The sequence below is a fragment of the Phascolarctos cinereus genome, unplaced genomic scaffold (assembly GCF_003287225.1).
Source record: "Phascolarctos cinereus isolate Bilbo 61053 unplaced genomic scaffold, phaCin_HiC Scaffold_1;HRSCAF=81, whole genome shotgun sequence".
Taxonomy (NCBI): domain Eukaryota; kingdom Metazoa; phylum Chordata; class Mammalia; order Diprotodontia; family Phascolarctidae; genus Phascolarctos; species Phascolarctos cinereus.
The window spans coordinates 242,486,436-242,630,614 of record NW_027555514.1 but is presented as its reverse complement, the minus strand read 5'-3'; the positions used below and the strand labels follow the sequence as shown (position 1 = coordinate 242,630,614).

The 144,179-nt window shown below is 39.1% G+C and overlaps 3 protein-coding genes and 1 long non-coding RNA gene across 8 annotated transcripts; 2 read left to right on the top strand and 2 right to left on the bottom strand.

The window, feature by feature from the left end:
* Nucleotides 1-57,729: 57,729 nt before the first annotated feature.
* Nucleotides 57,730-70,470, bottom strand: LOC110195930 (uncharacterized). The gene is made up of 3 exons (XM_078146342.1): nucleotides 69,959-70,470; nucleotides 58,589-58,666; nucleotides 57,730-58,497 (listed from the first exon to the last, which is right to left on the bottom strand). Exons 1-3 carry the CDS (start codon nucleotides 70,293-70,295, stop codon nucleotides 58,445-58,447), a joined length of 468 nt encoding a protein of 155 aa, XP_078002468.1. The 5' UTR covers nucleotides 70,296-70,470; the 3' UTR covers nucleotides 57,730-58,444.
* On the top strand, nucleotides 69,067-95,178 carry NAP1L1 (nucleosome assembly protein 1 like 1). 5 transcript variants are annotated; one of them, XM_020968872.2, is made up of 15 exons: nucleotides 69,067-69,188; nucleotides 82,702-82,745; nucleotides 84,190-84,275; nucleotides 85,047-85,149; nucleotides 86,231-86,372; nucleotides 86,699-86,779; nucleotides 87,316-87,444; nucleotides 88,031-88,102; nucleotides 88,434-88,573; nucleotides 89,308-89,453; nucleotides 89,569-89,588; nucleotides 91,625-91,747; nucleotides 92,545-92,577; nucleotides 93,090-93,140; nucleotides 93,864-95,178. In XM_020968872.2, the coding sequence occupies exons 2-15, from the start codon at nucleotides 82,729-82,731 to the stop codon at nucleotides 93,897-93,899; spliced, it is 1,179 nt and encodes a 392-aa protein (XP_020824531.1). In that variant the 5' UTR covers nucleotides 69,067-69,188; nucleotides 82,702-82,728; the 3' UTR covers nucleotides 93,900-95,178. The 5 variants fall into 5 exon arrangements, 3 of the variants coding, with proteins under 3 accessions (XP_020824531.1, XP_020824532.1, XP_020824530.1); XR_013482779.1 differs by lacking the exon at nucleotides 69,067-69,188 and adding an exon at nucleotides 70,044-70,134 and having other exon boundaries at nucleotides 87,319-87,444; nucleotides 92,818-93,140; XR_013482778.1 differs by lacking the exon at nucleotides 69,067-69,188 and adding an exon at nucleotides 70,044-70,134 and having other exon boundaries at nucleotides 92,818-93,140.
* LOC144454431 (uncharacterized) lies at nucleotides 89,667-119,066 on the bottom strand. The gene is made up of 3 exons (XR_013482780.1): nucleotides 118,932-119,066; nucleotides 97,760-97,812; nucleotides 89,667-89,758 (listed from the first exon to the last, which is right to left on the bottom strand). It is a non-coding gene; the product is annotated as an uncharacterized LOC144454431 (long non-coding RNA).
* Nucleotides 111,678-119,885, top strand: PHLDA1 (pleckstrin homology like domain family A member 1). Its single transcript, XM_078153533.1, has 3 exons — nucleotides 111,678-111,737; nucleotides 113,078-114,060; nucleotides 114,527-119,885. The coding sequence occupies exons 1-2, from the start codon at nucleotides 111,678-111,680 to the stop codon at nucleotides 114,017-114,019; spliced, it is 1,002 nt and encodes a 333-aa protein (XP_078009659.1). The 3' UTR covers nucleotides 114,020-114,060; nucleotides 114,527-119,885.
* The last annotated feature ends 24,294 nt before the right edge of the window (nucleotides 119,886-144,179 follow it).

Below are 144,179 nucleotides of genomic sequence, written 5' to 3'. Positions count from 1 at the left end.
TAGACAGTAGTTTGGCTACTGCTGTCTATCTTTTGATAGATTTCATCACCTATTGTTCAAGGCTAGCATTTGATTTAATCTTAGCATTATAAATCCTTCTTGACTAATTGAATGGTTGATTCCCTAGGCTCTCAAGAGACCATATGACTTCAGTCATGAATATCACATTTATTTGGAGATCTTTACCAGTCTGTTGATCAGATGTAGATACTCTGTGCATATTCCTCTTTCAACGAAATTCCTTCCTTTTATTGTATTCTTGTCTTTGTCTTCCTTCTCCAGCTTAGCTCTTGGGTGCATACTGCCTCTCAACTATATTTTAAATTGGTCAGCTTGCCAGGAGCTCTCTTCTATATTACAATACCTAAAAAGCACTTCATGAGCTGGGTCGAGGACCAAACCCCTTCACAAAGAACATCCAGGAAAATCTCCCCTCTTCTTTTCTTTGGTACTAAATTAGCCTATTTCTTTTTAAAAGCAATCCACTTGGATCACTTGAATAAAATTCTCCTTAATGCAGTCATGCAATATTGTGTCATCATTCTCTCCACCAGTGAAGAGAGTCTTATGCAAATCTTCCAGGCTTAAACCCAGGGTTACATTCCTTCACATGATATTCGGCTCATTGGTGGAGAATGTTGACTCAACATTGCATGTCTTTTCAAGGAAAGTCTTATGCAAATACTCCAGGTTTGGAACCAGGGTTACACACCTAGCTCATTTGCATAGCAGGTATGACAGGCATGACCCCAATTCACTAAAAGGCCAGGCTGCTTCAACCTGTCAGCTCACTTTGCTTCCACATGGATGATTCAAGTATTCCCAAGGAAGAGAATACTGTTTGCTATATTTCAGGCCTTTATGTTACAAGTATGTAGCACCAAAGAATATCAGATCTGAAAGGGAACTTAGAGATTATCTAAGATGTCTCAGATTTTACAGATAAAGTGATTTTTAAAAATTATTATATGTTTATTATTTAATCCAACAACCATAAAAATGTATAAAATAAAGGCTAAAACTTGACCTAAAATTCTTTGCATTTAAGATAATAATAATAATAATGGTGTTGCTACTTCTTCTATAGCACTCTAAAGTGTTTTACATGTGTTTTCTCATCTGATCCTCCCAACAATTTTGTAGGGTAGATGAATTATTAGCCCTGTTTTACAGATAAACAAACTGAGGCTGAGAGATCAAATATTTTCCTGGGGTCACAAAGTTAGTATGTGTCCGAGGTAGGATTTGAACTCAGATCTTTTGACTCCAAGTCCAGTGATCTGGTAGAAAGCAATAAAAAAAATGTGTAGTTTTGTGTCACCTCCCACATTTGTCTGAATTTCCATTGCTTTTGATTATGTTTTATTTTTTACATACAATTATGAGAAGTGTGTATACACTTCCCGGTTCTGCTGCTCATAACCTTGTAGAATCACATAAGTCCTTCCATTTTTTTCCCTGCTGTTCTTCCTATTATAACACAATATTTCATTACATTAACATAACGTAATTTACTTAGCCATTTTCTACTGGTTTGAAGTATAGATTGTTTCCTGTGTTTGGTTATTATAAATAAAATAATCATTAATATTTCAGGGTGCCCTGGTGTAGTGGAGAGAGTGTGAGAACTGGAAAAAGGAGAGCTGGATTTGAAACTCACCCTAGACACTTACTAGCTTTGAGCAAATCACTTAATTTCTCAAAGCCTTGGTTTCCTCATTTGTAGGATAAGGACAATGCTTACACAGTGTTGATGTAAATAAATGCTTTGCAAGCCATAAAGCACCATTACTGATGTGTGTTGTTGTTATTCCTGCTGTTTAGAGAGAGCCTTAATTTTCCTTCTTTTTTAAATGATTATTTAGGCTAAAGTCCTAGCAGGTACAATCACTGGGCTGAAGAACATGATCAGTTTTGTGACTCTTAACTGGATATTGGCATATAGCACTCTGAAATGAAACAAATGTTTTAAATATTACAACTCTATAACATATAATTCCCGTCCCCCCCCAAAAAAAAGAAGGCTATTCCATCACAAAGAGGAGAAAAAGAGAATTCCAGGCACACAAATAACCTTCTGTCTAAAAGTCTGCCAAAACTAATCTCCATCAAATAGCACTATTGCAGGATCATGGGAGAAATCAATCACCAAGCTCTGGAGAGAATAAAAGTGATTTTGCTCATTTTCATGAAGATGGAGTTTCATGTGTCCTTATCAAACTCTCAAAGGGAATGTGGCTTAGTCACATTCTTGGAACCCATTTCTGTAGAGCCTAGAGCACTTCAAAACTAAGAAAGATTGCCAGGTGTAGCAACACATGCTTGTAACCCCAGCTAATAAAGAAGCTGAGGTTGGTAGATTTCTTGAGCTCAGGAATTTTGAGCTGCAGTGGACTACATTGATCAAGTGTTGGCATGAAATTCATCATAAATTTGGTGAGCCCTTGGTAAGAAGGGGGCTACTAGGCTGCCCAGGGAGGAATGGATTCACTAAGGTCAAAAACAGAACAGGTCAAAGTTCCTGTGCAGATCAACAATGGAAAAAGGAGGAGGAAGAGAAATTGTTATTCATCTGTATGGTTAATGTGGCATACCCTAAAGGCGGATGAACTAACTAGCCTTCAAATGTTCCTTCCAAACTAAATGAAATGGATTTTCTATGTAACAAAGATCCTAGGGAGCTAGAATCATTCTCTCCCACTAAGGGGACCCCCCTCTAAAACTCATGTTTAGACTGGGTTTAGTCCTTAGTGAAGTCTGCCCTAAAGACAGGGTTCAGTCAGACTCTCATCTTGTCTCCAGCTTTTTACTCCTCTTCTCGAAGCCATGGGAAAAATCACTTGCATTTAAAAAGAAAAAGGTTAATTTAGCACCAAATAAAAGAAGAGGAGAGGTTTTCCGGATGACCTTCGTGAAGGGGTTTGGTCCTCAACCCAGTTCATGAAGTACATTTTAGATATTGTAATACGGAAGAGAGCAGCTCCTGGCAAGCTGACCAATTTAAAATATAATTGAGAGGCCATATGTACCCAAGACCTGAGCTGGAGAAGCAAGACAAAGACAAGAATATAATAAAAGAATGTCCCTTTTGCTTAGAACTCTATGTACCTGACATAGTAATTCTCATGCCTGTGCTTACCAAGTGCAGCATAGGGTAGACCTGGGTGCCACATGAGAGAACCAGGGTAAGCACTAGCGCAAGAATTCTTAACTTGGGATCTATGATCTCGTTTTTTTTTTAATGTTTTGAGAACTGTATTTCAATGTAATTGGTTTCCTTTGAAATCCTATGTATTTTATTTTATGCTTTTAAAATATTAGTGTGAGAAGGAGCCCATGGGCTTCGCCAGATTGCCAAAGGATGTGGGATGGAAAAAAATGTTCCAGTGATGAGGCATGTTATTATTCATCCTTCATTTTTGAAGAGGGCCAGTGACATCACGGTTGACTTTCAAGTAAAATTGGATTTGTGAAGCAGAATTCCATAAAGTTGACAGCCGCACGCTCTCTTCCAGAGTCATTGAAATCCAATGGCACAACAAAAGTCAGGATGATTGTTAATAATTACGATAATAATAATACTAATAGTAACAATAACTAGCATTTATGTAACACTTACTGTGTGCCAGGAACTGCGCTAAGTACTTTACAAACATCTCATTTTATCCTCACAATTATCCTGGGAGAATAGGCAATATTTTTATCCCCATTTTACAGCTGGGGAAACAGGCAAATAGAGGGTTTTTTTTAAAGTGATTTGCACAATGTTACACAACTAGTAAATCTCTGAACCTCAATTTGAACTTAAGTCTTCTTGACTCCAGGCCCAGCACTGTACGGTGCCCCCTAGATGCCAGGTTAAGAACTCCTAACTTAAAATGCTATTCTCCCTCTCATTCAGGTCTCCTGTATAAAGAAGATGCTTAGAACTGGGTCTTAACAATAATATGCCCACACAGGCAAGAGGTAGTGATTTGACATGGCAGGATGTATAGAAAAGATCCAGGGTACATGAAATATGCCCTGCTAATAGCAGCACACGTTTATCTCTACCCACAGGCAAGATCTGATGAGGTCTGGGTTTAGATGCTACAAATCACTCCAGCTAAAGTGGCAATTTGTCTCAGCAACTGCAGAACCAGTTTCCCAGCCCCAGTAGCCTGCATCCCTGTAACTTAGTAGTCTTATTCTTTCCTAGGTAACTTGTATTACTTTTGATAGGGGAAGGGGGATGATTATTACTGTCTCTGTCCCCTTCAAACAAGGATTCTTAACTTTTTGTGTACTGTAGACCCCTTTGGCAGGCTGGGGAAACCAATGAAATACTCAGGATAACGTTTTTTAAATGTATAAAATAAAATACATAGAATGACAAAGGATACTAAAGGTGAGGGGAAATAAAACATCATTTTTTCCATCCAAGTTCACAAACTGCCTAAAATCTTTCCATGGACTCCAGGCTGAACCCCTGACCTTAAAAAAGAGCAAAAACATTCTCTGTCTCTGTTTCTCTCTGTGTCTCTGTCTGTCTGTCTATCTGTCTCTGTCTCTGTCTCTGTCTCTGTCTCTGTCTCTGTCTCTCTCTCTCTCTCTCTCTCTGTATGTCTTTCTCTCTGTCTCTCCCTCTGTCTGTCTGTCTCTCTCCCCCCTCTCCTCTCTCTTCCCCCACCCCCATTCTCACTGATAGGAGTCTGATAGGTCTCTGTCTCAAAGAGGGCAAAAACAGTTTACTCACCAAATCTTACTCTGATGTCATCTTTAATTACACCAGACAAGGATTGATTGCCCCCTGATTTTTTTTCCATATATAAGAGGGGAATAAATTCATAAGTAATGTCAGTAATGGTAAACAATTATAGAATATATTTGCAAATTTTGCCAGGACTTAGAGTTGATAAAAATTCTGGGTTGCTTGACCATCTGACTGCTACTGTCCCATTCCCCTTACTAATTTTCAGCCCTGGTTGTTTTGCTGTTGTTGTTGTTTTTCTGAACTTAACAAACACAAAATAAAATGAGTATTTCCATGTACAAAGTAGAGCAGAAAAAGAGAATTGTAGACAAAACTGAGTTTCTATTATATACAGCTTGCTTTTCCTCTCAAGGATATGATAAATTTGACATGTAGCTTTCAAGGGTATTTTGTTTGTTTGTGGACTTCCTTCTGTTCTCTCCTGCATAGTCTTTAAAAATACTTCAGTAACTCTCTTTTCTTTCATTTGTTTTTCTTTTTGGCAACTCTATTACCAGCTCCCCCTCCTTCAACCTCCCCATCCCACTCATTTAAAATAACTCTAGACAGTATAAAATAGCTTGGAGCATACCTGCCAAAACAAACACAGGAACTATAGGAACAAAATTATTTTTAAAATTAATATAAATAAATATTGATGATAATATAAATAATATCAAAATTAATTTAAAATTAAAATAATAAAAATAATAAAATAAATAATATAAGTAAATATTATCAAGTAAAATTAGATTTAAGTAACTGGAGAAATATTAATTGTTCATGGGTAGGCAGGGCCAATATAATAAAAATGACAAATTTACCTAAATTAGTCTATATATTCAATGCCATCACAATTAAATTGGCAAAAAAAAATTACTAAGGTAGAAAGTATAATAACACAAGTCATCTGGAAGAACAAAATGTCAAGAATATCAAAGCAACTAATATAAATAGGCAAAGGAAGGAGGTTTAGCTGTACCAGCTCTTAATTATATTGTATGGCAGTAATTATCAAAACTATCTGGTACTGGCTAAGAAGTAGAAAGGTAGATCAGTGAAATAGAGTAGACATACAATCTACAACAGAAAATGACAATAGTAACCTTGTGTTTGATAAGTGTAAAGACTTAAGTTTTGGGGGTAAGAATTCAATTATTTGGGAAAAATTATTGGGAAAGCTGGAAAGCAGTCTGGCAGAAATTGGGCATAGACCAATCTCTTACACCATTTACCAAGATAAGGTCAAAATGGATTATATAACCTAGATATAAAGGGAGATATTACAAGAAAATTTGAAGAATATGGAACACATTACTTATCAGACTTATGGATAAGTGAACAATTTGTGAATAAACGAGAGATAGCATTGTGAAATGTAAAATGGGTAATTTAAATTACATTAAATTAAAACAGTTTTGTACAAATAAAACCAAAGTAGCTAACATCAGAAGGAAAGCAGAAAATTGGGAGAAAATTTATAGAGTTTCTCAGATAAGTCTCATATCTCAAATATATAAGGAGTTTTGTTAGATCTATAAGAATACAAGTCATTCCCCAATTGATAAATGGTCAAAGGATATAAACAGGCAGTTATCTGATGAAGGAATCAAAACTATTTACAGTCATATGAAAAAATGCTCTGGATCATTATTGATTAGAGAAATGCAAATTAAAACAATCTCAAGATATCATTTACACCTATCAGATGGGCTAAAATGATTATAGGGAAAGTGACAAATATTGGAGGGGATGTGGAAAAATTGGGACACTAATTCACTGTTGGTAGAAGTGTGAATTGGTCCAACCATTTTGGAGAGTAATTTGGAATTATGCCCAAAGACTTTTAAAACTGTCTATACCCTTTGACCCAACAATACCACTATTAGGTCTGTTTTCCAAGGTGACCAAGGAAAAAGGAAAAGAATCTACATTTTCTAAATATTTATAGCAGCCCTCTTTATAGTGGCAAATAACTTGAAATGGAGGAGATGCCCATCAGTTGGGGAATGGCTAAACAAGTTGTGATATATGATTGTGATGGAATACCACTATGCTATAAGAAATGATGAGCAGATTAAGTTTAGGAAAACAAGGAAAGACTTGCATGAAATAATGAAGAGCAAAGCAAGCAGAACCAAGAGAACATTGTATACAGTAAGAGCAATATTGTTTTAAGAACAACTTTCAGTAACCAAGTCATTTTGACTATTATAAATATCCAAATTAGCTACAAAAGACCTATAAAGGAAGATGCTATCTGCACTCAGAGAAAGAACTGATAAATAGAAGCATGTACAGTTTGGATTTATATATGTGTGTGTGTATACACACACACATACATACATATGTACACATATACACACACATATTTGGGTCTAGTGGTAGCTATTTCAAAGGGGGTGGGGAAGGAGGGAAAAAAGAAAGTTGCATGATAACTTTATTACATATTTAAAAGAAAAAGCAAGTTGTACATAATAAATTTACAGTTTCACATGCAATCCTCTATTTTTCTATTCTACTTTGTTATGGAAATTCCTGTTTTATTTCTCAAGTTAAGAATAATTTTTTTTAAAAAAAGACATAGGAACTCTGATCAATACAATGACCAACTTTAAGTCCAAAGGACCTATGATGAAACAAGCTAACTACCTCCAAATAGAGAGATGATAAACTCAGAATGCAGGCTTAAGTTTTTGCTTTTGGTTTGGGGAGCATGTTCAATACCAGAATTTGTTTTGCTTGAATATATTTGTTTGTAAAGGGTTTTGTTTTTCTTGCTTTCTGAAAGGAGAGAGGAAGGAGGTCAAGGGAAAGATTTTGCACCTGAAAATACGTAAAATAAAATTGGAAAAAATAAGGAAACAGGTGCTTAAGCTACTTGAGACAAGGAACGAAATTAGCTCTGCTCCTTAACTTCACTCTCTCCTGAAGGGAGGGGCGGCCAGGAATTGGTAGCTTAGACAGTTAACAATCCAACTCTCTGGCTAGGGATAGAAAAGGAAGGTTGTATGTGAGATTGATTAGCCCACTCTACAACTAGCTGCTTCAACTGTTGCCACTCATAGCACACACTTTCTGATACCCAAAGCACCAACCTACAGAAGTCCCATTGTACTGGGGACCAAAGGGTGGGGAGAGGAGTACTCTATGCCAATGTGTACCTTGTAATACCCCAAACAGTCCCTACACTCACATGGTACTGAAAGATGGAAGGTCGGCCTCCATTTTCTTCCCAGAAGTCTGTCTCATAAAAACAAATTCCCTCATCATCAACCTGGTGAATTCTGGAATAGAAACTGCTCCATTGCTTCCTGACTCTCATGTCTCTATAGCAACACTTGCAGAGCAGGAGCTGAATCCACTTAGAAAGCACAATGGCATTCCTTGATTTCCACTTCAATGTCACTCTTTCTTTTGGGAAATATGGTTGTTTTCTCAGTCCCCAAACAAATATTTCAGAAAAGTTTCCTTTGAGGACATAAACAGAAACTGTTCTGCAACTTATGTCTTAGAGACTTACCTGGGGTACTGCTAAGCAAGCTCATTAGAGTGGGGTTAAGTCAAGTCAACAAGCATTTATTAAGCACCTACTGTCTGCCAGCCACTGTGTCAAGTACTAGAGATACAAAGGCAAAACAACCACCACCACCACCACCACCACCATCCCAATCTCAAGGAAATCCAAGTCTAATGGGGAGGCAAGATGTAAACAACTTTGTACACACAAGATTCATACTGGATATATTGGAGATAATCTCAGAAGGAATGCACTGAGATTAGCAAGAATTAGGAAAGACTTCTTAGAGAAGATGGGACTTTATCTGAGGTGTGAAGGAAGCCAGGGAAGTCAGGAGGTAGAAATAAGGGGAGAGGGAGAGAGAGAGAGAGAGAGAGAGAGAGAGAGAGAGAGAGAGAGAGAGAGAGAGAGAATTAGAGAGTTAGTTAGTTAGTTAGTTATAGGCATGGGAGAAAGTTTATGTAAACAGCCAGAGTTCAGCAATGGAGGGTCTGAGTGTGATGAACAGTAAGGAAGCTGGTGTCCCTGAATTGTTGAGTACATGAACGAGAGTAAGGGTACCCTTTCCCTTGGTGGTACTCCCTGAGATGCAGGGACTGCACAATATTTATGCTTGGAGAATTGTATATTTCTAAGTTTATATAATTTGATTTCTGGTATTGGACTTTTTAGATTTGGGGCTTTTTAGCTGTCCAATTAAAGTTAATATAAAATGTTAACATGTTGAAATGTAGAGTCTTCTACTTGATGGAATTTAAGAATCTCTTTAGCCACTATTAGATTGTGTGCCCCATGACCCCCATTTCTTTTAAGCATAATATCCTGACAAAAGAAAGAAATCATGATATTACCCAAGTGAGAGGACTTCTGTCACAAAAACACATTTGGTAGAGAGCAAATGAGAAGCATGAGTAATTTCCAAGAGGAATGAATCATTGAAATATTGGCTCCATTGGTAGGCACCATCTCAAATAAAAAATGCAGCCAACCCTATAAAAAAAGAAATGGGGTCACAACCCTAGACCAAAAAAAAAAGTTAAATAAACAAAGTAATTAAATAAATAAAATAAATAATTGATTAACATATGGTTAAGCAAATGAATAAATAGATGGGTAAATAAATGAATGAGTAAGTATATAGATGGATGAATAAAGAAGTGAATATAGTGAGTGAATAAATAGATGAATAAATGAAAAATGGATGAATGAGTAGGTAAATAAAATAAATGGATAAATTTGGTGTCAATAAAGTATTTTTCAATATAAAATAGTTAAAGAGAAATGGAAGACAACTTACATTTATATAATGCTTTATGTTTTGAAAAGTATTTTCAGGAATAATCTCATTCCTTCAAGTTTCATTGTAAAGTAGGCAAGCGCTACAGGTTTCATTATCTCCTTTCTTTAAAGGAGGGTACTGAGAATCAGAGAGCTTGTAACTTCCCTATGATCACTTTAGTGTCCTAATTACATAATTGAGCCCTCAGATACTTATGACAATCAGTGCTGTAGGAATGTTTGAAGAGAGACCTCACAATAGGATAGTGGTTGGAAAGGATTGCCTAGAGAAGATGGTCCTCAAGCTTAGTCCTAAAATATGGGTATGCCTAGGATAGGTGGAAAGGACTAGAGGAATGCTCTGGGAAGAGGCAGTAGTATGAACAAAGGAAATTAAGGAAGAATAATAGAATATGCCAATGAGAAAACCAGTATAATGAGAGTAGCTGGTTAATATTAAGAAATGGTGGAAGGTGAGGTTGGTTGGACCACTTGGGGCTAGAATGAGGGTAGGAGTCACTGACATCAGGCTGAAGGATTTGAACTTTCTTTTATAGCAGGGAGCCTTTGAGAAAGAGCATGTTATTGTCAACTAGAACCAGCTTTTACTGTGTGAAGATCTGGATGATATGATAATACATGACACAATCAGTGCCATCCTGGAATTTAAAATCTATTAGGGGAAATACAGTAATACACAAACTGATGATCTGTATTTACAGAGAGAGAGGCTAGATTAAAAGGAGATGGCTCAAATTGGGTGGGTGGGAAGAGCTTGGGAAAGCCAGGACTAGTAGGAGAACTAAAAGGTAGTTACAGGGAGGGGACTAGGCTTATGGACCACCTGAAACTCATAGGAAAAAATGAGGGCAAGGGCCAACTAAGTGGTCCAAATCTGAGCGCCAAAGTGCACACAGGTTACCACAATAATAGAAAACTCATATTTCTCTAGTGTTTTAATATTTACAAAGTATTTTCTTCACAACAATCTAGTAAGACAGGAAGCACCATTTTATGAATAAGGGGAAAGGAAGAGAAGGAAATAAGTATTTATATAGTTCCTACCATGTGTCAAACACTATGCTAAGAGCTTCTATACAAATATTATCTCCTTTGATCCTTATAACAATTTTGTGAGATAGGCACTATTATTTTATCCCCATTTTCCAGCTGAAGGAATGGGGGCAAACAGAGGTTAAGTAACTTGCTCAGGGTCTCAGGTTGGATCTGAACTCAGGTCTTCTGGATTCCACACCCACTGTTCTATCCACTATACCGCCAATTGCCTTTCTGAATGAGAAAAATGAGACTCAGAGAGGTTAAGTGATTTATCCAGAGTCACACAGCAAGCTTCAGAGCCAAAATTCCAAGCTAGATCTCTCCTGATCTCAAGTTGTACATTTTTAAAAACATATGTGTGTGTGTACAATTTATTTTATTTTCAATACATGGAACAAAACAAGGATTTCTATAACTCAGTACAGTAAAAAAAGATGATTGCACATGAAAGTGCAAATCTGCCATGTATAACTTGTTCTTCCCTCCAAATATACAACAGTTATCTTGTAAATTTCTTTTTTCCCTTTTTTTCTTGTCACCCTGCCATATATATATATGTGTATATATGTATATATATATATATATATATATATATATATATATATATATATACACACATATGCATATATATCTTTCTTTTTGACCATAAGATTGAAATATATTAGTGAAGATATAGGACAGAGAGTACACAGAACGAGGCATTTACTATCATAACTTTAAAACTGAAAGAAACCTCTGAGTCAGTCTAGTCTGATTTTCCCCATTTGATAGGGAACGGATGCTTAGAGCGGTGAAGAGACTTTTTCCAAGGTCTCACAGACAATAAAGAGTGGAGCCAGGATTTTGAATGGATTAAATTTTAGAATTTGATTTACTTTTTATTTATTTTGTTTTCCTGTGTGCAAGGAGAAGTTATGCTATTTGAGGTCAAGGACTGTTTTTCTTCTTGGGGGGAGGAGGAGGAAGCTGTATTTTTTTTTACTTTTTTTTTTATGTGCGTAGTTCCCTGTACACTATAGATGCTGAATAAAAGCTTATAAAAGATGAGAAATGCACCTTCTTCTCTTCCTTGGGGAGGTCAAGTACTATTAATATGGAAGGAACAATACATAAGAGACCCAGGCTTTAAATCCACTCCAATCATCCATTCTATCCTTGCCATCTGCCCTCCCCCTACTTCTTCTCCTCACCTGAAACAACACCTTCAGAGAGATCCTCCAGAAAAAAAATCCACATAATCTCTAGCGGAGTTAATCCACTCAGATCTGAAAACACCATGCTGGGCTGAGCGGAGTTTATAGAACACAAACTCAGCTAGCCCATTATATCAAGACATCCCCAACTGCCAGACCAGACCACATTTCACATCCTTTCTCTGTCCTGACCCGCCTTCCTTTCCACTTCTTAGTCTGGACAAGAGTAAATGAGTCAATACTATCATTGATAGCCCAGGATCAAATATAAAATCTTCTGTTTGGAATTCAAGGCCTTTCGTAACCTAGCCCCCTCCTACCTTTCCAGCCTTTTTACACCTTACTACCCAACCAACTCTTTGATCCACTGACATTGGCCTCCTGGAAGCTCCATGAATAAGATGCTCCATCTCTTGGCTCTGGGCACTTTCTCCATGCCCAGAATGCTCCCCTCAACTCTGCCTACTGACTTCCATGGTTTCCTTTAAATTCCAACTAAAATCCTATCCTTTACAAGAAGTCTTTCCCAATTCCACTGAATTCTAGTGCCTTTCCTCTGCTAATTATTTCCTATTTATCCTGAAGATAGCTTGTTTGTATATATTTGTTTGCATGTGGTCTCCCCGTTAAATTGTAAGCTCCTTAAGGGCAGGTACCACCTTTTGCCTCTTTTTGTAGCCTTAGCACTTAGCACAGTTCCTGGTACATAGGGCAACTGATATTAATTGATTGGCTGATTCTGGAAAAGTATATGTCATTTGCTTCTTTATGGATCAACTCATCATCCCTGTGACTCCCTGAACCAAATCTCTGCTCTCAGGTCCCCTATATGTCTACTCCTCTTAAAAAAAATTCCTGGGGAAGGGACTATCTCACTCATATATTTGTGTTTGCATATTTCACAGAAGCAGAAGAGATTAAGAAGAGGTAGCAAGAATACACAAAAGAACTATATGAGATAGAACTTAACATCACTAATAACCATCCTGGAGAATGAAGTCAAGTGGGCCTTACGAAGCATTGCTAATAGTAAGGCTAGTGGAGGTGAAAGAATTCCAGCTGAGCTATTTAAAACCCTAAAAGGTGATGCCGTGAAAGTGCTGCACTCAGTGTGGCAGCAATTTGGAAAACTCAAAGGTGGCCACTGGACTGGAAAATCCCAATCCTAAAGAAGGGTAATGCCAAGGAATGTTCAAATTACCAAACAATCACGCTCATTTCACACACCAGCAAGGTTATCCTTAAGGTTCTGCAAGCTAGGTTTCAGCAATATGTGAAGTGAGAATTATCAGAAGAACAGGCTGATTTTTGAAGAGACAGAGGAACTAGAGACCACATTGCCAACATTCACTGGATTATGGAGAAAGCAAGGGAGTTCCAGAAAAACATCTACTTCTGCCTCATTGACTACACTAAAGCTTTTGACTGTGTGGATCACAACCAAATGTAGAAAGCCCTCAAGGAGATGGGAGTACCAGATCATCTTACTTATCTCCTGAAAAACCTGTATGTGGGCAGAGAAACAACAGTTGGAACCAAACATGGAACAATTGACTGGTTTAATATTGGAAAAGGAGTAAGACAAGGCTGTCACTTTATGTATTTAATGTAAATGCAGAGTACATCATGTAAAATGCCAGGCTGGATTAATCAAAAGACAGAATTAAGGTTTCTGGGGAAAATGTTAACAATCTCAGTTTTGCAGATGGTACCACTCTAATGGCAGAAAGTGAAGAGGAATTAAGAAGCCTTTTGATAAGGGTGAAAGAGGAAAAGCTGCCTTGAAGCTTAACCTCAAAAAACTAAGATCTTGGCAAATGGTCCCATCACTTCCCAGCAAATAGAGAGAGAAGAAATGGAAAAAGTGTCAGAGTTTATATTTTTGGGCTCAAAGATCATTGCAGATGGCAATCGCAGCCATGAAATTTAAAGACACTTGCTCCTTGGGAGGACAGCAATGACAAATCTGGACAGCATACTAAGAAGCAGAGACATCATCTGGAGGACAAAGATCTGTATGGTCAAAGCTATGGTTTTTGCAGTAGCAATGCATGGCTGTGAGAATTGGACTATAAGGAAAGCTGGGCACTGCAGAATTGACTTTTTGGAATTGTGGTGCTGGAGAAGGCTTGAGAATCCCTTGGACAGCAAGGAGATCAAATCAAATTAATTCAGACTATTCACTGGAAGGCCAAATACTGAGGCTGAAGCTTAAATACTTGACCAAATAATGAGAAGACAGGACACATTGGAAAAGACCCTGATTTTGGGAAAGATTGAAGGCAAAAGAAAAAAAAAGGACAGCAGAGAATGAGACGGATGAACGGTATCATAAAAACAACAAACATGAACTTGGACAGACTTTGAGAAATAGTGGAGGCTAGAAGGGTCTGATGTGCTATGTATAGTCCATAGGGTCATGAAGAGTCAGATATGACTGAATGACTCAATAACAAAGCATAGCATATAGTAAGGGTTTAATAATTGCTTTTTCATTCTTTCATACGCCATCAAACTCAGTTAATGTGGTGCTTAGTTTTGTGCAAATGCTCTTTTTTTGTTGTTTAAAAAAAAAAAGATTGCCCTCTGGGTGGGGGGAGGTGGTTGTTCAGTTAAGTCTGACTCTACATGACCCCATGGACTTTGTCCATGAGATTTTCTTGGCAAAGACATTGGAGTGGTTTTTGCCATTTCCTTCTCCAGTGTGTCCCCATTTTACAGATGAGGAACTGAGGCAAAAAGGGGTTAAGTGACTTGCCTAGGGTTACACAGCTAGTAAATGTCTGGGGCTGGATATGAACTCAGATCTTCCTGACTCCAGGTCCAGTGCTCTATCTACTTCATCACCTAGCTGCCCAGAGGGTAGTGGAGGCGTATATTTAGAAATAAATATTGTTTAAAAAAAACAATAGAAAATGAAAATTAAAATAGTAGTTGGATAGAATTGAATGAGATAGATCAGAGACACAGCAAGTACTGTAGTGACCAACCAGGAAATGCATGGAAACCAAAGGGCAAACAATAGAAGAGACAGCAGAGAGTCCTTGTTACTGAAACAACATTCTTCTCTCACTAGGAAATTTCTTGCTTGCTGGAGACAGGAAATAATCCCGGGGCATGGCCAGCCGTCAATAAAGCAATGACGCAACCTCTCTGCTAGTCTTACAGGATTACTGAAAGGCTTCATCTGACCACACACAGCCAACCCTGATAGACGTGATGAAAATGGTCTTTTAAAAAGATTAATCTGCTGGTGGCGGCCGGAAGAGTTTACAATGCGTCCCCAAGTCTCTGCCTGGCCATCAGTCCCAGTCAGTAGTAGAATAGCTTTTAACATTTGGGAATCTAAAGCCAAAATAGACATATTTCACTGCTTAAACTGGTCTGTCTGGGGAGGGGGTGGCGATAAAGAGGGATTTACACTGAGGTAGAAAATAAATATTTTCAACATTTGCTAAGCATATGCCTAGTTCCAATCATATTCTCAAGCTGCTCTGTTTTTCTGGATTGCTGGCCCTCCTCTGCTTCCCACCTCCCTCAGGGTCTTCCTCTTCCATATCTATATCTATCTATCTATCTATCTATCTATCTATCTATCTATCTACATATATATATATATATCTATATATATATATCTATATATATATCTACATATATATCTATATATATATATAGATATATAGATATATATATAGATATATATATATAGATATATATATATATCTATATATATATACATATATATATATAGAGAGAGAGAGAGCTAGGTAAAGAGGCCATTCTCTGCCCCATCTCTTATTAAGCCTTAATCACTGAACGGGGGTTGCCTCAGTCAAACTTTCCCAAACTAGCTTGATAGGGCCAAGGTCTCCCACAGCATCCAATGCCATCTCCAGTCATCCTGATCTGTATCTGGCTACTAGACCCAGATGGCTTTAGAAGAGAAAGTGAGGCACAGCCTTCCCTCACTTAAATCCAATTAACTTGCATGTCATGGCATCACCTCCCTGATGTCATGGTCCCCTTCGAGAATGATGAAGTGGGTATTAACAATAACAACAAACCTACCCTTATTTGAAGGCTCAACTCCAGCTCCATCTTCTCTAGGAAGCTCCCCCTGATTTTCCCAGGCGACACCGATTTTCCCCTCTTTTTCCCCTTAGTGTCACTCTAACGACAACAACAGCCTTTTTATATAGCAACTACTATGTGCTAGGCATTGTGCTAAGTGATTTAGAAATATCTCATTTTATCCTCACAACAATACTTAGAGGCAGATATCATTATTCCCATTTTTGCAACTGAGGAAACTAAGGAAAACACAAGAAGTGACTTGTCCAAGATCACACAGCTAGCAAGTGTCTGTGGTCATACCTGACTCAGATTTCCCTGTCTCCCAGTCCAGTACTCAACCAGTCTTGCCGCCTGGCAGTTAACTGTAAATTGCTTTTTTCTGTCACGTGTGTTCGTGTCTTTCCTCCCCAACTGGACTATAAGCACCAAGAAGCAGTTTTAAAGTGCTTGTCATGTGCCAGCTACTGTGCTTAGTGCTTAGTGGACAGCGAAAGCAAAAGCAGTGGCTGCCCTCCAGGAGCTCACATTCTAATGAAGGGTATAACATGTACAATGGGTACAGGGCAGCTAGGTGGCGCCATAGTGGATAGAGCACTGGGCTTGGAATTCAAGAAGACTTATCTTCATGAGTTCAAGTCCAGCCTCAGATACTTATTGGCTGTGTGACCCTGGGTAAGTCACTTAACCCTGTTTGCCTCAGTTTCCTCATTTGTACAATGAGCTCGAAATGGAAAATACTCCAGTATTTTTGCCAAGAAAACCCCAAATGGGGTTGGCGCATGCAACTGAAAATGACTGAATAATAACAAATGCACTGCTGATAAAGTTGTAAACGATTTTGTATTTACAATACAATTATCTCAGAAAAAAAAATCCTCCTCCTTGTGCGCCCTGCCTTGTGACGAAGGGGCAGCTATTTGGTACAGTAGATAGAGTGCTGGGCCTGGAGTCAGGAAGACTCATCTTCCTGAGTTTGAATCTGGCCCCAGATACTTACTAGCTGTGTTTGTCCAACAAAGAGTTGGACACAACTGAAAACCAACATAGAAGAGACATACAGGGTAAGTTAGAGGTAATGTCAGGAAGAAGCCTCTAGCATTGAGGGAGCCTGGAAAAGGCCTCTTGTAGAAGATGAGATTTGAAGTGAATCTTGAAGGAACCCATGAGGCAGAGATGAGGAAAGAGAGTATTCCCAGCATGGAGGACAGCCAGTGAAAAGACAGAGTTGGGAAATGGAGTGTTGGGTGTAAGGAACAGAAAGGGAGGCTGGTGTTACTGGATCCTAGAATACCTGGAGGGCAGTTAAAGAATTATAAGAAAGGGACAAGGTTGTAAAGGAGTTTAAAAGCTAAAAGGAGGATTTTATACTGGATCCTGGAAGTAATATGGAGTCACTGATGTATATTGAATGGGGAGGGGGAGAAAGGAGGTGGGAGGGAGGATTCTGTTGTTATAGCACTCTTGTATTCGCCCACAATACCCACACTTAATTAATACTTGTCCATTGATTGACCACAAAATCACTAGCTCCCCCATTTTGTTTTTCACTTTCAAAATGTTAAGAGGCTATTGTGACACTTTTTTCTTTTTTTTCTTTTCTTTCTTTCTTTCTTTTTCTTTTTTTTGCTTTTGTATTCTCAGTGCTTAGAGGGCAGGTGCTTAATAAATACATTTTGAATTAAATGGACTTATGTAGACACAGTGGAGACTCCAACCTTCTTTGAGATTTGCTCTCTGATCATATAACTTAAAAACCAGCTCCACTGAATTAATTGAGCCTTATAATATTTCAACATGTATATCAACCAATCGGCAAGTATTTATTACATGCCTACTATGTGCCAGGCCCAGTGCTAAGTGTTGGGAATACAAGGCCAGAGAACGAAACAATCCCTATCACATTGAGCTTACGTGTGGCTCAGAGGATAGAGAACTAGGCCCAAAGTCAGGAAGTTCTGAGTTCAACGTTCCCCTCAGCTACTTACTAGCTCTGTGACCCTGGGCAAATCAACCTCATTTTCTTCATCTGCAGAATGAGATACTAATAGCACCTGCCTCCCAGAGTGAAGATCAAATAAGATATTTGTAAAGTGCTTTCCAAACCTTAAATTAAAGCTTTGTATAAATGCTAGCCATTCTGATGGAGGAAAACAAGTACATATTAAAACATATGCACAAAATATAAAGTTAATATAAGTCCATTCAATGTAACTAAATATAGGGTACTTTGGGAAAAAAGACACAAACAGATGGGAGAGGGAATCAGAAAAACCTTCTTGTGGAGGTACATGACTTACATCAATCAATAAACATTCATTAAGCACTTACTATGTGCCAGGAAAAGACAGTCCCTGCCCTCAAGGAGCTTACAAATCTAAGGGTTGAGACAACATGCAAACAAATATATGCAATGCAAGCTCTATACAGGACAAAGAGGAGATAATTAACAGAGAAGTCACTGGAATTAAGAGAGTTGGGGAAGGCTTCCTATAGAAGGTGAAATTTTAGATGGGACTTAAAGAAAACCGGGAAGTCAGTAGTCAGAGGAACATTCCAGACTTGGAGAACAACCACAGAAAATTCCCAAAGCAGACAGAGTGTCTTCTCTGTGGAACAGCCGGGAGGTCAGTGTCACTGGGTGGAAGAATACTTGTCAGGGAGTAAGGTGTAAGAAGACTGGAAACCTAGGAAGGGCCTTGAATGCCAAACAGAGTATTTGATATTTGCTCCTATAGACAATATGGAGCCAGCATAGTTTAAGTAGATGGCTAACACGATGAGACCTGAGCTTTAGAAAAATCACGTTAGTGGCTGAAGAGAGGATGGGTTGGAGTTGGGAGAGACTTGGGGCAGGCAGACCCTCCAGCAGCTGTTGTAATTATCAAGGTGTGAGGTGATGAGAGCCTGCCCCTAGGTGGTGACAGTGTTGGAAGAGAGAAGGGGCCATGAATTTGAGAGATGTCACAAAGGTGAAATCTGCAGGCCTTGGCAACAGCTGGGATATGGGAGGAGAGTGAGGAACCCAGGAGGGCTCCAAGGCTGTGAGCCTTAGACACTTGGGTGGGTGGTGTTGCCTCTACAATGATAGAATTTGAAAGATTTCATGAAGTGTTGGTAGGAAGGAAGTGCATTCCAAGCACGGAGATGGCCAATGCTAAGACTTAGAGATGGAAGAAGGAATTGTTATGAAGAATAGAGAAGGCCAGTTTGGTCGGATCATAAAGAGTTGGCTAGAAAGGTAGGTGAGTTTCTGAGAGACCAACCTTAGTCCAAGCCACCACAGCCACTCTGAATTTTAGAGATCAAGTCTAGCTAGAGTAACAATGCACAGAACCAAACCCTAGCATGCCCTAATTCTGTCTAAGCTATCACAGCTCTATTTGTGATGTGGCAAAGCATCCGAGGGACATCAACAGAAAGCTCTTGGGGAAATGAAAACTCTCTAATACGCGCTCTCTTCCTATTTTAACAGCATGTTCTGGGTGAACTAGGACATGTCTGCTGAATGTTTTGAGCTCCCAGGAAGAAAGCATTGCCTAAGCATTAATAATTAACAGACGAGAGACTTTTATTTGCTCAAAGCAATGACATTTTTGTTGTGTTCATAACTTATCGCCATCAAATTCTGCCTAATGTGTTTATTAAGTGAAGACTTCTCATGAATACATTTTGAATGATCATTCTGAAGTGATGAAAGAACTCAGCCCCTTCACACTAACACTGCTATTCCTGTGGCATGTATTGTTAGCTGCACTAACAGAGATGAAGACTGATAGCTTTGTACCTTAACCCCAAGTGATATGCACCTAGTGTACCAACTGAATTTTGGTTGAGACTCAATAGGAGAGACCTCTTAATAAATCATGTTAGCAGGTAGAATTTAGACATGTCTTTCCATTCACTTTTTTTCCTCTTTCATTCCTTTTCCTTTATTTCGACTTTAGAGTCTTATTCATCACTGCTTGCTTAAATTATTATATAGCCGTGGCTGGGGGTTAAAGGGGTTTGGCTTAGCAGAAAATCTATTAATCCCTCTTCAATGGCCCTTACCCTTGTGTAGACAGAGTCACTCTGTTCCTTATACCTCAATTTAGGAATGACTTTCTAGTTACTGACCTCAGGTCTCTCCCCTCCCCACCAAGGAAGGGGTTTCTTTAAGTTTGCACACGAAGAACAAAAAAACTTTAGAAGTGTCCATGAGATACCTTTGCCTCTCAAAGAAGCAACTCCTACTCCTTACTTACCTAGACTTTTTCAACATCACCATCATCATCAATTGATATTATCATATATGGTCATTATAATTATAAGTGATGTTTAAAATGTTTGAGAGACCCCGTTTCTGTGTAATGTAATTATTTTGTTACAAGACGAGCATGTTTATTAATAAAATAAGTCAATGCCAATATAATAAAATAGGTTGAATGCCAAAAACCCCTCATAGCAGTAGGCTCACAGTTTGTATGCCCTTGGAAGAGCAGGTGTTCCTGAGGGTGGCCATCAACTCTGATTGGTTAACAATTAATGAGAAAATGAATATTATAATGAGATGTGGGCTCATTCTAATGAGGGTCTTGAAGTAGGAGACTTGGATCACCAATCTTGGTCAAAGAGACTTACCAATTCCATATCAATTGTAATAATCTCATAATTGGTCTATATGCTTCTCATCTTTTCCCTCTGCATTCCATCCTTCATACAACTAATAAAGTAATCCTCTTTATGTACAAGTTTTAATATGCTACTCCTTAGGTCAAAAGCCTTCAGTGCACAATTATGTAAATGTCATTTACATAATTAACACTAAAAGGCAGCTGAGATCAAATTAGTTGTGAAGAATAGATAGTGAAACCCTCCTTTCCTCTCAGCAAAGGGTTGGAGATAATATGAGGATTGTGGCATATGTTAACAGACTTGGTCATTTTGCAAGTTAGTGTTGCTGAACTGTTTTTCTTTGCTAAAGGGGAGGAAATAGGCATTAAAATAAAATAAAAGGCATCAATAAAAAAAAAAAACCTTTAAAAAATCCTTGAAAAAATTTTCAACTCAAAAGTATATGGAAAAAAAAATTTTAAAAAATTAAATTAAATTAAATTAAAAAATCCTTGGGGGTGGTAGAGTCAAGATGGCAGAGAAAAAGGCGGGGACTCACCTGAGCTCTCCCCAAAACCCCTCCAAACAACTTTAAATAATACCTCAAAACAAATTCTGGAGTGACAGAACCCAAAAAACAGTTTTCTAGCCCAAGACAACTTAGAAGGTCAGCAGGAAAGATCTGTTGCACTGGCGTGAGAGTGCAGTGCAGTCTAGTGCAGGCCAGCAAGCCAGGAGCAGGCTTTGGGGTCTACTGAGACAGTGGCAGCAGTGGCAGTTTCCAGACTTCATAGCCCACAAAGAGTAGGGGGGTTAGGCAACTCTTCAGAATGAGATTGCAGGGGTCCCTTTGCTGGCACCAAGGAGAAGACTCTGTTGCATTGCCCATATTTGAATCTGGGTTGCAGTCCTGGATCTCAGTCCCAGGAGGAGGAGGAGCACTGGCACACCAGAGTTTGTGGCCACAGGGAAGCTGGGACCATGCTCACAGTTCCAGGGCAGAAAAGTGTGCTTGTGGTTGCTCATAGACCAGATTAAAGGCCAAGAGAGTAGTAAACACACTTTTCCTTAGGTCATACCACCCTGGAAGAATTGAAAACTTACACATACCTAGAATTACCTCTGAAAACAGCTGCACAAAAAATCTGAAGGTTGGCAAAGTGCCCCCTACACTCCAGAAGCAGAGCCTCATTTTAACATAGAGTTAAAAAACCAAGAAATAGTCTGGAAAAAATGAGCAAAGAGCAGAAAAAGACCCTGAGACAATAGAAAGTTACTATAGTGACAGGGGAGATCAAAACAAAAACTCAGAAGAAGACAAAGTCAAAATTGCTACATCTAAAGCTTCAGAGAAAAATATGAATTGATCTTAGGTCATGGAAGAGCTCTAAAGGGATTTTAAAAATCAAGTCAGAGAGGTAGAGGAAATATTAGGAAGAGAAATGAGAGTCATGCAAGAAAATAATGAAAAAAAGAGTCAACAGCTTAGTAAAGGAAGCACAAAAAAAAATACTAAAGAAAATAACACCTTAAAAACAGAATAGGTAAAATGGTAAAAGAGGCACAAAAATCCAATGAAGAAAAGAATTCCTTGAAAAGCAGAATTTGCCAAATGCAAAAAGTGGTATGAAAATTCCATAAAGAGAAGAACTCTTTAAAAAGTAGAATTGGCCAAATGGAAAAGAAGGTACAAGAGCTCATTGAAGAAAATAATTCCTTAAAAAATTAGTATTAGGGGCAGCTAGGTGGCACAGTGGATACAGCTCCAGCCTTGGAGTCAGGAGGACCTGAGTTCAAATCCAACCTCAGACACTTGATACTTACCAGCTGTGTGACCTTGGGCAAGTCACTTAATCCTGATTGCCTCACCAAAAAAAAAAATTAGTATTGGGCAAGCTAATGACTTTATGCGACATCAAGAAACAAGCAAACCAAAAAAAAAAAATCGAAAGAACAGAAAAAAAGAAGAAAATGTGAGATATCCCTTTGGAAAAATAATTGACATGGAAAATAAATTCAGAAAAGATAATTTAAGAATTATTGGACTACCTGAAAGCCATGATCAAAAAAGAGCCTAGGCATGATCTTTCAAGAAATTATCAAGAAAAACTGTCCTGCTATTCCAGAACCAGAGGATTAAATAGAAATTTAAAGAATCCACCAATCACCTCCTGAAAGAAATCCTGAAATGAAAACTCCCAGAGCTCCCAGGTTGAGGAGAAAATATTGCAAATAGCCAAAAGAAACAATTCAAGTATCTTGGAGCCACAATCAAGATAACGCAAGATTCATCAGTTTCTACATTAAAAATTGGAGGGCTTGGAATATGATATTCCAGAGGACAAAAAATCTAGGATTACAACCAAGAATCGCCTACCCAGCAAAACTGAGTATAATCCTTCAGGGGGGAAAATGGGTATTCAATGAAATAGAGGACTTTAAAGCATTTCTGATGAAAAGACCAGATCTGAACAGAAAATTTGACTTTCAAATACAAGATTCAAAAGAAGCATACAATTTTCACTTTTTTCATGTTTTTCCCCCTTTTGTTCTGTTTCTTCTTTCACAACATGACTAACATGGAAATATGTTTTGCATGAATGCACATGTATTAACCCATATCAAATTGTTTGTCTTCTCAATGTTGGGAGTGGGGGGAAAGAGAGAGGGAGAAAATTTGGAACTCAAAAAAAGTTTTTAAATGTTAAAAATTGTTTTTACATGTAACTGGGGGGATTAAGTATTAAATTAATGTTTAAAACAAACCTTTAGTATTTTCATATTACAGGATAAACTTTTGTTTAGTCATGTCTAACTCCTCATAACTTTGTTTGCGGTTTTCTTGGCAAAGATACTGGAGTGGTTTGCTATTTTCTTTTCTAGTTCATTTACAAATGAAGAAACTGAGGCAAACAGGATAAAGTGACTTGCTAAGGTCACACAGCTAATAAGTTCTTGAGACTGGATTTGACTGACTCCAGGGCTAACACTCCATCCACTATGCCATCTAGCTGCCCCTTACAGAATAAATACAAGTTCCTTTGCCTGACTTTTAGGGGCATATTTCTAGCCATATTTGACATTACTCACCTTAGTGCATTCTACATGCCTGCCAAACTGAACTACTAGTTGTGCCCTGAACTTGGCATGACATCTCCCACCTCTAGGCATTTGCACAGACTGTCCCCCTTGCCTGAAGTGTTCTCTTTTCCTGGAGGCCATTGCCAGTCATTTTGACTTATGTCTTGCCACTGGATTCTCATGACTCTGGAGGAAAGAGTGAGGCTGATGAATTTGCACAGCTCTGCCTCACTTAAATCCAATTCACTTACAAGTCATTGGTCCTTTTTGAGAATGAAGGACAAACAACAACAATCTTTCTTCCTATTGCCCACTTTTAAATTCCTTATCTTTCTTCAACACTTAGCTCAGGAACCATCTCCATAGAGTGACATTCTTTGATACTCCCATCTATTAGTCTTCTCTCTGTCTTCAAATATTCTGATTACTTCTACTACTATTACTACTTCTGCTGCTGCTACTGCTACTGCTACTACTGCTGCAGCTACTACAATCAGCACTGACTTGGGTAACCTGACTTGAGAGGCACAATAATGCCAAATATCTCTACTTAGCTCCGATTATTGGAAGATAATTGATTTAATACTGGAAGGGACCTTAGAAATCATCTAGTCCAACCACTTCATTTTACATATGAGGAAACTGAGTCCCAAAGAGATTAAGTGATTTGCCCAAGATCAAAAAATGTAGGAAATATCATGGGTGAGATCTGCCTCCCAATCCTCTCCTTTCAAATCTAGCACCACACAATGCCTCCATTGTCTACTTTGTATTATCTTCATTTCAAGTCTTATCTATTCCCAGTCGAATGTAAGCTTCAAAGACTATGCTAGTTTTTATCATTGACCTTTCAGCACCTTGCACAGTGAGGAGATTAATCAATACTTGTTGAATATCCATTTGTACATAAATATTTGTTGATCTGAATTGCATTTGTTGAACTACTTAGAATGACCAGTTGGGGCAAATCAAGACACTCCTTGGACAAGCTCTAAAGAGTTCTGGATGCCCTCCTAAAGTCCTCAACTTGAGGTTGAGCATAGGGATTTGATTAACCTCTCCATGGACCTCCACAGCCCACATTCTTGCCAATGCTCAAGCTGTCAAAATTCATTTATTTTTCCTGTTTGCTAACAATGTTTCTCTTTTTAAAAAAAAATTGAAAGAAGTCAGGCTATAAGCTATGGGTTACAATTTCAATCATAAGGGTCAGTGGAACCGGATTGCCATCTTGGTTCTGTTCCTATTTTCATCTGAACATCCATGGGTCCCACTTTTCAGCCAGTCAAGCCGCATACAGCTTGTAAACTTCAAAACCAAACCTGGCAAGGGCTGCCCACAAAAGCTGAAGTCTGTCCAAGTTTGCATTACTGAACTGGCCTTTTAAGATCTGAGAAATTGGTTGGGGGAGGGGAGAGGTAGCTGGTAAGTCACTGAGGCCGCCCTGCAAGGGTCAATGCAAAATCACCTTCTGTACTATGCTGATTTCTCCAGACCTGTTTTCATGGACATTTTCTTTTTTTTTTACAAATACAAAATTAATGTGTAGTACTCTTGTAGTGTCATTATAAAATTAAAAATAATAACCCTTAGAGCCCTTATATATTCACAAGGTCTTGATGTTCAACTTGTCAGGGATAAATTTGGTGAAAGATAAATGAAATACTTTTGTGGTTCAGTCTGACTCTTTGTGACCCCATCTGGGGTTTTCTTGGCAAAGATACTAGAATGCTTTACCATTCCCTTCTCCAGCTCCTTTTACAGATGAGGAAACTGAGGTAAACATGGTTAAGTGACTTGCTCAGGTCACACAACTAGTAAGTATCTGAGGCCAGATTGGAACTCAGGAAGATGAGTCTTCCTGAGTCTAAGCCTTGGCACTCTATCCACTGTGCCACCTGGCTCTCCCAGATGAAATACACAAAAGATAATTGAATAGTTTATGGGCCATGCTATGGACCGATTTCTTAATGTCTAGATCATTTTGCTTCTGCCCACTGCCAATGATTGAGATTGGGTGTGGGTCATTGCTCTCAGGATAATTCAAGGAGCGATAATTTGAAAGGTAGTTTGTGACACATTCCAATGAGTTATGCTGCATAGTATTCTGCCAGTCTATTCCCTCGCTCTCACCTTCTTGGCCCAAGCAGTGGCAAATGCAGTTCAGAACTCAACTTGACACGACCAAAAATTAAACCCAAGATCAGTTCCAGTAATAACAGAACCTGCCTCTAAGGACTCTTAACCCCTGAATGTTCTGTGTTCATGTCATTGCAGGTTAGCCAAGGAACCTGAGCTACTAACAATAACTCACTTTGCAAACTGCAAAAGTGATAGCCCAAATGACATTCCTGCTTTCTCTAATCTCTCTTCCTATAATAGGTGCAAGATGTATGTGTGCATTTCAATGTATTGTTATGTTCTTTTGGTTGAACTGCATCTGGACTGAATAGATTGTTTTAAAAAAAAACCCTTAAATGTCATTTTGGGGGCAGGTGGGTGGTGTAGTAGATAGAGCACCAGCCCTAGAGTTGGGAGGACCTGAGTTCAAATCCGGTCTCAGACACTTGACACTTACTAGCTGTGTGACCCTGGGCAAGTCACTTAACCCCATTGCCTAGCCAAAGAAAGAAAGAAAGAAAGAAAAAAAGGTCATTTTTAAGACCTGTGCTATATTTCTGGTGGCCTCTCTCGGTTGGTCAAATTCTCTATAGCTGAAATATATTCTTATTCTATTTGCTGTGTCAATGAATCTAATAAAACAATGAGCACTCATTAAACAAGGACTACGCCCCAGACATTGTGCTAGGTCAGGGATGGGGAACCTGTGACCTCAAGACCACATGTGGCCCTCAAGGTCCTCAAATGTGGGCCATTGACTACTGCAGTGATGTGGATACAAATACAAGAGAGACAATCCTTGCACTCAATGGGGTTTACATTCCTACAGGAGGATCAACATAAATAGGAGAATGATGGTCAATGAAGGAAGTTTTAGAACTATAGATTATCAAGTCCTTTCCAGTAGCATCAGTAGTAAATATTTTCATAATATTCCTAAAGAAAGAAGAGGCAGTCCATACATGCACTCCAGGGAAAATGGCAAGATGCCCGTTGACGTTAGGCGTTGATGTCCCTGTGGATGGCTGGATAGCATTAGATTCAGTTCACTGTGTCCTTCACAAGGCATATATATATGCCTGTTTGAAAAATGTTTCCCTTATAAATATTTTACTAACTGACAGATTTAGAACTGAAAGGAGCCTTAGAGATCATCTATTCCAACCTTTTCATCTCAGAGTTGTGGAAACTGAAGCCCATGGCAATAAAGGGATTTGCCCAAGGTCACACAGTTGGGACTTGAGCCCAGATTCCCTGGCTCCACATCAGGGCTCTTTCTTCTAAATCACTATATTCTGCTGCTTTGTTGCTCTCACTCACATGCTGCTCATACTAACATGCTTCTCCTGTTTGATGGTTTCTGATTTGTATGCTTCATAATAATGAGTGCGAAGACAGAGAGAAGGCAGCAACTACCAGCAGGGTATTCAGAGGAAGAGAGAATGAGACAGAGAAAAATAGACTATCTTGAAAAACAACCTGTTAGGTTTTTGCTCCAACTAGGGGCTACAGAGCTAAATGAGAAAAAATTATTGGGATTTTAATTTTTTAATGCCTCAGAGTGGGAATTTCTAAAAACAAAAACGAAACTCAATCTAAGGTTTTCTCTAGACAAAAGACTAAGCCTTTGCACAAGCAGCTTTAAGTGGTAGAAGGAGGCTTGTGAGCAAGGAGCTAAAGGTACTTGGGCAGTTGGTCTCCACTGAATTTTCTTTCCCATTTTTTCCCCTAGGACTTTTGTTGTTGGTATTGAGTTGTTTCAGCCTCGTCAGACTCTGTGACTCCATTTGGAGTTTTTCTTGGTGAAGACATTGGAGTGGTTTGCCCTTTCCTTCTCCAGCTCATTTTATAGATAAGAAACTGAGGCAAACAGGATTAAGTAACTTGCCCAGAGGCAAACAGCTAGTAAGTGTCTGAGACTGGATGTGAACTAATGAAGATGTCTTCCTGGTTTCAAGGCCGGTGTTCTATGCACACACCACCTAGCTGCCCTTTCCCTAGGCCAGTACAAGGTCAAAGGCCCAATCTGCTGCTAAGTGAGGTACTTTGTGAAAGTGTTGGCTAAGGGAGAAAGTATCATCATTGGGACAGCTGATGGAAGATGTGGGAAAGAGTGATTCCACCCACACAAAGGAAAGAACCATCTAAAATGAAATAGCTAGTTTCCCTGCTCACTGGAACCCCACCCATATACAGTTGTACAAGGAGACCTTATCCTTGGTTTGTTGTTGTTGTCTTTGTTTTACTTTTACTTTTCCTTCTATTTTGGGGAGTTAAATATTGTTAAAAACAACAACGATAAGATTCTCTTTCGTTTAGCTCTAGAGCCCCCATCCTGAAAGATCCTGGCAATTGTGAGAGTCTGTTTTTCTCATTCCAGTTCCCTCTATTGGTGCATCATCTTAGACACTGATCTTTCTGCCTTCCCATTCATAGTAATAAAGCATACAACACAGATATTGTCATGAACAATTACTTTATCCTAAGCTGGCATTTAACATTAAACAGAAACTTAAAGAAACTGCAGAGAATAGTTAAGCTTTGGACTGGAAAAAAGTGGAGGAAGATGGATATCACTATTTGCATCAGTTCTCTCATAGGGATACTTGTTCAGCAATAAGACTTGCCATCAGAGGTTAGCTGGTAAATGTTTAACAATCAGCTCTCTGAGGAAAAAAAATACACATAACACACTTTAATGTTTAATCTGCTTTATTAACATTGTCTCCATCACTTTCTTAAGTCTAGACAATACACAAAACAATAAATCAAGCTCTGATTTGTAGTGTGCTGTTTTCTGGTGTAAATACTCACGTTGAAAATTTAACAATTAGCTCCAGCCAGAGGCAGCCCCTGTCTGCCACTAACCTCAGCCTCAGGTTGTTCTATCAAGCTGCATAAAGGAAGGGGTAGTAAGTAGAGCCCCAGTTGCTGCTCAAACACCAACTACCTCATCCACTTCCTTTTATCTCTCCCTCTCTTGCTCCCTCCCTCTTCAGTCATGCACTGAGCATCTCTCTTCTTTCCCATTCACAAAGATTTTATTTCTGCCAGCAAAAACTGACCTCCAATGCCTTGTTACATTCAGCCCAGTAAATATGAGGAAACAGGGTGCAGTGGAAAGGTGCTGAATTTGAAATCAAAGGATTAGAGGTCCTTTGTGACTTTGGGGAAGTCACATAACCTCCCTAGACTTCAGATCCCTCATCTGTAAGGATTTGGACTGGATGACCTCTAAAGCTTCTTCCAACTCTGGATCTCCAATCCAATCCAATAAACATGTATTAAGTACCTACTATGTGCCAGGCACTATGATATGTGCTGGGGACATAATTAATAAAAACAAAGACAGTCTCTGCTCTCAAGATGCTTACAATCTAATGGAGGTGGAAGAGACAATACACAAAGAAGGGAGCGTGGGAGAGAGATGGAGAGGACAGATACCAGGTAGTATCTTGTTCCAAGGAGCTGAAATCAGGCAGAGCAGCAGATGTAAAGTGGAGTGTGGATCTAAGCTAATAAGTCAAAATAACCAAAGAGTGTTTTTATGAAGAGTATGAACCTCACAAAAACTATCCAGCTTCCAAAGGTGCTTTCGGTCATCATCCACTCATGTTTCTTTTAACCAGAGCAACGAAATGACATGCTAGCTCAAAGTAAAAGACAATTATTTAAACAATGTGGCAAAATAAAGAACAAAGAAAATCACCCCCTTACATGTAAAGGAATACTTTTCCATGTATTATCATCACACCAAGAGGAAAGGAAGCACATGTTCAAATAGCCAGGGAACACATATGGCCAGGAAACTCACTTCAAGAGGGTACATGCATGGGGAACTTGTGGGAGACTGCATACACAAAGTAACACATATGACCAAAGCACCATACATGAGAGAGGATATATACTTAAGGGACATGTGTGACCTAGAAACATGTGTAGCCAGGGTAATTCATGCTCCCCTTTGCCAACCTCCCCCATTAGCTCTCTATCTCTGATGCTCTTGCTAACCTAGCCACAGAGGTGCCAGTGTCATCCACTGGTCTAGTGATGTCATCAGGCTGTGATCTACTTTCTCTTCTGATGTACACTGATGGGGGAGGGGAGAATCCTTTCTTGGCTTGTTTGTCATCCGTGTGCTGCCATCTCTTGGTGTCACGGCTGAGCTGGGCTTGGCCGGATCTCTGCTGTTACTAACTGCTCATTTTCTATTGAATTGGAGTTGCTACACAGATTTTTTTTTTCCCCTTCAGAGGGAAAGGTCTCTTCGGTCTTGCAGCAACTAGCTACAGGAGTCATTTCTGCTCTTCTGTGGTGTGGACCTATGGCTATAGCTAGCTAGCCAATCAAAGAAGCCATCTTTTTAACTGCTTTAATTCTCCTTCATCTACCATGCTTTAAATTTAATCTCCCCTCCTTCTTAGTTAGACTTGAAAATTCCTTTCAATCTCATCATGCCCCTGGTTGCTACTTGGGTTCAAGAAAGTCACCTCAGGTGTTTCTCTTAGCATAACTGGGAGGGATAGTGTGGAATGAGTGACTTTTTGTTCTGTATTCTTCCAGATGAAAAAAAAGTCTGGAGCTTTCTTCTCACATTTAAACAGCAGTTAGAGGATCAGTGTTGTCTGGTAATAAAAAATTAGCCTCTTTTTTTTGCCTAATAATGAAATGATAAAATCATCTTCCCAAGGACAATCTGTTGCGTGGGTATCGATTTACAGAGTGCAGTACTTGGAATTCATTCTCCTGTTCTGAAAGGGATGATAGAGAAACCTAATTGGAGCTCCTTGCAGGGATAGGACCCAGTGATGTCTTTCTGGATTTTCATGTATTTGATTCATGCTTTGTCCAGATTTTCAAGGGGTTTCCCTTCCATCTCCTGGCCCATCCTTACCTCTTGATTGAATGTTATCTAATGAAAATGAACACCAATATCTTGACCACATGATGGAGTAATATTGTGGGTGTATTTTTAACTGAAATTCCTACTGCCCACAACTAAATTTCTTTTAGCCCTAGTCTAATTTTTCTTAGATCTAAACAAGTTTCCTGAGTCAATAAACAATGACTCTCTTTATATGATTTGCAAGGCTTGGATTCTCTGCCTGGTTGCTTGCTTGGGAGCAGCGTTTCACTTCCATGGAATGAAGTTAAGAGGTGAGAGATGCATACAGCATTGAGGCCTGCTTGTGTTGGGGGCTGACCACATTTCCATCAATATCTTCCTGGATGGCATGATGCTGCATTGTGGCAATAGGCAAACTAACAGAAGGCAACAGCTGGTCTGGAAGCTTCCCACAAGGAAAAGACAAACAATAGATATGAAGGGTTCTACCACTTTCAAAAGGAAACAGTGCAAACATAGTGATCTTATTTTAATTCTTGCAAAGCAGCTGGCAATACGCCTGCATGGCATAGGAATCTATGGTAGTAGGAGAATTAAGAGTCACAACAACCAAGCACAGGCCTGAAGACAAAGCATGAAAGAAATTAGACTCTGATAAAAAATAAGTTGGGGAGTGAAGAAAGAATTTTTAAAATGGAAAATGTTCATCTACTGAATTCTATACTTTTCTCTAGTCTCTTGCTAAACCTGGCTAGCATATCACCCTCATTATTACCACTACTGAGCAGCATATCTTTTAAAATTTATATACATTTTAACATTCATTAAAATTTTTTTTTGAATTCCAAATTCTCTCTCGTCCCCCATCCCTCCCTCACCATTGAGAAGGCAAGCAATATATCAATTATCTACGTGAAGTAATGCAAAACAAATTTCCACATTAACCATGTTGCATAACAAACAAACAAACAAGAAACAAAGAAAGTTTAAAAAAAAAGAGGATGCTTCAATCTGCATTCATAGTTCATCAGTTATCTCCCCGGAGGTAAATATTATTTATCATCATGAGTCCTTTGGAATTGTCTTGGATCATTGCCTTGATCAGAATAGCTAAGTCTTTCACAATTGATCCTTGTTATGATATCACTGTTTCCCTGTATAATGTTCTCTTGGTACCTAAGCAGTATTATCTTAAGTGTGTGTGTGTTGCCAGAACTATGCTGGCCACTAAAAAAAAAAAAAAAGAGAGAAAGAAAGAAAAAGTGAGCTGGCCCATTAAGGCCCCTTTCCAAACCACAGTTTGAGGATGATATTGATATGGCTCTGAGTTACAGAAAAATTAAAGGGGAAGTTTATCCAAAGGGCAATGGGGAGGTGTATAGTGATCAGGAGAAACCAGTGACATTTTACAAAGAATTGTGCAAAAAGCTATACCTCTCACCCAAATCACTAAACTGTGCATACACCAAACTGACCCAGTGACACCACTACAAGGTATATATCCAAAGAAGTTAAAGAAAGTGGGAAAGGATACATCTGTGTAACAATAGCTCTGACAGTGGCCCAGGAGACTGAAAGGCTACCTCTCCCACTAAGGAAGACCAGCTCTGGGCTCAGGCATAAAGTGGATTCAATGTTGAAGAAGCCTCAAATCTAAAAAGAGAGATGTCGGGTTCTTTTCTCACACTGTCTGACTATACACCAACCTCAGAGCTTAAAGGCTTATGTCTGGGGTCCCCCCAAAAGGAGTTGGAAAAGCACTCAATGGAATGTTGAAAATTTTACATGTAATTGGAAAAAAAATAAAATATTATTAAAAAGAGAAAGAAAGGTATTCAAATACAATGTGGAAGACATACAGGAAAGCTATTTTTTTTCTCCTCTACAAAGAAATACTGACAATACAAAGACAGACTTTGACATATATTTAAAACATGTTTCAACTCTCATTACACTCTCAAGGAAGGCTGATACTCAGCTCAACTCCATGCATGCTCTAATAAGAAATTTATCTACCCTGAACTGATAGGGAGGGGGCTAGTAGTGCTGACTATCCATATTGTATATTTACTACAATATTTATAGCAGCACTTTTGTTATAGTAAGGAACTAGAAATAGAATGACGGGAAAATTTATGGTATATAAATATAATGTAATATTATGCTTGGGGCAACTAGGAGGCACAGTGGATAGAGTGCTGAGCCAGGAGTCAGGAAGAGCTTAGTACAAATTTGACCTCAGTCACTTACTAGCTGTGTGACCCTTGGCAAGTCACTTAACCTTGTTTGCCTCAGTTTCCTCATCTATAAAATGAGCTGGAGAAGGAAATGGTAAAGCACTCCAGCATCTTTGTCTAGAAAACCCCAAATGGGGTCACAAAGAGCAGACATGACTGAAACTATTGAACAATAGCAAATATTAGACTTTAAGAAATGACAAAAATGACAACTTCAAAGGCACCTAGGAGGAATTATAAGAATTTATATGGAGTAAAGTGAATAGAACTAGGAGAAAAACATTGCATAATATCCACCATAATATAAAGGGAAATAACTCTGGAAGACTTATGAAATTACCAATCATGACTTCAGAAGACTGATAATGAATCATGCTTCCCACTTCCTATCAAAGAGCTAATGGACTAGAAGTATAAAATGATGTGTACATTTTCAGACACAGTCAATGTACTAGTTTTCTTTGACTATACTAATATGTATTAGGTATAAGTATTTTATATGTATAGACACAGCAAGGTGATGCAGTGGATTGAGTGATGGAGTTGGTCTCAGGAAGATCAGAGTTCAAATTATGCCTGAGATGCTTACTAGCTTGTGACCTTGGGCAAGTCACTTAACCTCTCTCTGCCTCAGTTTTCCTCATCTGTAAAATGGGGATAATAATAGCACTTGCTTCAACAGGATTATTGTAAGGATCAAACAAGATAACATATGAAAAATGTTTTGCAAACTTTAAAGTGCTATATAAATGGAAGCTATTATTATTTGTTATAAAGAAGGGCTTCTATTTAAGGTGAGAAGAGTTAGTGGGTAGTAGTAGTGATATAAAGGAGAAAGGAAAAAAGAAGGAAAGAAAGGAAAAAAGGAAGAATGGGGAAGAAGGAATAGAAAGCTCCAATGAAACATTGAAGCAAACCTACAGAAGAGAGCAAAATGAAGTTCAGAAGGGGACCTAGACAGTCAGGGCGATTATATTGTTATTGTTGTTTAGTAGTTTCAGTCATGTCCAGCTCTTCGTGACCCCGTCTGGAGTTTTCTTGGCAAAGACACTGGAGGGGTTTGCCACTTCCTTCTTCAGAAGGAATTGTATTTCTATTGTTCAAAATTGAATATGCATTTTAAAACAACATGTAAAGGAAGCTTACATTTTCAGATACATATTTTCTATTCTTTATATATTGAATTTTTCCAGTTTGTTGCTATTTAGTTTATAACAAAAAAGAAAAAAATTAAGAAAAAAGATCAGGGTAGAAGAAATGGTATAGAGAGGATGTCATTTAAGAGATGTATAGCCAGAAAAGCAACTAAGTAGATTACGTGGTGAGAGTGAAAGAAAATAGACGGAAAGTTTGTATACTCCCTTGGTATCTAAGCAATGTTGAGATGACTAAAGGAGACCCTCCCCTCCATTAGGTTGGGCAGACCCACTGTGGAAGATTTATAGGGGAACATGAACAAGAGTCTCATGGGATGGGCAGGTGTAAATGGATTGCAATCTGTGCCTTGTAAGGAATGCACCCCTCAATGAGATCATATATCCATCAAAGTATTCCTAATTACCTGTCTAGTGGACTGCAAAGATGGCCTTATGTCTAAGTTAAACAGAATCAGATAGAATTGCTTGTTTGAGGAGATCCACTTGCAAAATAGTTTGACTTTGCGTATATGTGACATTATTCATGAAGGGCTTTAATGGGAGGAGGCAGGATGTTAGGTAGTTTTTGAAGGAGGGGAATGCTTGGTGGACTTGGATGAAGGGAATATTCCAGATGTAGAAACATCTATCAGATTGGCTAAAATAATAGAAGGGGAAAATGACAAATGTTGTAGGAGATGTGGAAAAGATGGGACACTAATACGCTGTTGGTGAATCTGTGAATTGATCCATTCATCTTGGAGAACAATCTGGAATTGTGCCCAAAGAGTTTTAAAACTATGTATACCCTTTGACCCAGAAACATCACTATGAGATCTGTTTCCCAAGGTGATCAAGGAAAAAAGAAAAGAACCTATATGGTCTAAAATATTTATAGCAGCTCTCTTCATGGTGGCAAAGAGGTGGAAATTATGGGCATGCCCATCAACTGGAGAATGGCTAAACAAGTTGTGGTATATGATTGTGATGGAATACTACTGTGCTGTAAGAAATGATGAGCAGATTGATTTTACAAAAACATGGAAAGACTTGCACAAAATAATGAAGGGTAAAATTTGCAGAACCAAGGAAACATTATATCCACTAACAGCAATATTGTTCAAAGAATAACTGTGAACAACTAAGCTATTCTGAGTATTATAAATATTCAAATCAGCAAAAAGGACCTATGAAAGAAGATGCTATCCACCTTCAGAAAAAGAACTGATAAATAGAAGTATACATAGTATGGTGTACTCACACACGCACACACATACATGCATATACATATACATGCATGTGCATATACACATATATGCATGTATATGTATATGTGTATGCATGCATGTGTGTAGGCAGGTAGGTAGGTATTCTGTGTCAATGGTGGTCTTCTTTAGTGAGGGAGGGAGACAATTCAGAACTTAAAATGAAACAAAAAATTTAATTTTTAAAAAAGTGTTATAATGTATAATCATAAGTGAAAGAGAGGAATCAGAGAGAGATTACAAGTTATTAGTCATGAATCAGAAGCAGCAGTAAGAAATAGAGAAAGAAATGAGAAATAAAAATAAAGAGATGAAGAAGCTGGAAGTCAGCAGGTCAATTTGTACATGAGGAATGGTGAGTAACAGGGTCAGCTACATAGGCAAGAAGAATCATAGAAATCAGAATTTTAATGTTTCTCATTTTACTGATGAGGAAAGTAAGGTCCAGAAAGGTTCAAAGACTTGTGTGAGAATTCACAGGAAAGAAACAGTAAAGCCAAGACTAGGACCTATGGTTTGGAAGTAAGAAGACTACTTGATGTAAGGAAAGGGTGCTACATTTAAGGAAGTGGTAGGAGGAGAAGGGAACCAACATTGATTAAGTGCCCACTCTGCACCAGGCATTGTAAATATAGTACATTTTATAGATATTATCTCATTCGATATTCACAGCAACCATGGGAGGCAAGCACTATTGTTATCTCTATTTTATAGTTGAGAGAACTGAGGCAAACAAAGATTAAGTGACTTGCCTGGAGTCACATAGCTAGTAAAAGTCTGAGGTCAAACTTGAGCTCAGGTCTTCTTGACTCCAGGCCTGGTACCTTATCCACTGCACCATCCAGAGAAGTTTCGTATAATAGAATGTAAACACTGGCTTAGGATCATAGAATAGACCTGGAACTGAAAGGAATCTTAAGGTCCATCTAGCCCAATCCCCTTATTTTACAAAAAAGAAAACTGAGGCTCGGAAAGATTTCCCAATTTGCCAAGAGTCACACAGGCAAAGTTTATTTTGACCATCACTGAAATTTTGTGGGACTGGAAAGTGAAAATGCCTAATACCTTTGTGATCAACGGCTCCCTACACACACATGCACACACACACACACACACACACACACACACACACACACACACACACTCCTTGAGGAATCTTTCACTTTTCTGACTTCTGGCAGTCACCCAGATGATCTGGGAACTTCACTACCTGATACTTCCTCTAGCGTGTCATAAACTCCCAAGAGAGTATGTAGGCTCACAAGGCTCTGTGAATTGTTTTTACAATTCAAGAGAAACAGGTTTAATTCTTACAGAGCCCGTAGAAAATACCAGTACCCAGTGGTAACAACCCTCCTCACAGAGAAGGAAGAGTTTCCATTGTTGAAGCACTACCTCTGAATAGTTCTTTGTTCCCTCTTTCTACTCCATCTCTATACTCTGCTTCCTGCAGTTCTCTTATGGCTGGCAGTCAGTCAATGGCTGTGGTCCCCTTTTATTCTTTCTTTCATCTTTTGTTGTCCTGCAGTTGCTTTCATCCTCCAGCAGATGGGGCTTGTATCCTTTCTCTGGGGATGGTCACTCATTTAGAAGTAAGTGATCATAAAAAAACTGGTATGACTTCTTCCAGTGCCTATCATGCCAGATAGTACATTCAGATTCCTATAAAATATTTGACAAAGTCTCTCATGGTATATTTGAGGTCAAAATAGAGAGATGTAGGCTGAATGATAATTAAATTATGTGGTTTGGAATTAACCAGACTAACAAAGTAGTTATTGGTGGGTCTATGTAAGCCCATGTCTTTAGCCACATACTCTTTGGTATCCTCCCATCCCCATAACTTGGATGAAACCCTAGAAGGCACCCTTGTTAAATATGCAGTTGTCAATCAATCAATAAACATTTTTTTTTTGCTAGGCAGTGGGGTTAAATGACTTGCCCAGGGTCACACAGCTAGTAAGTGTTATGTGTCTGAGGCTGGATTTGAACTCAGGTCCTCCTGAATCCAGGGCCGGTGCTCTATCCACTGCACCACCTAGCTGCCCCCAATAAAGATTTATTAAAAGTGTGCCATATGCCAGGCAATGTATTAAGCTCTAGGGATACAAGGAAAGGCATAAACAAACAGAACAAAAGCAAAAATTTCCTAGGAGCTCACAATCTAATGTAGTGATGATCTATGTGCCTGGCACCTCAATAGGTCTGAGAATACAATGACAAGGAATGGAATAATTCCTAGTCTCAAAGACAATTCTACCATTCTAATAATACATTCTGTTACATTCTAACGGGGAGATGGCAAGTACAAATATAAATGTACAAACTATAAACATAAAATGAATAAATACAAAGTTTTAAAATATGAGTTAGTTTGATAACTTTGAATTTACAAAATCTGATCAAAGAAATTGAAAATCATTCTTCCAGAGGACCAAAGATGAAACATGCTATCTACTTCCTGAGAAAGAGAAAGACAGACTTTAAGTTGTAAAATGAGAAATATACTGTCAGACAAAGCCAATGTGGAAATTTGTTTTGCTAGACCAGGCGCATCCAAGAACAGCTTCCCCCTCATAGAAAGTAAAGAATCATGTAGCAGTTAGTTGCAGAATGTGGTCAATGACACAGTTATAGACACATTGTTGTTGTTGTATTTTGTTTTGTTTCTTTGTTTCTTGTTTTTCTTTTCTTTTTTTTAGTTGTTTTTCTTTGTTACAAGGGAGAGTTTCATGAGTGGGTGTACATCAGGAAATGCCTGTCCTGTGAGAAGAAAAGGCATCAAAAAACCTTTTTTTAAGTCATCCTGAGCCCTTTGTGTTAAAAGAATCTCTAACCCAAGAGTTATAACAATAATAGTAGCAATATTTAAAATAATTATTAGTGATGGAATTAGGATTAAAAATATGTTCTTTCTTCTAGACTACAAAATGAACTGTGAAAGAAAAGATGACCAAGTAAAACATAATAGAACCATCAAGTGTGAATGTTTTCATATTATCTGTTTGCTCTAGTAATCATTAAAGTTTGCAATTATTTACACATGCAAAAATGTCTTCCGAAATTTTCATCACATACAATGAAACAGTCACAGATGGTGAAGTAATTAGGAAACAGAAATTCACAAATTAAAAATAGAAATAACCACGGGCCTTAGATACAAATATTTTGTAAAGAATCTTTTTTTCTTCTGATTTCATTACATCAAGGTAGTTTCTAATCATTATAATATTATTAAGGAGAGGAAAAGGTAATAACTACCATAGATGACTAATTTCTCAGAGAAGTGAAACCACTCAGACTAATGATAAGATGAAAAAATGTATGCTCAAAAGGTACACATACATGCACACAGTCAAGGACAGAAAGTCATTTTAGCCAACAGCAAAGTAAGAGGGAAAGGGGTTAAGAGAAAGAGATTGTTGTTGTTCAGTCATTTCAATGGTATCCAACTCTCACTAAACCAATTTGGAGTTTCTTGGCAAAGATACTGAAGTGGTTTGCCACTTCCTTCTCCAGCTCATTTTACAGATGAGGAAACTGATGCAAATAGACTTAAGTGACTTGCCCAGGCTCACACAGCTAGTGTCTGAGGTCAGATTTGGACTCAGGTCTTCCTGACGCCAGGCCTGGATGGGGGAGCATAAAAGGGAGAGTAGGGGAGACAGGAGTCAGAAGCAAAAAAGATGGAACTTAGAAGGAGTTTCATAAAAATATCAGAAAGAGTAGTAATGCAAAAGGGTTTTTAGTATGCTTTATAATTAACCTATAGCCTGTCAATAAATAACTGGTCTTGGAGTCAGAGTTCTAATCCTTCTTCTGCTCCCCATGGAAGGTATGATCCTATATGTCATCACTCTCAGTGCTCAGGAAACTGTCCCAAACTATAATCTGAAATTGCCAGTTTTCATTGGTAAAGGAACTTTCCTTACCCAGAAGCTTCCTATGTGATAAAATCACAGCAATGATAGATAGATAGATAGATAGATACATACATACATACATACATACATACATACATACATACACACATAGATATAGAGACAAAGAGCGAAGAAGGGAGGGAGCAAAACTAAGTCAATGGACTCTTTGGCCAACTCCAAGATAAAATATAAACAATAAGATGTTTGTTTGTTTGTTTGCTTTTTGGCTAGGCAATAGGGTTAAGTGACTTACCCAGGGCCACACAGCTAGTAAGTGTTATGTGTCTAAGGCCAGATTTGAACTCAAGTCCTTCTGAATCCAAGGCCGGGTGCTCTATCTACTGTGCCACCTAGCTGCCCCAAATGATTCGTTTTTAAAATAATCCAATTAGCTTTTCCTCTGTGGATCTTAGGACAATAGATTTGGAGCTAGAAGGGATCTTTGAGGTCATCAAATACAATACCTTAATTTTAGAGATGAGGAAATTGAGGCACAGAGATGTTAAGATCATGTGTTAGTAAGTATCTGAAGAGAGATTCAAATCCTGGTCTTTCTGTCTTCAAGTTCTGTTTCCAATCCATGAAGCCATGCTGCCTCATCAGTATAGTGGTCTTTTTGAAGTAGTTTTAGATCATGTTGAAGAGGCTCTAAAATATTCTGGGTCTTGATGCATTCATCAGTATGTCATCCATAAACAGAAGCATCTGAAGGACCTCGACATCCATAGGAAATTGCTCTACCCATTGGACTTTGTGTAAGACAGACTTCATGACAGTAGCAATACCTTTGGCAAGAAAGCGTTTCTCCCTCTTACACCTCATGTGATATTCTTCATCAGAAGAATTGTCAAACAAAGTTATCTCTGTGGTTGCATTGATCAAGGACTCTGTTATAATACTAACATATGCATAGGAGACATTTGATTGGAGGAGAACCTTTAAGGCTGTTTTCTGGTGTCAAATTTTTTTTTAAATCATGAATAAACATCAAACACAGTGAGATTCAATCTTTTCAGTCAATTGTGGGATTATGGAGCTATTCTTATGTAGTGAATAATTTGCAAAAGCCTGTCTGTTTCCATCTCATACTTTCACCAAGGGTCTGCTTGATAGGTGATAGATAAAACTTATAAAGAAAAATACTGTCACAGATGGACTAGGCTATATCAAATAGCCTTTTACGATTTTCTTTCTCTTTTTTTGGAGTAATAACATCACTTATCGCTTCCAGTTATTTTGTACATTTTCTCTTCAGAAATCTTTTAGAAATATTGCTCCAAAATTGTGTCCTTCCCCCAACTCCCACTCCCCTACACACAGATACCCTCTGTGTTTAGTTCATCTGGTCTAGCTGTTCTTCTCAACCATATTTTCTTAAGTACCATTCACACTTTCTAACATGAGTTCAATCAGGCTCCAGAGCATGACTGCTTAAACTTGTAGGAATTACAGTCCAGTGAGACAAGGTAGGTCACTCTTCCTTGGAGGGGAAGGGTCTCAAGTTCTGGGCAGTGGATCAGATACCTAGTTCACCTTGCTGAACCAGAACATGGAAACATGGGCACAGCAGCCCTGAGATTAATACTGAGAGGCCCAGAGGAAGGCAGATGCTGTGCACGGATGCTAGCGTATTCACATAGTTGTGTGCACATGTTAATTATTTCCTGGGGTCTGAGAGAATATCAAAGTATTCTTAAACTGGTCTTGGTGGTATGATGTGATGGTGAAAACCAGTCCATGGTTTCATTTGTGGAAGAACATTGAGCACTGATTGAATATAGTACATATTGGCTATGTTTGTGATGAAGTGGGCATGGAGCAGTTATTGGGTGAATGCTACGGAATGGGGTGGGGTAGATAAGAGATAGAGAGAAAGAGAGAGAAAGATAGAGAAGAGTGAAGAGAGCATAAACTAGTTATCAAGTACATGTTAAATATGAAGAAGTAAGTATAACAAAGGGATCTTGGAACTGGATGGATGGATGAAGGCCATCTGAGTACAGATCCTCAGAACTGATTCTGTGTTGGGTGTCTGGGGAATGGATCAACAACTACCAAGCCACAAGCATTTGTTAGGCACAGACTACGTGGCAGGCACTCTCTAGGTGCTAGCGCTGCAAAGTCAAAAATGAAACTGACTTTGCCCTTGCAGTTTATAATCTACCAAAGGACGCAACACACACAGAAACACATACAAAATATATGCAAAATAGGTATGAGGTGATTTCAGGGGTTGGACAGAGGTGGTAGCATTTGGTGGAGAATCAGGGAAGTCCTCATGGAGGCATTGCTTGAGCTGAGCTTTGAAGGAAACTGTGGATTTTAAGAAATGCCAGAGAGGAAGAAGTATAGTTGAGATATAGAGGGCAATCTATGTTAAGGCACAAGGCCTTGGCACATCATGCATAAGGGTTACCAAGAAGAAGACTAGTTTGACTGGATGGTGAAGTACATGAAGGAGAGTAATATATCTATATATGATATATGTTATACAAGCACATACACACATATGTGTGTGTGTATGTGTATATACATGTATGTATAGGCTATCCCCCAAAAGCTGCTCTAAGACTCTTGGGGATACCCTGTATAATAAGGCTGGGAGGACAGGTTGGAGCCAGGTAGTAAAAGGGTTCCAAATGTCAAATAGAGGAGTTAACTTTTGATGGTAGATGTAATAAGGAGCCCCTGAACTTTATTGAACAGGGGATTGATTTAGGTCAGACTCGTGATTTAGGAATGTTATTTTTGCAGCTGTGTGAAGGATGGTTTTAATAAGAGACAGACAATCATTGCCTTTGTAATTGATTAGAGGTGTTTTGTACCCTCAGCCCTTGTGACAACCCCCACAGAGCAATGGCAACATTTGGAGAACTGATATCTCATGTCTTGACCATTGCAAAGGTCTAACCAACCTTTGCACAGGCCGTCTTCCAGGATTCTCACAAACATATCCCAAATCTACTGAGCCACAGAAGTCTCTGCAAAGGAAAAGAAAACATTTGGGGAAAAACCATTGAACCCAGAATCTTCATATAAACATTATTGCTATTATTCCTGTATTAAATGGGAAATGCTTATGAGTGTTTGTGTTTCTGGGTCCATCTCAAAGGTGTTAGGATCTAAACGGGATCTTTTCATCATCATCAAAGATGAAAAGAGAATGCCATTTTTAACTTTTCCTTTTTCTTTCTATTTTCCACCTAACTCTTGACCTCCTAATTTCATGCATGAATGTTCTTGGAATGATGTGCTTCAATTGGGTGTCACAATAAACTTTCTTCTAACTCATTTTCTGTTCCATCTTTCTTGTCTCTCTCTTTTTTTTTTTCTGGTAAGGTGATATGGCTTACTATCTCCAACAATGTTCCCTGTAAGTTTTACAGAAGAGTTTCATCCTGAATTGGTGTTGCCATTGGCAGCTATTTCTCTCTTCTTTGCAAGGACATTAAGTGTTTGCTAGCTGAGATGGTTTCTAGGTTCTTTTAGCCTCCTTCCTGTGGCATTTGTTTTGTATCAGATGAGCTTCTTTTGAAAGTGCTGATAATAAAATTGATGCCTTTTCTTTTGTCCCTTTCCCATTTTTCAGCATCAGTTGTCTGCTTGTATGGCAAAGGTAGGAGCTATTACAATTACAACCAGTGTCTTATCATCTTTATCCTTTCTTCTAGTTTGTTGCTGATTTTGGTCTTTGCTCAACTGGTAGCCACACATTCCCTGTTAAGATACAGTCCATCTTATTTTTCATGTTGTTCAGTGCTTACCATTATTTAGTGCTTTATGACTCTCTTCTTGAGGAAAATGTTCATGATCTATAGGCATAAGACTTCCGAAGAGTCTATAAGCCTTTGGCCTCTTTCATTTCTTAATCCTCAAACATATTTTCTGATTTTTTTTTTGTTCTTTTCTTCTTTGCCCACCTTTGCATGAAAGACACCATACTTCAATATAAGCCCATATTCTTAATGCCAACATTTTACCAGTGTCAATATATGGCCACAAGACCTGGCCTCTGAAGACATAAAGATGATTTACACATAGAAGGTAAAAGACAGAAGTGTGGTGGGTGTGAACAGGCTGCAACAGATAATGAGGAATTCTCAAGAAGAACAGGAATAAAAGCTATCCTCAGGAACTGTAGGATAGGAAGAGAAGATGAGCTGACAGATGGAGAGAAAGGGTGGAAGTCCTTCAGCATGTTAGATGGATTAATTTGCTTGTAGTTTGTCCATCCCTTAGATTAAAATATTCTCATTGCCTCTTGGATAAAACACAAACTCCTCAGCCTGACACTTACAACCTTTTATTCTGATTAGTTCCCACCTACCTTTTCAGTCTTATTTCATATTATTCCCCTTCATTAACTCTGCGCTACAGTCAAACTGGGTTGCTAGCTAAGATCTCCTGTACAACTTTCCATCTCAGGCCTCTGTACCATTGCATAAAATAACAGTGTTGCCTAGCGTGTCTCTCCCCTCCCCCACCCAATCCCTAGAGTGTAAACAGTTAGATTTTTGTATTTGTTTCCCCAGTGTCTGAGACTGGGCTTTGTACATTGCAGGCTCTTAATAGTTTGTTGAACTGAATTGATCACAACTAACCAAAAAGTTTACCAGAATGTTCAACTGAATTGTACTAAACTTCTCTGTTTTATCTATATATTTTTTCCTCCTGATAAAATATCCATAATTTTTTCCCTTGAAGTACTGTCATCTTTCCTCTTTGAAGTTGCCAGTGAAAAACTGCAAAAAGAAGAAACAAAATTTTACTTGATTGATTGGGGAAAAAAAATGCCAGCCTCACAGTTAGCATTGAACATTACTGTGGAAAAGAATCAAATGAGGACTAAAAAATACATTTGCAAAAGAAAAACATAGTCAGGGAACTGTGAAGTTTCACTATTTTTGCAAAACAAAGTTAGAATAAGAAAATTGAACCTGCATTGTGAAAAAAAAATAACTGCCTAGGAGTCCAGATACCTGTGGTCTGGTACCAGATCTGTCATTATGACTGTGTGAAAGTTAATTACCTTCTCTGGGCCTCAGTTTTTTCATCTGTAAAATGAGGGGGTTATTTTAGATAATCTCTAAGATCTGTTCCAGCTCAATTAACCCATCAGTGACCTCACAAGTTTAACAGAAATTCCAGCCTATGTTTTTAGTCACTGACAAAATTCCCAAATGTAATTTATCAAGAACATCTCTTAGTATTGAAATCCACATATTTTCAGAGGGAAATCCAGCTGGAACTTCCTCGGCCATTAACTTTAACCACTCCAGGTTATTTCCTTAGATCCACCCACATATTTTTTTTTCTTCCTACCAGAGAAAAGTATTTTTATGCTTTTGTGTGGAAAAAAAAGTTTTTGAATGAAATAATGTAAGGAACGCAGGACGTGCTGGACTGAGTCAGAAGAAACTCTCATTCTAGTCCTAGCTCTTGTCCCTAAGCATCTAGAGAGCCCTGGGCAAGTCATTTTCACTGATTCGATTTTCTTATCTGTAAGATAAAAGGTTGTACTAGCTGACCCCCAAGTCAGCTCCACTGGCTCAGGGAGTGTGCAGTTTCTATGGTTACTAAAATTTTTGACGCATCACCTCCTTCCTGTGTTCAGTCACCTTACCAGGGTCTGGGTTAAGTCCAGCTCTATCTATGAAAAGATAGAGGGAACAAAAAAGAATGGTGCTTTTCATTAAAAATAGCCTTAGACGGTTGATAGGTAATTTTGTCAGTCAAATCCTTTAAGGATACTTATTACCCTGCACATATATGTATGCACATGTATGTATGTATGTAGGTATGTATCTGGCCATCCCTTAACTCACTTTTCAAAGAGGCCTACTCACTGAATGGGCTTTGCCTCCCTCAAAGTGAGAACCTGAAAAGACCTTAGCTTAAAAGGGCTATCTCCTGATCGATATCTGGCCACTGGACCTAGATGGCTCTGGAGGAGAAAATGAGGCTGGTGACTTTGCACAGCCCTCCCTCACTCAAACCAAAGTGAATTGCAGTCATGTCATCATCATGTCCTCTTCGAGAATGAAGGACAAACCAAAATGTATATATCTGGGAATCATTTGTTTTTGTTTTGTTTTGTTTTACTATTCACTGATTTTTTTTAACCTTTCTTTCAAAATTTATTTGCTATCTTATTTTTGCCCAGTTACATGTAAAAACAATTTTTAACATTTGTTTTTAAAACTTTGAGTTCCAAATTCCCTCCCTTCCCCTCTCCCCTCCCATTGAAAAGGTAAGCAATTTGATATAGGTTACGCATGTATAGTCATGCAAAAATGTATCCATAACAGTCATGTTGCAAAAGAAAACATAGACAAGTTAAAAAAAACTCAGGAAAAATAAAGAAAGTTAAAAAAAATGCTTCAGTCTGTATTCAGACACCATCAGCTCATCTGGGGATGGAGAACATTTTTCATCATAAGTCCTTCAGAATTGTTCTGGATCATTGTATTGCTGAGAATAGCTAAGTCATTCATAGCTGATCATCTTACAATATTGCTGTTACTTTGTACACAGTACATTTCATTTTGCAACAGCTCATGCAAGTCTTTCCAGATTTTTTGGAGAGCATCCAGCTTATCATTTCTTATAGTACAATACTATTCCATCATAAGCACATACCACAACTTGTTCAGCCATTCCCCAATTGATGGGCATCCTCTCAACTTCCAATTCTCTGCCCCTAGAAAAGAGCTGCTATAAATATTTTTGTACATATAGGTCCTTTTCCCTTTTTTCTTTAATGAATTTTGGGATACAGTCCTAGCAGTGGTATTGCTAGGTCAAAGGGCATACATGGTTTTATAGCCCTTTGGGCCTAATTACAAATTGCTCTACAAAATGGTTGAATCAGTTCACAACTCCACCAATAATGCATTAAAGTCTCATTTTTTTCCACATCCCCTCCAACATTCCATTTGCCCATTTTTGTCCTATTAGCCAATTTAATAGGATGAAGTAGTGCCTCAGAATTGTTTTAATTTGCATTTCTCCAATCAATAGTGAGTTAGAGTGTTTATTTGATGGCTATTGATTACTTTGATTACTTTATCTGAAAACTGATCATGTCTTTTGATCATTTATCAATTAGGGAATGGCTCTCATTTTTATAAATTCAACTCAGTTCTCTGTATGTTTAAGAAATGAGGCTTTTATCAGAGAAACTTGCTTCAAAATTTTTTTCACAGTTACTACTGCTAACTGTACTCCCCACCATCCTCTTCCCGCCTCCTCCATTTATTCTATTTTCTCTCTCCTTTTACTCTGTCCCTCCTCAAAAATGTTTTGCTTCTGACTACTCCCTCCCTCAATCTGCCCTCCCTTTTACCACCACCCCCTTTCTTTTATCCCCTTCCCCTCCTATTTTCCTGTGAGGTAAAATAGATTTCTATACCCAATTGAGTGTGTATACTATACCCTCTTTGAGCCAGTTCTGATGAAATTGAGGTTCACTCACTCCTCCTTCTTCCTCCATTGTAAAAGCTTTCTCTTGCCTCTTTTATGTGAGATAATTTACCCTGATCTACCTCTTCCTTTCTCTTTCTCCCCCAGTACATTCCTCTCTCATCCCTTAATTTCATTTTTTAGATATTATCCCTTCATATTCAACTCACACTTGTACTGTCTGCCTATATATGCTCCTTCTAACTTAACTACTCTAATAACGAGAAAGGTCTTATGAGTTAGAAATGTCATCTTCCCATGTAGGAATGTAAACAGTTCAAACTTATTAAGTCCCTTAAGATTTCTCTTCCCTGTTCACCTTTTTATGCTTCTCTTGAGTCTTGTATTTGAAAGTCAAATTTTCTATTCAGCTCTGGTCTTTTCATCAAGAATGCTTGAAATCAACTCCTCTATCTCATTGAATATCCTTTTTTTCCCCTGAAGGATTTTACCCAGTTTTGCTGGGTTGGTGATTCTTGGTTGAAATTCTAGCTCCTTTGCCCTCCGTAATATCATATTCCAAGTCCTCTGATCCTTTAATGTAGAAGATGCTAAATTTTGTGTTATCCTGACTCCACTGTACTTGAACTGCTGCTTGAAATATTTTCTTCTTGACCAGGGAACTCTGGAATTTGGCTGTAATATTCATGGAAATTTTAATTTTGAGATCTCTTTCAGGAGGTGATCAGTCAATTTGTATTTTACCCTCTGGTTTTAGAATATCAAGACAGTTTTCCTTGATAATTTCTTAAATGATCACATCTAGACTCTTTTTTTGATCACGGCTTTCAGGTAGTCCAATAGCTATTAAATTATCTCTCCTAGATCTATTTTCCAGGTCAGTTGTTTTTCCAATGAGATTTTTCACATTGTCTTCTTTTTTTATTGTTATTACTATTCTTTTAGTTTTGTTTTATTGTTTCTTGATTTCTCACAAAGTCATTAGCTTCCATTTGCTCCATTCTAATTTTTAAGGAATTATTTTCTTCAGTGAGCTTTTGGACCTCCTTTTCCATTTGGCCAATTCTGCTTTCGAAGGCATTCTTCTCCTCACTGGCTTTCTAGATGTCTTTTACCATTAGATCTAGTCTGTTTTTTTAAGATAATATTTTCTTCATTTTTTTTTGTGTCTCCTTTACCAAACTGTTGACTTGTTTTTCATTATTTTCTTGCATCACTCTCATTTCTCCTCCCAATTTTTCTTCTACCTCTCTTACTTGATTTTCAAAATCCTTTTTGACCTCCTCCATTGGCCTGAGACCAATTCATATTTTTCTTGGAGGCTTTGGATGTAGAGCTTTGACTTTGTTGTCTTCTGAGTGTGTGTTTTGATCTTCTTTGTCCCCATAGTAACTTTCAGTAGTCAAAGTTTTTTCCCATTGTTTGTTCATTTCCCCAGCCTATTAGTTGACTTTTAAGTCTTTGTAGGGCTCTGCTTCTAAGGTGGAGGGCACACTGCTTCCAGGGTAGAAGGTGCATTGTCCCAAGCTTCAGGGGTTTTATGCAGCTGTTTTCAGATATACTTCTAGGGACCTGAAAGTTTTGTTCTTCCAAGGTGGTATGATCTAAGGAAAGGTGTTTGCTACTCTCCTGGCCTGTGCTCTGGTCTGTGAGTGACCACAAGCACTCTTTTCTACCCTGGAACTGTAAGAAAGGGTGCCTCCTCCACTGTTGCCACAAACTCTACTATACTAGTGCTCTTCCTCACCCAGGGACTGCCACCCAGGACTGCAACCCAGATTCAAGTATAGGCAAAGCAACAGAATCCTGCCTCAGTGCTAGCAAAAAGACCTCTGTAATCTCCTTCTAACCAGTTGTTTGGCCCCCTTGTGGGCTGAGAGCTCCAGAAGTAGCCACTGTCACCGCCACTGCTGATTCAGTCACTCCCAAGGCTGTTCCTGGTCTCCTGTGGCCAGGGCTGTGCTGGTGTGGCCTGCAGTAGACTGGGCTCCAGTTTCACCGAGGTGCAACAGATCTTTCCAGCTGACCTTCTAAGTTGTCTTTGGCATCTGTGGGCTGAGAGGTCTGGAAACCACCACTGCTGGTGCTAAATCATTCTCTCCTGAGGTCTGCTCCTAGTTTGCTGGGTCCTGGTCTGTGCTGGCACAGCCCGCACTGGACTGCACTCTTCTCTCACTCCGGTGCAACAGACCTTTCCTACCAACCTTCCAGGTTGTCTTGGGCTGGAAATTTGTTTCACTCCAACTTTTGGTTGGAGTGCTGCTCTAGAATTTGTTTAGGGTCATTTCTTAAAGGTATTTGGAGATGTTTGGGTGAGAGGTCAGGCAACTTTCTGCCTCTACTCTGCCTTCTTGGCTCCATCTCCCTCAAATCATTTGTTCTTGAAGAGGACCAACGACATCAGGAGGGCGGTATCTTGATTTGAAAGTGAATTGGATTTAAACGAAGCAGAGTTGTACAAAATCATCAGCTTCACTCTCTCCTCCAGAGTCATCTGAGTCCAGTGGCAAGACATAAGTGAAGATGATTGGCCCAGGTGAAGGCAGTGGCCCAGGACACAGGAGGAGACCTTGGCTTTATAAAGCTAGGGTCTTTCCCAAGTGTCAGTTTGTCTGAGGCAACACCCATTCAGTAACTAAAGGCTAGGTAAGAATTGAGACAAAAGGTGGTCTAGTTTGCCTTTCCAGAAGAATCAGTCTGGGAGAGGATGACCCTCAGGGTTTCTGGGCTGAACAGAAAACAACTGCTATTTGTACTCACTCTGATCCATCATAGCCCAAACAATGAACAGGTGAGGTTTGGGTTGGGAACCAATCAGTGAAAGCCAGGGTGATTTGGGTTTAAAGGTACAGTCAAGTAGCTCCGTTTGAATCACAATGGGCTTTTTCAAAACCTGTTTTTTTCCAAGGCTATATTTCAAGTAATCATAAATGAAAACTGAACAAGCCAAAGAGTTAATTGTCCCAGCTTTTTGGGAAGAAAAATGATAAAAAATAAGTAGGAATTTTTAAAATTTAATTTATTTTTGTTTTCAACATTCACTTCCATAAGATTTTGAGCTTTAAATTTTCTCCCCCTCCCACTTCTTCCCCCCACCCAGACGGTGTATAATCCAATGTAGGCTCTGCATGTACATTCACGTTAAGCATATTTTCCCATCAGTCATGATGTAAAGAATAATTAGAACTAATAGGAGGAAGCACAAGAATGAAGCAATAAAACAAAACAACAAAGGAAAAGGAGAGCAAATACTATGCTTCCACCTGCATTCAGACTACATAGTTCTTTCTCTGGATGTGGATAGCAATTTCCATTATGGACCTTTTTGAATTGTCTTAGATTCTTGCTTGTGTTGCTGTGAAGAGCCAAGTCTATCAAAGTCAGTCATCCCATAATGTGGCTGTTACTGTGTACATTGTTCTCCTGGTTCTGCTCATTTTACTCTGCATCAGTTCATATAAGTCTTTCCTTGAAGTCCATCTGCTCATCATATCTTATAGCACAATAATATTCCATTACATTCATATACCACAACTTGTTCAGACATTTCCTAATTGACATCCCCTCAATTTCCAATTCTTTGCCACCACAAAAAGAGCTGCTATAAATATTTTTGTACATGTAGTTCTTTTCCCATTTTTATGATGTCTTTGGGATACAGACCTAGAAGTGCTATTGCTGGGTCAAAGGGTATGCACATTTCTGTAGCCCTTTGGGCATAGTTCCAAATTGTTCTCCATAATGGTTGGATCATTTCACAACTCCACCAACAATGTATTAGTGTTCCAATTTTCCCACATCTTCTCCAACATTTATCATTGTCCTGTTTTGTCATGTTGAACAATCTGATAGTTATGATGTGGTACCTCAGAGTTGTTTTTATTTGCATTTCTCTAATCAATAGTGATTTGGAACATTCTTTCATATGACTATAGGTAGCTTTAGTTTCTTTCTCTGAGAACTGCCTGTTCGTATCAATAGGAATTTTTTTTTAAATCCAGCCCCCAAATCCCAAGATATCTTAAAAATGTAAATGATCAAAATTTATATACATGTAAGGATATGGCTTCCCATGTGGACAGAGGGAAAAAAGGAGGAAAAAGAAGGAGGAGGAAGAGGAAGAGATTAGAGCATTGTCCAACTCAAACTGGCAGGTTGAGTCCCCAGGGGACATTTACTCCTCCTCCTCACAGGTTGTTGTTTATCCTTTCTTCTTGAAGAGGACCAATGACATTATGAAGGTGATGTTTTGACTTGCAAGTAAATTGGATTTAAGTAAAGCAAAGCTGCGTAAAGTCATCAGCCTCACTCTCTTCTCCACAGTCATCTGAGTCCAGTGATAACACATAAGTCAAGATGACTGGTGATGGCCCAGGATGCAGTGCGAGACATTGACCTTTTAGTGAGGCAGTATAGAAAAATAAGAGAAGAAGATTCAGGACTGAGTCTTAGACATACTTATTTATATGTATGTTGTCTCATTTAAATATAAGCTCCTTGAGGACAGAGACTGTTTTATTTTCATCTTTCTATCCCCAGTATCTGGCACACAGTAAGTAGGGTCTCAATATCAATAAAAGCTTGTTGAATGGACTGATTATACTATAGAGAACGGTTATATTGTCTACTTCTTTATCTGTGATACATGATGTTGCTTAGCTGTGGGGTCCCTCCTACTGCAGTCTGCAGTTACTAGAGAGGGTCAGTTCTGATCTGAACATTACCTGCTAAAATCTGTAGTTTTGGATGGAGTTTGTAATTTTACACTACCCAGAGGTTCTGGTTAAATTTGATCCCATGAGATGTCTAAGAGATTAATTGGAAATCTCAATGGAGATGCTGGCAACTATTCTGATCAGGAGCATGGGCAGGAACTCCTAAGTATGAACCTGTCATCTCTGACCAGTCCTAGTGCAATGTAGATGAGAGTGCTTCTCTAAATCATATTACTTGGTTTTAATTGTCTGTAATGTAAAATGTTACAAAGACAACATAGTGGATAGAGTGCCAGCCTCAAGATCAGGAAGAGCTGGCTTCGGTTCTGACCTCAGCTATCCAGATGACTCCCTAACAGTATAAATTTCAGGAAAGATGCTGATCTGCATTGGTAGAGAGAGATTCCTCATTGGCGGGTCCCTATACTAAAAAAAAAAAAAATTCCCGGTCTGGCAAAAAAAAAAAGTTTTGCTATCTCTAAACTTTTCCCCTCCCTCATAACCTGTGCAATTTCCTTGTAATAAATAACACTGGCTTGAAAGAACCAGTGGCCTAATGGAATACCAGGGAGAAGTTGACTTAGACCAATATGAAATAACAGATTTTATCTAAAGTGGCATATAGTAGAGAGACATGGAGTTGAGAGTCAGGAAATCTGGGTTTGAGCCCTAGTTCTGTTAATAACTAGCTATGTGATCTTGGGTAAGTCACTTACTCTCCCTTGACCTCAGTTTCCACACCTGTAAAATGAGAGTTGGCCAAAGAGGAAAAGAACCCATGTGTACAAAAATATTGATAGCAGCTCTTTTTATAATGGCCAAGAACAGATAACTAAGGGGAATGGATGCCCATCAATTGGGAAATTATTCAACAAATTACAGCAAGTGAATTTATTGGAATACTGGAAAACTGTTGTCCCATGGAAATGATATAAAAGACAGTGTCAGAGGACCCGGGGAAGATTTGTATGAATTGGTGCAAAATGAACAGAACAAGGAGAATAATTTCCATAACATCATTGTAAAGATAGACAGCTTTAAAAGATGTAATAACTTGATCAGTATCGATTATGGTTCCAGAGGATCAACAATGAAGACGAATGCTACTTACTTCTCAACAGAGAGATGACAGATTTGAAATACAGAATGAGACATACATTTTTAGACAAGACATTTTAGACATGACTTAGTCAAGTGGGGATCTGTTTTGATTGACTGTGTATAATTGTTACAAGGGTTTTGTTTTTCTTTTCTTTTTTTTCTCCAATGGTGGGGTGGGAGAGAAAGAAAACAAATTATTGTTAATTTTAAAAAATACATTTTTTTAAAATAAGAGAGTTGAACTAGATGGCCTTTAAGTTCCCTTCCATCTCAAATACTCTATGAATCTTCCCTTCTTTATAGTCACCCTCATTTTTCAGGTATTTGCTTATCCTTAAAAAGTACCCTATCTTTTGACCCAGCAATACCACTTCTAGGTCTGAATCCCAAAGTGATCATAAAAACAGGAAAAGGAACCACACATACAAAAATATTGATAGCAGCTCTTTTTGTGGTGGCAAGGAATTGGAAGTTGAGAGGATGTCAATCAATTAGGAAATGCCTGAAGAAGTTGTGGTATATGAATGTAATGGAATACTATTGTGCTATAAGAAATGATGAGCAAGTGGACTTCAAGGAAAGACTTACATGAACTGACGCAGAGTGAAATGAGCAGAACCAGGAGAACAATGTACACAGTAACAGCCACACTAGGAGATGACTGACTTTGATAGACTTGGCTCTTCACAGCAACACAAGAATCTAAAACAACTCCAAAATATTCACAATGGAAATTGCTATCCACATCCAGAGTAAGAACTATGTAGTCCGAATGCAGATTGAAACATACTGTTTGCTCTCCTTTTCCTTTGTTGTTTTGTTTTATTGCTTCATTCTTGTGGTTCTTCCCATTAGTTCTATTTGTTCTTTCCATCATGACTAATGGGAAAATATGCTTAACATGAATGTATATGTAGAGCCTACATTGGATTATACTCCATCTCAGGGTGGGGGGAAGAAGTGGGAGGAGGAGAAAATTTAAAACTCAAAATCTTATGGAACTGAATGTTGAAAACTAAAAATAAATAAATTAAATATAAAAAAAATTTTTTAAAGTATCCTAAGACTTCATTGTCATTGAATTTTAAGCACCTTTTAAAAGAAATTATAAGATGATTACTGTCATAGGCCTATAATTTCATTATAGTGGGTACAACCCATCTATGCCTTCTTGTAATACATAATTCTTTTCCAGAAATCTTCCATAATGGACTACCAAATACAGTATCATAAATTTTGAATTGGAAAGGCCTTTAGACACCATCTAATCCAACCCTCTTATTTTACACATGAGGGAACCTGAGGCCCTTCTATAACTCTAATTTTCTGGATACTAGTACAACACAGGTTGACATGGCCAAAAAATCCATTCATCTCCAGGTGACCAGTTGACTAGTAGTATGTCTCTCTATAACTTAACTTTTCTCAACTTCAGTTTCCTCAAATAGAAATTATAATGGCTCTTACTTTATAAGGGTTGATATACATATATATATATATATATATATATATATATATACACACACACACACACACATACATAAATACATATATATCATATGTTATATATAAGGATCATATATGTATGATATGTTACACATATAAGAATCAAATGAGATAATGCATATAAAATACTTTGCAAACCTTAGAGTGCTATAAAAATGCTATTATCAGTCTATCCATCCTTAATATCATAATAGCTAGCATTTATATAGTGCTTTATGTTGGAGCTGTTGATGGAAAATGAAGTTACCTAGAAAGATATTATGACAAAAAGAAAATAGTCCTGGTACTCAAAAACCTGGCATTCTATAGGGGAAATAACATGTACATAGGAATTGAAATTGCAGAATATAGGCAATGTAAATACAAGATCCTCTGAGGGATAGTGGGAAGTATTAGCAGCTAAGGGAGTCAGGAAGGTCTTATGTAGGAGGCAGCTCTTATGTTGAAGGAAACTGGGGATTCCTAAGTGAGATTGGAAGAGAGTGCATTCCAAAAATGAGGAACAGCCATGATGTTTCAAGGAGATGGAATATCTTATATAAAGAATAGCAAAGTTGAAGCAAAGACTACACGGGAGAATCATGTGTAATAAACCTGAGGAAATGGGTTTGAACCATATTGTGAAGGGCCAAAAAGAGGAGTTTGTGTTTTATCATAAGGGGCAAGAGGGAGCTCCTGGAACATTTTGAGGAGGTGAGTGATGTGGCCAGAACTATGAATTAGGGAAGGTAGACTGGATGGTCAATTAAGACTTCAGGGCTGTCTCACAGGCTGGGGAAGGTGAGATTACAGTAGGTCTATAAGAGAAGGCCTAATAAGTAAGCAAGTGGTAAGAGAAGACCTAAGGATCACAAAGCTAGTTATGTGTTGAAGGAGAGCTACAACCCCACCCATGGCCATTTCTCAGGTATCGTCTTTCTTGATCTCTCTGAAATATTTGACACTGCCAAACCATCTCTTCCTTTGTACTCTCTCCTACCTGAGAATTCATGGCCTTGTTCTCCTGGTTCTTCTCTTCCCTCTCTGGCATCTCCTTCTGAGACTCTGACCTTAGCCCCAAGCCATTTGGCCATATTTCTGCAAATTTGTCCTTAAGCAGACACTCCTGGCATGTCTCCTTCCCCAGTACATTGCTCTTCCCTGCTGGAATGTAAGTTACAGGAAAAGTTAGAACAAGGAGAACCAGTTGTCAGCATCAAAAAGGGGTCCTAGCAATTTCTTCAGCCTCAGGAAGACCCAGGAGGAAGTGTTGCCCCTATATAAGAGGTCTGTATGTAATAAACTGGTTCGTTTTCCATACCATGTTATTTTAGCTGAGTGTTGGCTAGAGAATGGGATTCATCTAAATGCGAGCTAGAAAAGGGCCTAATTCAAATGGTCTCAGATTTATAGGTGTGGGGCCATGAGCCATTATGTTAAAATTGATAAGCCTCCATAACTTAATCTGGTCTTTCTGTCCTTAATTGACACGTGGATTATATTAATAAATTGGGGGGGGTGAAGATTTACTTGGAATGAGGTAATTATCCTGCAGTCTCTAATAAAAGTTTAGTTATGGGTCTCTAAAGTCTCTCCTAGCTCTAAATGTATGATCCTGTGATCCAAAGAATCTCCCAGAGGTAGCTGTGTAGGATTACCCTTGGCTATTACCAAGCACACCTAAGGCAGTGGGTGTGGGTGAAGCAAGTTGTGTTAACATTCTCCAGGTATTCTTCAGTATGCATTTTGATAGAGCACATCCCTGGGGTGGTGGGGTGAAGGGGCAAGGAAGAAGGGCAGAGACGTGGAAGGAGGAGAGAACAAGAAGGAATAGTTCCTACTATCGTCCTATTCAGTGTGGAAACATTTTTATCTTGCATGTAACAACACAGTTTTATTTCTGGGCTCAGGGGTGCTAGGGTTATTCTTCCTTTTCCACGAAAGGGCTCCCTCAGCTTTGGGCTCACGCTTATGGCTCCAGATTCAATCTTAGGGGATGGTGACCTCTAGGGAAGGATTGGGTTCTTCTACTTTTCTATTCTTCATGAAGCTCTGGGGAGAATTACTTACAGCTTAGGTCTGGCTCAAGTCTAGCAAAAAGGAAGTAGAAAGGTCCTCTGGGTACAATGGAGAGCTGGTATGGGGAAGCTATTTATTTCCTCTACTTGAAAGCAAATGTTAAAACAAAGAACAAAACACAAGATTTAAAAGTGACCTTTGGTAAAGGAGTAACTCATAATTATAATTATATTCTTCTGGGATGCTGATGATTAAAACATCAAAATGTGAAGCATTTCGCAGGACTGCTGAATAGGTATTTCACCCTAATCTCATCCCTGCATGGTTTCCCTCAAGGTCTATGTCTTTTGGCAAGCAAGACCAGGGCTTGGCCTCCTCCGAAATGTTCAGAAAGGATAAAGTCACAGGATTCTTGCTCTAAAGCAAGAAGGAAGCTTCTCATTTTGCAGATGAAGAAATCCCTATCAGAGAGACTGAATGGGTTGCCCAGGATCATACAGCTTCAGTTCATTTGCCTAGGGCCACACAATTAATTAATTTGCATGGGAGTCAGGGCTCAAACTATCTTGCTTAGGATATTTAACAGTCATCTATCTGGCTGTTGGTGGTGTTTCTAACTGTCAGCCAAAGGAAAAATACCATGCCCAGATATCAAAGAAATAATGGAATTAAGAATAAACTTAGTTATTTTTGTTATGTCTAAGTAATGTTGGCTTATGCATAGAAATGTATTTGATAGTCACTCTGGAAAACACAGAAAGCTTTTCAGGACAGACAAAAAAAATTTCCTCTTCTATATTCTCAATCATGATATTTATTGGAGGTTTTAACTAGGTATGGCAAGAAGGATCTGATCCTTTCAGTTGTCTTTATAACTGATAACAATTGCCCCAATCTAATTAGTCAGGTGGTGATTAAAAATTATTATGACCACCAAAATTATTGAATCAACTTTGCAACATGATCTCTTCCTATCTTAAAGATGACATGAACCCAGCTGTACCTATGTTTGAATGTGCAGAACCTAAGATAAAGAATTTATTTTTCATTTTGCAGTTGTGGTAAGCACCTATGTGCCCACTATGTGCCAATCTAGCCCCAGGAGATATGGAGACCAAAATGAAACAACCCCTCCAAATGAAACTCCCTCAAGGAGATTATATTCTGTCAGTGAAGACTGCATACACACACAGACCCATGCATGCATACACATATACATAACAAATATGAGGTAGTGGAGGGACCACAGCTGGGGAGATAAGGACAAGCTTCATGTTGAAACTGTGGCTTGAGTTTTGAAGTAAAGGAGGAATTCTGAGAGGAGAGGGGAGAAGGGGCTATATTCCATGCATTAGGGAGAGCCTAAAGTAAAAAACCCAAATCTGGGAAAGCAGAGTGTCCTGTGTGAGGAAAATCAAGGTCAGCTCAGCTGGATCTGAGAATGCATAAAGTAGAATTATAAATAATAAGCCTGGGGGAAAAGCAGGTTGTAGCCAGGATGTGAAGGGCTTTTAATGCCAAACCAAAGAGTTTATGCTAGAGGTAATTGAGAGTCACTAGAATTTCTTTAGCGGGGAGGCTAGAAATAGAGCACTGGGCTTGGAATCAGGAAGACTCATCTTCCTGAGTTCAACTCTGGCCTCGGACACGTACTAGTTGTGTGACCCTATGCAAGTCACTTAACCCTGTTTGCTTCAGTTTTCTCATCTGTAAAATGAGCTGGAGAAGGAAATGGCAAACCACTCCAGGATCTTTTCCAAGAAAACCCTAAATGAGGTCACAAAGAGTCAGACACAACTGAAAATGATTGATCTGGGAAGCAAATGATCATATGCTGTGCTTTAGGAACTTCACTTTGGGATGTATTGGAGAGAGGAGAGAGGAGGTAGGGAGCCTAATTAGGAAGCTACTGAAATAGTGCAGGCAAGCATGATGAGGGCTGAGTTGCAGGTGGTGGCTATGAAAACGGAGAGTAAAGAATGGATAAGAACCACTGTGGAAGCAGGAAACGTAAGATTTGGTAATTGTTTGGATGTGGAAGGTGAAGGAGAAGGAGAAGTAAAGGATGGCTTCAAGGGTGTATGCCTAAGTGAATGGAAGGAGGGTGGAGTTCTTGATAGAAGGAAAGAAGTTGGGAAGAGAGATGGGTTTGGGAATGGGGTGGGGAAATCAGTACAGATAATGAAATAATAGGATCAGAGATTTATTTAGGAATATAGGTTTAATGCTGGAAGGAATTTTAGGGCCATCTGGTCCAACCCTCCAATTCACTCCCTCCTTTACCACATGGATGAGAAAACTTCCCAGACAGGTTCATAAGATGAAATATTTAAAGCTGAAATGCACTACAGAGGACATTTAATCCAACTCCTTAATTTTACGTGGGATGGAACGGAAGCCCAGACAGGATAAGAGATTTGCCTCAACTTAAAGGCAGATCCAGGATTTGAACCCAAATTCTCTGACTCAAAATCCAGGGTTCTTTGTACTATACAATACATACTTTTCCCAGAGTCTCACAGGTAATAGGGTAATTTCGATGCCTGATCTAAACTTGTGAATCTCTCCTCAAACAGTTGTTTCACCCTGTGGGTTTTCCCTTCAACAGTACTATGAAATGAACTTTTTCTTTGATCGATTCCATTCATCTCTTCATATTTGGAATTTGATTGCAGTGCCACAAAAGCAAAAGGGGCCCTAAAAGGGAAAGAAAAGGAAAATGGTGGGAAGCAACAAGCATTGAGTACTTGGGAAAGTAGATATCCCAACCATGGCCCATGGTTCATACCTTTGAGGAGAAGATGTATGTCAGGCTTGGGGATGAGTACTTCAGGAGGGAGTAGAGACCTGGAACCCTGATAAGAGCCTAAGAAAGCAGAGAATTTTAGAAGTGTTATTTCTCAAGGCCATGCTAATGTACTCTGCACAGTGAACGAAACATTGTAGAGGGCTTGTTATCTAGGGAGTAGTGACAGATGACATAGTTCCACGATAGTTCATTATTTTCCGTAGCATTTGAAGATTCTGAAGGTCTTTTTAAAATCCTGGTTGGTAGAGAAAAAACTAATAAAGAAAGCAAGGATTTCTTTTTCTTTTTCTTTTTTTAAATACATTACAGGAGTCTAAATTAGATTTAACTAGTATGGTGAGCATGACTAAAGAAATTCATCTTTTTGAGAAGGCCAAAGTGAAATATTTTGGGAAGTCTTTCAGGCTAACAACTTGAAATGGCAAGGAGAAAGAGAGGGAGAGAGAAAAAGAGAGGGGTGGAAGGAAGGGAAGGAGACACAAGCATCAGAAATATGGCTGAGCTCTCCTTGGGCTGATTATCAGGACTTCGGGGAATGCTTGAAGATTGATTGAGTTGGAAAGGTGCTTGGTAACTTGTCAAACTGACCTTTGTTTGAAAAATGCCTTTTCAAGAGTACTAGAGACAAAACCACTTGATAAAAGGATGGACTAATTTGAAAGTAGTTAGAAGAATGAATCATCACCTAAAGCAACAACAACAATAAAAATAACTGAAAAATTATGGTAATCAATAAGCATTTGTTAAGATCTGACTTGGTGCCACTGAATGCTGGGGAAACCAAAAAAAGGCAACCCTCCCCCAAAAGAAAACCCCAAACCAGTGCCTGCCCCTAAGGAACTTCCTTTCTAATGATGGAGACAACATACATATAACTGTATCTATACAAGACATAAACAGTGAAAGTGGAAAGTAATCTAGGGAGAAAGGCACTAGGAACTGGCAGGAAAAGCCTCTTAAAGATGGTAAAGAACATGATCTGACAGGGAGCCAAGGAAATCAACGCTTAAGGCCTAACAGGGATTTACATATGCAATCTCATTTGTTCCTTTAGATAACCAGGTCAAGTAAATACCACAGATATTTTCTGATGCTTGTGATCCATATTTAAGACCCTGGCTTAATGAAAGAACCAGAAACGTGTTCGAGGTGCAGGAACCATTTAGTAATGTTATGGGGGTGTGACTGTGTATGACGTTCTGAACCTAAAATATTTCAGCCAATTTTCTGCCTTCTTTTCATTTTGACTCTCTCTCCTGCCTCAGGACTCTTCGGGGAGGGGGACCTTTCTGGGGATACAGTGATATGAGAAGGCAAAAGTAAAACGTGGCAGAAAGACTGATGTTACTACTGAGTGGAAATAAGAACATTTGTTCACCTCTTCGCCTGGGGCAATGGCAACCTCAGGAGGCAAAACACCAACACAGCTCTTAGATTTTACTGATTTAGTTAATCAAGAAGTTGTTTCAGTGAAAGGGCTGGCTTGCTCATTGAGAAAGCTAGTCTGATTGGTCATTTCACAAAATCCACAAGTCCGCTGAGTCTAGATGGTTCCATGGCAGAAATAAATTTTATATGTGGCAGGCATGGGGATTCATGCCAAAAGGATTTAGGCAATTACAAACATAATCAAACCTGTCCCTTCTCAGCTGGATACAACTGACTGGAATAGAACCAATGCACACAGGCATTACGGAATGGCGGGGAGGGGGGGGGCCGGCAGAGCAGAGTCAAAGGGAAGAAAGAAACTTCCAGGTTGGAGCACCAGAGAGAAAACTCTTGTCTTTATTTGTATTCATTGCCTTGACATTTATTCTATATATACTATGGGGCTGCTACTTTTCCGGTGATATGTTCCTTGACAGTGGGGATTCCCCCCCCCCAATTCCTTGCATGTGTATCCCCAGAGGCTATCCCCGTGCCTAGCATGCAGTGGTCATGTAACACCTTAGAGCAGATGCAGATGCTGCTAGGCAAATATCAGGAGGCTTAACATAGCCTGAGGAAAGGAGTCCTCACAAACTTCAAGTGTATTGCTGTGACAGATGACTCAGGAAGAATAAGAAAGCCATGACAGGCCACCGGAATTGATCCCTGAGTACCCAGGAGACTGATTCTAAGGAAGGAGTTGGTGGGGAGTTACAGACTCTGTATTTGCATGGGAGACACACTTTATTCATGTTGTTAGGTTTTCTCTAAGTGTGGTACTGTTGATTCTGTGGGTACTGGGATTGAACTTTTGATGTAGAGAGAAAACTGAGCTCACCAGATGAGAGGGTGGTAACTACTGATTTGCTAAGAGGGCTCAGATGTGAACCGCTCCTCTGTTTTTCACATGCTGAAAATAAAACTCTTCTGTGTTTATTGCTTTGGAAAGCTGATGCCTTCATGGGATTAAGAAACCCTTAGAGAGACATAAACCTGATTCTGATGACCTCAGGGGAGACTTTTGAGAAGAAGCAATGAGCCATAGATTATCATTAATCTGAGACACCCCCACCCCCAAATGTTAAACCTGAAGTCAGAAGAAAGGTTATGAGGGATTTATTGACAACACAGGTTATATAGTATATAAGGTATTGTTAGCTGGTAAATGATACAGACTATGTTAACCTTTAAAAACAAAAACAACTGATCATTTCAAAAAGGTAGTGTTTCCCTCTCCTTACTTCCTGACCCTAATCAAGGAAATGAGGAGGCAGCTAGACTGTGTAAGGTACATAGAATGGATCAGGAATGAAGAGAATGAATACTTTTTGCAAAGAAAGACAGTATACTCAGAACAGTCACTTTGCCCACATTTTTTGATTGATGGAATGGTCCAGGGTAGAGACATATGTGAAGCTTGATCTGAGGGTTTTTTTTAAGGGCCAGTTTTCATGGATACTTGTTTTTAGTGGGCCCAAGAGAACATCCATTTTAACAATGAATTATATTAACTTAAAATCAATGATATTTCATTGCTTAAGTATCTGGTATTTTTGTGTGGTTATTCACCCATGAAGACTGTAACCTCTTGGTACTTTTATACATAATCACCTTGAGTTGCTACAGTTGAAAGACATCCCAGGAAGTGGCACTGAAAATGAGAATGTGAATAGGCTAATAGATTGGGATTTATTCTGGTGGCCGGCTCCAAATTCACCTGAGCAACCTCAGCCCCCAAGCAATGTGGTGTAAAAGCTGGGTTCAGAGCCACAGTTCATCACAAACCAATCTGTCTGCCTAAAGGGGGCCTTGCCTACCTGCCAATTCAAGACCTTCAATTCTGGCCTCTGGTGACATGAGCTGCTCAGCTATGATAGACAAATAGCAGCAGGTGACCGACTTGACTTCTCCTAAGTATCAGAAGGAGGAATGGAACAGGGATTGGAGCTCTGGCAACTAGCCATGGGTTGATCCATTATGAACTACCAGCTGAGTGAGGCTAGTTACTTCTATGTTGAGATCAGGTGGAAGTTACCCAAAATTTATGGTTCTTCTTTGGATAGATTGAGATTGGCTAGTGAACAGGCAGCTAGGTGGTCCGGTAGATAGAGCACTGGGCCTGAAATTAGGAAGCCTTGAGTTCAAATGTGACCTCAGACCATTATTAGTTGTGTGGCCCTGGGCAAGTTACTTAGCCTCTGTTTGCCTCAGTTTCCTCATCTGTAAAGTAGGGATCATAATAGCACCTGCCTCCCAAGGTTCTTGTGAGGATCTGATGAAAAATAATACTTGCAAAGCACTTAGCATAGTGCTAAGCACATAATAAGTGCTATATAAATGTTAGCTATTATTAAAATAATCCTTCAAGCTGGAGAGCTTGAAGACCCCCAAGTCTTTTGACACAACTCTTTGGCTTTATAAACAAGTCTTTTTGAATACAAATTAATATTTACATAGAGTACAAATTACAGATTAGCAATAGAAGCTCAAAACAAAAATGCTAAGACCACAGGAGTTGTTTATGCTCAGTATCTCCACTTTCTCACCATCAATTTGTCCTTAAACCTCTTGACATCACATTTTCCTATTTTCTCAGAAGTTACCAAGAACCTGCCAAATGCCAAATCCAATGGTCTTTTCTCAAGCCTTGGCCTCGACCTTTGCAGTATTTGACACTATTTATTACCTCTTTATTTTGAAAAACAGTAAAATACAATGGAAAGAGTTTCATTTCTGAGGTCAGAGGACATATATTAGAAACCTAACTCTGCAGTTTAAACTTATGTGACCAGGGACAAATCATTCCATTTTTCTGGCCCATGGTTTCTTCATTTATAAAATAACTTGCTGATTTCTCAGGTCATTTCCTGTTCTCAATCCTATGATCCAGCTCCTTTTAAACTTAGCTTGACTCCTCTTGTCCATCAGCTTTGGGGGAGGGAGGAATCAAATCTCCCGTTTTCTTTTCTCAGTGTCAAATCTTTCCAGGGTCCTGTGCAGCTCAGATAAGTAAGGCCAGTTTGGGATCCACAGCCTCCATGGCTACTGCCTCAGCTCCTAGCTCTTCAGTACTTCAGATGTACAAATCATTTCTGTGACTTACTTCATTAGCGGCCTATTTCTGAAGTGACTTCCTGAGGGATTTGGGCCCTTTAGATCAAAGCTCCTCTTTCCTCACTTTTATGAGATGGAAAAGACAGTGTGAGAGAAAGCTACTTATTTCCCAGTTATGTGACCCTGAGCTAGTTATTTAATTTCTCTCAGCCTTAATTTTCTCATCTGTAAAATGGTGACAATAGTATCAACTCTCTCACAGGTCACTGTGAGAATCAAATGAGAAAATATAACTGTAAAGCACTTTGCAAACTTCGAGGTGCTATATAAATTATTATTACAAAGAGCATTTCTGGTTCAGAGAACTGCCCCCTCCCCAGGATTCTCTCCAATCATAGGTTTTCTCATCTTTTTTTTCCCTTCCTTTCTGCTATTTGCAAAGAAAGAAAAATAACCTACCTTTCTTTTTCTTTGTAGTGGAGCAATCTGAATTAATTTTAAAACAAGGCTTAATTAGTTAACTGGCAGGGTCTCAGTAACAGACTAGTCTCTTAGAGAGCATATATCTATTGCTTATATCAGAACATCCTGAACAAAATGTAAATCAATCAACAAAGCATTTATTAAATGCTTGTGTTCTAGGAATTGTACTAGGTTCTGAGAACCCAAATTCAAAGAACGAAACAATCCCTAATCTAGAGGAGCTGATCGTCTAACATCTGAAAATAGGTTAAAATTGAATTTGGGGACAGAAATGTCAAAAAAAACAAACAACACTTCACTATATCAACTTAACTAAAATACTAATAGTATCACAGGATCAAAGATTAAGAGTTGCAAAGGATTTCAGAGGTCATCTGGTCCAACGCTCTCATTTTACAGATGTGGAAACTGAGGCCCTGAAAGATTATGACTTTTGAAGGGTGACATGCATAGTAGACAGAGGGGCAGACTTGGAGTCAGAAAGAGCTGGCTTCAAGCTCTACCTCTGAAACATACTACAGTTCCACATCCTGACTTTCCTCATCCTGGCTTCTATATATTGCAGATAGGCATAAGAAATTAAGTGGGAATTTTTTGGGAGTTTTGTGGAAGCTGCAGATGACACACAAAGGCCAGCAGATAACACAGAAAAAAAGTTTAGAAACTCAGAAATGCATAAAACATATGCATAGTATTGTATACTATCAACACATTTTATCTGTTAATGCCATAATAATTCAGACTTCTCCTCTGGCACAAAGGGAGGGTAGGGATGGGGCCACGCTCCTAACCCCCACGGTGAGAAAGGGATAATTGTAGTTGTGTATTCGTGTGACCCAGACAATTCTGTAAGACTTTGTGCTGGTGGTGAGTTGCTCTCCTCCAGCAGCTGTGGGGACTAAGCCAATCATGTTTCTATCACATTACATAAATAAGGATAGGGACTTGAACTGATTTCTCTGGTATATTTATTATATAAATATATTATTAAATTACACTAATGTATTATATTTAGAAGTATGAATGTGTTTGGTTATGGCAACTGAGAATCAAGAAAAGTGAAACAGTGTTATGTAGAACTGAAAACTGGCAGAAGAGAGCTTTGTACAGGAGAATGCTAGTCAGTGACCTTGGTCACTGAATGTACCATTCAGTACTGAGAAGCCAGACCCACACGTCCCTCCCAAGGCTATTCAATGCCATTTATCTTTTTTTTTCTTGATCTCTATATTTTATTCTTATTCCCTTCAATTCCTGAAATTTACTTAGCACTGTAAGCAGTGCCAATTCTTCTTTGATTGCTTTGAGTTTCTGCCTTCTATTTCTATGAGCAGCCTTTTCAGAATGTTAAGACAAGAGTCACGACTTATCCCCCAGTGAGTTTTTTAAAAAATGAAAAACAGAAGATATTGAAAGTCTATTTATGAAAAAGGTCTATTTGTGTCAAAAGGTACCCAATCACATTCCAGCATTTCCTTTTTCCATATCATGTAATTTTCTTTTGTCTTTTAACATAATATTTCTAAGGTTTCATGTATTTCTTTACCTTTTCTTCTCATCATCAAATGAAAATGAGTCCCCTGTAGGGAAATTCGCTGGTTTTGTGGAGGAAAGAAAACAAATTCAAAACAAAGTTTTGAAATGTCCCTTTGGGCAGGATTCATATACTTCACACATCCAACTGTATGATAACCCATCTGAAATGATGTAATGAAAATGAGGAAAGTATTGTGACTTGCTCTACAATATTCTCCTAGTTTTTCTAAATGGCTAGTCCATGTGAAATTGGGATCATTATCGCTAAAAAACAAACAAAACCAAGACATCAAACCGGAGAAGGCAGAATTCATAAAGCTAGAAGAAAAGCCCTTCCAGACTCAGATCCAAATGGATCAATGCTAGTTATTGAACACTGTTTTGTTGTACATTGCCGTAGCCTCTCAACATTTTGTACAACAATTATACAACAAATTTAGAAGCTACAGGACAGGTCTGGTGAAAAAGATCTGGGGTTTAGTAGACTGCACGTTCCAAATTGAGTCAACTGAGTATGAGACAGCATTGAAAAAAAATCCTAATGATCTCCTAGGCTGACCTAGTGTCTGGGAGACAGAAGGTGACAGTTTCGTGAGCAGAGGTTGGGTTGGGTTGGGTTCTGAGAGTCACATCTTCCAAAAGGCACTTGGAGAAACTGAGGAGAGGAGGGACCAAGGTGTTAAACCAGGAGAAGTCTTAGCAGGCACCTAAGGAGCCCTTTTTTTATGGACATTTAAGGAGATCTTTATTTAAGCATCTGAAGGGCTACCACTTGAAAGAGGGATTCGTTTTGTTCTGCTTGGCCCAAGGGAAGTACTAAAAGTAAGGAAGGGAAGTTGTAGAGAGGCAAACTTTGGCAAAATAGAAGGAAATACTTCTCAGCAATTAGAACTGTCCAGAAGTGGAATGGGTTAGCCTGGTGCCACATGCCTGTGGTCTGACTTGGTTGATTCAGGAAGTACCGAGTTTCTTCTCACTGGAGATGTTTAAGAGGAAGCTGGAAAGGTCACTTGTTGGTCATTCCATGGAAGAAATCCTTAGTATGGTAGAGGTTGGATTTGATGTCCTCTCAAGCTCTACCTCCTCCAGGAACATGCATCCAGATTTGTGGCACCACAGTGGGTTTGAAGCCCCTTCAAGTGCAGAAGGAACGGGGGTTACCAGGAAATCAAGCAACCCATATGCCATGTGAACTCTGCCAGGGGATTTTTATGCCAACCTCACTTGTTTAGACTACTTTATTTTTACAAGTCAACAAAATATAACAGGGTAGAGATCTGAGTTGTGATTTCATTGACATAGGGAACTCCCAGATATAGGAGAGGGTGCACCTTTTCTTCTGTTTATGGTCTTGGAGGGTTGCTTAGAACACTAAGAGAAACTGCAACTTGCCCAAAGTTACATGGCCAATGGCAGAAAGGCAATTTGAACCCTGGTCTTCCTCACATCAGGCTGCCTCTCAGTATATAACACTGCCATAAAACAAAGAGAAGACAATTAAAAGACAAAATAAAAGTTATCATTTCCTCTAGAAGGCCATACATGAGGCCTGGGAACTGAAAGGAGGGCCCAAAAGACCTCTTTAGACTTTTTTTCATTAGCACATTAATTTGTTTATCAGATTCACTAATTATCACCTTAGAAAGCAAAGAGGGAGCCTGGCCCTGACCCGATGAGGTATGGGATAGAAAACAGGAGGAAGGAAGGGAGGAAGCAAGGTAAGAGCAACTAAGGCTGCAGGGGAGAAGGAGTCAATTAAATTCCATTCAGGAATCATTTTAAGTTCTTACTATGTCCCAGGGACTGTACCATACACTGGGACTATTGACTAGGGACAATGACTAAGGAGAGAAGGCCAAGTGCAGTATTCCTGTGGGGGCTCTTTGTTTCTGGGCAGGGGAATGGGGGAGTGAGCTCCTGATCTAGCTCCATTGGCCTTCAGAGATCACAGTTCATTGTTACTACTGTAAAAACAGTGACATAGTACATAGAGTGCTGGAGAGAATTCTGGGAATAGATTAGGAATCAAGATAAAGATTAAGTTCACACCCTTCACCATTTTGCCTAGGGTTGGGACAGTTTGGGACAGAATTTAGCATGCAACAGGGGAAAATAATTCAGTTTGTTTCTACAATTCTGTTTAAAGCTACACTGAGAACTTGTTTCACAAGTAGCTTTGATTATAATGAAAGACCCTTGAAGGTTCTATCAACTCAGTTAGTACCAAGTGTTTGAGAAGGCACATTTGGGAAGCAAAGTGGCACTGGACTCAGGAGTGAAAAGTTCCTAAGGAGGAGGTGGAATTAGATGATTTCAAAACTCCTTTCCAGCTCGACCCCTATAGAGCACTACGGAATCAGGTCCTACTTCTGCTACTTAGTAGGCACCTTACCTTTGACCAATTACGTAAGCTTCTTAGACCTCAGCTTCCTCATTTGTAGAATATGGGTCATAATACCTAGACATCAATGTTTATGAACAAGCATTTATTTACTAAGATGTATACACATATATGGGATTAAGTCAAATGCTTAAAAATTGGTGAGGACTCCCAAAAGAGCTTTTGTTTTTATAGGTTATAAATATATATAATTAATTTCTACAGGACTGGAAATTAAAATGTGTTACTATTAGTAATTCTTATTTGTTTTTTAGTCAATTAGGGTTAAGTGACTTGCCCAGGATCGCACAGCTCGTAAGTGTCCAAGGCAAGATCTGAAGTCAGGTCCTCCTAACTCCAGGGCTGGTACTCTATCCACTGAACCATCTAGCTGCCCCTATAAAATGGGTTTCTATTATATGAAACGTTTTGACCTCATGGACCCTGCGAAAGGGATCCTAATTCACACTTTTGACAACTAACTGCTGGTTTACATTATTTAGAGATTTAAGGTTCACTAAGTACTTTCTTCACAACCCAGTGAGATAGGGCAAGTTTGATCATTCCATTTTACAGGGGAGGAAAGGGAGGCTCAAACTGATGAAATGATCAGAGCTATAACTAGGGCAGGGCAACCAGAACTTTGCTTCAGGGCAATGACATTTAGAGGGTTCTGACAACATTGCAGTCTTTCCCCAGCACAGAAAAAACTGAGGTTAACACTTTGTTAGCTAGAATAGTTAGTTAAAATAGGAAGCTATCAGATGGCCTACTTTTTCTTCAGGTGCCACACTACCGAAACTGTGGTACTCTACTCTTCCATTCTTTCTCTAGAAGCAGCCTCAAGGAGTCTTGGAATTTCTTCACTTGTCCTTGCCCCTCCCTTGCAGTTTTTTAATTGACTTGAAGACATCAGCAGGTGTAAAAATTGCTTTAGTGATGGGTTTGAAAGTGACTACTGGTCGGTCACTGTATCAGTTCACAACGTTTGGAATTTATTCATTAAATTCATTATGTGAAAATGCATAATAAAGTAAAAAAGCACAATACAAATATACTATTAGAATAGCAGAGTAGAGGGGTAGATTGTCTTCATTATGTGTAGTACTCAATATCCTATTGGCTTCTAATAAAGTATAATTCTTGATACAGCTAATTTTAACCTTTTAAGAATGCTTTAAAAATAAGCCAGGTTAGGGAGGGTTATACAGGAGTTAATGAAGGAGGATGGTTAAGAATGACAGAAAGCTTCCAAGCTGAAGAACAGAGGGGAAAAAAACCGAAAAGCTGGCGGGGGGGGGGGGGGAACTATCTGCACAGCAGGGGGTTGGGGGACAGCTAATTTTAATGAGAACGGGCAGGGCTGCAGGGTTGCTTGGGAAAAGCATTGCATCAGTGAAAACAGAGTGGAGGTGATTTGCTAAATTGGATGATTAGAGTAAATGACTCCCCTCAGTCTGAATTTAATGACAGCATGAAGTTTCCAGGGGGGGGAAGGGGAAGGAGTGGGGGAGCATTTAGGGAGTTATAAATATGAGTCAGTCCAGCAGCAGCTGAGAAAATAGCCACCAAGTTTGACTGGTCTGAGCGATTTCACGTCAGGCTTCCCCTTAAAGGTGCTTGCTCCGAGACTTCAAGTCAAGTAACAGGCACAAAAAGGTCGCTGTCATTCAGCTGCTGTGTGAGCACCTCAGAAAGGTAACGCACGCGTTACAGGGTCTGTCTTTTATCGTGTGTACATCGCTATTTGCATGTGGTCTCTCTTTTCTGAACTCGAGCTCCGGGGGGCCAGGTAGGGTGCTTCTCCCTCCTCCCACCCTTTTTCTTTTTCTCCTTTGTTTTTCACGGTTTAGAGTGAGCGCTTAATAAACACTAATTGATGGACCTAAAGGCGTGGCTCGCATCCAGGGGAAGTCCAGAAAGAAGGTGTAAACAGCAGCGGGAGAAGGGGAAGCGGCTGCAGCCCCAAGGGAGGGAAGGGAGATGTCACCCCGGGGCAAATGCTCCCAGGGCGAGTGCATGCCCCAGGGACTGAGCCGGGCTGGAAGCCCGCACCCGCGGGCGGGGGGCTGGGACGCCAGGGCGAGGTGGGGGCATGGGGGGTGCTTTGGACCAGACAAAACGGGACGAGAACGAGGCTCGCAGAGAGCCGGGGGAGGGAGAGCCCGAGCCTGGGATTTCTTTCCCGCGTTGTTCCGCGCGCGCACGCGCGCGGAAGAAGCTGGGGGCGTTTGACCCCGGGAGGGAGAGGGGCAGCCGGATGCACGCTCAGAAAGCCAGATCCCCAGATCCCCAGATCCCCGAGAGCAGCGCGGGTATGTGGAAGTCAGAGAGGGGAAGGGGGAGGGAGAGCCCGGATGCGTGCGGGAAGGTGGCCCTGTTGCTAAGGCGCCCAGCTCCGGTCCCGCCCCCCTCCGCGTTACCTGGGTGACCGCCGGGGGGAGGGGGTGGGGGTGACGGGCACTTACGTGCTGACGCTAATTGTATATGAGCGCGAGCGGCGGGATCTTGGGTCTTTTTTAGCGCCATCTGCTCAGGGCGCCGCCTCCTTCTCCTCCTCCTCCGCCTCCTTCGTCTCCTCCCGCCGCCGCCCTGAGTCACAGCCTGCGCAGCTCCGGCCGTTTGGTCCCTACAGCAGCCGCGGGTAACGGAAGCGGGACGGGAGGGGAGGGGGCGCGCGGGGGCTTCCAACGGCCGACCGGGCCGAGGTGGGGGGGCGGGAGGATCCCGCGGGCTCGCCTGCCTTGCCCGGGCCTGGTCCGGGCTGGCCTGGTCGGGGCCGGGGCAGGGTCTGCGCGCGGACATGGGAGTGTCCGGGGCCTGAGTCTCGGTCGAGGCCGACCCCGCACCCCCGTGAGGCCCATGAGCCGCAGCCCCCTGACGAGGAGCCCGGGCTCGGGCTGCTGTGGCCGTGGGAGGGAGGGGAAGGCCGGCGGGGCTGGTAGCCCGTGGCCACGGGAGCACATTCCGCGCGCGCGCGCGTGGCTAAATCTGGGGGTGGGGGCGAAGCCGAACTGTTCTGGCGCGCACGACCCCCCGGGGAGAGCGTAGTGGGGGCCGCTGCACCCTGCCGGGCCCCGCGTCTCCGGGAGGCGGAGGCAAAGTTGGGGTCGAGGAGGAGGCAAAGTTGGGGTCGGGGCTGAGGCGACGTTTGTCCGCTGCCTGCAACACGTGGTAGCGGCTGCATGGCCGCCGACCGCCCGGGCGTGCTGCCCCTCCTCCTCTTCCCCCCAACACCCTCACCCTCCCCAACCTCATCACCTCCCTCCCCCATTTCCCCCTTTTGATCATCCCCTGCCTTTACCTCCTCTGATCACCCCTTCCTTCCCCTCCTCATCACCTCCCCCTTACCCCCGTCTGATCATGCTTTCCCTTTGCCCCTTGCCTTCCCCTCCTGACTCCCCCCACCCCTTCCTTTACTCTCATCAAGAAACCCTGAGGCAGTTGAAATCTTTGCCAAGAAAAAAAATAGTAAACATCCTTTTTGACTCTGAAATATCTCCTCCCCGTGGGCCTTTTGATTAAACGCTGGCAAAAGACCAGCCATGCTGATCCTCAATTTTAAGTCCTAGGGAGGGTCTAAAAACTATTAGCAAAAACTTGTAACAGAAATTTGGGGCGCTGGTCTGTCTCCCTGTCCCAAGTCAGCCAAATTAGAGTGCTTTGAATGTCCGGAGGAAGGAAAGCACAGTGGCTAGTAGATAGAGTGCTGGACTTGGAATCGAGAAGACCTGAGTTCAAATATCATACTTGGCTGTGTGACCCTGGCCTGGTGGTTTAACTGATTAACGTCACCGTGCTCTGGACATCTCCGTGAAGTTTGCAGAGAAGGGGCTACCTTGCATTGGTAAGAGGTAGCAGATTCTTTCTTGGGAGTCTTCTGTAACAGTGGAATTATATAGGTCCTTCGTGTCCTTATCCCCCTTATTAATAAAGTTGTGTGACCCTGGATAAGTCCAGTATCTGCTCTGATTTGCTACATCTGTTAAATGAGTTTTAAATCTGTAATCGTATGAAGGCTCCTGATTTGTTAGAGGGATGGGGTACTAGATCAATGATTTTCATTGATGTAGTGACCTAGGTAAATTTAAGTACCGTTTACCAAGGTCAGCACCTGCTTGGATCCCTAAGAGCACCAACAGGTTTTGTGACTTTTCAGCTTACATAGCTACTATGTCTCAGAGAAAGGACTTGAACCTAGATGTTATAGCTTTCCAGACCACCTGTAGCCACTACCCAAGGCTGCTTCTCATTGATTAAATAGTTTTTTTTGCCTTTCCAGGTTAGGAAGTGACTACTCCAAACTGGTGAAATAAAGTTGAAATCTTTTTCTTTTTCAGCTTGTTGGTACCATTATTGTTACTGATCTCTCAGTACATTTAATTAGAATGACCAGTTCCCTTTGGGGAGGGCAGGGTAAAACTTGACCTGTTAATTTTTTTGGTATAGGAAACTTCCTTCAGGGAACTTCCTCTACCATTGTAGATCTATACCTTCTCAATAACTTAAAAGTCATAGTTGTCTGGGGCACTAATAGGTTAAGTGGTTTATCTTGGCTTGAATTTGAACCTAGGTTTTTCCTGGCTCCTAGGTCAATTCTACTGGGCCACATTCACTTGATATCCCTGAAAAATTTGTTAGGGAATGCCAACACAGACATTTTTTAACCTAGTCTTGGCCGATTAATTAATGTTGCCTCTGGGCTCTTCACTAACGCTATATGTGCTCACTTAACAGAAGCAAATCCTGTGTGGTTGGAGAAGGGATGGTTTCTGAGGAGTTGATTTGATAGATCAAATATTCATACAAAAGAATATGTTGCAGAGTTAGGTTTGGTATAATAAAAATCAAACTGTTTAAATGAACATTTCGTCCATCAGAGAAGATTCTACGTTTTGTATATAAATATGTGTGTGTGTGTACACACACACACACACACACACACACACACACACACACACACGCAACCTAGACTATACTATATATACTATAGTATACTAGAGAAACCTAGTATGACTGGAATCTGAAGGGAAGCTAAATATTACTTGGAAAGGTTTTAGGACATTTTTTGTCATTACAGATGTCTAACTTCACTGCTGGGCCTGCTGATTAAACTCTCCTCAGACCAACAGTTGTTTTTCTTGATTTTTTTTTCCTGGCAGCTAGGTGGTGTGGTGGATAAGAGGCCAACTTTTGCTTGGAGTGAGGAAGATGGTGTTTTTAATCTTTCAGACACATGCTGTGTGACCCTAGTCACAAGTTATCCCATGAGTCTTTCCTCGTGTGTAAAATGAAGGGATTGGTCTTAATAAGTCCACATAAGTCCCTTTCAGTTCTAACTCTATGATTCTGTTTCTCAATTTTCTAACTTGTACTAAAAGTAACTAACAAAATACCAGTTTTATAGTATTTTGTTTAGATGTATATTGTTAAGACAGCTGGAACTAAATGTAGTAAACAAATCATTGTTTTGTGACAAATGAGAACTGGTCATTTTTCAACAAGCATACTAGACCATGAACACCCAAATAATTGTTAAACTTCAGTCAAATTGGAAGCTATATGTAATAGATTTATTGATCAACATATTTGAAACTCCCATTTTGGAATTGCCTTGAGAACCTGTTTTTGAATTCCTCTTGGATCAACAGTAGTATTTTCTTGTGTGACTTAGGGAAGTCACCTAGCCTTTTCCTCAGATTTTTTTTCTGTAAAAGAGAGGGTGGCACTAAATGTCCTCTGGTATTCTTTGTAGAACTAAATCTGTGAACCTTGACAGACTTGTCTTTGGAGGCTTTTGACATTTTTTTTTTAAACAACTTGAACAACAGATTCTGAAGGTATTTCCAAGGAGTTAATAAATATTTAGAGCAGTGAAAATATTGCTGGAATGAGTATATGGCTTCCACAGTAACTACTTAGAAGAGTATGGCAGTCAGGTAGTATATCCGGGTATGCTTTCCTTAAACAAAATATTGTCATACATGTTTAAGTACTTTGATTCATTATATGCCACATTTGGTGGGCTTTGCAATTTATGCATCTTGAGTTTTAATTGATTCAGCTTTTTTACCCTCTGGTGCATTTAGTTATCATTTTATCCAGCTCAGCCATTTTTCAATTTATTGTTGAATTGTGACTTGGAGCATCATTGTAAGAAACTTTACAGCTGAAGGAATAGATGAAGTTTGATCAAAATTGGACTGTAACAGTTTGTAAAAGGAATTTTTATAGTGGAAGGAATCAGTTAAAGACTTAAAGGGGTATTAGTCTTACGTCATTGAGATACTTTTTAGAAAAATTTAAAATTCATGTTGAAAGTAGGTTATTAGCTAATTTTAAACTGAATAACATAATTTCAATCAGAGTTCATTATTTCATCTTTTGTTAGGTGTATATATATATATATATATATATATATATATATATATATATATGCCAACCAATCAATCAGTATTTATTAAATTATATGGTATGTGCCAGACATTATGCTACATACTAGACATAGATATGAAAATGAAAAGTTCTCTGCCCTGTTCGTCATTAATTTAGCAAAGTGATTTAAAATCAAAAGTGTGATAGTCAATAATGCTGAATTGGATCCCATCCCGTCTGTCCTAGTTCTCACCATTTGACTGTAGGTAGAGTGCTGGGCCTGAAGGCAAGAGGACCTGAGTTCATATCCTCCTGCCTCAGACATGGACTGTGTAACCTTATGTATATCACCTAACCTGGGAATAATAGCACCTTCCTTATCAGGTTGTTGTGAGGTTCAAATGAGATAATATTTGTAAAGTGCTTAACACAGTGCCTGACATAATAGGTGCTGCACAAATATTAGCCATTAGATGCTTAATAAATGTTTATTATTAGTATTATTATCATCTAGCCTACCTTTTTAGATTTATTTCACATTTCTCCCCTTATATTAGCAAAAGTGACTCTAATTTCCTGATTCTCTGTCTCCTGCTTCTCTCTTTGCATGGGCTGTTCCTCAAGTAAGAATGGTAAATACTAAGTACTAGATGATTTTGAGGAGGGAGGGATCCTTTGGGGATTCTTTCCTTTAATAAGGAATTTTTTTTAAAGATGTCATTTAATCTGGGTCTTGGAAGGTTAGCTGAAGTTTTGATAAGAGGGGATGTAAGCCTTTAAATAAATGTCTAAAGACATTTGGGAGTACCAAATGTTTTAAAGATATTCTTGAAGATACTTTAGAACAAGAGTTCATTACCTGGAGTACATTTCAAGGGAAGGAAGAATCTGAACTAGGATTGAGGGGAAAATTACATCCTTATTTTCATTAACCTCTAATTGGAATGTAGCATTTCCTTCAGATTTGCATGTAGGCAACAGGCATGAAGCAATACATACTAGCACTTGCTAGTAGATTGTTTTGAAGAGTTGGTAAGGCTCTCTGTAGTCATTCTCACCAAGGAAGAAACTTCTATTGGGAAGCATGAAGAATACAACTTGAACACAAAGTACAAGACTGTAGCATGGGTAAAGATGAGGTTCAGACATCAGAGGGGAAAAGGCCTTTGAGATGGGGGTTGTATGTTGGGAGAGGTGTCATGAAAGAGAGGAGTTAACTTTAGTTGTGCTTGGAAGGAAGAGAAGAATGCTCAGCCTGAGATGAGGGAATGCTTTCCAGGATGGGCTGCTGTTTGCTCACAGGCAGGCAATAACTTTGCTTGCCTGGGGTTTGGAGAATAGCCAGTTGTCCACTTTGGCTAGAAAGTACATGTAAAATTGGAAATTAAAAAAAAAAAATTAACTGTACCTCAAGTACTATGTTAGTTAGACCTGGAAGTACAAAGAGCTTACATGTTACATCTAATACGTACACACATCAGTATAAATGAAATAAATTAGGTTGGAGCCAGATAGTGAAGTGCCCTAAATGGCAGATAAGAAGTTGTTCTTTTGTCCTATTGATAATTTGAGAGCAGGGGAGTGATCTCTTCAGACTCGTGCATTTGGAAGATTTCTTTTGGATGAATTGGAGGCAAGGACACTAAGTAGTGTGTACAGTACTCCAGTTGGGAGGTGATGAGGGCCTGAACTTAAGTTGGTAGTCAGGATAAGTGGAGAGAAAGGAACCTAGGTGAGATTTTATAGAATCCTAGATTAGAGCTGCAAGGACCATTAGAGGTCATTGAGTCCAACCCCCTCATTTTACAGATAAGAAATCTATGAGACTCTGGTTAAGGGACTTGCCAGGGTCACCTAGCTAGTAAGTGTCTGAGGTAGCACTCAAACCCAGTTCTTCTGTGTAAGTGCTCAAGGTAACATACATATGGGGTAACACTCCCATAGAAAGTTCAGAAGTGTGCAGAGGACTCATAGGAACTTATAAATGGATGAAATACATAAAGCAGTTAAATGTATAGGCCCTCCATAGAAGTGAACTAAATTTGTGGTTGTTTTGGGAGCAAACCTCTTGACCTTTTCCAGTGATATTCCTCTCCCTCAAAGTTCCTATACAATTTTTTTTCAGACTTACCACCTTGTGGTTTAGACCTGACCTCTTCCCTTACTCCAGCAACCCCACCCCTTCCCCCTCCCCCATCTTTTATGTCATAGTTTTGCTCCCTTTGCTGTTTCTTCACTGCAGAAGATCTGTGATTGTCTTTCTAGAAGCCCCAGTGCCCAAACTTTGGACCTTGAGCAGCAACCAGTGCTAGCACTATACAAAAAACCTCCTTTCTATGTTAGAAAACTATAGATTCCGGGATCATTCTACCAAGGAAATGTCAAAGAACTTTGACTCCTGGAAATAGTTGAATCAGAAGGAAGCAACATTTTACTAAAGGTATTTCTTTGTGGATCGTGATTCACAAAGGGTGAGATATAATATTAACTGGTGTTGTGGCAGTGAAAACCGGAAAATACATTCTTCCTCCTTTCTACCCCTATCCCAAATTTGATAATGGAAGGGGATTAGGGGGGTGTCAGGGTAAGTAACACCACAAGAATCATTTGTAGATCAATATTGAAAATCATAACACTTGAATTTACTATTTATTAAATATTGGTAAAGATATCTTCTGGTTCAGAAAACCTGTTTTTCCTTTAGGCATTTTTTAAAGCCGTGATTTATTAAGGATATCTTTTATATTCAAAACAGGCTAACCAGAGGCCCCATATGTAGAATCTAATGCCATGAGGTGGTATAGTGGATAGAGCTCTAGAGTTGGAATCAGAAAGATGAATTCAGATGTATTCCCTCAAGACATTTAAGTAGCTGGGTGTGATCCTGAGCCAAGTAACTTAACTTCTGTCAGCCTCAGTTTCCTCACTGTAAAATGAGAATAATAGCACCTACCTTTCAGGGTTGACATGAGAATCAACTGAGTTAACATGTAAAGCACTTAGCAAACCATAAAGCATTTTATCAGTGCAAACTCGTACTTCTTATGGTTTGTAACTATAATATAAGTTAAACATTAACTAGTTTTAAGTAAACATAACGTAATAAATTCTGAGCATCACCACCCATAATAAAACAATAGGGAAAAAAACCCCTTAAACTTAATAAGAATGGTATATATGGTTATTTTACTATACTCTCCAGGCTTTGTGCACTAATTTTGGCTTACTAAAATTCGTTGCAGAGAAAGATAACAGTTTAGGTGAAGGTTTACAAATCATCTCTTGAAATCGGTTGAATAAGATATAGGAGGATCTTGTTTAAACTGATGTGATCCATTGAGGATGGTCTAACAAAGTTGATAGGCCCGTTGGGGGGAAAAAACAAAAGAAAACTCTGTCTCTACTAAATCACAGATGAGATAATGTTGATGAATGCTATTTGTAATAAATACCATATTTTTAAAGTGCCTTATTTGTGAGCCACTACTGTTAACAATTTCTCAGTAAAAGGCATGCAAACATGATCTTTGATTAAATAATTAATGCAGCTACCAATAGAGGAACAGGTTAAGTTATAGGTAGCCTGGAACTAGACAGCCAGGACTTCTGATTCCAGTGCTCTTGGAGGAGAAGTTAGAATACTTGCTCCCCATTGCCAATTCTGTTAAGAATTTCCACCCTATTCAAATTACCCCTACATCATTCTCAAGCCTTTCTCAAGGGATTCAGCTCCCAAATCATTCCTGGTCTTCTTTAACTCTTGCCCTCATACTTGGGTTGTTATTTTAATATTTTGTCAAACCCCAGAACATTCTAATTCCTTAATCAAAAACTAGCATTCCTCTATTTGACCTTAACTTCCTTGCATTCGCTGGGTCTCAACCATTCTAAATCTAGTGATCTCTGGTCCCTTTCACTCTACTTTTCTTAGGCCTGCTGTGTCATTTCCTAGTCTCAACTCTTAAGAGATTTCAACCACACAGAGTTATCAACTCAGAAATCCTCTTGTCTTGTTGCCACTTATCCCTTAGCAAACCCCAGCTGGTATTATTCCTGCTATTCATTTCCTCTGCTCCTTCATGCTCCTGAATGAAGGTAGCTGAAGTTAACAGTTGTGACTGGTACAGCATAAATTCGTGTTATACAAGCTGGGCCCTTGCTGCAGCAATAAAATCCTTTAAGTCCTCCCTAATTGTTTACCTGGCTTAATCCCCACAAGCTATTCTAAAAGTCTTTCCTACAGCCTTCCATACATACCTTGCTCTCTTCCTAACTACTGTGTCTTTATTCTCAATGTATTTCTTATGTGTGCTCTCTCCCATTACAGTATAAGCAACTTGCCTGGTACATAAGCTTTAAGTGCTGATTGGTTGATTTTTATGTTGTTGGTCCTAGGAATATAAGGACAGAAAAGAAACAAAACTCTCAAAAAAGCTTACATTCTAAATAAAAACAGTGGTCCTTGAACAGCAAAACTCCTTGTGTAGATACTGACATTTTATGAAATACAGAAGCTACAATTAGAACTTTTGAAAATTGTCTTTATACCCTAGTGCTTTTTAGGGAACTGAGCTGGTGGAGTAGCAGAGACAATTTGTCCTCTCAGGACTAATGATGAGAGAGAGGTAATACAAACATTAGGAGTAGTAGGGTATTTAAATAGACAAGCCTGGTTTAACTGAATCATTTCTTGGGAGTACCACATTTTTCTTCTAGCCTCACAATTTCTATGTAAGTACAAAATAGCTATGATGGTTTTATACACACATGCACTCTCGTGCATGTGCACACACATACACATTCCCTTCCATTCTCCATTAGCCAGTTTTATTTTATGGTCATAGTCATGTATTCTGTTTTGCTGCTTTCTTTTGTCTTTGAGCAAATTCCTAAGGTGATGTCTAGTTTTGTCTTTGTTTTTCTGTTAAAACATGCACTCTCATTTATCTTTGGGCTAATATATGCCCAAGAGAAAAATAGTGATTCGGTAAAGAGGAATACTTATTTTTGTGACTTGCACTGTTTTATTTCTTGTAAAATACCATTTTTCTCAAAAGACTTTGGTAAAACTACCTACCGCCAAGAGGATTCTAAGTAGTAGGTAAAGCTGTCTTTTCTTTCTAAGGTTGTGTGTGACGGGATGTGGGATGTAAAATTGGTCTATTCTAGGTTTTTTAGTTTGGAAACTGGAGTAGGGGCATTGTTCTGGGGATTTTTAGTCTCTTTGCTTCTAGATTCAAGTCTACCCACAAGTTAGTAAATATTCACAACAGAGAATTTCAGAATTGAATATGATCTTACATGTCATGACTGAGCCTCTCACAGTATAGAAGTAATTTGCCGAAGTCATAGAACTAGCTTCTAGTACACAGCAAGATAGTAAGTGCCTAACCTACTTTGTGTAACCTGTTGTGCTTTGGGGAAGCCTTCCAGAAGCTTATGACATTATTTGAAAAACAGTGGCGTATCCGAGATTTGAGTGGTGGGTTCTTAATCAACAGATGGGGGAGAGAAGAATTGTAGTTAAGGAGACATTAAATGATTTACCAGGGGTCATAATAACAATTGTCAAAAGTGTTATTTGAAGCTAGGGTTCTTAATCTTCATTGTAAATCTATCATTTTTTCCACTGTGTTATTGCTCCCTATATTGTAAAGAGATTTTTGTTTAAAGACAACTTGGACCTCTCAGCTCTAGGCTTTTGTGAACAAGCTTTTTATTTGCAACTAACCACTATTCCTAACATTACTTAAGTTTCAAGCAGCTGATTTATAAATCTCAAGTTCTGCATCAGGAATGGTTCTTCTTAGTTAAGATATATGGTTTCATAGCCTGGAGTTTGCATAGCTTCCTTAAACTCCACATGTATTCCTACCAGTTCTTTACAAGCCAAGATTCTCTCTCTGACCAGTGTTTTTGTTACCAACACTCCCTTTGAAATCTTTGTTATCTCTGACCCTCTCCTCATCCAGGCAAGTTACCAAATAGCTTTTATGTGAGCGCATCACTTCCTCTTTGCTTCCTTTTCTTACTTCCCTCATCTGCTTGCAGTATTGGAGTGGCCTCATTACATGTAGGTCTTCTCAACTCCTCTCTTAATCTGTCCTTCCTGTTACCACCAGATGTTTTGTTTACATTATTGTAGACCTGGGCCTGTGCGACCAAAGGCAAGAGCCAGAATCACCAGTTGTCATTGACAAATAGCTCTAAAGATATTCCTTTAAAATTTAAGTATATTTATGATTTCTTTCTAAAGTGCCCTTGTGTCTGTTTTTAATATTTTACCGTTTTTATGGAAGTGTTGTTTTGATCATGTGATTTGATAATGCTATTTGCCCCTCTTGTCTTCATGCTGGTTTTAGTATCTTATATTCAAAGCTCTTAAGAAAGATAAGATGGCCAAGCTTGTTGTTTGATGCTTTTAAATCTTTTAAGGCTCTTATACTTTCAAACAAAGTTGTATTGATGCTTTTTTTGTTTTCAGATAGTACTTGTTTCCAGATCTTTTCCTCTCCATCTCCCCTCTTTTCCCCAACTTTTTCCTTGTGACAAGAATAGTGAAACAGAACCCACAGACCCAACCATTGTATCTGACCACCTGTATAGCATACTCATGGTCCCCTCCCTCTTCCAAATGAAAATGCTTAACGTGCTTTTATTTACTCTTCACAAGGATGTAAAGATATGTTAAATTTAAGTTGCTCTTTTTATGTATGTTAGTTTTTGCCAAGCTGGGCAAGACAGTTTATGAATGTGAGTGTGTATTTGGATTCTCCATAGTAGCTTTTTTAGTACCTCCCAGGTGCCATGAGCTAAGGCACACTTAAGGAGTTTAATGTAATCTAGCTTGGCATGTAGAATGTCTATTCTTTTAACGTACTTTCTCCATCTATAACACAACTGTAGAGTTGGCGTTGTAAGTGAATTGAGATACTTATGCTGTAATATTGCCTCGATTTATCTGATAGCCATAGGTAATGTTTTTTCCATTCATATTGGCCCCAGAGGGCACTCATTGTATCTGTGTATTGTTTTAGGTACGATACCTGTGCCTCATACCAATGCCACACAAAGTTGCTTGTTTTCTCTTTATTTAAATGGCTAAAGTTGGACACTGGATTGAGCACCTGTATCTCCCTTTGTATTGTGATTTGCAATTGCCTAATTACACATCTTCCTGAGTTCAAATCCGGCCTTGGCCTCAGACACTAGCTGTGTGACCCTGGGCAAATCGCTTATTTGCCTCAGTTTCCTCATCTGAAAAATGAGCTGGAGAAGGAAATGGCAAACTACTCCAACATCTTTGCCAAGAAAACCCAAATGGAGTGACAAGAGTTGGACACAACTCAAAAACGACTGAAGAACAGTTAACACACCTATTCATAGCCTGTATAAGCTCTGCTTTTTAAAATGAAGTAATTTATAAATGAGATAGAGAAATATTAATTTGAGGGTTAAATTCTAATGGTGACTTAAGGCTCTCATCATTTTTTACATAATGTTTACGTTCATATCATCCACCAGCCTTAACTGTGGATCTTTTCTCCTTTATCTAGTAACATAAAATAACTGGTTTAAGGATTTATTAAACACTTAATTCTGTGTCATGTGCTGTTTGGTGCTGGGGGTACAAAGACCCCACAAGTAAGATGGTTTCGGTCCTCCAGGAGTTTACATTCTAATGTAGAAAATCACACATAAAGAGTACCCGAGGCAAACCAGATACAGCATGAGGATATGGCTGGCAAGTGCTACAGAAGCCTGCTTCTTGGCAAGATAAGGCAAAAACTCAAAACCTATCAAGAGCAAGTGGACCCAGATCAAGTAAATTAAATCCCTTTTTAATAAATGTTTTTAGGTTAGACATATGATTTTATTAACCATGTAATAAAACTTCCTCTACTAGGGAATTTAGACCAGTAGAGGGAGTTTCTTTCTCAATTAACCTACAACTATAGTCTTGGTAGATTTGTCTGGGTCACTGAGAGATCAAGTGACTTGTCAGACTGTTAGGACTTGAACCCAGGTCTTTATTTCTGTTAAGATATGCTGCCTTTTTGGTGGCTTAAGGTATGTGATTATAACAAATACAATTTTTATCACTATAGTTGTCACCATAACAACCAACCACTAGGTTCACTTCAGCAAAATTCTGTGCAATAAAAACAGTTTGTTATGATAGTATTTCTCTGTATGCTTTGTTTAGGTTCATAGGAGCCATTGTGGATCAACATCTTTTTGTTTTTAACCAGTAGTTTAAATTTCTTTATGTATTAGATCCTTGAGCCTATTAATAAAATACTACATTCTCTTTTGGGGACTTAATTTTCTCAAAGTAGGTCCTAAAGAAATGCTTCAGGGAAAGAGAAGCAATTGTACAGCTGAACACTGGGTTACCCTTCTTGTGGTTTTACTTTTTATGGACTAATGAGCCTGAAGAGACCGGACTATTGATTTCCAAAGTGGGTACATTCAGAATTTAGACCAGGATGATGGAGTAACAATTTATTACTCTTCTGTTATTTCCCATAATTGTCTGTTATCCTTGTTGAACAAAGAGGGAAAGAAAAACTTGTCTTGCCATCCTGTGGAAGCTAATGGAAATTTTTGCAGTGCCAAAAAGGTGTTGGTAACTGATCTTACAGTGGCTTACCAGAAGTCTTGGGGTAGGGATTGCTGCTCATGAAAATTGCTGTGGGTGGTGGCTCTGGGATTTAGCTATAGTGTGTTGATTTCTGGCTTCCTAGGGTAATTATAAGGTTAGGTCCATTGTGTTTTTGATTTCTCAAACAACTTACCCTTTATGAATATTTTTAACACTCATTTATTTCTATAGATCTCAAATATTCAGAGGTCTTACAACATGGCGGACATTGATAAGTAAGTAATTTTATTCTTTGCACTATAGAATATTGACCCCTACTTTGTCCTTTTATAGTAGTAGTAGTAGTAGTAGTAGTAGTAGTAGTAGTATGTGTGTGTGTGTGTGTGTTTGTGAATACCATTTTAGAAAAATGTGTACTAAATGACTGTTAGTATCTGTTCATATAAACTGTGGATAAAGTGTAACTTTGATAAATTATTTTAGTTACTAAGTTATTGGCTAAGGCTTATGCTTAGCATAGTACTGGGCATCTAGTAGGAACTTAATGAATATTTGTCAAATTAATTCGATTTTATTTTTCAGAGTACTTTTTGAATAAAGCCTCATATTTAAAGTGCTTTATCTGGTAATAATAGATTGCTTTATTTTCCCATTTCTTAGGGTTTTGATTGGTGTGTTATTAGTATTATTCCCCAAGACAATAAAGGTGAAAAGAGTGTTCCTTTACATTACTTGGTAATTTATTAGCTCCAGCACTAGCCTAAAGAGTTTTCTGCCTGTTACTTGACTGCCATATGTCCCAAAGTAAATCGTTTATTATTAAAGTGATTATAAACATTGAGGATTTACTTAAATGTATTTTAAATTAAATAGGCATTTATTAAATGCCTACTATGTGCCACCAATTTTGGTAGAGTTTAGTCAGAAATACTAAGACTAAAAAATGGAAATCCCTGCTCTCAAAGATATTATATCTATTGATTTTATCATACCTACAACTGCAGTATTTAAATTTAAATAGTGCAGAGACTTTATGAATACCCCTTGTACACATAGGCATCCTCATTCCTTTCACTATCATAATTATTATCTCATCTACACTCCTGATAAATGCTCATTTATTCTTATGCTAAGCTGATTTAAAATTGAAAAAAGGTTGTGAGACAGTCCAAAATGATGGGATACCTTATCCATATATTATGGAGCTAGTCCTAGCAGTAGTTGGAAAAAGTTGCCTTGGACCAAGAATTCTTAACTTTTTTGTGTGTCATGGACCCCTGCTTATAAATAATGTTTTTAGTTGCATAAAATCAATTATGTAATTTTTTTCCCCTATCCAGGTTCAGATATTTTGACTCTGTCCACGAATCTCAGGTTAAGAAACCCTGTCCTAGAGAATATCAGGGAAGCTTCTTGGCAGTCCTTCCATGAAACAGAATTTGCCCAAAAGCAGAGAGGCAGGATTCTTCTCCTTAAAGCAGTTTCTCCTTATCTATCACAGTATAAGGCCTCTCCACAACAACCACTCGTTTTTTAAGCCAGGAGGTGGCAAGTTAATTTTGTCTTTAGCACAAAAAACTGGGAGAATTTTGCATTATCTTAGGAATTCCCTATTGTGTATCGTTTAAAAAAGAGGGATTTTTAGTATAGGGAAATGAATTTTTGAAGATTTTCTTTCCTAGTACATGTAAATTCTAATCTGCCAATTTTGAATTATAGCAAAGAAACTGAACTTGACCAGCAAGATATGGAAGATGTTGAAGAAGTGGAAGAAGAAGAAACTGGTGAAGATGCAAACAGCAAAGGTAATGCCTTGACTGTTGATGGGAATCCATCATTTCTGATAACTGTATCATCAGTGAGTTAGAAATGCCACTGCTCTATCCCAAACTTCTTTCTTTACCCTCAATCTCATTTAGATTTATTGACCTCATTTTTAGGGGTGGAGTGAAACATAAGGAATGTATTGCATCTCCCTATTTTTTTTGTGTATGTTTGCTCTTTTTTCCTGTTTTGAACTGTACCTATAATTTTCATGAGTGTAGGGAGGAACTCCCCCTACCAATGCAGGTTGACACCTATCTGCAAACTCAGAGTGAGGGACTGACAGAATTAGGTGAAGAACTAAAAGGGAGAGATCACAGTTTAGCTCTGACCTAAGGTCTAGATTCAGGTGAATTTTTTTTCCACCTTTGAAGCCAAATACTATAAAGATATATTTTAAAACTGATATTTCAGATTTTAGCCAGATACTGTCTTGATTTCTTTTGCATAAAAGAAAATTATGAGAAAGCCAGTTCACTTTAATTTCTAAATTCACATTGGCAATTAACAATAAAATTTGAGAATTAAATTGGCATTGAGTAATTTGCTTTTCAGAACTGTGGCATTAGATATGTTACCAGGATTCAGGGCAATTTTTTCCCATTGTGCTTTCCATTAGCCTAATGCTTATTTATTCTTATGCTAAGCTGAGATTTCTTATTAGACCCCAGATTTATGGGAAACATTGTGACTGTATTAATCTACTGATCAGTTATAATAAGTCTTTTCAAAAAATTCCTTCTTCAACTTAGCTCGTCAGTTGACTGTTCAGATGATGCAGAATCCTCAGATTCTTGCAGCTCTTCAAGAAAGACTGGATGGTTTAGTTGGAACATCAACTGGATACATTGAAAGGTAGATATCCTGCACTGTAATCAGCTAGATGTTGTATAGCTATGCCTACTTTAAAGAGCTCTTTATAATAGGGTAATCCTAAAAAGTTGATTTAAGGCCAGAGCTTTTTAATGCTGTCACTTTAAGTAATTTAGCATGGGTGACAGCAATCTTTTGAAGCTTGTTTTGAGTTTCAGTATGTAGGGTCATAGCCTGAGATCAAAAAATGTAAGGATGGCAAAATATTTGAAAGTGATCTAGTCCCTCATTTTATAGACAAATTGAGGCTAACGAAGTTAAGTGACTTCCTGAAGGACGCTTAACTAGTTTGTGGCAGAGCTGAAAATGAAAGGTCACTTGACCCTTGTCCAGGGAGTGTCTTTTCCCCTTACTGTACACCTCTGTCTTTATCTCTTGTTAATGAGATTTCTTTGGAGGCGTGGGCAGGTTGGATTTTTGTCTTCCCTCTGCCTATGACAGAAGGATGTAAGATAACTATGAATTGAAAGGGGAAGTTATTCTCTAAGGGTGATTATGGAAAGAAGAACCAGAAAAGGCATGGCTCTTATGAACTTTACCTAGCAGTTTTACTGATATGCCAGTTTGTTAAATTGAAGGCCTGGCTTCATGTATGATTGGCTAAATGTCTCTAAAGTTGTATGTCAGTGTGAAAATTTGATTGCCTCTATGAAATGTAACTATTTTGTAAGGTGAAAATCTGTTTATTCACTTTTGAAAAGAAAAGGGCATTTTAGAGCATTCATAAATCAGAAACATTCTTTGGCCTTGTCAGTTGATTAGTAGTAATCCTCTTTTAATTATTGATTCAAATTGCTCTAAAATTTCAGTTTTGTAGGATTTGCTTAGCATTCTGTTGTCAGGGCTAAATCAGTCACATTTTAGTGTAGCCTTGTGAATAAGTAATAGTCTTTTTGGGGAAGGTTAGGAGTTGAGTCTTTTATCATTAATGGTACACTGGCTGGTGAACTGACATAATTTTTGCCCTTTTTTTGCTTGATATGGTTATAAATAAGAAAAAGGAATTAATATGTAACTTCACTATTGAACTCACATAATAATGGGTTCTCTTTGAATCTTTTAGCTTGCCAAAAGTAGTTAAGCGGCGTGTGAATGCCCTCAAAAACCTTCAGGTGAAATGTGCACAGATAGAAGCCAAGTTCTATGAGGAAGTTCATGCTCTTGAAAGAAAGTATGCTGTTCTTTACCAGCCACTTTTTGATAAGGTAATGTACCCTACCATATCTTACCCAGAGTATGCAGTTTTAAGAAGTGGAGATTTGTACTTTTAATTAAAATTAGCAGAATTAAATGTTTTAGTTTCTTGACCTAATATTGAAATGGTTATTACACATAGTATGCTTGGAATTATTTACCATTGGTAAAAGGGCAAGATCAGTGCATCTTGGTGTCATAGTGAGCTCAGAGGGGAAGAAGAATCTCTAATTTTATGGGGTTGTTGCTTGAGACTTTGTGTGGCAGTGTCTTTTACTAGTTAAGTAATTAAGAATGAAGCTGTAAATTTAAAGATTGAATGGTGTAATCATTTCAGAGAAGTGAAATCATCAATGCAATTTATGAACCTACAGAAGAAGAGTGTGAATGGAAACCAGATGATGATGAAGAGATTTCAGTGAGTATTCTTTTGTTAGAATTGTACAACTTTTAATCATTAAGGTAATAATAGCATGTTTAAACAGACTTTAAACAAAATTAAATAGGAATTTAGAAGGTTTTGTTTTTGATCCATTTAGGTTTTACTCCATTTGTGTGGCTAATGGTACTAAGCCAACTTTGCCACATGTTTAACTGGCTAACAATTAATATGACAAATGATTTCACATATTTGGTAGTGGGACAAAAATGTTCTACTGCAAAACTATATTACTGCACTTGTTTTATTTTATTTTGGCTAGACAGTGGGATTAAGTGACTTTCCCAGGGTCACACAGCTAGTAAGCGTCAAGTGTCTGAGGCCGCATTTGAACTCAGGTCTTCCTGACTCCGAGGCCAGTGCTCTATCCACTGCACCACCTTGCTGCCCCTACTTGTTTTATTTTTTTTGGTGGTTGGAAGGAAAATGAAAAACCTGAAAGCAAAAGTGAAGCAGAAAGAGTAATTAAAGTGCCTCCTCCCAAGCTTAGTAAGTAACACTTGTATTTTTTCAAGGAGGAAATGAAAGAGAAGGCTAAGCTTGAAGAGGAGAAAAAAGATGAAGAAAAAGAAGACCCTAAAGGAATTCCTGAATTTTGGCTGACTGTTTTTAAAAATGTTGACTTGCTCAGTGATATGGTTCAGGTAATTTAAATCCATAATGAAAATGCCATGGAGGCTCAGATGAGGTCACAGTAGTTTAGTAGCTTTGCATAGCACCATTCATTTAACACATTGAAATAGACATTAGTTAGTGTTTTTGTGTTTAACTAAGTGCAAAATTGGCTTTGTTTATGCATAATTTGATTCATAGTTTAAAAAATATACCATAGGTTATTTCTTTTTGACTAGTTTTTCTAGTCTTTTTTCATGTAACTCATTTTTAGTGTTCTCAGTGACAACTACTTGTCTTCTGACATGTAAGCCACTGTTTAGGTTGAATGACTAGCAGGAAATTTTCTCATACCTATGTTCTTTTCTGTCAGTCTTAGAAGAGAATTTTTTTCAGAGTTATCCACATTATGATATTCTTTAACAAAACTATTTTGGCCTGAGGATCTCATACCTATATTTGATTGACTGGCTAAGCATTAAGAAAAAGAATAAGACTAATCATTGTATTGATCAATGTTGACTTGGGGGGAAAAAAAGGGTAGTTCTTCATGTGTTTATTAACTTTTAATATTCAGCTCAAATATCCGTCTTGATAATTTTTTAATTTTACTTGAAGGAACATGATGAACCTATTCTGAAGCACCTGAAAGATATTAAAGTGAAGTTCTCAGATGCTGGCCAACCTATGGTAAACAATTTAAAAATAATAATACGAATCTTAATTTGGAACATGACTGTTAGATGGGATCTTGGAGGGTAGGGAGTGTACTTACTTGAAGGCAAGAGTCAGGATGTGTGAAAGTTTATTAAATCTAGTATATCACCTGTATTTTCCTAATATTTGACCATTTTTAAAATTTTAAGCAAAATAAAAATATGTTCACTTAGAAAGGATAGAGCTTTGGATTAACATTGTTTAATGCCCTGTCAAACAGAGTTTGGCATTTATTTCGTTTATTTAGGTTGGGAACAAAAGAGGTTCTAACCAATAATATCTTAATCTCTGCAACTGTCTTTAGAGTTTTACATTAGAATTTCACTTTGAACCCAATGAATATTTCACAAATGAGGTGTTGACGAAGACATATCGTATGCGGTCAGAGCCAGATGATTCTGATCCTTTCTCCTTTGATGGACCAGAAATTATGAGTTGCACAGGGTGAGATTATTTGATGTTTCAAAACACATTATAAATTTAATGTAATTGTTTTACATGTATTTATAAAGGAATATCTTATTCCATATTTGAATCTTAATATTTCAGAGCTGGACCTTTTTGCTAATCATTACACTTTCAGATTTGAAATCTGTTAGAATGTAAATTGTGGGAGTAGAGGCAATTATTCTGTCAGTATCTTAATAATATTAACATTCTCCTCCTTAATGATATTGGTATAGTTTCTTTCTACATGAGGCCTTTTTTTTATCTCCCTGCTCCTTTCCCCAAATTATGTTGTGTATACTTCTATATACATGTTTTTCCCAATAGAATATGTTAGCTCCTTGAGGGCAAGCCAAGCCTTTGAGTTTTTTTAATCTTTGTGTTCCCAGTTCCTAGTACACAGTGGGTACTTAATACATGCCTTTTGGTTGGTTAATTTGTATTCCACCTAACACATAGTACAGTTCTTCCAAAGAGTAGGTGAACTACAGTTGTTAAATGAATTGGTCGAATCTTGATGTAAAATCTTGAAACAAAATTTGTTTTATTAAAAGTACCTGCTCTTAGAAGAAACAGTTTTATTTTTCTGCTATGGACTTAAGCAAATTTCGGATACCGTGATGTTCACATAAGACGCATAATAAGCGTATTTGTCCCCCAGTTTATATTTTTCTTTGAGAGAATTTTTTTTAGTGTTGTAAATGTGATCAAAGCTTCCCTGTTTCTCAAAGGTGTCAGGTAGATTGGAAAAAAGGGAAAAATGTCACTTTGAAAACTATTAAGAAGAAACAGAAACACAAGGGACGTGGGACTGTTCGAACTGTGACAAAAACAGTTTCCAATGATTCTTTCTTCAATTTCTTTTCTCCTCCTGAAGGTAAACAGCATTTTTAAATTTGGAATTGGTTGGGTGCTTAAGTGTTGTTCTTAAAATATTGATAATCTTACCTTTTATTTTTCTTTCTTTCCCTCCCTTTGCCATTTAATTGTAGTTCCTGAGAGTGGAGACCTGGTGAGTAATAAAAAAACCCAAAACTATAGACATTGAAAGGCTTTTGAAGGTTGTTAGTGCCAGTTTTGTGTCCTGAACTTTTATACTTACCATGTTTTCTGAAGTGCAGTTTGTTTCTTCAGTGAAACGAGAATGCTTTTTTATGCTGTATTGCAAGGGTCACCTCCATCCTGGACAGAATAACATTTCCCTTAATGATTGGACTTACTCCAGCAGAAATTGCTTATATCCTGAACATGAAGGTTGATTGAATGTTTGGTTCTCAGAGTGCTTTTGTGTCTGGGCCATCTCAGTTCTGGAAGTCAGAGTAGTTGTTCTTGGATGCTATGGTGACCCCTGCTGGATCCTGAGAAATGCAGTAGCATTGAGTAGACTTAGAGAGTTAGAGTTGTGCCTAATTTTTGTTTTGTTGGGTTGGGCATGTTATATTTAATATGAGGTGAATGGGTTTGGTAGAAAGATTTTGAAGTGTTATTTTTTATTGAAGAAAGTGCCTTTTGTGATAATCACCGTCTTTAATATTTTTAAGTAGACTGCAGTCCTAAAATAATTTGCAGCCATGGCAGCATACAGAATGGTATCTGTTCGTTCATTTGACCATTTTTAATAAGTTCCCACTGTGTGCAAAGTTTTGTGATAGGCATTGGTTTGATAGGTTTTCCCTTCTGTGGTGAAATGTAATAACTTTCTATACATGTCAGTTTGCATTCATTTATAAAACTCTTTAGATCCATTGCTTTAGTATTCTTAGAATTCTTATTTATAATGCTTATTAGTATTTAAAATGGTTTTGTTCAGTAACTAAGGGGGGAGGGGTTGTATAGAAATCATTCTGAATCTGATTATGTACTTGTGATCAGTACATTTGTGAAATGTTTTTGCCATTAACTAATTTTTTATGATAAGTTTTTTCGAATTAACGATAAGAAATTTTTAACTTGTTAATTGAACTGTGTATATCCACCTGGACTTTTTCTTTTAGGGCATTTTCTTGTGATCATCTTAAAATCAGGGCTTCATGTTAAGTGATGTAATAGTCCTTTGGATTCTTTAGCTTTTTAGTTTAATAGAACTTAATGCCCTAGCGGGTAAAAAAATATTTTTCATAGGTGTAATATTCATTGTTTTCATATTCTTGAATATACGGTCCTTAAAAAGAGAATACATCATTTAGATGAATGGTAGCTGAAACATGAGAGATCAGTAACTCATGTTCTCTTCTGCTACCTGGCATTTTTTGGGTTTTTAAAATGGAACTAGTCGGATTCTCCTATTTCTCCTGCCTCCCCCCATATTTTCACTTGTATTTCTTTTTTTGTTTTGTGTTGTTTTGCTAAGCATTGGGGTTAAGTGATTTGCCCAGGGTCACACAGCTAGTGTCAAGTGTCTGAGGCTGGATTTGAACTCAGGTCCTCCTGACTCCAAGGCTGGTGCTCTATCCACTGTGCCACCTAGCTGCCCCTTCACTTGTATTTCTTATCTGCTAAGCTGATTTAACTTGCTCTCTTCTCCCCTTCCTCCCTCTACCGTACTTATTTCAATAAAGAATTGTATGCCTAGATGATGCTGCTTGCCATATAGCCATGCACATAAGCTAATTTTAAAATATCAGGAAGGTTTTACCCTCATTCTTTGTCTTCAAATATAAGAGGTCTCTGAAGAACAAAATGCAGTATCTACATTTGACCTATATAAAATGTGAACATAATACTTTTGTGACTTTTAAAGATACAAATATAGTTTTTGTGGCTCATTGGTTGAAGTATGAAGACTCCCTTTTATATTGACTAAAAGCATTGGTTCAAATTATTGAATTAAAGATGTGTCATTTAATTCACCATTTTTGACTTGCATATATGGTTTGGCTAAGAAAATAAGCTAGTAAGGTGTACCTAAGCATTAGAATTCCTTGTTCCTTATACACTTACCATGGCTGCCTTCCCAGTTTTATAAAGATTACTTATGTAACCAGCTTAATAATGAAATTATTTATATGTTTGTGGTTTTTACTTACAAAGTACTGTCATCTTGTACAGGATGATGATGCGGAAGCTATCCTTGCAGCAGACTTTGAAATTGGTCACTTTTTACGTGAGCGTATAGTCCCGAGATCAGTATTATACTTCACAGGAGAAGCTATTGAAGATGATGATGATGATGTAAGTGAAGATGAATGTCAGCACAGTTACAACCCCTTTTAGAGGACAAGATCCATTTGAGGTTGTGAATAATCCAGTGGGTACAGTGACTGAGCTAAACAGTGAATTATATGTCATAGTAAAGTGGCTTAGGTATATTTGTGAAATTTCCTTACCTCATTGGCTTAGCAAAACTCTTGTGAATTTTAAAACTGTAGTTGGTCCTTGAGTTGTTGACCATTCTAGAGGGCATAGCCCGGACAAAGATGATATTTATTGGGTCCTTTAGAAGATAATCATCATGACATCAACATCAGTGGCATGACACTCGTTAAAATTGAATTTATATATCCTTTTCCAAACATTGACCATAATAGACCTTTTGCCCACTGGATAATTGATAATTATTGAAGAAATAATTGTTTTGCAGTCATGCTATTGAAAACTCAAGTGCTTCTAAAATTAATTGGCTCACTAGCAGTCTTGTATTTGGTTAACCTTGGGTTTTCTCCTTTTCTGAGCTAGTTTTCTCATGAAGAAGGTTGACTAGATGATCTCTGAGTAGGATCCTATCAACATTGTTTTTTGATGACTAGAGTAATTTATTATGCTTATATCCAGTGAATAGGTATAGAGTGGAGTGCGGGAATAGTCTGGTTAGCTTATCATATTAGTGTTACAACTAGAAATAGTATGCAGTGTGGGGATAGCCTTATATAGCTATGGTTTTGAATTAGGTGGCCTGGGAGGTTTCTTCTAATGCTTTGGTTCTGGTAGATGTTAACTCCATCATATTTAAATAAATTTTTTTTTTTTAGTATGATGAAGAAGGTGAAGAGGCTGATGATGAGGTAATATTTGCACGATGAGACAGCTAAATTGTTTAATTCATGATATGTGTTGTTGAATATATATATATCTATATATCAAATTAGCATTAAGGTTTTTGGCATAAGATTTACTTTATCTAAAAGGGAATATGTTTTAATCAAGAGATACACTATAATTCTATAGGTAATACATGTATATAGTAGATAAGCTGCAAAACTATCAGCAACAATGTTTTATTTAAGAATTTTGTTCTGCTGCAGGGTTATCAGCTCTTTGAAGAAGTCAAAAGCTGAAGTAAATTTTTTCAACGTTGGCTGCAGTAAATCTTTTCAATAAAAGCAGACTGGATGTGTCTCGAGTTGTGTTGGGAAATTTTCATATTAGAAGCTTTCAGATTAAATTGCATTTTTCGCCAAAGTCTTGTAATGATGAAAACTTGTTGACCTATACTGTAATTTAGATTAGCCTGCCTACGTTATGAATTCTCTTCTACTGTGCCTACTTCATGGATGCATTTTGAACTTTAATATAGGAAGGGGAAGAAGAAGCTGATGAGGAAAATGATCCAGAATATGATCCGAAGGTGAGAGAAAATACTTTTTTTTAATGTCTGTCGAGACAACCATGTGATTTTGGATGTTTTTGTTTCATTTTGAATACTTTTCTGTTATTAAAGGCTGAATTTAGCTGTGAGATGAAATTTTTCAATGTAGACATTTATGGCACTGATTTCTAGAACTTCCTGTGATCTTTCCTGTGAAAAGTGCTGTCTACTGATGAAATTTGAATTCTTCTTTAACTCAAACTGATTCTTTATGACTTGGGGCTTAAGATCTAAGGTTAATAAAAATGTTTTTAAAGTTTTATCATGTTATTATCATTTAAATCTTAATGTCATCTTACTACCCTTGCAACTTCAGTTTTTGTTTGTTAATCTGTTACCGAAACTGTCCTCTTACGGCAACATAAAAAGCTTTCTTCTTCCTCCACTCTCCCAATAAGTCATTTAAATATTGGATAAAGTCCGGTGAACAAATTGATACCTGTGGTTTCTACAAGGGATCATACCTTGACTAGTAGAGAGCCTTTTGCTCCTATTTCCCATCCCCTTTAAATGGGGCACTTCAGCTTCTGGCTCTGTGTTTTTGTCAAGTATACAACTGATTTCTTGACTTTTACTGCCTTAGGACTTGCACTTTTCCCACCTGGATAAAAATTGGAGGAATTATCTGGGCATGTTTGACAGCTTTGACAGCGTTGTGCTGAAAGTGGCCTTGACTGTTGTGTTCTGTCTTCCTTTCAACAGAAAGACCCAAACCCAGCCGAGTGCAAGCAGCAGTGAGCAGTGCGTGCTGTGGCCTTGAGGATTACTGCACTGTCCCAGCCTAACCACAGCTAGTAGTTACTTACAGCCTTATGTTTTGTATTTTCTTGGTAGAATCAAGTAAACAATTTTTGTTAAAAAAGGAAAAAAAGAAAAAATGAACGTTGAAGAACCAGTTCAAACTATAGGTTCATTCTACCTAGCATTTTAATAGTATGATTTTTGCCGGATATGTAGAATGCAGTGAATCCCCTAACGCATGTCCATTGCTACATAGTTTGGTTCTTGTGAAGTCCTTTGTCATGTAGCTATTAGACTGCAGCTGCGAAAATTACCCAAACTGTTATTTGAGACCAATATTGGTTTAGAAAAACAAGAAATCCTTCTGAAGAACCAACCAAAGTATTTTTTCAGCCCAGTAGTTGAATGGGTTTAAGTCTGCTTGCACTAGCTGTGCCTTCATTACTTTGTTAGAGAAATGCAGTGACTTGTACTAACTAGGAGACAAAGCATTTTGAAATTTGATTTGAGAAGAGACTAGTATACGGTTAAGAATTTCCAGGAAGACCACATCTAATGTTCGTGAACTGTCTGCTTGTTTATGGATTTTTGTATTTTAATGTGACATAGTGATCGACAAAGAAGCGTAGTCATCCTATTAAGGTTATTGTTTACCACTGGGGTGTGAATAAAACCTAGTATTTTCAGAAGTTAGCGTCCTCTTCTACTTGTGTAACTGTGTCCATTCAAACTGAAAGCATCTTTCCCTTTCTTGGTGGTATTGTGGTGTACCTTCACTGAAGATGATCACTTACACCACCTGATAGAAGCCCATTGCAAGTTCTTTTGTGGCAATTTAAAAATAAATTACCAAGCAGAATGTTAGTCCTCACAGGATAATGTCTTTTTTTGACACATTTGGAAGTTGACCTTGATAGTTGTAACTAATGGACATTATTTAGGAGAAGGGACCAGACTTTAAAAGCTGTCCTGCATCTACCAATATGCAAGGGTGAATGAAGAACCAGTGGACAAAATTTTAAGTCATAATAACCCTTTAAAGATCGTTATTGTTAAAGTTAAATTTATTATGGTCTTGGGGTTGAAGCTAGGGAGAGAGTTCTATTCCAATTCTCATTGCTTAATATGTGAGTATATTATTTACTCATACCTCTAATCTATCCATATATTTAAATGGGTAGTATTGTTTACTTACCTACCTCACAAGAGTGTTGAGGCTTATTAAGTTACATTATATAAAAATTGTTCTTGGTCATTAAAAGGTCAGAAATTTTAACCTTTATTGTGTATGTGTTATATTTAGCACCCTGTTTGAACCAGGGTTATAATTTCCAGACTGGAAAACCAATGGTTAGTACCTCTATCTTAGGTTTGTACAAGAGACATTCTTATGGCAGATCTTTATGGCTCCTGCTAGAATTGGGACTCTGGGCTGTATGAAAGCATCTGGGGATTCTGGATTTAATGGCAGTAATGCATTTGTTTTCCAAGAAAGTTGGGAAAGTAAGAGCCATACTAAAATACCTCAGGCTAATTACTGTTATTTGAGGGAGACGGGCTGATTTATTTCAAGGCTTGATGGTGAATTTGATCTTGTCCACTAGTGAATTCCAAAAAAAAAGGGAATGCCAAGAATTTAAGATGATTATATTTGTTTCATTCTTAGAGATGATATAACTTCTTGTGCTCCTCCCTCCCCCCAGCATGATTTGGAGTAATATGCAGAAAACAGTTGGTATTTGCATTGTGTCATCCATTTTTCACTTCAGAACATTTAATTATAACTTCTGGAAATCCTTAACTGAACACATTGAATTACTGTATGAAAATTTGCTGTGGAAATACCTTTGCGTTAAACCTCTTATTTGTCCTTTGTTATTTTTACTGTCAGGTTGATTTTGCTGATCTAAATTTGATCTCGCTTTTTTCCTCTGTACCCTATCTTGATTGCTTTTTTCTTGCCTTTCTGTTTTTCTTCAACAGGTAGAATCCCATTTGAGTGAACTTTAAGGAATATCAAAATTTGCTATGTTTTATATAACCCTTTTTGAAAAAAATTTATTGCTAGAAATGGAGGAATTAAATGGTTATTTGCTTTTAGTTACATGAAGCAATTGTCAGGGATATGCCACATTTGTGTAGTGACCAAATAATGGAGGGGTAGGTGTTCTGAAAGAAATGTTCCTGAACTCACTGGAACCTGAGAGGGTAAATAATACCATTATTTCCTTCTGCTGAAATTATATTTGAAATGTATTCAAAAATTATTAATAAATTTTGACGTGTTTTTCAGAATGTTGTGTTGGTAATGATTTGGGCTTTTCTATGTTGAGCAAGGGAGAAATGTGACGGAAATAATGTTTCCTGGCTTCTTGTTACCTACTTAAGCTGGGAGGGCCTACAAAATGTTAGGACTTCTAAGTTGCTTTGAACTGCCATAGTTCAGAAGGTAATTCACAGCATTTCAGAGGTATTTAAGGAAGTTTGTGTCCTGAGATTTCTGCTAGTATATGATTTGTCTTAACTTTCATTTTATAGTCCCCACCAGCCCAGCCACTGGGAGCCAGGAAACAATTCATTTTTATTCTTTTAAGAACTCTGAACAACCAACATAACATTTTGCATGTTTGTTGTTGTATACTGATATTTATATTTTTATATATGAATAACAACACTTTCTAATTGACTGCCAACTTCATAAAGACTGATATGTTTGCTATGTGGATTTCTCATTGAACAAAACTAGTATCCAAATCAACAAAGCAGTATTCTATGCATTTCTATGGCATGGAAATAGCCTTGGTGTGTGTCGAACTTACCTCACTATATTTGCTAAAATGGGATTCTACCTTTCTCTTGTTTCCTTTTTAGCCCTAAAAAAACTGGCTGTTTCCTTGTAAGGGTATTCCGTTCTTCGGTAGAAATATTTTCATTGCACTATGAATAGTATATAGGAAAGTGGTTGGTTGGTGATTACAGTGGGGCACTAACGATAACTGAACTTTCAGTGTTGACATCTAACTACGTATAGGAGAGTGTAAATGTGGTGCTCTTCTTGGTTTAAATAAGATACAACTCCCATTCTTGTAAGTAAAACTTGAGCTGTGGCTGGCTGAAACATTTCCATCCCTATCCATTTAATATATATTAAACCATTTAATATGTGAGTATTTGATGCCTTTTTTTAAAAAAAAATCTTTGGTATTAGGATTTGTTAGTTCATGTAAAACAAAATTTAGCATTCTCCATTTTGAAGTGATAAAATTAGATCTTTGCTCAGACTAAATGTTACTCTGTAGGAGTAGGACAGACTGAATATAGAGCATGGCATTCTTGAAATGATTTTAGAAAAAACCTGCCCTTTGTTAATTTAAAAAAAAAACAATTGGATTTTAAAATCTGTTTTACTGATGAAGTAATTATGAATTAAGTTTTGTTCGAATTCTTTTTAGTACTACTGTGCTAAGCACTCTGGAGATAAACCTTTTTTTGCGTGAGATGTGGTAGAATTTATGAAAGGAAAGGGTTTGACCTGAGTGGTATACTGGCAGTTTTGTTTATTAGTATAAGAATCCAGACATTAAAATTTGCCCTTGGGGAAAAGGTCAAAGACTAGGAATGTGTCATTTACCAGACATTGGTATTTCCAATGTTCACTTTTAGCTTTGCCCTATAGATATTTGTGGAGTGGAAAATTTGGCAGATAAAACCTATTTACTTTACTTTTCAGTCATGTTTTTCTTGCTTCTCTTATATTTGGATTGATGGCTATAATCCCTGGATTTTTTTCCAGATTAATAGATTAAATTGGAGGTAGGAGTACTCTGTTAGTAGAGATCACACTAATATATACTTACACCATAAAGTCACTGAGGGCAAGGATCTTCCTTTTCCAGGGTCTACAGTACTGCTGTGGACAAAAGGATATTGTTGATAAATATTTAAATGTAGAATTTAAAGATGGAAGGAACTTTAAGGGAATTCTGAAAACCCAACCCAATTATTCCCCTCTCCCTACACCTCAAATGTTGGCAGTTTTGTTTAGGGTGTGCAATTTGAGGTTAACTTATAATTGCAGCACTGAATGTTGTTGGAAAGTTTCTGAATAGTTAGAGTGAGTTAAATTTAAAATCACATTACTGTAACCATACATAAAGCTTTCTCATTGAGGCTTCAGTTGATATTGATACTCTTTCTTAGGAATTTTATCTCTCTTGCATATATATCTATAAATCTAAGTGTAATCTTTGTGTTTCATCTGTGTGCTAACTTTGGTGTTAGTAGATCAATCTAGTTCTTACTGTAGTTGTTGCTTTATCAAATGTATCTCTACTGCTTTTAGTCCACTCTTTATCACACCCACAGCTAAACCCCCAGGCCAGACAGACCTCCGGCCAGCAGATCCTAACATTTAAGTTCTTCATTGATTTTTATAGCTAATTCTTTTTGTTAAGCTGTACTGAATGCATTATTGGAGATAAGGATAATGTACTATATTTTTTGTTTTGTACTTTTTAAAAAATATATTTACCTTTAGATAGAATCCATGAAAAATGGATGTAGAAGAAATCTGGTGTAACCCCTGCCCACCTTTCTCTAGGACAGGAGTTCTTCAATTAACATGAAGTCTGTGTGAACTTCTTATAATAGCTGATAACTATTTCAGTATAATTGGTTTCCTTTTTGAGGTTATGTATTTTGTGCATTTTAAAAAAAAACACCTTCTGAGAAGGCCATAGACTACATCAGATTTCCTCAAGGATCCATGATAAGTTAATCCCTGCTGTAGGGAAATGTCAATCTCAAATTGAAAGTAGTCCTTGCTAATAGTAATCTTTGTTTCTGTTCACTATTTCTTTTGATTGTAATATAGTCAGTTAAAATATACCTAAATGGCATGCATTTGGTGTCACTAGTTGTTACTACTAAGTTAACTGTTGCTTTCTAAAATTAGTGATTTTCTGATTAAACTCACCACTGTATCCAGGGGAAATTAAATACGGTGCATAGATCTTAATCCTTTCCTAATAAAATTTCTTATGGCTAGTAGAAGCCTCACCAGGAAATGAGGCAGAAGATGTGCCGCAGTCAGGCTTTATCTTCAATGATTGGACTTTCACCTGTCTTATGTAGGCAGGGCTGAGGTCTACTGCTTCACATTGGCTTTAGGCAGAGAAGGTTTGAGGGAAGATGACATCTGCCAAATGCCACAGATTTGTTGGGAAGAGTGGTGCATGTAGAGTACGGTGTTAGCCCCGAAGAAAGCCCACAAACTTTCTGTTTGTGTACAGAAAAGCCCTCTAACCTGATGCGTGTTGATGTGTCAGTTTTCTAGGACAGTGATAACCGAATGGGATGGCAAAGTGTAGGTTAGCCAGGGTCGTGTTTTATCTGTTAAAGACAGAATCTGAGCCATAGGAGCTAGGGACTACAAGTAATTGTTCCTTATGCCCAATTTAGCACTGTCACAGTTTTAGAAACAGGTCTTCCTAGCATTCTAGAAGTGCAAGGCACAAGATTGAAATTGTAATATATTGTCTAGTTAAGCAACAAAGTGCTCTGAAGAATTTTACTTTTATCTTCCAAATGGCTTTTTTCCATTGCTAAGGGAAATAGCTTTGAAGTGAGTTTGAACAAAACTTTAATTTGGCATTTTAAATTAGAATGCAGGAGGGGAGGCAAAAGAGAGTCACAAGAATTGTAATTTGAGGTAAAAAGGGTTTCAGTTTAGTAACAGCTACACACACACACACACACACACACACACACACACACACACCACACACACACACACACACAACACACACACACACAACACACACACACACACACACACACACACACACACCCCCTGAGTATGCATACTTCCTTTAGTAAGACTGCCTTCCATTTAAGTTTATAGGAGGCTGAATTCCAAAAATCCTATGCAGTAAGGCACATCCTTATTTGCATTGTGTTCTTGGCCTAGAACCACAGGTATCAGACATGCCATGTATTTGTAGCAGCAGCCACCAATCCACCAGCATGACATGATACATTTGTGCCTTTTTCCTGAGTTTTGTCAGCATAGAATTGCGTAAGGGAGCTATCTATGAGTATTTTATAAATGTAATGAAGGTATCTACCAACCCAGAATAATTTTCAACCTACAGAACTTGCTTTCAGTTTCCAAGCTGTGTGTTACCCAAAGACTTAAAACTTTTTTCACTTTTCATTCCCCCAAAATTTCAGTGACAGTCAAAATGACCTGTCAGTGTCTGTGTGACGGGGGGCAAGGCACCTCTGAGCCTCACTTTGTTCAGCTAGGTGGCACCATAGTGCAGAGTGCCAGGCCTGGAGGCAGAAAGACTCATGCTCCAGAGTACACATCTGGCCTCAGACACTAGCTTTGTGACCCTATGCAAGTCACTTTACTTCGCCTCAGTTTCTGTATCTGTAAAATGAGGTGGAGAAGGAAATGGCAAACCAGTCCAGTATCTGCCAAGAAAACCCCAAATGGGGTCACCGATAGTTGGAGTCGACTGAAAAGTGGCTGAACAAGAAACCTCTTTCGGTGTCCCTGCTGGCTCCTGTATCTGATCCCGATATCGTCTTTATTCAATGACTGCTTCAGTTACAATACACAACATTGTGATTATCTGAATAATCTCTTCCCCAGTGAAGTTCACTATCAAAATTACCCAATCCAAATTATGGCAAATCATTATTTTCCCTTTCTTAAGGAGTTCACTACCTGAATCAGTGTTCCTTTCCTCTTGAACTGTTTTTTTTTAAATTTGTTCTGAACTTAAAACAAGCATTTCCATAACATTAATTAATATAGGAAAAGATGATTGCATGTGAAATTGCAAATCTATTAAAGTTATTGTATAGCTTGTCCCTTTTTTTCTCCCTTAGGGTCGTTCCCCACACCCTAGAGATGATTACCATTAGACACATATTGTATATATAAAATCATTTTATACATCTGTTTATCAGTTCTTCCTTTAGATGCAGGTAGCATCTTCATATGTCCTTTGTAGTTAATTTGGGTATTTAATAGTCAAAATGACTTAGTTGCTCAAAGTTGTTCTTAAAACAGTATTGCTGTTTATACAGCATTCTCTTGGTTCTGCTTATTTTGCTATTATTTTGTGCAAGTCTATCCATGTTTTTCTAAAAATCACCGAGTTCATAATTTTTTTTTACAGCACAGCAGCATTCCATCACAATCATATACTATAACTTGTTCAGCCATTCCCCAATTGATGGGAATCCCTGAAATTTCCCATTCTTTGCCACCACAAAGAGAGCTGCTATAAATATTTTAGAACATACAGGTTCTTTTCCTTTTTTCCATGATCATCTTTAGAGACAGACCTAGTAGTATTGCTGGGTCAAAGGATATATAGGCAGTTTAATAACTCTTTGGGCATAATTCCAGAGTGCTTGAGGGGATTCCCATCATGAATATTGGGATAATATCCCAAGTCCTCAATTTAATTATGCCATTGTCACATTATCACACCATAGATCTTTTCAATTTCCTGGTTAAAAATTATTGGCATTCCTTTAGCTGATCATCTTAGTCTAAACCTGTTTCTCCTTATTGTGACCTCTAATCACAGCCACTCATCAGTTCTTTTTTCAAGCCATAGTTTTAGGTTCTGATCACTTTGCTTTCTTCTCAATCTTGATATTGTAGTTAAATTGTCACTGCCAAAACCCAATCCTGCATTAGTGCAAAATGCTAGTAAGTTTTCTTACCTAAGTCAGCCCTACATAGACCTGGAGAAGTGGGAGAACCATGCTGACTGGGTACACTTATCCATCTGAGCCTTCACTGATTGTCTATCACTCTTCCCACCAAGGCTCTTAAAGCCTTCTCAAGCGTTCCACATCTTCCACCTCCTCACTTTGCTACACCTTTCAGAAAATACAAGCAGGCTATCCTCTGTGAACTTTCTCTTTTTATTTGTTCCCAGACACCTTTACTGGAGGTTCTGATAGTGAGGTGACGCCTCACCAAAGCAAACCCCGTGATCCCATCCCCTCCCATCTTCAGATTATCAGTTCAATAATTCCCTAGCTCCTTTATTAGTGTAGTGAATAGAATGCCAGGCCTGAAGACGGGAAGACCCATCTTCCTGAGTTCGGATGTGGCCTCAGATACCTAGTAGCTGTGTGACCCTGGGCAAGTCAGTTTAACCCTGTTTGCCTCGGTTCTTCATCTGTAAAATGAGCTGGAGAGGGAAATGGCAAACCACTCCAGTATCTGCCAAGAAAACCCCAAATGGTGTCATAAAGGGTTGGACTGCAAGCTGTCTGAGGGCAGGAACCATTTAAATCAGGGATGGGAAACCTTTGGCCTTTGAGACCACATGTGACCTTCTAGGTCCTCAGGTGCAGCCTTTTGACAGAGTCCAAGTTATACAGAAGAAATCCTTTGATTAAAGGGATTTGTTGTGTGAAGTTTGGATTCGGTCAAAGGATTGCACTTAAGGACCTAGAAGGTGACGTGACCTCGAGGCTGCAGGTTCCCTACCCCTGATCTAAACTTTATCTCCTCTCCTCACCTATAGACATTTGTATGTTTATTAAATGGAAACATCCAATATAATACTACAGAACAGAAGCTTTTGTCCTGGGGGGGGGCGGGGGAGAACAGGAAGGCACAAATAGATAAGGAAATTTAGTAAGGCAATGGGGATAATCTATAATTTTTTGGTCCATTTATATGTGGTGCATGACATAAAAGTTGAGGGATCAGGAAACACCTAGCATGGAGTGCCACTGCTGTTAGGGTAATATGAAGCTATTTTGGAAGCTTTGTGGATTGTGAACTGTCATAGTAAAATCTGATGTGCCATTTTTGAGCCTTGTGACAACCCAGTAAATAATAGGTCGTATTATACAGGTGCCTATATTTCCCTTTTTTCAGATGAGCAAATGGATTCGGGGTTTATTAACTGACTTGCCCGTGGCCGCAATGTCAAAGGCAGAAATCCAACTCAAGTTTTCATACCCAGCATACTGTCTACTACTCAATTTAAAATTTGTTTAGAGGAAAAAAATTTATTTTAGGAAGACAGCCATCGTCAAGCCAAACACATCATTTTATAGTGGCTAATAGCTTCTAGCTAATTTCCCTTGGTTTTACATGATAGAAACCTAGAACTGGAAAGAACCTGTCTGATTATGTGGTTTATATGTATAGCTGCTGCTTCTTGATTTATAAATTAATAAATATAAATTAATAAATTAATAAATATTGAACCTCAGGGCAAGGGGAAAGTAAGTGACTGATTGAGCATCCGGCTTCTATTCTGTAGTGATAATTCCTATCTGAGGTGGGTTAGAAGGTAAATGATATTTTGGGTTTTTTTTTTTTTTCCGGCTAGGCAATAGGATTATGTGACTTGCCCAGGGTCACACAGCTAATAAGTAAATGTTTTTATTGCTTCTGAGTAGAGCCGTTTGTATAGAAGTGGTTTGAGTTTTTCAACTATTTAAAGGGGAATTACATGTATAAAAAAATGGCAAAAATAATTAGACATGTCCTCCTTGAAGGGGCAACACAAGGAACGCTTGAGGGTAAGCTGCATAAAGACCAATTTAGCATTCAGAAAAAATTTGAAAGCTGTCCATCAGTGGAAAGTCCTACCTTAGGAAATCATGAGTTCCCAAAGCTAGTGGCCTATAGGGTCTAGGTAATAAGTTCTCAAAGTGGTCGATACTGCCCCCTGGGGGTGCTGGAATGATTGGGGTGGGGAGGGAGGGGCAGAGTAAGTAGCCTTGGGAGCAATTATGGGGGTGTTGAATAAAGATGAGGGGGCAATGAAAGCATAAGGAAAGAAGCAAAGAAAAATTTGAAAAACTATTGGTACGTGTTTCATCTGTCATGTAGTGAGTTATATTAATTACATTATTTTCCAAATAAACACACAAAATGCAAGTTACAACCATTCGGTTGTCAAGTCTGCCAGCAGATTTTATCAAGCAAGTATTGGCAGGTGAGCCTGTCGTGCATTGTCAGGAAGTCCAGCATGCATCAGCAGGAACATGTGAGTGTTTAGAATATGATAGTATATGGTTACATGATGCAAATTGTGTCATCAAAATTTCAATGCAGAAAAAAACAATTACAATAAATTATTAAATTTAATATGCATCATTTAAATTGTTTTTTGAAGTGATGCAAATTTGAAAAAAAAAATTAAAGGGTTGAAGACAGATTTCCGGGGGAGTGCTGAGTAATTTTTTTTAAGGGGGGTAGTAGGCCAAATACATTTGGGAACCTCTGATCTAGATGAATGCTTCCTATTTCCATAAGAACTGGACTCAACCCCCAAAATTTCTTCCAACTCAGATTCTGTGAATGTTGGAATTAGAGGTCTGTAGAAACATCTAGTGTAATTGTTAAATTACCAGCAGAATTGATATTAGAACTTGACTTTGCTTAAGGTTCGTTACACTATCTTACTTAGCTGCAGGTTCTAATCCTAAATCTCTGTGTGACCTTGGGCAAGTCATTTCCCATCTGTGGACCTGTTTGCTTTGGAAAATGAGGTAGGAGTGCAAAGAGATTAAGCTCCCTTTTCCATAGGCTCATTTGTGGATGATTCTGTATAGTGTACTCTGTATTCCTTTTCCTAAAAGGAAAGATGGAAATAGGATGTTGATAGAAGATAATTGTACTCATTGGTTGAAAGCTTAAGGGATAGATGGCCAATGTGGAAATTCATTTACTTACACAAAAATACTTTGTGTGTTTGTTATGAGTTTTTCTTTTCCTTTTCTTCCCCCAGTGGGTATTGAGGTAGGAAAGAGAGAAAATAAATGTTAATTGGCAAAAAAGAAAAAAAAACCAACCAAAAAAACAAATTAGAGGAGAGAAAAGCAAAGATACAGACTAGACCTGTGATTTCATTGAAATAGGAATCTCGCTCTACCAGTGCAACTTAGTTTTAGAGAATTATCTGGGGCATTCTTTAAATGACTTGCCCAGGGTCACACAGTCAGTACATGCCAGAGACAGGACTTGAATCCAGCTCTTCCTGGATCTCATGGCAGCTCACTAGCCACTATTATCATATTGCCTGTTTGTTAAAAGGAAAAAAAAGAGGTATAACTAAACTGAGGTGATTGTTTCTCCCCATAGCTCATGAATGGACTTTGAAAGCAAATTTTAAAATATGGGTGTCTTTTTATTATTTTGAGTATTTTTGTGAGTTTATAGCTGCTTTGGACTTAAAACATTGAAGTTCTGTTACCATAGGCTCACAAATCTGGAGTTATAAAGTCATCTAGTCCAAGCTCCACATTTTAAAGTAGGAGAAACTGAGGCCCACAGAGAACTGAAGTGACTTTTTCAAGGTCTCGCAGCTAGTTATTCATACTCGGGTTCTTCCACTCCAAAACCAGTGATCTGTCCAATGCATCATGCTGGGATATGGGTTTGTTCTAAATCACTCTTTAGTAACACTAATATTCCATTCTGAGTAGACTTTTTTTTTAAGGATACCCTACTTCAAAGCCATGGTAGAAGGCATATAGTCACTTCAGTTATCTACTTAGAATACCAGAAGTCATATTGATTTGTTCTAAATTTTTTTTTTTGCTTTTTGGTGAGGCAATCAGGGTTAACTGACTTGCCCAGGGTCACACAGCTAGTAAGTGTCAAGTGTCTCAGGTTACATTTGAACTCAGGTCCTTCTGACTCCAAGGCAGAACTCTATCCACTGAGCCACCTAGCTTCCCCTCTATTTTTTTTTTAGCTAGGCAATGGGGTTAAGTGACTTGCCCAGGGTCACACAGCCAGTAAGTGTCAAGTGACATTTGAATCTGGGGCCGGTTCTCTATCCACTGTGCCACCTAGCTGCCCCTACCCCTCTATTTTTTTTAAAAAGGACCATTGTGTCTGACTTCATGACCTCATTTGGGTTTGGTTTTTGTTTTTGTCTTTTTTTTTTTTTGCAAAGATACTTGGATTGGTTTGCCTTTTTCTTCAGCTCATTTCACAGATGAGGAAACTGAGGCAAACAGGGTTAAGTGTCTTGCCCAGGGTCACACAACTCCTAAGTGTCTGAAATTGAATTTGAACTCAGGGAGATGAGTCTTCCTGACTCCAAACACAGCACTGTGGGACCACCTAGCTGCCCATTTTAAAGATGCTTTTCCCTCAAAACCGTGATGTAAGGTATATAGTCACTTCTAGAACACCAGAAGTCTTCTACTGACGCTATGACAGTAGAGGTTGATTAGGTGGTTATTGTCCTTCGTTTTCAAATGACATCACTATGTAGAGTCAAGTTTTAGCATGTCCGACTGGCTGATGAGAACAATACGAGCTGGGAATGTTCTACCGCAGGTCAGGTACAAGTAGTCCTTGTGAACATTTGGGGTGGATTCTCTAAGTTTGTGTGTCTTGCGTTTCTCTTGAGCTATTTCAATTCTGCTTTGCTCACCAAGCACAGCACCTTTTCTGATATGGGTCCCACCGTGCCAGTGTCTCCCATGTCACACAATCAATTCCAAAGTTAAGAGAGACCTTGAGAGTGTCCTTGTATCACTTCTGACTGCCATGTGAATGCTTGCCCTGTGTACATTCTCCACAAAATAGGTCTTTGGCAAGAGTATGTTTTGCATTCAAACAACATGGCCAGTCCATCAGAGTTGTCCTCTCTGAAGCAGCTTTGAATGCTTGGCAGTTTAGCTCTAGAAAGGACCTACCTCAGTGTCTGGTATCTCATCCTGCCAGGTGATCTTCAGAATCTTCCTAAGACAATTCAGATGGAAGCAATTCAGTTTCCTGGCATGGCCCTGGTATACTGTCCAAGTTTCACAGCATACAACAATGAGGTCAGCACAACAGCTCTGTAGACCTTCAAGTTTGGTAGTCAGTCTAATACCTCTTCTTTCCCATACTCTCCTTCAGAGCCTCCCAAACACTGAGCTAGCTTTGACAATGTATGCATCATCCTCATTATCAATGTGAACATCCCTGGAAAGTACGCTACCCAGGTAAGTGAACTTATCCACAGCGTTCAAAACTTCTCCATTTGCTGTAAACGATGGTTCCACGTATGGATGGCATGGTGGTGGCTGATGAAGCACCTGTGTTTTCTTAGTGTTAATTGTTCATTGTTAGGCCAAAATTAACACAAGTAGCGGACAATCGATCTATACTTTGTTGCATCTCAGCTTCAGAGGCTGCATTGAGTGCACAATCATCTGCAAACAGAAAATCATGTACCAACACTCCATCCACTATGGTCTTGGCTCGTCTTTTTGAGTTGAAGAATTTTCCATCAGTGTGGTAGCTGACCTTGATGCCATGTTCATTCTCATTGAAAGCATCTGACAACATGTCTGCAAACATTATGCTAGAAAACATGGGAGCAAGCACACAACCTTGTTTCACTCCGTTGGTGACTGGTCGAGTACGAGAGCATTGTCTGTTATCCAGAACCTGGGCAAGCATGCCGTCATGAGACTGATGTACAATGCTGATGAACTCTGGGCAACCAAATTTTGACATAATTTTCCATAAGCCCTCACAACTGACAGTCTGCTTCTATCCAAGCAATGACAGTAGAGAAAATAACTGTTGAAGTCTCTTTTCATGTTTCTTCCCACTGTGTTCTTCAAGCTGGTCACTAGGAGGCACCATTACCTTAGTTATAGTAGAAACAGTCTTCTGTGTGCTATTCCTTGAAATTCTTTAGACAGCCTTAGTGAGTCTAACCTAATGCCTAACTCTCTTAGGATTCTTTAAAATAATTCTTAAAACAAATTTGAAACTGGAATCTGAGGCCTTGTTAGCATTTTGTAAATGGAGAAATGAAAGAACAAAAAAAGTCAACCCTAATTATCCTACTGTAAATACTACATCGTAACAGTCGTATTCCTTTTGCATGGTGCTGGAGATAGAGCCACATCTCACGTAATAAGTTCATTGACTTTTGTTTAAAAGTTATGATCTAACTTCTGGTATATCCACTTCCATAACAGCACGTGTTATAATGACATTTTAGAATGTCTTCCTGACCAATACGTCAATCAGGCTTGCGTTGTTGTCTTGTGTTTAAATAACTTTAAAATAGGCAGCTAGGTGGTGCAGTGGATAGAGCGCTGGGCCTGGAGTCCGGAAGAGTCATGTCACTGAGTTTAAATCTGGTCTTAGACACTAACTGTGTGACCCTAAGCAAGTCAGGTAACCCTGTGTGCCTCAGTTTCCTCACCTGTAAAATGAGCTGGAGAAGGAAATTGCAAACCATTCCAGTATCTTCGCCAAGAGAACCCCAAATGGGGTCACAAAGAGTTGCATTTGACTGAACAACAACAACAATAAATTGGGTGAAAGTGGAACAGAATAAGCAATTTCTCATTCATCTACCATCTTCCACAACCTTTTAAGCCAGAGTTTAAGCAAGATTGAGATTTTTTTTAAACTGCATTCTCTGTAAATCCTTTTTACTTCATTTTAATAGGAATTTACTGTTTCTTGGGCTAATCTCTATTTAAAACGGCCAGCTTATTTGTTTAATTATTTCTCACAATGTTAAATGATACATTACTCAGAAAGGAAAGCTGAGATTTACTTTAAATGGAATATGTAGGATATAGAAGATAATAAAATTCATGGTGGGGTGGGTTACATCCCCACACTATCAAGTTTTAAAAACTGATTCTACTTCATACACGGCAATACGACAGATTTCTTAACCGAGGGCATGATTTTTATAATCATATGAGGCCTTCACAAAATCCTGGATAAAGTTTTTAAACTTTTATTAACTTAGGTTGTAGGCATTATTGGAAATATAAATGGCATTTTACCAATTAATGAAATTTCCTTTTCACTTGTGGATAATAAGGGACAGTTTACCACCTTATCTAGCAGGGTTGTTTGGAATTTGTCATAGGGTCTGAAATTAGAATATAGTGCCTACTATTGTATAATGCAGCTTTCTGAATAAAATTGATTTTTGATGCTGTTAAAGAAGGATTGCAGATATGCCGGAAACAAACTGATTGAAGTGTACAAAGCATCTCCATCAAGCCCATGGTTCAGAGTGTGAGAGTTGATTGTGAGCAGTACTGCTTCCTTGCGTACTTTCCATTTAGATTTTTCTCTACATATTTTGAAAATGTAACTGCAGCTTTAGTTTGTTTAAAATAATTGAATATAGTAATTGAGAACTCTTCTAAATTGAGCTAGAGGGGTTACTTATCCACAAGAATCTAAACTCTCAAAGGTCAATTTTTTTTTTTTGGTCAGTCCTTTCACAGTATTTCCTGAGTGCATGTTATGTGCCAAACACTGTTGAGCAGAAAATTACTGTTATCCACCAATTACTAACTAGAAATCCTGGATTTTTGCATAAGTGACAGGTGAAAACACAAAACAAGTGCTAGCCAATCCTTGTGAGCAAAGAGCGGTCCTGAGAGAGGGGAGAGTTACCAAAATTAAAAGACTCTGCCCTGCTAGAGCTAGGCCGTTTAGCAGATGCAATGTGCCATTTCTTACCAAACAATGTATAAAGCTCTTTAGGTGGCCTAACATTATTTTACTCCTTTACAATGTTTTTAAAATTTTTTTAATTAATTAATTTTTTATTAATTTATTTTGCATTATCAACAATCACTTCCATAAGCTTTTGAGTTTTAAATTTTTCTCTCTCCCTCCCCTCTTCCCTCCCCAAGACTGAACACAATCTGATATAAGCTCTACATATACATTCCTATTAAATATATTTTCACATTAGTCATGTTATAAGGAAGAATTAGAACCAATAGGAGGAACCACAAGAAAGAGCAAACAAAACAAAATAGAAGGGGGGAAAAAAAGAGCAAATGATATGCTCTGATCTGCGTTCAAACTCCATAGTTCTTTCTCTGGATGTGGACAGCATTTTCCATCATGAGACTTTTGGAGATGTCTTAGATCCTTGCATTGCTGAGAAGGGCTAAGTCTATCAATGTTAGTCATAGCACAGCGTGGCTGTTGCTGTTCCTTTACGGTGTTTTAAAAAAAAATTCTTAAAGAACATTTGAAACTGGAATCTGTGTAGGCTCAACATTTTGTAAATGGAGAAATGGAAAAGATAGGATAGTCAAAATCTCGACCCTAATTTTAATGTGATCCTATTGTAAAAGTTGTATTATAGTCATATTTGGTCACATAAGGAGAAGACAGGTCTCATTGGAAGAGACTCTGAGGCTGGGAAAAATAGAAGGCAAAAGGAAAAGGAAATGGCAGAGCATGAGATGAATAGATAGAATCATGGAAATAATGAACAGAAACCTGGACAGACTTTGAGAGATAGTGGAGGGTAGAAAAGCCTGACATGCTAGGTATGGTCCATGAGATCATGAAGAGTTGGACATGACTGAATGACTGAAAACAATATAGTCATATTCCTTGGCCATAGTACAATGAGAGTGTCTATAACACATGATATCATAGATAATTGTGTTGGAATTACGAGTCAGTGTAAAGTCAGGTCTGTGAGAAAAACTTGTTAAAAAGGCTAATTTGCATGTCACAATAAATCTAAATTTGTTGTTGCTTAGCACAGTGCCTGGCACATAGTATGTACAATAAATGCTTATTGACTTTCCCAATTAGCCAAGAAAGACATACTGTCAAAAGGGTGAACCAATTAATTAATTCCTTTAAAAACAATAACAATAACAAACTTCTCACTTGTCTTGGTGAGGAGAGAGAGAGAGATGAATAATTTGCCATATTAATTTGGGGTATTTCATTGTCAAAATACAATCCTTAGGGTTTTTGGTTTTGTTCTTTTTAAACATAAGGGGTAATTCCCTGTTTAGGTATAATACCCCTCAAGGCATGACTTTTCAGGAAGAGAGCTGCATTCAAAACCTCCTGTGGAGTCCGCTTGGCATCTAGGCTATAGACTAACGGCTGAGATCCATATTTAGAGCATAGGCTTCTATACCTCTTTCAGATTTGCAATTCGCTTCTTAATAACAAACGACTAGGGAAGATAGAGCTGTTGAGTAGTAGTATTATCTCCATTTTAAGAGGAAGAAGCTGAGCCCCGGAGAAGAGGCCTCATTTGGCTGAAGGTCACAGCTAGTAAATAGCCCACCAAAAGTCTAGTGCTCCTTTCCTTATATGGGCTGATCTCAGGGTAAAAGTAGAGGTTGATGCCGCTGATTAAACATCTCACTATTGAACTTCTCTCTGAGAGCAGTTTCTATAGAAGTTGCTATTGGGAGATTGGAGAAGGAAGTGCCAGTATCGATCTTTGGAAAAATGAAAGGCCGGACTCTGCTTAGAAAAGAAAAGAGAAAAAAAAGCCAATGGTCTAGCCCGGGGGGTGCAGAACCTGCGGCCTCGAGGCCACATGTGGCCTTCTAGGTCCTCAAATACCGACGGCCCTTTGACTGAATCCAAACTTCACAGAACAAATTCCCCACTCTTGCTCTAGACTCTAGCCACTTCTAACAGTATTGGAAAAAGCTGGGATTTCCGTCTCTACCCTTAATATCCAAACGCAGATGAAAACGGCAGGAAAAGGCCGTCGGGATTTCTGAGAACAAGCAATGCAGTTCCGGTCTACTCTGCCACAACGCAAAAAAGAGTGTCGCTTTCTTTACTGGATGGGAAATTCTTTGAGAAGATTTATCTTTCCATCGCACTCTGCGCCTAGTACAGAGGCTGCTCTGCTCTTAATGAAGTTGAACGAGTTTAAGGAAATCCCTGCCGGGACAACCTCCCCTCCCCCCCGTACGGACCAGTACTAATCTGGAAAATGCGGCATGTATAGCAAATACCGTTGCTCCACAATTCAAATGAGGCCAGTGATTTCATACGGCAAGGTGCGTGGGTGCCTAAACTTCATTAACATATTTTTTGGATGTTGGAAGTGTGTGCAATGTCAAAGTAACCCGAAGAGCCAGTGTGGCTGTTTGCAAGCATGATCGTCTGGGGGACTCCAGGCTGGCCTGGCCTCACTCTATCCTCAGTCATCCATCCTACAGCATGAGCCCAAAAGGGGGGGATCCCTAACCTTGGGCAATCTGTCTTTAATTTTTTCTTTTCTTTTCTTTTTCTTTCTTTTTTTTTGAGAGAGGAGCTAGAGGTTCCTAGAAGGGCTGGTTTGAGGAGGCTGGGGTGAAAGTGTGATTGAGTGGGCTCAGTGTTGGTTAACCCCTATCACCTCCACACTTTCCCTCGCTTTCTTTTTGATTATCTTTTCTGGTGGGGTTTCTAGGATAAGGACTGTTTTCTGCGACAGCAGAGTGCGATGTCAGTGTCAGGGTTCCCCCGCGAACACCACTCACACTATTTTCACATTTGGGGGAGCGAGGAGGTAGCTACAGCAAGAGCTGAATTTGAGTAGTGTCGCAGGGTCGGAATCCCCCACCCTCACACATTTTGGGGGGAGGGTGAGGTTGCTGGAAGAAGGGCTAGTTTCTGAGGGCTAAAGTGGAGCGCAAATGTCCGTGACAGGATTCCTCACGACCCCAGCCCTCACTTTCTCTCTTTCGGGGTCTAGGATGGAGTGGTAGAAAGTTGTGGAAGGGCTGGTTTCAGAAAGCGGAGGGACGAGTGAATACGATTTCTGGGGTAGAACCCCACCCCCACCCCCCACGACCCTAGCCCGCACCTTTTTTCAGCTTTTTGGGGGAGGTGAGTTGGAGAGAGGATTCTAGAAAGACCGGTTTCAGAAAGTGGAGGTGCGTTTGAGTGCGACCTTAGTGGCAGGATCCCCCCACGACCCCCAACCTTTTCCTTTTTTCACGCATTTTTGGGGGAAGCAGAGAAGGGGTTCCTAGGAGGTCTGGGAGGAGCTAGGATTCCTGCCCCACCAGCATTGCCTCCAGCCTCCCAGTCCTGGGCACGGGGTGCTCCTTGGGGGACCTCTCCCATCCTCATCTTCCCCCTACTCCCAGGGAAGGAGTGAGGAGTGAGGAGGGAAGGGAGGGCGGGGACGGGGGCTGAGCCACGTCTGGAAAGGAGCCAAGTTCACAGGCGCAAGCCAACGTCGCCTGGAGAGAGAGCGGGGCGGTCCGGCTGGATGGCTGGGGCCGGGGGGCGGGTGGGTGCGCGCGGAGCCGCCTTTTCCGCTGGGTGTCACTCTGGGGCGGGAGGGATGGCTCATTCAAAAGCACAGGGAGGGGGCAGCGCCACTCGTCTCGAGTGAGCGGCCAGCTAGAGAGGGAAGGCAGACAGCCGGCAGCCGGCAGCCGGCAGCAGGCAGGAGCCGAGCCCAGGCAGGACCCCAGGACGCGGCTCTCAGCCGCCCGAGCCGCCCTGCCCTGCGTCCTCCTGCTCAGCCTCCTCTACCCTCTCCGCTTGGGCGGCCGCGAGAGCCGCTGGGGGGAGGACGGCGCCCGCCTGCTGCTGCTGCCCCCCGGCGCCGGCGGCTACGAGGCGAGGAGGACGGGGAGGACGGGGAGGAGGAGAGGCGGGCAGGAGGAGCAGGGGCGGCGGAGGCGGCGGCGGCGGCCACCCCTATGCCGAGAGGATGCTGGAGAGCGGTGGCTGCAAAGCGCTGAAGGAGGGGGTGCTGGAGAAGCGCAGCGACGGGCTGCTGCAGCTGTGGAAGAAGAAATGCTGCATCCTCACCGAGGAGGGGCTGCTGCTCATCCCCCCCAAGCAGCTGCACCAGCAGCAGCAGCAGCAGCAGCAACAGCAGCAGCAGGCGGCAGCGGCGGAGCAGCCCCAGGCGAGCCCTCCGGCCGCCGCCGCCGCCGGCCTCGAGCCTCCCGCCAAGCTCAAGGAGCTGCATTTCTCCAACATGAAGACAGTGGACTGCGTGGAGCGCAAGGGCAAGTACATGTACTTTACGGTGGTCATGGCCGAGGGCAAAGAGATCGACTTTCGGTGCCCCCAGGACCAGGGCTGGAACGCCGAGATCACACTGCAGATGGTGCAATACAAGAACCGCCAGGCCATCCTGGCCGTGAAGTCTACCCGGCAGAAGCAGCAGCACCTAGTCCAACAGCAGCAGCAGCAGCAGCAACAGCAGCAGCAGCTTCCGCGCGACCCGCACCCGCATCCGCACCCGCATCCGCACCCGCACCCGCACCCACAGCCTCCTCAGCATCAGCAGCCCGGCCACCGCCTGCTTCGCAGCACCTCCAACTCCGCCTGAAAGGATAGAGGGCAGCTCCCCCCTCACCCAAGCCAGACCAGGTAAGGAGTGGGTAGATTCTGTGGCTGCAGATAACGGGATGCCCGAGGGGGCCCCCCAGAAATGAGCAGGGCAGGAGGAGTGAGTGCTGAGGTTATGCAACAGAAACAGAAAAGAAAGCGAAGTTTCTCGACCGGAGGCAAGGAGGGAATGGGGAAAAGCTCTACCCTGGTCCCTGGCAAGGTTAGATAATTCTATTGAAGCCGCATCTTCTACTTTTGGCCAAAGAAGGCCCAGTGTTAGGCGCTGGGGAGTCGGCTCTCGGAGCAGAGTCGGGCAGGCAGTGGGAGAGGGAAGGGAGACAGTGTAGAACAGAAGGTCTTCGCAGGGAGACCGTGCCAGCTGGCATGGAGCGGTGGCTTAGGGGACCATTGTCGGAGAACGTGCGCGGGGTTGGTTAAAGAAGAACAGGGATCTGGGATTCTTTAGAGCCGGCAACGTCATTCAGTGTCATTCGTTACTTTCCAGGTTGAATTAAAGAACTCTTCGGAAAGTTGGAAAGAACACATTTCTATAGAGTCTTCAGTTAATCGGAAAACTAAAGAAACAACTCCCCTGGACCCCAACGGGACTCAAGTATCTTGGACCTCACCTTTGTGGTAACCTGTGACTCGCCCCCCTCCCACTTAGTTTTCTGCACAGGCGTCATCATGATGCAGGGAAGAATTTCGAGTCATGAAGACTTTGACTGTTATTTATGAACCTTGGAAAGGCTCTTCTAGAATGGCCAGACTTCTAGGAGAGATGATGTACTGTAATTTTATTTTAATGTATTTTAATTTGCAATTATTTATTAGTTTTTTTTAAATGCTTGTTGTCAGACATTTCTGAATGTAGGCCATTTTCCAGAAATGAATTAATTTGTCAAACCTCATTTGCTAATAATAATAAGCCCTCATCCTTGGAGATGTGGGAAGGGGAAGGAGAAAGGGACAGGAAGAGACACTGAGAATTCATTTATTTATTTCAAGGAGACCTTAATAAGGGTACTGTATGTGACCCATGGTTTGTCATGCCAAGTTGAGGAGACAAAATGCTATGATGTTTAAGTTTTTTTATTTGATTTTCCCCTAGAGCTATATTTTGGGTAGAAATTCATTAAAAGCAATTAAATGTTAAGAATTGTGCATTTATGAGAATCTAATATTCTAGATACAGCTTCTCTGAAAGGGGAACATAAAGATATTGAAACTTGGTTCAAAATATTTATTTAAAAAAACACCCAGCTGTTTCAAAGAATTATCAGATTTCTCTTTCAATTCTGTGGGGCTGGAAGTGGGCCAGAAGCAAAATGTCACTATGTGAAAAACTTTAGCTATTATCTACATGGCAGACCTAAGAAGGAGATGTCTTTTAAAATTGTGATTGGTTTTGTACATTAACTTAAAAATATATGCTTATATTATTTCGAAAAGGAAGCAGGAAAGAGAACGTTTACACTTTGACTCAAGTTATCAACCCTATCTGATTATGAGCTTTCTCCGATCTCTTGTTCGACTTGAATGTTTTTGACCCTTTTTGCATTGATGTTTGAAGAATTCTTCAGTCTAAAATCCAGGTTGTAAATAGTTGAAAGGATTTAAACATTTCGTGACTTTAGTTTTTGTAGTGAAAATGCATTGCTCAGAGAAACCTGCTTTGTAGATCTGCCAGATTGTGAAAAGGTATTGGGGTTGGACAGAGTAAGGAAAAGGAGTGAATAGAGATGTACCAGTTCTTTAAAGAATCCGGAAACCTCACAGACCTTGCTTATAAGGTAGAAGAAATACTTCCGTGTTAGAAGAAAAGGATGGTGCGAACCTACGAAGGACAGAGGCTATTTTTTTAAAAAAGCCTTTAGATGTTAATCACTTCCTTATCTACAGAACTATCAGTTGTTTTAAATTCTTTAGCCCCAGGTAATCTTTTTTATCACTCTTTGAAGACTGGTAAGCATTTGGCTAATTTGTAAGGTACAGTTAAAAGAGACTGAATCAATTCCTTTCCCCCTAGCCCTTGTAGTAAGTAGTTTCAAGGTCCGATCATTTTTGAGGGGTAAAACTTAAATTGATAGAAGTCTTGCAGTCTGGAAATCTCTCCTTTAAAAAAAAAAAGAAGAAGAAGAAGAAGAAAGAAAAACCCAACAACCCTAAAATCAGTCCTAACACTTTTATCAGGACTAATTAACCTGCATCTCTCTGATTATGACTGAAAGCTTTATTGTAGATTGCTGAGGAGCCAAAAAAAGGCCTTGCTGTTCCAAGGCAGACTGTTGCTTGAGTCAGAGCTGAAAGACTTGCAGCAACAACTGCTTTAGAGTCAGTCTACTCACTGTTGATCTTTGCGGAAGAAGAAAAGTAAGCTTTCCTACTTTTAAATAAGGAGTTCCCTCGAGTCATCATGACATAACATCCCTACTAAAACCATCAGTTTTTCAAGTAAATTGATCTGCCCTTTCAGAAATGTATGGCTCTGAAAAGGAACCATGAAGGTGGTCAAGTCCAGCCTCCTGCCCCATACAGGGAATTAGTTAATAATATGTCTGAAAGGAGATTTCCCATCCACTGCTTGAACACTTCCAGTGATAGGAGAACTCATTAGCTAGCAAAGCAGCCCGTTTTCATTTCACAGGGCTAATTCCATATGCTATGGGTAAGATTTGTACCAGGTATCTGAGATGGATGTGTTATTTTTTTATCCTTTTAAAAAAAAAGGAAGGGTAAATTGTTCCTGTAAGGGGTGAGTGGGGGGGGGAGGACACCACTTCTGATGTCCTTTCTTTACATCTTAGGTTTAGAATTGGAAGGGACCTTAGAGGTCATTGAGTATAGCCCTTTCAATTTAAGGAGAAAACAGGCTCAGAAAGCAATCTGTCCAAATCACATAACTAGTGTCAGAGGCAGGATTTGAACCCCTTATCTTCTGCACTATTACCATGCTATTTATCCACTATGCTCGTTTATGTGCCTAATCAGAGTTTCAATGTCCTGTTTGTTCTTGATGGAAGTCACCAGTTCAGAGGGTCTGATTAGTACCTGGCCCAAAAACCCTTTAGGCTTGTTTTTGTGTGCCTGGCTGCTTACTGTGACATTAGGTGAGTTTTGGGGGTCATCTGGGTCTGATACCCTGGTTAAATTTGAAGGACATAGATTATAGAATTTTAGAGTTGAGACTTTAGAGAAAACCTAGTCCAGCCCCCTTAAAACAAGCCCCCAGTCATGCCATGGGAGAGGCAGGAAAGCTAATGATGTGTAATGCTTATTAAAATAAGTGAGATGATAATAGACTATATCGACCTAGGTCTTTCTGGTTTGCAGAAAGCTTCACACTCACTTGAGTCTCTTAAGCTGGTGAAGTAGGTAATGGGTCCCTCCTCCCATTTTATAGCCAAGGAAACTGAGACTCTAAGAGGTGGTCATTTGCTGAAGCTTGTGCTAGAGCTGAGATTCCATCCCATGTCTTCTGTTCAAATGTAGTGTTTCTGGCACATGACAGTCCCTTGACTTATAACGATTTGCCTCTTGAAAGCTGGTGGCTACCCAGGTGCTGCAAGGCACATTAGAAAGAGCCCTAGCTTTGGAGCCAGGAGATTTGAGTTTCATTCTTAGCTCTTACAAAATCACTTAAGTGACTTCTCATGTCCCTTCCAAGTCTATCCTATGACTAGGAACTTTGTTTAAGAGAAAAATTTCCTTTTTTTTTAAGGAGCTAGATTGCTTTAAAATTGTTTTCGTTTTTTTTTTTTTACTTTAAGCCATTTGTTAAGTAGGCAATGCAAAGGATCTGCTAAAAAGCACACTGCAACAGTTTCCTTCCAAGATCATTTCTCTTTGTAGCTCCATATGCTTAACTTACAAGATGAAGATAATAATGCTTGCCCCTTAACCAGCCTCTTAAGGTCTTTTAAGGACCAAGAAGACAGTCAGTCTCATGGAGAAGTAAAATTTCCCCTTTAATCTAAGATAATAAAAAGAGAATATGAATTGAAAAATCCACTCCTGGACCAATGAGAAATGTGAGCATTTGGAAAGTGAAAGAAAGGAAATATGTGTATCTTGACTTTTGCTCCCTGAGTGCTCTGTACCTGGTAGGGGCTCAAATATTTGTTGAATAAAGACAGGCTGCTGCCCAGCACCCCAGAAATATTTGAACATGTTGTCTTGCCTGACTTTTCCACTGCCCTTCCCCTCCATACCCACTTCTGCCAAATATCTAAGGCCATGATGGACAGACAACATGTCAAGCCTAAATGTTGCTTTCATAACAGAGGCATATGCATCACAGCTCTGTATCAGCCTGTTTATTGTCATAAGGAACCTTAGCAAAATGTGTAATTGCTTGACAGGCCTTGCTAGCTGTCATCCTTATTCCAGGTGGGCCTGATATTTGGCTTTCTCATATAATTTTTGTTATTTTTTAGCCACCAACAGCTCTTAAGGAGTTCCAGGAAAATGATCAGGCAGCCTATGAAACAAACTCTGAAATGCCTGATTTTGTTTCTCTCCATTTTTCTGGACTTATACTTGACAGACCAATATATTAAAATTGGTTGTCGTTTGAATCCTGAACCAAGCACTTAGCATGATGCCTGGCACATAAAGTATGCTCTTAATAAATACTTGTTGACTTCATGCCTTGGAATTCACAGCTCACATGAAACACCCAGCATTTTACTTACAAATTTTGCAATGTTAAAACTTTATACTTGGGCAACTAAATAAGATGCTGTGAGCTGACCATTATCAAAAGCACCATTTACTTTCCTCTCTCCCACCTGATGGTTTCTTTGCTCCAGGTGTGCGCATCATTTTTATTTTATTTTAAATGTGGAAGAGGGGTCAAGACTTAAATCTGTCTGGAGTATGGCCTAGCCCTTAACAAGAGGTCTACTCACCCGGCTAGTATCAGGAACTGGCCTCTGCTGTTACCACTTAAGCTTATTTCAGGAGTATTCCATTTGTTGTTTTCTTAGTCGTCACACTAAAGCTTTGGTCTCTTGACCAATAAAAATATCCAAAGTGTAATGTTAATTAGCTACATGACTTTCAAATCTTAAATTAAGAGTTTTGTGACCTGGTTTTATGATGTTCTCTGGGGGAATAAATCCATTCTGCTACTTCCAAACAATGTATGATGTCACAATGGTTGAAAATGGCTGTTATGATTTTTTTTTTGAGAGGGATCTTTTGTTTCCCTCTTAAGATAGTTTCCCCAGAGTCCCTGTGGGTCTTTGTTTCTACCTTTTTCATTCCCCCCCTTTTTTCTTTTTCTGAACAACGGCTTTCAGAGTTAATTTTTTGCCAGTGGTGGAGACTGACACAAATTTACAGAAAATAGTGAAATGATCTACTCATTTGTTGGGAACGTTGCTTAATAGAACACAGAGTCCAGCATTCAACAGTTTTTCCTGGAAAAGAATAGGAAAGGCTGATTAATGAGAGCCCAGTATCCTTAGTAGCATCTTTACAGCAGTTGATATAAGATGGTAACCAGTGTTTTTAACTGAAAGCTGTGATGAAGCAATGTAAGGAAAGAAGCAGGTTTTGATAAGAAGAGGCCTTCTGAGATTTCTTAATATTGATTTTCCGGAGGCAAGATAGTCTACAAATCCTTTGCCTGTTGCATTCTTCAGTAAACCCTTTTCTTTAAGGTTTATGACATGTAAATGCTGGTTTCTGAAAAGTGGAAGGTGCCACAATGTACCAAAAGTTTTCTAGCATATCATCCTTGTGAATTGACAAGTGTTATAATTTTAGTGTAAATAGGATATTTCTGAGAGATGTGATTTATTTTTCATATTTTTTCAAAATACATTCCATTTCCAATAAAGAGCTATCTATTGAAATGACCTGCTGGTTTCTGGAAAGACTTCTTATACTGATGTGTGCTGTAGCTAGCTGGTGAGATGTGTCGAAGGGGTCCAGGGATCTCAGAAGTAATCAGGCATTTCCCAAAAAGGGTGTTCTTTACTCTGTCTTAACAGCAGGAAAAAGCACATTGTTTTTGAAGGGTTAGGTTTATGTTTTTTGTTCTTTTTTTCTTTTCCCATCATTCACATTCCCTGGGATTTCCCAACACGGGAAATTGCCAAGTCTCCCCAAGGGAATTCAACTTAGATTTCATAACGCTAATTCCTTTGTGTCCAATTTACCTTGAAAAGGCATAGATTGAGAACCTGGCCCCTGGTGAATTGGCTCTCTTGATACATTCCAGGGTTTCATGACATATGTAAGGAGAAGGATTAGGCCCTGAGCTGACAACCCTTGCAAAGATGGTGGGGATAGGGATGGTGATAGTGCTTAAAGGAAAGCTGAAGAAAGCCCCTGTCTTACTGAGAGATCAGGCTTTCCTCTTACTCATCATTGTTGGCATCCGAAAGACTTTTAAATAGGGGAGGGCATTTGAAAACGTTGGGATGGTGCTTCAATAACTGCTGATCTAGGTTTTCAAAGTGAAAAGAAATGAATGGTGAGAGGAAAGTGTTTACTACAAGAGGAGAGAAGTATAGTGGTGGGGCAAGTGACTTTACAAAGGACTTGAGTTCAAATCCTGCCTCTTTCTCTTACTCCTTGTGTGCCCTTGGGTAAGGCACTTACCCTCTCTGAATCTTTTTTTTTGGGGGGGGGTCATTTAGTTGTTTTCAGTTGTGCCCAGCTCTTCCTGACTGCATTTGGAGTTTTCTTGGCAAAGATACTGGAGTGATTTGCCATTTCTTTCTCCAGCTTATTTTACAGATGAGGAAAATGAGGGAACCAGGGTTAAATGACTTGCCCAAAGTCACACAGCTGAGGCCAGATTTGAAGTCATGAAGATCAGTCTTCCTGACTCCAGGTCCAACACTCTATTCACTGGGCCACCTAATTGCTAAGTTTCCTCATCTATAAAAATTATAGGGCTGTACCTGATGACCTATGACCCTTTCTAGTCTCTGTGCACTGAGGAAACGAATATTAGTTAACACTGATATAGTGCTTTTAAGGTGTGCAAAATGATTTACATTCATTATTTCATTCATTTGTTCCTGAGAACAATCCTATGATGTAGGTGCTATTAGCATTTGCATATTATGGTTGAGGAAAGTGAAGGTAAGAGGTGATTAATAGCTTGCCCAAGGTGGCATCTAGGTGGCACAATAGATAGAACATTGGCCCTGGAGTCAGGAGGATGTGAGTTCAAATCTGGCCTCAAACATTTACTGGCTGTGTGACCCTGGACAAGTCACTTAACCCCAATTGCCTTAAAAAAACAACAACCCAGAAACTCTACCTCGCCCAGGATCACACAACTGGGAAGTTATCTGGAGCAAAATTCACACCCAGGTTTTCCTGATTACAGTACTCTTTCCTGCCCCCTTCTCGGTATACCTCCCTTCCCCCTTTCACATTGCTCCTGAAGGTCTGCTGAAATATCATCACTGGAGCTTTTTATGTGGGCTAATGGGACATTTTATTCAAAGAAGAAACTATAAGGTATTTGGCATTTTAGTTGTTTATACAAAGCTACTTATGACGTTAGTGATCCCAAACACATGACATTAACTGGAAGTTATGTCTCCATTTCTCAGATCTTAGCACTTTAAAAGAAATACCAAGCTTAAAAACTTCCAAGCAAAAGTTAAGTAGTCTCTATCTCTGTTTCTGGTGAAGAATTCCCAGAGGATGTAAGGAACTGAGAGGTGGTGGGGTGGAACAGAAGAGACTCCCATGATGACAGTCAGGAGTCCTGGATTCTAATCTCTCCTCTGCTATTAACTAATTGTTGTTTAGTCATTTTCAGTCATGTCTGACTCTTTGTGATCCCATTTGAGATTTTCTTGGCAAAGATACTGGAGGGGTTTGCCATTTCCTTCTCAAGCTCATTTTACAGGTAAGGAAACTGAGGCAAGCAAGGTTAAGTGACTTGCCCAGGGTCACACAGCTAGTGACTATCTGAGGCCAGATTTGAACTCAAGTTTTTCTGACTCCAGGCCTGGCACTCTATCCACTGTGCCACCTAGACTTCACTTTCATTTGTTGTAAAATAAGGTAATTGGATTAGATTCATTCTAATTTCAATCAGTCAGCAAATATTTCAGTGTCTATTATTCTATCTCCCCTCCATGTCTAACTCTGTGATCTATGATTCTATGATCAAATTTCCTCATTTGTAAAATTACCACCTATAGATGAATCTGTAGGAAACCTTCCAGCTTTCATATTCTACAACTCCATGATCTGCCACAGGTTGCATTGGGAACCCTAAGTGCCTCACTGCCCCTCCCCCCCAAAAAAAACCCAACCAAGGCCTTCATAACCTTTTTTTTTCCTAGTTTATTGACTTCTTCCTTTCATCACAACCTATGAAAGAGATTATGAGTCTCAAGATTACCATGGTGAGGACTGATGTCATTGTTATTAGTAAGCATGCAGAAAGCCACAGTGTACATCTTCCTCCATCTTCCAGATACTGACTCAGTTAAACCAAGCTGGGAGGTTAAGGATGTTATGACTTAAAAAAAAAAGATTGTTAGCAATTGCCAGATGCATTGTGGTCTGTGAGATTTAGATGATGAGCATTCCAGTTTTCCATTTCACTGGGGTATGCTATCTCAACTAGAAATAATAGGAAACAACCCTTGGGCTTGTGTAGAACTGCCGAAGTCAGCTGCTCATGCTTTTGGCCAAGCACTGATTTCTGTCGCTGTGGAAGGACTCATGACGACATCACTATCTGCCAAATCATTTGAAAAAAGGCAGGAAATGAATTGGACCATGCACAATTCTTGAACCCTTCTTCTGTTGAGGTCTCATTAGAGAAACTTGTCCTACAGGAAACACCACATTGAGAGAGGTTCCATGGAGTCAGTGCCCAAGGGAACTTGGGAGCCAACCAAAGGTTGAATAGCTACCAACGATGGAGATCCCAGATGGGGAAAACATGAGGACTCCAGAGAACTATAGCGCACCGACTTGGTTTGGGACCTACCTTTTAAAGTAGGTCCATTTTAGGGCATCCTTGTTGAATCTGGGGATTTCCAGGTCTCTTTTTAAGTCTTATGTTGTATGGATGGGCAGCAGGGCATAGTGGACAGAGAGTGGACCTCAGCACAGGAAGGTTTAAGTCTTGTTTCTGACACATACTAACTGTGTGACCCTGGAAGAGTCACCTGACTCCCCTGTACACCTAACTATAAGATTCTCAGTTTTAAGGGAAGGTGCCAACCTGCACTAGTAGAGGGAGTGTTCTCTCCTGAGAATTCTTTCTTAACCAATGAAAGCACAGGTCATGTCCCTATTCCTGTTCCCTTTTATTGGGTCCTGGATATGGCATTGGACTTAACATCAAGGAATCCCCAGTTCAGATATCCAGGGATTCTATTTACTAACCAAGGAAGTATGGTATAATAGCTAGAGCACTTCACCAGGAATACCCAGGCTCAAATCCTGCCTCACACATATTAGCTGTGTGACCTTGGGCAAGTCATTTAATTGCTATGAGTTTCAGTTCCTTCATTTATAGTTTGGAGATAATAATACCCAACCCCGTTCAGTCATTTTACAGTCATATCCCACTCTTCATGACCCCATTTGGGATTTTATTGGCAAAAATACTGGCATGGTTTGCTATTTCCTTCTCCAGTTCATCTTTACAGATGAGGAAACTGAGGCAAACAGGGTTAAGTGACTTGCCCAGGGACACACAGCTACTAAGTGTCTGAGGCCAGATTTGAACTTAGGAAGATGAGTTTTCACAACTCTAGGCCTAGTACTCTATCCACTGTGCCACCTAGCTGCCCTATATTATTAACTATATTTATTATTATATTATCCTCCTCACAAGGCTGTAGTGAGGATGGAAGGTCAGTGAAGTATTCTGCAAACCTTAAGTCTCTATATGCATTTTAATTATTACTACCACTTACATGACCTTGGGCAAATTCCTTCATTATTCTGGGCTTCAGTTTCCCAATCCTTAAAATGATGTTTGGACTCGATGAGCCTTCCCAGCTCTAAATTGTAGGATTCTCTGATTCTCTTGGTGTTTTCTTCATCTTGCATGGATTGTCCCAGCCAGAGTGGTTTAGGCCCACCGATGCCAGACTAGAATTGAATTGGTCTCTGAAGCCGAGTGGGTATAGTGCAGGCTTTGTCAGCCAGAGTGTTTGCCTAGTGACATTTAGTATCTTGTTGGACTCTAGTAATCAAATATAATCATACCATATTCCATTTGATCCTGCCAGAGACATTTATAATAGCTGGAACAAACAATGTTCACAGTCACTTTAAACTAGACACCCTCCGCTGAAGAACTGATGAATCCTTCACTGTTAGAACAGCCGGTGGCAGGAAATGAGTCTGGGAGTTTTCATTGTGTCCCAACAGTCCAACCACCAAACTCCACCTAAAGCAAAGAATTCAAGCCTGCTACATTCTAAGTAATCTGAACTTTGCGATAGGGAATTCTAAAGCAAGATTCATGCTTACCCGTGTAAACACAGGAGGAGGGTGACTCATTGCTAGAGGAAAGCAGTTCCAGCTGGTGACTAATAATGTGAGAAGGAGCCCAAGTTGTAACAATTTTTGGCATGTTCTTGTTCTGAGTGGCTGAAGAAATAATTCCTTATAAAGTCTTGGCTTTGGTTTCTGAGGACACCTGTTTCATCATTATTCTGTTTTGCTAAAAACCAAACCAAACTTCGGTGATTCCTCATGGTCTATGGACTCTTGTCTAACCTTCATAGTTTTGTAGCATTCACCAAATTCTGATTTCCTAGGTGTAAACGCACACTGAAAATTTAACAACTGACTCTCCCAAACTGGCCTGAGCTGTTTTCAATACACCACCGGATTTGTCCAAAAGTCTCTTGGTTGTAAAGAACAATTTATTTAAGTAATCAATAGAGTTCTGAACCTGGAGACAGGAAGACCTGAGTTCAAATCTAGCCTCAGACATTTACTAGTTGTATGACCCTAGACAAATCACCTCTCTTTGCCTCAGTTTCCTCAACTGTAAAATAGAAGTAATAATAATAATACCCTACCTCTTGGGGTTGTAGTGAGGATAACTTTTTCCAAAAGAATCCAGATAAACTCTAAGGAACAAAACAAACATCTAACAGAAATCTCAGGAAATACAAGACCCATTGCTCTAAGGTAGCTATAGAGAGATGATCAAATACTTATTCATCAAAAAGGAGGAAGAGGGTTTACATGTATCCTCAGATCCTGTGACAAATAGGTTAAAAACTCACAGAAATCCTTTTGGAAGACGCACATCTCACATCACACAACACTGAGTAATAGCACAATAGACATGCCCCTAATGAATTTTATTGAATGCAACTAAAAGCACTTTACCTCCAATCTATGAAATGGCTAAGATACAAGATGAATGTCAAAAGGCTCACCACAGGTGAGAACTCTACTAATAATAAGTCAGCAAAAAAAAAAATCTAGTAAATTATTGAATCATGTGGATTTTTTTTATAGAAATGGAGGGGCTCATTATTATGGCAATTCAGGATCAGGTCATTGCTACCAGAAATTACAGAAGCTTACTTGTTGTGTCCTTAAAAAGCACAGACTTACTGATCAATGCCAATTACACAAGGGAATGGTATAAACTGTGTGACACATTATTGCGGTGGCAAAAATTTAGCACCTACTAAATACCTAGCAAGACATGACCTGGTGACTAAAATTCTACAACAGGGACTCTCTTTCTCGCGTAAACTACCAGAGAATAAACCTCCATATTACAAATAGAGATCTTAGCATAATAAATGTTTGACTGACTAACCTCAAAATATCTTGTAGAACTCAACAAATAAATTGTACTGAAATTGGAGCATTGTCACAGAAGAAATGGTGCCTACAATTACCTGAGGATAACATTGTCCCTTAGCATTTATGAACAACATTTTAAATGGATTTGGCTAAATCAAGTACTCATAATTTCTAAATAATTTAGAATTTAAAAAAACTTTTAAAATATAGATACTTGCAGAAGGAACAAAAACAACATGGGGGATCAGGCACATATCAGCTCCATCATCTTATCTAACATGGGAGTTTTGCTAAGGATGCTTTAAAAATATTTTTTTGGAGGGGGGGTGAGGCAATTGGGGTTAAGTAACTTGCCTAGGGTCACACAGCTAGTAAGTATCAAGTGTCTGGTCTGAGACCAGATTTGAACTCACATTCTCTTGACTCAAGGGCTGGTGCTCTATCCACTGCACCACCTAGCTGCCCTCCCCCAAATAAATCTTAATGAAAATATACAACAGTGGGCGTTTCCATATACAGAATAGGACAGAAAAAGAATATCCATGTAACTGTGGATCTCTGTCTTTTTAAATATATACATATATATATATGTATATATATATATATATATATATACTATAGCATATGTGCATATAGTATATGCACACACACACACACACACACATATATATATATATATATATATACATATACACATATGCATTTGTATGTACATATCTATTTACTCTATACAGTCAGTCTATAAATAGGCATGTTGGTTGTCCCTCAGTGTGCAGAGAATTGTGCTGGAGATATGCAGAGACATCGTCTGTCCCCTTGGGAAGCTCCTTCTCTAACAGTGGGATAGGACACACACATTCATCTCTGTCTATAAATGTAAGGGGTGAAAGCTATGGGCATATAATATGATAAATTTAACATTTAACCTAAAGATACTTTCAGTGAGCTTACTGAAGATGAGCTTATGTCCTGATACTTTTATTTAATCCTCAAAAGTAGTTCTTTTATCTACCCATGCAATAGTCCACAGAACAATAAGTATTAAAGAATTATAACAGGAGAGTGCCTCGTCCCGGGATTCTTTCCATCTGATCTCCATTCTCTAAATGAGAAGAATGGTCTTGTTTGTTCTCATTTGATGTCTAGAAATTGTAGCTGGTCATGGTGGCAAATGGCCGTAATCCTACTGTGACTCAGTGGATAGAACCCTAGGTCTAGAGGCTGGAAAAACCTGAATTCAAAGCCAGCCTCATACACTTACACTTGTTGTGTGACCTTGTTTGCCTCAGTTTCCTCACCTGTAAAATGGGGATAATAATAGCACCTACTTCCAGCGTTCTTGTGAGGACCAAATGAGATTATGATTGTAAAACGCTTAGCATAGTGCCTGGCACATAGGAAGCTCTATAGAAAGGCTTATTATTGTTATTATTATTATTATTATTATTATTATTTTTACTGGGAAGGCTGAGTGTGCTAACACTGATTGAGTGAACTAAGTCTGGCACCCATATGGTGAACCCTTGGGAATGGCCTAGGTCAGAAAAAGGGAGCAGATTAGAGCTTCCGTGCTGATCAGTATTGACATGGGGTCCCTAATGGCCCTTGCATTTCCAGCCTGAGTGAGATAAGGAGACCTGGTTTCCTACATATACACATATAAGTATATCTACATGTATGTATCTATATCCATCTATAGACATAGATATATACAATATATCATATATGTAGATAAGGAGACCCAATTTCCTGTGTATATATCTATATACATCTGTCTATATATCTGATATATCTGTCTATATACCTATATCTATCTGTAGCTATAGATATACAGAATATACTATGTATGTTGTATACTTATATACACATATATCACAATATATCTGTATTCTTTTGCAGAAAGCAACTAAAAAACATTTTTTCAGAAGCGTAGTGTGTAAAGACCCTGGGTTAAAACAACTCATATTTCTTAACTCACTGCCAAATATCACTGAGGTTCTGTCAGGGTTCCTAGGATTTTTGTGTTTGTGGTTGCTTTGCTATCTCTTTCAATTGTTTATGAAGCTCAAAAATGCTGGAGTGGAGTTGGTGCCTGTGAAGTGACTTGAATAGCTGATTGACTTTTCAAGTCCATTCATGTGGTTGTCAGGAAAGAGTTTAAAGTAAAAATGTTCTTCCAGGGAGCCATTGATCCATGTAATATGGATCTGGAATGGAAGAGCTGTCAAATTTGTTACTGCTCTTTGGTGAATGCAATGCAAGCTGGCCCCAAATCCAATTGTAATTAAAATAGTTTATTACTCACCTAGGGCAATAAATAGACAAAAGCAGACAGCATACATTCTCATTTTCTCCTGTGATTTGAGGGCTCAGATCTGGTGACTTTTATGGAAGTGGATGTAAGTGATGAGACTGAGTGCCTGCCAAGAGGCAGCTGCCATGCCGCCATCTCTCTTTTTAATGAAAAATGACTGAGAACCCCAAGGGCAACCCCAATGTTTCCTTTCCCACCAAACCTCCTTTTAGGGAGATTCATTCATTCATGGAGTGGGGCTCCTTTCCAGAGAAATAAAAACTCTACTCCAAGGCAGCAGGCTGCCTGCTTGCTCCTCCACAAGTGATGACGGAAGAGATCACTGATAAGGAAGTACCATTGACAGCCCCTGACTTGGACAGAAGATTATTAGCATTCTTGACCAGGGCGCACTGAGAGCCTGGGAAAAGGGCTTTGGTTTCCATGTGGCTTCTCCAAAGAAAACAATATCCTTTTGGAACAAAGGCATGGGTGGAATGGGTCTACCAATCTATTTCCATGCAGGAGCATTGAAAATCTATTCCTCTCCCAAATCATGCCTACTGTAAGCAGGGCTGTTTCTTTTCAAAATATAGTCTTGGTAAGGAAAGGTTAGCATGTAACATTCATCTAACCTGATTCACAAACTCATGAGTATATATGCCCACTGCAAAATTATGGAAGAAGCAGGGAATTCTTTATCTTTCTTTCTTTCTCTCTCTCTTTTTCCTTCCTTCCTTCCCTCCTTCTTTCTCTCTCCCTTCCTTCCTCCCTCCCTTCTTTCTTCCTTCCCTCCTTTCCTCTCTCCCTGCCTCCCTCCCTCCTTCCTTCCTTCCTCCCTCCCTCCCTTTCTTTCTTCCTTCTTCCCTCCCTCCCTCCCTTCCTTCTTCTCTGTCTCCCTCACCCTCTCTCTTTCTTCCTTTCTTTATCACAGTCCCTTTCAGCAGTCTGGTGAGACCTATTGGCCCCTTCTCAGAATAATGTTTTAAAATGAATAAAAAAACCCACAAAATATGCTAAAGGCAACTGATTATATTGAAATACAACTAGGTCTTGATTCATGTGAATACTGAATTCCCTGAAGTAGCAAGTAGTGGAATTCACGTGCCTTTTCGGCTCCAGCTTAGTAGAAGTGTGCAGTGCAAATCTGAACACTGTAACTTCAAGGGGTTCATTATTTGCACTAATTGGGACCTAGCTGTCCCTTACATCAGGTGGGTGTCAGAAGCACCTTAGACTCAGGTTATTCTGACTTTGAGGACAACTTTCTATCCATTGGAAAGGAAGAATGGATGTGTGGGAGATCGTATATACGAGGAGGTGAGGAAACCTGGACTGAAATACAGGTCTGACACTAAAAAAATGTTTGTACTGAAAAGGAAACAAGATAGATGTAGTGCTGTAAACAGAACAGTGCCCAAACTGCACCTAGGACAAATTCAGATGTTGAGGATGAGGGTGATATCTCAGAGGATAGTTTCCCTGTACATTCCGAACTGACCCTTGTCTACATGGGGGCTGGGGGAAAATGCAGGTCCCTGAGGTTGATGCCAAGACAGTGGGACCCTGGGGTCCTCCATTAGATTATAAACTTTAGGAAAGGGCTTGTCTTTTGCCTCTTTTTGTATCCCCAGAGCTTAGCAGAGTGCCAGGCAATAGTAGGCTCTTAATAAATGTTAATTGATTGATTGGGTAGCTGAAGAAAGGGACTTTGCCTTGGGGAGGAAACAAGATCTCTCTTCCAAAAAGCATGCTCTGCTCTATATTGGCATTTGGGGTCCAAGCTGCATTAGGCATGGCTGTGAAAAGAACTGAATGCTCTTGACATCACTTAAGCAGAAGCTGCTGGAGGACCACTCTCATCTTTTGTAGAATTTTTATTCTGACACCCATTGTACTGTTGACTCTTAAGGACTCTTCCGGTTATAATTCAACAGCCCTATGATCCCTGAAAGCTTTGTTCTTGGAGAATACGTTCTGGCAGGTTTCTTTCCAGGTGGAAAGGCTTTGAGCACATGATCTGTATGCCTAACACCTGAGGACAAGTCTAGCTTAGTCTGAAGAGAATCATGTCTTGAAGGCTGACCAAGAGATGCTGGATCTTTTTTTTTAAATACAGTCATTAATAAAGACCATGCATTGGGAGTGAAGGAGAGGTGGAAATTTACATTGGTGTAATACTAATGAAATCAGGGATCCTTTGAAATCCCTGGGTAAGTACAGGCCTGTGAGTTAAGGTAGCCTGAGGGAGGAGGGGTCAGGGCACAGGGGGAGGTGTGATTTTCTGATGATTTCCAAAGAGCTTCATACTTCATGTTTTCATCACATGTCCATTCAAAGGCATCCTTCAATAGCTTGAAGCATCAACAGAGAGGTTTTGTTCTTGTAAGGGAGAATCCTGGCTTCCAACAGTTCTGAAGGATCCTATTTCACTGTACAGGTGGTGAAGGACAATGAGTTATTCATGGAGAGAAAAGAAGAGGAAAAGGAAGTGAAGAAGCAGCTTTCTTCTCAGCTTTCAGCACTTAATTATTTCTTTCCAGATGAGAGACTAGAAAGGGAAACTGGCAATGAATGAAGAGGAAATGAAGTATGGCTTCTCCAAGCTCAGATTCCTTCTTCAATGATGGCCATCATTTTATACCTTTGGGATTGTAAAGCTAGCAAGTAGACATCCATTCATTTCACCTTCAACTGGAGTCTTTTAGGAGCAGTCACCAAGTGAATGGTGGAGCCTAGGTTCAATTCAATTCAATTCAACAAAAATACTTGAAGTGCCTACTATGTGCAAGGCAAAATCCTAGTTAGAGAGAGTACAGAACAAAGAAACAAACTAAAAAAACAAACAAACCAGTACAATCTCTGCCTGAAAGCAACACACAAGTAAGTAAAGATGATGTCTATGCAAAGCAATTTCAGTAAAAGACAAAGTACTAATAACTGAAAAGACCAGCAAAGAAGCTCTGAAAGTGGCATCTGAGTTATGCTTTGAAAGGAGTTAAAAATTCTGTAAGACAGAGGCAAGAAGAGAATACGTTCCAGCCTTGGAGGATGACTCGGGCAAAGAGAGGAGAAGGCATGGTATGGATAGGGAGCAGTTGAATGAAAGGGACAGGGGACTAGTATCAAGTAAGACTAGAGAGGTAGGTAAGATCCTACCTCTGTGGAGGACTTAAAATAGCAGGGAACCCCTGGGAGTTTTTTTAAGTCAAAGATCAACATGGTCAGATCTGTATTTTAGGAATATCAAATTGGCAGCTCTGTGGAGGAGGGTTGGAGAGGGAATTCACTAGAAGCAAGGAGACCAATTGGGAAGCTGTTGCAATAGTGCTAATAGTTCAGTAGAGAGTTGACGAGGGCTTGAACCGGATAGAGACTGTATGAAAGCGGGAAAGAAGATAAATTGGAGAAATGGCATCGTGGGAGTGTTGACTAGCCTTGACAACTGATGGAATATGGGGCTGAGGAAGTGAGAAGAGTTGGGATGACTTAAGTTGTGAAACTAGGTTTGGAGTAAGGTGTGATGATTATTCTGTTTTGGGTCTATTGAGTTTAAGATGCTGCGATCATTGACATCACTTTGTACCTTTGGGATTGTATATAGGACCCTGTCACGTAGGCTGAGTTAACTTGTTTTAAATCCATGCTCCATGAAAGCTAGGTTAATTCCTTTCCTTTAAGAGGCATTGAAATTCTCCTTGACACTTCATTGGCTAAGGGGACTGGCTCGGGCTGTTGACGTGGCTTCTGGATGGCCTAACACAGAAGTCCATGACAAACCTTTTGTACGTTTTCCCAGGTCCTGCTCTCAGGATTCTGACCATGGATGTGGTCATTTTTGCCACGTGGGAAGCTGTATTCAACTGAATCAATAAGATGGACTCCCTGCATATCCTTTTCTTGCTATTGCTAAGTAAACTTCCTTTTAGAAACTTTATGCCGTGTGTGTGTGTGCATATACATACACACATATAAACATACATATATACATACCTACACATACATACACATACATATAGCTAAAATATATACATATATAATATATACACACATATACATACACACATATTTTATTTATGCGCACCTATACATACATATATATTTAAGCACACATACACATATATATGGATCTTCCTTTTATTAGTTATTATATGGACTATTTCATTCTGATATCACTCCTAAACTACTAGGGGCCTGGCCTGAATTAGAGGATCCCTTAGCTGACTTAGTGGTAATCCTGAGACCCTGTATGAAAGTGATGGGGAGCCTTTACTCAGCTCCCATAGAAGAAGGAGACAGTCTATTAGCAGAGGCATCTAAAGAGGTAAAGATTTTGTATCACTTCTCTGATGGGGTTCCTTGGGATAGGGAGATTCTGGCTGGTAGGCTGGGGAAAACTGAGCCTATGGTGTTATGTAGTAAGTCTCAGTATTGACTTAGCTCTGAGATAGGTTGTATGAAAAAGGGTTATAGCCTTTGTGGTTTGCCATTTCCTTCTCTAGTTTATTTTACAGATGAGGAAACTGAGGCAAACAGGTTAAGAGACTTGCCTAGGGTTACACAGCTAGTAAGAATCTAAGGCTACATTTGAACTTAGGAAGATAAATCTTCCTGACTGCAGGCGCATCACTCTATCAACTGTACCACCTAGTTGCCCCATATAATAGAAGATGAGCACAAGTGACTTTGTAGGAAGTATTTTCATCTGCTCTATGGTCCTGAGGTTCTTGTCAACACTCCTTCTTCTTATTGCTTTATATCAGGAGATTCGCTATGAACTATCCCTGAACTCATCCCCTCAAACATGGACCAGATTATCAAGATCTGGGTTGTGAGTCTAAAGGAGGAGGGAGGCAAAGTGTTGGATTCCTTCAGAGCACTGTTCTTTGTGGTGTTTCCTCCTCCAATGCTTCCTAAGCTAGTATCTTCAAAGCCAGGATTATCTAAGTACTGGTGGAAGGTCCCTAGAAGACCTTTAGTACCTTTCTACCAAGGGATGGAAGGTTATAGGAGCAGGATCTACTACTCCGGGACCCATGGTAATAGGTGCTGTTGTGCATTTAGAAATTCATTATGGATGGCTTGAGAACAATGGAAGACAAGGAAAAGCCTTTGCTACATTGGCTAGTTTTCCCCCCAAAAGCCAATGAGATTTACTGGTTCAACAGATGAACGCTTAAATGGTTGATATAGCTTCTCATTGCCCAAGTATTTAAAGTCCAGCTTATGAGTTGCCAGAGTTCCTCAGGATTGATGGACTTTCCATTCCCTTGTGAATCAACTCACAACTGAGCCACGTGTCTTCAGTATTGTGACCAACACAGAGATGAGAGTGGCTGTGTCCACAGGATCCAGCACTACATCTTTGCTGAATATCCTTTCCATGTTATTATTGCACAAATTTCCTTATGTTGAATGGTATGTGCCCTCCCCTGGGCGATGGGGAAGGAAGAGGTGCTCTACTTCTGACCTTCCTGAACTAGAGAAGCTTCCTCTATTTAAAATCCGGCCTGGCTTCCTTGGGGCAGGCTGCTTGTGGGAATTTGCCAGCAGGCAGGGAGAGCCTTCATTTTCTTTGTATTCTTAACTGCCTCCTTTCCGAGACGGAATTCAACTTATGCTGATGGTGCACCAGTTCAAGTGAGACCTTCCTGACTTTCTCCTCCTTCCCCTCCCCTCCCCCCAACTCTGCTTATTCATAACCAAGAAAAAGAGAGTTGCTGTGAAGGCTTCTCTTGCAAATAATTATCTCTGAGAGTCTACTAAAGAAAGAGACTGAGAATGGTAGAATCACTCTACACTAGAATTTGGGGCTGAAAATAGCAGCTTTCACCCAGGGATCAAAAGGAACTTGTCAAACATTCAAACAACCCCTTCATCTCATCCAGTGAGGTGGGATGTGCTGCCCAGCTTCCCATCTCAGCTAGGAAAGCTGAGAAAGGATGGCTCTATCCACTCAGGCTGAGGAAAAGGATGGCTATGAGTGGGGTGCACTGTTTCCCTGAAGCAGCTGCGGGTGTGTGTGCAGGGGATGGGGGGTTGTGGGGGTATGGGTAGGGGTGGATGGAGGGAGGGAGGACAGGACCTGTCACAAGGTTCTGTCACTGGTTGACTCTTTGGTGTTAATCACTGAGGTCTAGATAGCTCTCATAGAACAGAAAAGACTTGAAATGAATTGAGCTGACCTGAGGAGTCCCCTGGCTCTGGTTTGCTGAAAACAAAGATGCTGAAATCTTGATTAAAAGTGTTAATCCAATAACTAAAGTGACAATGAACCAGAATTTTCCCTTGCAATCCATTTCACTCAAATGAAAACGGCAAGTCACAATAATCCAATTTTGGGATCCGAGATAGAGAGTTGAAGGCACTTTAGAAGTCATCTAACTCCCTCATTTTTCAGAGTAGGAAACTGAGGCACAGAGAGATGGGCTCACTTGCCTAAAGTCATGTAGCATGTTGAAGTGGAGGCTAAATTATCAGAAAAAGATTCAATTACATTTCAAATATTGTAGTTACTAAGGCAGGGTATTCACTAAATACACTAACTAAAATGTGTTTTTCATCATTTTAAAAAGTGTTTCATTGATGCTTTATTTTTTCTTCTAATGCTAGCGTTACTTTTCATACTCCCTCCTCAAATGAACTCTCTGTGTAACAAAGAGAAGCAAGTAAACCCCTCCCCCAAACAAATAAACAAACCAGTCACAGTTACTCTTCAGACGGCACGTTTGACCTTCTGTGTCTATAAGCACCCTAGCTCTCCACTAAGAGAACAGTGTGTTCCATCATTAGTTCCCTGGAACCTAGATCAGTTCATACATTTAACCTGAGTTCTTAAGACTAATACATTTTAGAAATTTTTTTCACCAAGTATTGAAACAAAAAGGGTTCTTAGTAACCTCTAGCAACAACAACAACAAAAATTAACCATTCTTTTTAATGAAGGCGTTTTGATTAATAGAACACTGTGGTTAATGGATTTTTTGTCACTGGTCAGTAGAATAGTAATGTGGTTAGGTGGTAGAGAGACCTTTGATTAAATTGAAGCCGTCTTCCAGAGACATGGACTTGTAGAATATGATAGCTCTAGTCACAGAGAGACACAGTTAGCTCTGTTGGCAATCGGTCCATGGGTCAGTCAGACTTTTCAGAGAATATTGTATGACTGTTAGCTCTTTAGCATCAGAACACTGCAGTAATGTACAAATGTCTTTTTTAGATCATCCTATGAAACAGTCTCCGTACTTCAAAGAGACTTATTTGTGTGTGTGTGTGTGTGTGTGTGTGTGTACATGTGCATATGTGTATGTGGAATAACGGTATTGCAGATCAGGAAAATCATTAGCATGTCATTAGTGTTTCTCCTATTGGAGGAACTATGACTTTACAAGGAATGGGATGGAAAGACAGCGGTGTCTTGTTAAAAACAGGGGTCTCTTGGTGGTAAACCATTGATAGTGGTGAACTCTTGAAAGTATGCCCAAATCACCTCCAATCCTTTCAGTGCCTTACCCCTGGACTAAGAAAAAAAAAAAAGAATACACACTCATATACATATACACACATTTGTATGCATTATTTTCATATATTTATATAGTATATATATCTTCTTATTTTTTGTATTTTAATACATGTAGAGCCTTAAAATTCTTATTCTGTATATGTATGCATATCCTTATATTCACATATGTATGTTTATTTTATATATGTATGTAGATATTTTTATATGTGTATCCACACATGATTCTTATATGTGTGCATATATTATTTTTCTATGCACATATACACACACAAGGTGTCTCAAAAGTCTAAGCTTTCAATATCATGAAATGACTCTAGACTTCAATGCTAATACGCGTTAATAGTTTAAGAGTGCATACTTTTGATCGTGTGACATTTCTTATCCTTTTTGGACTCTGTATTATTTTTATTCTTCTGCCTTCTTTTTTTTTTATCTTCATGTGCATTTTCTTGTTAGAAGTAAACCTGGAACCATCTTAGCTACTGCTAGAGCAGTACAATGAATGAGAGAATTGTAATAAAAGTGAAATGGGCTACAAGGGAGCTTCCTTTCCATGGCTAAATTCAACTAGAACAGAATTATTCTGTTTCAGAATTATTCTGATTCAAGTGTGAAGGCAGTATCTGTCTCTCTTTGAATTAGGTCAGCTGGGTGCCAAAGGAATGCAAGCTATGTAAAGTCTCTGTGAGCAAACAGCTTGTCAAACACAGGACACACATCAGATCACCATGACCAAGTAGATGCAGAGGAAAGGGAAGGAAAGAACATTTAGAAGAGGCTAGGAGTGCAGCTATAAACTAGGGTCCCACCAAATGGCCTGTCAAACAGTGAACAGCCTGCCAGGAAGGAAATCAGCATTTATTAAGTGTCTGCTATGTGCCAGGCACAGTGCTAATTGTTTTAGTTTTCCTGAAATGATTGTAATGTAAAGGACAAATTGAGCCAGCAATTAAAAAAAAGAGAGAGAAATAATAACCTTATAAATAAATAAATAAATACATGAAGGTAAGCACACTTTGGTCCAATTCCCTCTTCTGATCTTCCATATCTTTAATAATTCCTTTCCCACCACTTCTATTTCCGGCATTGCTGCCAATGTACCACAATCTACATCTACCTTCTGTATTAAGTAGGTATGATGACATCTCAGTTTGTAAATATCTTCATCTAATTCCATCTTTTCTGTGGTATAATAGGGCCATGGCTGAGGGAGGCTCTGGGTCTCAAGAACAGGGCTGATTGAAGTACCTATGATTTCCATTCTCATAAGACCGTAAGCACACAGCATAGGGTGACTGTGTCAGAGGGTTGCAGAGACTTCAGAGGAAAAAGAGGAGCCTCTTAGAGAAGGGAAGGGAGCAGCAGTGTCTCGTGGACTTACTGGACCACAGAGAATAAGGACAGATGGCAGTCAAAAGCAAGGGAGCTAAGTGACAGGACGTTAGTGCTGTCAGATGTCTCAGAGCAATGATGACTGCACTGAAGGCTACACCCAGCCCATTCGGGAGAGAAAGAGACAGAGATAGACAGACATACAGAGAGACAGGGAGAAATGAGGCAGAGAGACAGAGACAGAGACATATAGAGAGACAGAGACAGAGATGTACAGAGACAGACAGACATACAGAGACACAGAGAGAGATGAGGCAGAGACATACAGAGACAGATTCAGAAGGAGTTGAGGCAGAGAGAGTCAGAGACAAAGACAGAGACAGAGACAGAGATAAAGACAGACAGACAGAGAACTTTTCTCATCTGAGAGAATATAAGTTCAAAAGTAATGTTTCCTGCAGTGTTTTGCTTGGGGATAAGACAATAGTAATGGCTTATATTTATATAGTACACCAAGTTTTGTAAAGTTTCTATGCTCTCTCCTATCTCATCTCCTAATCCCCAGTGTGTGCATTGTTTTCCTTATTACTTATTGATATTTTTATTCTCAATTAAAGGTTTTACTTTTAAAGTTCATGGTTCTTGCCTACATTGCTAGCTTTATGCAAACTGAATTCAACTTATCTCAAAAGTTTCCAGCGGAGCTAGGATGGGGTTTGAGCCAAGTAAGGTGCACTTATTATCCAAAATGTGCAGGAATATGTTGGAACCAGCCTGAATAGATTCTAGCCGATTGTTAAATTCCCAGTGGGAGGATTTTACACCTTGGAAATCAGCAACTGCTATAAATTAGGACTTGATTTATCGTTTCGTCGATTTTCTAGACTTAAGAAAGTGATGAAGAAAATATTAATAGTGCAGATGAGACTTAAAAGTATGGCCTACTAATATTCTTCCTCCATCAACCAGTTATTAAATATTTACCAGCATACCCCTGAATGTATCTCATTTTAAACTCAGTAATTCATATAATTCTGGAGCTGAGTGGAACATGCATATAATAGTTATCAATGATTATTCATTGCACGGCAACAGTTAGTGCTATAAATCACATTTTGCCTATATATATATATGTGTGTGTGTGTGTGTGTGTGTGTGTGTGTGTGTGTGTGTGTGTATATATATAATATATATATATATATATATATACGTATTTGTATGTATATGTGTGTGTGTGTGTGTATTTTTTTTTTCCTGGCTCTCAGCCTGAGCACCTGAGCAGACTTGTCTATGAAGGTGTCCACGTGGCTATCTTGAAGGTGCCTTCTGTCATGGCGGGGCACATGGCTTGAGATGACTGAGATTCCAGAAATAGTAATTTTGAAAGGAGAACTGAACAAGATCAGGATGACAAAGGATACCAACAATCTCCACGTTCTAGTTCAAAAGTTGTGTGTGTGTGTGTGTGTGTGTGTGTGTGACATCTCTTTTAGTTCATGGACACCTTTGGCAGTCTGATGTAGCCTATGGACCCCTTCTCAGAAGAATGCCTTAAATGCATGAAATATAAAATACACAGGCTTTACAAAGAAACCCAAATACTGAAACACAATTACCAGACTATTTTTAAAAAGAAGTTTGCAGACCCCAAGTTAAGAAACCCTGTACTAGCTGGTCTCTGAGGTCACTTCAACCTTTAGTCCTAAGATCCCATGATCCTCTAGTCTGAGGGTTCTGAACCTTTTTTGTGCGTGCCATGGACCTCTTTGGCAGTCTGGCAAAACCTAAGGACCCTTTCTCGGAATCATATTTTTAAATGCATGAGATAAAATCCGTTAAGTTACAAAGGAAATTAACGTATATTAAAACACATAGGATTACAAAGGAAACAAAAAATATAAATATAATACATGTGTGTATAAACTCTGTTTATATGTGTATATATATATGCATACATACATAGTGTGTGTATATCTACATCTATCTAATCATACCTTCCTTCTTTGCTGAAGCACATGTGGACATATTTTGGAGCACGTACATTGAGCCAATGAATTGGAACTTATTTCTTGTTTATTAAATTATTAATTAGTATATATGTATATGTACAAATATATATGTATGCATGTATGTGTGTGTATATATATGTGGGGGGGAGGGTGGGTGTATACACCCACACTCACACATTCCCCCATGCCCCCACCCCACAAAAATATTGAAAAGACAAGTTCACATACCCTGGGTTAAGATAACAGAAAATAAGCGAGATTTGAGTGTGATAAGTCATTGGCTGTGAAAAATAAATTAGAGATAGAAATCAACACTGAAGAATTAGAATAAAAAGGGACTGAGTATTTCTTTTCTGAATTTGAGGTCGAGATCTAGGATCCCAAAATGAGGAGAACAGAGGCCTGACAGGAAAATCTATGGCTGGGAGGAAGATCAAGTTCCTGGAATGAGAATCAAGACTATTTCCTTATAATTATTGTTGTTATTTTAATAAAGAATAAAAGTCTTATGTTTTATTGGTAGAATAGCCCAGAGTTGTTCCTAAGTAACACCAGGGAACGTTTGACAGAGGTCTTATTAAGCCTTGAGCTATATTTAAGGAGGAGTCCTGGGAACATTTTGGAACACAGAAGGCTGAATCCCTGTGGGCTCATTGGACCACCCCCAACTGAACGAAGTGGCTGCCTGAATCAGTCTAATGAGAGGTTGGGAAGAAATACATAGGAAGTATGCTCAGTTCTCTACTCCCAAACTCTCCAGTTGCTTAATGATGAAAACAAAGAGCTGAGGGAGAGGGGCATTATATAGGCAACAAATTAAGCGTGCAAGCTTCAAAGACTGGTGGTCCAATTCACTGGTTCAATGTACCTGCTTTAAAATATTCCCAAGATTGCTTCAGCAAAGAAGAAGGGAGCTAGAATAGTTTACTGACAACTAGTAATAGAATTTAAGGTAGGTCACTTCCAAATAATAACCCTATGTTTTTGGAACCCATCCCCCTTGTAATTTCTTCTAGCAAAATAGCACTCCATCACAATCACATGCCACAACTTATTCAGCCATTCCTCAATTTGTGAGCATCCTCTCAATTTCCAATTCTTTCCCACCATGGAAAAAACCGCTATAAATACTTTTGTGCATTTCTTTGAGATACAGACCCAGTAGTGGTATTGCTGGATCTAAAAGCATGCACAATTTTATAGTCCTTTGAGCATAATTCCAAATTGTACTGTAGAATGTTTGGACTAGTTCACAACTCCACCAACATTTCATTAGTGTACCTATTTTCCCTCATCCTCTCCAGCATTTATCATTTCTGATAGGTGTGAGGTAGTGCTTAAGAGTTGTTTTAATTTATATTTCTCTAATCAATAGTGATTTAGAGCATTTTTTCACGTAGCTATAGATAGCTTTTGTTTCTTCTTCTGAATACTGTCTGTTTTATATCCTTTGACTTTATCAGTTGGAGAATGGCTCATATTTTTCTAAGTTTGACTCACTTCCCTATGTATTTGAAGGATGAGGCCTTTATCAGAGAAACTTCTTGTAAAATTTTTTTTTAAATAGTATTTCATTGTCTATGGTACCTTTTAGCAAAATGTAGATTCCCTGATTATCTCTTTTTATTCAGTCTATTTTTTCTTTTGCTTTGTCTGAGAGCATGATTGCTACCCCTGCCTTTTTTACTTCTCCTGAAGCATTTTAGATTCTGCTCTAGCCTTTTATTTTAACTCTCTGGGTGTCTCTCTGTTTCAAGTATGTCTCTTGTAAACAACATATTGTTGGATTCTGGTTTCTAACCATTCTGCTATGTGCTTCCATTTCATGAGTGAACTTATACCATTCCATTCACAGTTATGATTACTGACTGTACATTTCTTTCTATCCCATTTTCTTCTGTTTCTTGCTCTTTTTTTATCCTGTCCTTCCTGAAAAGTCTAATTTTTTTTTAACCACTGTCTTCCTTAATCTACTCTCCCTTTTATCCTCACCCCTTTCTCTTAGCCCTTTACCTTCCTATATCCCTATTGGTCAAATTACATTTTTATACCCAACTGAATGTGTGTATGTATGTATGTGTGTGTGTGAGTGTGTGTGTGTGTGTGTGTGTACACACACACACACACACATATACATATACATACATGTGTGTGTATTCTTTCTTTGAACCAATTCCAATGAGAGTGAGGTCAATTATTGCCTGCCCCCCCTCCATTTTCCTCTCCATTGTAAAAGTTCTTTTAGTGCCTCTTTAATATGAGAAAAATTTCCCCTTTCCACCTTTCATTTTCCCCTTTTCCCACTTCATCTCTTTTTTTTTTTGAGATCATTCAACATAATTGACTCATACCTACGTCCTCTGTCTCTATAAATGTCTTTTAACTGCTCTCATAATGTTAAAGTTCTTAGGAGTTACGTGTGTCATGTTCCCATATAGCAATGTAAATAGCTTAACTTTAATGAGTCCTTTATGAGTACTCTTTCATGTTTACCTTTTTATGATTCTCTTGAGTCTTGTGTCTGAATGTCAAATTTTCTATTCAGCTCTGGTCTTTTCATCAGGAATGCTTGAAAGTATGCTATTTCATTAAATATTCATTTTTCCCCTTGAAAGATTATGCTCAACTCTATTGGCTAAGTTATTCTTGGTTGTAATTGTAGCTCCTTTGCTTTCTGGAATATGATATTCCAAGCCCTCTGCTACTTCAGTGTGGAAGGTGCTAAATCTTGTGTTACCTTGACTGTGGCTTCATGATATTTGACTTCTTTCTGCCTGCTTTAAGTATTTTCTCCTTGACCTGGAAACTCTGGAATTTGGCTGTAATATTCCTGGGAGTTTTCATTTTGGGATCTCTTTGAGGAAGTGATTGGTAGATTCTTTTAATCCCCATTTTACCCTTTGATATAAGATATAGGTAATTTTCCTTGCTAATTTCTTGAAATATGGTGTCTATGTTTTGTTGTTGTTTTTTTTTTTGATCATGGCTTCCAGGAGTCCAATATTTCTTAAGTTATCTCACCTCAATCTATTTCCCAGGCCAGTTGTTTTTTCAATGAAATGTTTCACATTTTCTTCAATTTTCTTCATTATTTTGACTTTATTTTATTGTTTCTTGGTGTGTTATGAAGTCATTAGCTTCCATTTGTCCACTTCTAATTTTTAAGGAATTATTTTCTTCAGGGAGATTTTGTACTTCTTTTTCTACTTGGCCAATTCTGCTTTTTAAGGCGTTCTTTTCTTCAGTGAATTTTTGTGCTTCTTCTACCATTTGGCCAATTCTATTATTAAGATGTTATTTTCTTCAGTATTTTGGGGGGGCTCTTTTAACAAACTATTAATTCTCTTTAATTTTCTTATTCTCATTTCTTTTCCCATTTTTTCTACTACTACTAATCTCTTAATTTTTCCAAGAACTCTTGTTGCATTTGGATCCAATTAGTACCTTCTTTGAGGTTTTTTTTTGGGGGGGTAGCTATTTTTTTTTTTGCTTTTAGGCAATTGGGGTTAAGTGACTTGCCAGGGTCACACAGCTAGTAAGTGTCAAGTGTTTGGTCTGAGGCTGGATTTGAACTCAGGTCCTCCTGACTTCAGGGCTGGTGCTCTATCCACTGCACCACCTAGCTGCCCCCTGGTAGCTATTTTCATATTGTTGTTTTCTGAGTTCGTCTTGGTCTTCCCTTTTTACGGTCAAATTCTTTTTCCATTGTTTGCTCATTTTCCCAGCCTGCATGCTGTCTTTGTACTTCATGTTAAAATTTGGCTTTGTTCATCTGGGGTCAGGGAGGCACTGTCCCATGCTTCAGGCTTTTTCGTTCTACTGTTGTCAGAGCTCCTTCTGGGAAGTCTGCAAGTTTTTGGTGTTTCCAGAGTGGTGTGATCCTGGGAGAGGATGCTGTCCTGGCCTATACTCTGGTCTTTACCCAGGAAGGGTAAGGTTTCCTGTAGCTACAAGCACTAGGACTTCTCTTTGCTTTGGAACCATGAGCAAGGGCCCCTGCTCTCTTTTTCTCCGCTCCACCCTAGAACACCAATGCCTCTCTCCACCCTGGAACTGTGACCTAGAACTACATATGAGAGATAAGCACTAGCTGTAGCCAGTGCCAGTAAATGGTCCCCTGGAATCTCTTTTTGACCAGTTGTCTGACTTCCTTATCATCTCTAGGCTGAGAGCTCTGGAAATTGCTGCTGCTTCTATGGCAGCTGTTGCCTCTGCAGTTGCTCCCACAGTGTTGTAGGCCCTGGACGGGCCTCCACCCCCATGTCACAGACTTCTGATGACTTTTCAAGTTTTCTTAGTCTGGAAAAGCATCTCACCTCAACCTTTTGTTGACTCTGCCGCTCTAAAGTTTGATTTGAGATATTATTTAAAGTTGTTTGGAGGGGAATGCTGGGAGAGTTCAGCTGAGTGGCTATCCCTAATCTGCCATCTTGGCTCTACCTCCATTAATTAATTTTTTGGGGGGGTTGGGCAATGGGGTTAAGTGACTTGCCCAGGGTCACATGGCTAGTCAGTGTTATGTGTGTGAGGCCAGATCTGAACTCAGGTCCTCCTGAATCCAGGGCCGGTGCTCTATCTACTGCACCTCCTAGCTGTCCCCCCATTAATTAACTTTCAAAAAGCTAACTTAGGCTGTATTAAAAGCACAGTGAGAATTGCAAACTATTAACAACTCCATGAAAAATATTCCCAATCACTAATAATAAAAGAAACACAAATAAAAAGTCATTTTTGCACTAATTCTTTAATTTATTTTGAAAAATCTTAGTTTGTATTAAAAGAAACAGAGTGAGAATAGCAAACTGTTAACTATATGAAAGAATATTCCAAACGCTAATAATAAAAAGAAATACAAATGAAAATAATCCTCAGGTTTTACCTCATACCAGTCAAATTGGCAATGACAAAAGATGGGAATAGTCAATGTAGGGGAGGTAGTGGAAGACTGTAACACGAATGTGTTGTTAACAGACCTAGGGAATTTGTACAACCATTCTAGGGGTCAATTTGGAATTATGCAAAGTTGCTAAACTATCTATGCTTTTTGACCCAGAAATTATACTGTGAGGTATCATACCCCAAGATAGCCATTGACTAAGAGAAAGGCTCCCTAAACCTCAAAATAGTTATAACATCATGCTTTGTTTTGTTTTTTAATCTCAGCAAAGAATTGAAAAGAAAGTAGACGCCTATCAACTGGGGAACAGCTAAATGAAGTGAC

Coding starts and splice junctions, on each gene's coding strand:
- NAP1L1 (XM_020968872.2), top strand. Junction 85,150..86,230: donor TCAACTGGATACATTGAAAG/GTAGATATCCTG, acceptor TGAATCTTTTAG/CTTGCCAAAAGTAGTTAAGC. Junction 86,780..87,315: donor ATGATGATGAAGAGATTTCA/GTGAGTATTCTT, acceptor TATTTTTTCAAG/GAGGAAATGAAAGAGAAGGC.
- LOC110195930 (XM_078146342.1), bottom strand. CDS start 70,295: ATGTCCGCGCGCAGACCCTGCCCCGGCCCCGACCAGGCCAGCCCGGAC. Junction 58,667..69,958: donor TATACAATTAGCGTCAGCAC/GTAAGTGCCCGT, acceptor CTGCTTTCTTAG/GCTCTTATCAGGGTTCCAGG. Junction 58,498..58,588: donor CATACATCTTCTCCTCAAAG/GTATGAACCATG, acceptor TTTCCCTTTTAG/GGCCCCTTTTGCTTTTGTGG.
- PHLDA1 (XM_078153533.1), top strand. CDS start 111,678: ATGTATAGCAAATACCGTTGCTCCACAATTCAAATGAGGCCAGTGATT. Junction 111,738..113,077: donor CAGTGATTTCATACGGCAAG/GTGCGTGGGTGC, acceptor GCGGCCAGCTAG/AGAGGGAAGGCAGACAGCCG.